The sequence below is a fragment of the Apodemus sylvaticus genome, chromosome 19 (genome assembly GCF_947179515.1).
Source record: "Apodemus sylvaticus chromosome 19, mApoSyl1.1, whole genome shotgun sequence".
NCBI classification, from domain to species: Eukaryota; Metazoa; Chordata; class Mammalia; order Rodentia; family Muridae; genus Apodemus; species Apodemus sylvaticus.
The window spans coordinates 46,513,115-46,656,160 of record NC_067490.1 but is presented as its reverse complement, the minus strand read 5'-3'; the positions used below and the strand labels follow the sequence as shown (position 1 = coordinate 46,656,160).

Genomic DNA, 143,046 nt, shown 5'->3' with positions numbered 1-143,046 from the left:
CCTGACACAAAAGGAGAGAAGAAGGGACAAAAAAGAAGAAAGGGAAGGAAGGGCAGGACAAGTTAAGGCAGGGGAGGACAGGGGGCAGGGGAGGGCAGGGGAGGGCAGGGGAGGAGATGAGGGGGAGAAGGGAGGGAAGGGGAGGGGAGGGTGGGAAGGGCAGGGGAGGAGAGAAGGGGGAGAAGAGGGGAGGGGAGGGGAGGAAACTGGAGGGAAGGGGAGGGCAGGGGAGGATGGGAAGGGGCAGGGGAGGGCAGGAAAGGAGAGAAGGGAAAGGAGAGGGGAGGGAAGGGGAGGGGAGGACAGAAGGGAAGAGGGGAAGGGAAGAGAGGGCTTATATAATTATCACTTATGAAAATATATTAGTTTGAGAAACAAAGCAAAGGCAAAAATATGTAACATACATTATCATTTCCCACTTCTGTGCAACAGATCATCCCCTAAATATGAAAGATAACCATTTTATTATGCGCTCTAATTCTGCAGGGCAGGATTTTCTGAAAAGGCACCGTGGGCCATTTATTGCATTATATTGAGACTTTGGCTGACTTGACATCAGGAGGTAGACACTCTCTGAGGTCTTCACATATCTGGCAGTTACTTCTGGGTACTCGCTGGGACCTTAGCTGGAGCTGTTCATCACCTCGGCCACTGATGTCTTCTGCTGTCTGTGTCCAGAGTGATCCCACAGCATGGCAGCTGGGTTGCAGGGTTAGGCGTCCCAAGAAACAGGAAACTGGCAAAGGGTCACTATGACTACCATCTGCTGGCTGAGGCAGTCCCTCTGTACAAGACAAAGGAACGCATGCTTAGTGGGGAAGTTATTACTAATGGAGTTACAATAAAAGGGATGGAATGTGTCATCTTTGATATAACTTTCAAAGGTAAAGCTACCTTTGAAAAGTGCCATCCGACCATGCATGCTATGATTTGTATAAAAGTGTGTGTGTGCGTGCGTGTATGTATGTATGTATATGTATGTATGTATGTATGCATGCATGCATGTGTGCCCTTTACGCACAGACTGCCTCTCAAAGACAGAGATAGCTAATACCCTCTGCCCCTGAGAAGGAAACTATTTAGAGAACAGAATTAAGAGGGAAATTTTTACTTCAATGTGTAACCTGGTCAAAATATTTGAATATATCCCATATCCTTCCAAAGATAAAGAGCCAATCCTAAAAACTTCTAAAAGAAAAAGAAGAAAAGGAAAAGAGACGGCAAGATGGCCTTCTCGGCATTTGGCAACCTGAATTAATTCCCCAGAACCCACATAAAGGTAGATAAAAAGGTGGGACTCCACAAAGTCATCCTTTGACCTCCATAGGCACACCAGGGCCCACCCCACCCCAACACACACATATCACATGTACTTTGGTGATTTGAATGAAAATGTCCCTGTATAATATAACTTCATATGTTTGAATACTTGGTTTCCAGAATTCTCAAATAGTGAAGCTATTTGAGAATGAGGTAGTATGTGGCCTTATGGAGAAGGTGTGTCACTAGGGGATTGGCTTTGAGATTTCAAAAGACTCCAGTCATTCCTAGTGCGTCCTCTCTGCATGTGCTTGTGGATTAAGATGTAAGCTCTTAGCTACTGCTGCAGAGCCATGCCTGCCTGCCTGCCTGCCTGTCTGCTGCCTGCCTGCCTGCCTGCCTGCCTGCCTGCCTGCCTGCCTGCTGTCAGTCTGCCCGTGATAATGATCATAGCCTCTAACACTCTGGAACTGTAAGCCCCTAAATAAACTCTTCTATAAGCTGTCTTGATCATTGTGTCTTATCACAGCAATAGAAAAGTAACTAAGACACGCACATACAATAATAATAAATATTTTTAAAAGAAATAAGCAATTCACAAGGAATTTGAAACGTGGGTGACAAATGATTTCTTTGAAATCTAGAAGATGAAGAGCAAAGCCCGTACCACTTGAAGTATTTTCAAAACTAGTATCACACCCAGAATTCTTACTAATTAGACATAGAAAACAGGTTTTGAGAGGCCCCTACAGGGTTGGAATTTGGGGGAGAAACGGGGGGGGGGGTGTCTGTGTAGCCCTGGTTGTCCTGGAACTCACTTTGTAGACTAGTCTGTCCTCAAATTCAGAGATCCACCTGCCTCTGCCTCCCAAGTACTGGTGTGTGCCACTATACCCGGCTCCGATACAATTTTAAATATTTCATCTTCAATGTATCTTAAAATAAATACATCTTCAGTGTATTTAAAATAAAACACACACATACACACACACACACACACACTATTAAAGTAGTATAAGCCATCACTGCTCTGGTGGAAGGGAGTATATACTCAGGACTGCTGTGTTTGCTAGAGCAGAGTAACATTTCCATATCTGTATTAAACTCAAAGTTAAAGTTTAAATAAGAAAATGCATGTTAACTCTCTGAGATATCAGAAGGAAATAAATTATAGAATGGAAATTGAAATTGCAGAAGAACCAGGACATCCCCTTCCATAGAACAAAGCCGGTATAGACCTAGCATTTAAATATCAGGAAGTAGCCAGGCGGGATGGCTCACACCCATAATTCCAGCACTTGGGAGCCAAAGACAGACAGATCTCAATGGGTTAAAGACCAACCTGATCTGCATAGTGAGTTTCAGGTTAGCCAGGACGATATAGTGAGACCCTATCTCAACCATAAAACAAACAAAATCCAGTATTATTTGGAAATCTAAGGGACAGTGGCAAACCCCAGCAATTTCAAATACGTGTCCCAAGCTACCCTTAAGCTCACGTACACACTTATCCGTGATATCGCTCACGTGTGGATGTCAGAGGACAACTTTGCAGAAGCAGTCCTCTCCTTCCTCCTTCACACAGTGTGTTCTTGGGATCAAACTCAAGTCCCCAGACTTGCACAGTAAGCACTCACCTGCTGAGCCATCTTACTAGCCTCAGCTGTAAGCCAGGGTGGCACCCAGGACAGCAGTGTAGTTCAGTGGTTAACTGCTTGCCCCGTATGCACAAGACCCTGCGTTCAACACTCAGAATCAGAAGGGAAAAGAGGTTACTGGCCAGTCAGTGTTCCTTAATGATCATCAGAAAAAATCTTAGAAAAGGATGTCAGATTGTTTCTGAAGCTTGTCCAAAATCAAGCCTTCACCGAACCAAGCTGTTAACAAAATGATGGCATCTACAAAGGAGTCTACTACCTACAGGAGCAGAGCCCACGGCGCAAGAATTTAGGAATCAGCAGGAAAACAGTACTAGCCAAAGCCAGAGATGAAGAGTTGGGGAAGGAGCAGAGGGGTCGAGGCTCTCTGCATGCAATGAGTTTGTGCTCTTTAAGAAGCAAAGAGAGGTTGTTGAGCATTCCTGGGGTCCCTTCCCTGTGTGTGATTCTTTGAACCTCTGTTCATCACACATTGAAGTGACTCATCTATACCTCTGGTCACCTTTAAGGTAGGATCGATCGTATAGAGACTTCTTCCTGTACTGTGAACTCATTGGTTTGCACAGGGGTCTTGGTGGGTGCGTTGATTCTCCCTGAGTGAGCACAGAAGCAGCTCTGTGGCCCAGAAGGCTGTGAGGGGGCTGCCCTGTAAGACCGAACTGCCTGGCAGCCACCTTAGCGTTCACGACTTTCTTTTTTTTCTTCACAAAATCAGTTTTTTATGTGAGCCGAGAAGCCCGACCCATAGGATTACAGCCCTAAGCACTCACATTGAAGTGTTAGTGGCATGACTTGGGCTGTAAGTCTTGCTTCTCTTTGGTTGGAAAGGGTGCTTGTGTTGAAGTCCTCCAGGTGGGTAAGAAGAAAAAACCAAGAAAGGCCGGAAGAAACACCTCAGCTTCTGGTACTGCCCTCCAGAGTCTATGTCAAACTAACTCTCTCTGTCTGGTCTACAAGGTGCCACCCAGAGCAGAGGGACATAGGGCACTTCAAGGGCAGATGAGGCAGAAAGAACAGGTGTACGTTGCTTGGGGAGGAGCAGGGAATCTGTTTTCTGCAGCTTCAGACGTCTACGTGGGAGGGGTCATCCTTGTGTTTGGCACAGCTCATCAGGGCGCATGCCCTCCAGTTCCTGTAGTAGCCAAGGAGAGTGGTCATGTCCTTGCTGCTCAGCTCAAAGTCAAAGACCTTACAGTTCTCAGCAGTGCATGCTGGTGTCACAGACTTGGGGACACAGCCAAGTTCCTCTGAACCGGGAACACAATCAGCACCCGGGCTGCAGTTTTACTGTACTTGGCTGCAATTGTCTTGATCCTGGGATCCTCCAGGAGAGACGGGTCTTCAGGTTTGGCCCAGGGCCTGTCAGGAGAACCCAGGGGAGTGTATGCGGTCACCATGTTGCCTCTGCAGTGGCAGAACTCAATCAGCTTCTCCTGAGTTATGAGTGGCACTCGATCTGGTTAACCGCAGGCTTATATTTTAAGCCAGGTTTGTTCAACATCCTCTGAATCTGAAGAGGGTTGAAGTTGGAGACACCAGTTGCTTTTGCCAAACCTTCATCTACTACTTCATCATCTTCCCTAGCCGTCCAAGTGTCCACAAAATCTGTGTCACTAGGAATCACATTTCCTGATGCATCCAGTGGGAAATAGTGAGGCCCAGGCTTGAAGCCCGTCGGCCAGTGAATAAGGTAGAGAGGCAGCTGCAGGCCGCTGAGTGTCTTCTGGCAAGCTCCTATCACCATGCTCTTGTCATGAAACATGCACCACAGCTTGCTGACGACAAAGAGATCCTGGCGCTCCACCACCTGCTCCTTGAGCTTCTCCTGGAGGGCCACTCCCATCTCCTCATTCTGGTACACCCGGGCGCGGTCAATGTGGCGATACCCCAATGTCAATAGCAACCCTCACAGCCTCAGTCACCTGGCCAGGAGGGACTTCCAGGTGCCCAGGCTTAGGGTGGACATCTTGGTCCCATTGTTGAGTTCCAGATGGCTAGCCATGACTTCTGCAAGTCGCACAGTCAGACTCGCAAATGTGCCGACTTTCTTATCTATATAGAGATCCATGATCTCCACCATATGTAAACCATGGGTGCATCACCCCCAAATACTACCCCCTGGAGCATTGTGAAAGCTCCGTATTAATTGATGTGCCCACTGTCTAGTGTCTTCGGCTGGTGGCCGAAGTCACAGCCCTGTCCTTCAGCCTGTTTTCCTTCAGCCTTTTCTAACCCAGTGGCTGGGACACTTCTGACTAAGGCAATGAGATACAGAGTCCCTAAGAGTGCAGACCCTAAGAGGTCTTCGGAACTAACTGTGAGCCCTGCACAGGCCCGCAGGCCAGTCAGACTTGGCTTGGAACCCTGAATCCCACACTTGTTATTGGCAGACCCTCTTCAAGTTTATTCTGCCATCTGTCGTGAGCATCAGCAGAGCTAGCTTGTGGAAAGATCCCGCCACTGTGCTGGGCCTGGAGTTATAGTCCATCTTTTTAGCCCTCGTGTGTATCCCGCAGGAGCTGACCAAATGTGGTCTAGAGCTTGCTTCATTCCCTAGAAAGAACGTGCTGTTGCTTAGCTATCTACGTGCTTTGCTCTGCTTCATTTTAACTGCAAACTTCAGAACCAGTCTGAATTCTTGTGGGATTAAAGTTGAAGTTTAAACCACGAAGTCATACGGCTATGAATGGTTGAATCATAATACGTAAGTATATACATAAAACATAATGACCCGTATCTATTAATAGAAAGTAAGTGAAACATCCAGAATTCTTGCAGTCTTGGAGACTGCAATGCCTGGGCTTAGAGCCTTGTTCGTTTTAGTAACTGGAGCCAGCTACCGCTGGGCCTCACAAATACATCCCCCGGAAGGAACGCCATTCTCTCCTGAAGAGACTCATCAAGAAGACCAAAAAGCAAGAGGGGTGGTATTGGATGCCAGAGGTGGCGGCCAGGTAAGACTGTGCCAGGGTTACTCAGCCTTTTTTTTTCTTCTCCTCTAAAAGCATAAGTTAGTTTCAAAGTTCCAATTGTGCTAAAAGGTCAGGCTGCATTTGCAAAACAAAATATTAAAATGAGTCAAACACTCAAGTTGCCAGAGGACTGCTTCCTGCATGGGCTTGGGGTGGGGGTCAGGGAATCACAGCTCCACCGTGGGCATACGAGCAAGAGCTTGTGGGACGTTGGAGATGGTAGCTGTCTTCTCCTGTCACACTGATCAATGCAATGTCGCGCTCCCAGCTGCCGTGGCTTCCGTCTGCTGACTGCTGCTCAGCCCATCCGCTGGGTTTTCTAGCTGACCAGTGGGAGCAATAAGTGCACAAGAAAGACTACCCTTTGATTGTGTGTGTGTGTGTGTGTGTGTGTGTATGTGTGTGGTGTGAGATGTGTGTGGTGTGAGATGTGTGTATCTATGTATGTGTGTGGTGTGTGTGTGTGTGGTGTGAGATGTGTGTATCTATGTATGTATGTGTGTGGTGTGTGTGTGTGTGTGGTGTGAGATGTGTGTATCTATGTATGTGTGTGGTGTGTGTGTGTATGTGGTGTGTGTGGGATGTGTGTATGTGTATGTGTGTGGTGTGTGTGTGTGTGTGGTGTGAGATGTGTGTATCTATGTATGTATGTGTGGGGTGTGTGTGTGTGTGTGTGTGGTGTGAGCTGTGTGTATCTATGTATGTGTGGTGTGTGTGTGTGTGTGGTGTGTGTGGGATGTGTATATCTGTGTATGTGTGTGTGGTGTGTATGCATGTGTGGTGTGTGGGATGTGTGTATCTGTCTATGTGTGTATGGTATGTGTGTGTGTGTAGTATGTGGGATGTGTGTATCTGTGTGTGCATGTGTGTGTGCATGTGTATATATGTGTGTATGTTCATGTGTGTGTGTTAGTATATGTGTCTGGTGTATATGTATGTGTATGTATGTGTGTGTGTGTTAGTGTGTGTGTCTGGTGTATATGTATGTGTTTGTGTGTGTGAAAGATATATGTATATGTGTACGTGTCTGTGTGTGTGTGTGTGATATATGTGTGTGTGTGTGTATGAGGTGGTGTGTGTGTGGTGTGTGGTATTTGTGTGTGTGTGTGGTGTATGTGTGTGTGTCTATGTGTGTGGTGTATGCGTGTGTGTGTGTGTGTGTGTGTGTATCTGTGTGTGTATGTGTGTGTGAAGGATGTATGTATATGTGTACATGTCTGTGTGTGTGTGTGTGTATGAGATGGTGTGTGTGTGGTGTGTGGTATTTGTGTGGTGTGTGTGTGTGTGTGTGTGTGTATGTGTGTGTGGTGTGTGTGTGTGTGAAGGATGTATGTATATGTATACGTGTCTGTGTGTGTGTGTATGAGATGGTGTGTGTGTGGTATGTGTGTGGTGTGTGTGTGTGTGTGTGTGTGTGTACAAAGAGATGCTTGTCACTGAGTTTTCAAAGGTCTGGTTTCAGACCAAAGTCACTGGCAAGCACCCTCTACTCAATACTTGCTCTCCAGCCTTGATTTAAAAGATCCTGGAGTGACTGGTAGGTCATGGAATATAGCCATCAATAAAAGAAAAGAAACCATTGGCTGAAAGTCCAAAGACAGTGTCCCTGGTTGGCCAAAGGTCTCCTAAGGATGCTATCCCCACTGTGTAGGCTCCACCTCCAGTCTGACTAAGTGCATCTCTCTCTCGCCACCACGCCTGGCCAGCGTTGTTTATAAAGGAGAAGAGGGAAAGAGCAGATCCCTTAGAGTATCAAATGCAATGTAAGGTCGATTACAAATGCAACTGCAAGAAGTCAGGCGGCGACGTCAGATTATAAATTACAAGTCCCTCTGATGATATAATTTTCCATATTGGAATTTTATTCCATATGCTCAGAAGTTGTTCCTAAAGTATCTCGTGGCCCAACCCAGGCCTGCCAGGAACCTAGTAAAAAATATTTCCATTCAAATAGGAACTGTTGCCTAAATGAAATCCCATTTTTTTTCTTTTTGTGATTATTTGCTCTTTTATTTCCTGAGACCAGGTCTTATTCTGTAGTGCAGGCTGGCCTGGAATGAGTTATGTAGACCAGGCTGGCCTCAGCTCCTGACAGTTTTCTCGTCTCGGCCTTTCCTGGGCTGGGATTGCAAGCATGGGCCTCTATACCAGTTGGTTTTCTTTTCTTGTATAGTGATCTGGAGTCATAATTCAGAGGCACTTTCCTCGAGTGTGTAAAACCCTGGGTTCAATCCCTAGCACTGAAAAATAAAAACACACATGTAATTTCTAAACAGTAGTTTGGTTTATCTCACACTGTGGCCCTGGGGGAAAAACCCTGCAGAATCTCTAATAATAGTAATAATAAAATCTTAACCAGTGCTAGGTATACAACAATTACTGTATTTAAAAGTCCTCTTCCTCACAGACAGAGCTTGGCCCGGAACATGACGGACTCAGATGTAAGCCACACTAAGCCTAACGATTCTGAGCTATCTAAAAACAGGAACCTGCTTCCCGGCCTGTCTGTTTAAATATGTACCTGGGGTTTACAAACACAAACATGCCATTGTGAAATGACCTAGGGAACTCCTTGGCTGTGACAAAGGTTCCCATTTACAGCCAGACGCGCTGAAGCTGTTCAAACGTATCACCTAAAGAACAGAAAGGTTCTTAGCAATGAAAACACTTAGGCCTGCCTGCTCTCTGGCCACGTGTGTCCCAATACAGAATCATTCTTAGAGTCTTTGTGGTGCCATCTGTTTCAGGGTTTGTTTAGACTAAGTGTAATGATTTCATGCCAAAAGTGTTGTTTTACTCTGACATTCAGTAACAGAATTCTTGAATAAATTAAAAGAGCAAGAAACACTCATGTTTGTAAAGGATTTTTTTCCTTTCAAATACTGCACAAATGTATCATTCATATTTATATAAATATATATCCATATATATATAATATATATCCATATATTTTATATATATATATGTTAGCAAAGGTCAGCCTACCCTCCTTGCAGGAAACATTGTGACTTTGTATTACTCTGGTCCAGCCCAATCATGGATTTAGAAATAAAAAACTATGCTCAGCCTAATAAACCCCCAGAAAACCTCCCAACAGTGATCTGGAAGCTTGGTGAAGGCAGTGCCAATAAACTGGTTGACTAAGATGCCTGTACTGGCTGGTTTTGTGTCAACTGGACACAGGCTGCAGTTATCACAGAGAAGGGAGCTTCAGTTGGGGAAATGCCTCCATGAGATCCAGCTGTGGGGCATTTTCTCAATTAGTGATCAAGTGGGGAGGGTCCCTTGTGGGTGGTACCATCCCTGGGCTGGTGCTCTTGGGTTGTATAAGAAAGCAAGCTGAGCAAGCCAGGGGAAGCAAGCCAGTAAGAAACATCCCTCCATGGCCTCTGCATCAGCTCCTGCTTCCTGACCTGCTTGAGTTCCAGTCCTGACTTCCTTTAGTGATGAACTGCAACGTGGAAGTGTAAGCTCAATATACCCTTTCCTCCCCAACTTGCTTCTTGGTCATGATGTTTGTGCAGGAATAGAAACCCTGACTAAGACAAATTGGTACCAGGAGTGGGGTATTCCTGTGACAACCTGACCATGTTTTGGGGAGGACTGTGGAAGGACTTTGGAACTTTGAGCTAGAAAAGCCATTAGAATATTAAGAGCTCGGTGGAAAGTTCTGTAGGAGCTTGGAAGACAATGTTAAGAACAGTGCAAAAGATGGAGGCCTGGCTTGTGACATTTCAGAGGGAAGATTAAAGAATCTTACAGTGGTCATGTTTTGATTGTGAAGATTCTGTGGTTTTGGTTAGCTGGGGCTGAAGAATCAGCTGTGAGTAACAAGATACCAGAACCACTGAAGCAAGCCTTTGTGTTACTGGGACTATTGATGCTGGTTAGCTGGAGCTAAGAAACTAGCAGTGATTAAGAAGAGACCAGCATCACTGAGATGAAATCTTCTTGGAAGTGTTTTCTGAGAGCACAGAGAGTGTGTTCCAGAGATAGCCACAGTTGTATTTCGTGCTGTAGCTGGACTGGGTACTGTGTAAGAGTCACCCAGATGGTACTGGTTTTGAAGGCATGAAGGGGTCATGAAGAGCAGCTGAGGCTCTTGGCACAGTGAGAGGCCACGGAAGGCCATTGGTGAAGGTTCAGCCTCAGTTGCAATTGATGGCCCAGGACTTGAAGGGGTCATGCATAGAAGCAGAGGCTTGTCACCATGAAGAGAGCCTATGAGAGGCTATTGGTGAAGCCTAATTACAGTGGAAGATAGCAGCGTTTTGGAGATGCCAGTACCATGCGAGGATCACCAAGAACAGCAGCAGCAGTGGAGTACAGGCAGCTGGAGCCTAGAAGACAAGCTGTGTGCTACAAAGGGCAGAGCTGGAAAGGTGACCCAAGCCCTTGGAGGAACCTGGAAGATCGTGAGTTGGATCCCAGACATTGAACCATTGGAGTTTGAGTGCTTTTGGTTGTGACTGTGCCCTGATATGTTTCCCTCTTGAAGGAAGAAAGTATTTTAGTGGAGCCCACAGTTGAGAGACTTTGAATTTTTAAAAGACTTTGAATTTTAAAGATATTGGACATTTTGAAGTGATTGAACTTTTAATGTGTAAAGACTGTGGGACTTTTAAAGTAATTTAGATGTTAGGGATGAATAAGAAAGTAAGCGTTGAGGCTTAATAGTGATGTATTTGTGTGTCAAGTTGACAAGGGGTCAATTGTACTGGCTGGTTTTGTGTGTCAACTTGACACAGGCTGAAGTTATCACAGAGAAGGGAGCTTCAGTTGGGGAAGTGCCTCCATGAGATCCAGCTGTGGAGCATTTTCTCAATTAGTGATCAAGGGGGGAGGGTCCCTTGTGGGTGGTACCACCTTTGGGCTGGTGGTCTTGGGTTCTATAAGAGAGCAGGCTGAGCAAGCCAGTAAGAAACATCCCTCCATGGCCTCTGCATCAGCTCCTGCTTCCTGACCTGCTTGAGTTCCAGTCCTGACTTCCTTTAGTGATGAACTGCAACGTGGAAGTGTAAGCTCAATAAACCCTTTCCTCCCCAACTTGCTTCTTGGTCATGATGTTTGTGCAGGAATAGAAACCCTGACTAAGACAATGCCCATTCTCGATAGCTAGTATAGCACGCCCACGAGCCAGCAACCTCTTGTCTAAGTAGAAACTGAAAACTATAGGCACAATGAGTTAAGCTAGGAGCGTTGTGGAAACAGGACTGGAGAGGGGGAGTCTTTCAGCAAGAAATGAGACCACAAATTGGAGATGATTCAGAGAGAATTCTCAGAGCAGATACACACTAACAGCATAGATCACAGGCTCTCTGACAGCTGAAACACAGAGGAACACAGAGGACAGTGAGACCAGAGAAGCCTGTGGATGCTTCTAGAAACACATTCATCTGCAGCAGATGCTTCAAAGTGCTAGCTAGCATTTATATTTATTCTGAGTATGACAACCCAGGACATTCTAACGGCTGTTACACCTCCCTGGATTTACATTTTCCTCTCCACTCCAAAAAAAAAATCATTTTGGAGTTTTATTTTTGCTCTTCCTGGTTGTTCATCTCCACTGGAAACAACAAGTCTTATTCTAAAATCCCCGGACTGGAGACGTGGCTCAGCAGGTAAGAGCACCAACTGCTCTTCTGAAGGTCCTGAGTTCAAATCCCAGCACCTACATGGTGGCTCACAACCATTTACAATGAGATCTAATGGCCTCTCGGGTGTCTGAAGACAGTACTTACATATAATAAATAAATCACCCAAAAATAGTCTAGTGAAAACATCACCTGCTTCCCAGCCCCTGACTTTATTCAGGGACCTCTCTCATTTCATCTCTGTTCCTTTTTCTCTCCTATCTAGTGTAGGGGGCTTAAAAGGGTGGGGAAAGGATGGAGAAGTATGGAAGAAAGAGGAACCCATGAAGTGGCAAAAGATAGCTACATATAGGTATACTCATGTACCACATACACACTGTAAAATAAAAACAACATCTTTAAAAAAAATGGAAATGGAGTTGCAGAGGGTTGTGAGCTGCATGTGGGTACTGGGAACTGAACCCAAGTCTCCTGGAAAGAGCAGCCAGTATTTTTAACCATTGAGCCATCTAAGCTCCACCCCACACTTACCTGGCAACAGCCGGGTATGCCCTGCCCCATAGACCTGGCCTACTATAAAAGGGGCTACTTGCCCTCTCTCTCTCTCTCTCTCTCTCTCTCTCTCTCTCTCTCTCTCTCTCTCCCCCTCTCTCCCTCTCCCTCATTGCTCTTGCCTCTTAGCACTCTCACCTCTCTGCCCCTCTTGGGCTCTCCTCCCCCCTCTCTCCATGTGGTCATGGCCGGCCCCCACGTCTCTACTCTCTCTCTCTCTCTCTCTCTCTCTCTCTCTCTCTCTCTCTCTCTCTGCCTCCACTACACCGTTAACTCCCATCCTCTGCCCTGAATAAACTCTATTCTATAGCATGCCTGTGTGCGTGTGGTCCCTTAGGGAGGGGGGGGAGGTAAGAGGTGCCTGGGCATAGGCCCACCTAGGCACCCCCTTTTCCCCCACACCGCTGTGCCACACTCTCTAAACCCCTCTCTTTTTTATGACCTATTATTGGTGCCAAAACCCGGGAACAAACCCATCAATCTCCCCATGCCCTCTCTTTAATTTGTTAAAGTTTTGTTGTTGATGTGTGTTTGTTCATAGTGATCTCCTGTGCATACACACACACACACACACACACACACACACACATCCATCTGCTTCTTCTCAGGTCTCTACTTCAGCCATGGCAGCTTACCTGGTTCTTTGCTATCAGGCTCTTGTCAACCTCTGCACCCTCCCCCACACTTGCTCCCCACTCTGCCATCTTCTGTCAGCTCTCCAGAATAGACTCAAAACACCAACCAGCAAAACAGTATGAAGAGGTCTGTGACATCTTGTAAGTCAATTCCCAGGAAAGAAGATGCTGAGACGGGGTGTCACTGAAATGTCCTTCCAGCAACACCCTAAAGGGTAGGAGGAAGGCGGATAGAGGGAGACAGGGGAGTCCAAGCTGGGATCCCTGTAGCCGCTGCAGAAGGAGGCTAGCCTCCTCCTGAACAAGCCCTGGGACTAAGGATGAGACTCATGCTCAAAGAAGACAGTTTTCTTTCACAAAAGCATTGCTGGGGAGAATCTGAGTTGTGAGCTGTTAGCCATGAAGGTCCTGGAAGAGAGAAAGAGTCCCTGGAGGATCTTAGGGCATACTCCAACAACCACCAAAAATTTCTCACCTAAGGACTTATGGAAATGGAGTTGGGAGCCCGTGTCTGAAATGTGTGGTAAGGCTCTGAGTCTAAGCCTCAGCACCAAACTTAATCCCTAGTACAACAAAAATGTCATAAATAAAACACACTGAAGAAATGACTTATAATGGACACATTATTAAATGAAAAGCAGATAATCTGATGTGTAAATCTGACGTGCAGAGATGTGTAAATGCATGGAAGGGAAGAACAGAGCAGCCACAGATAGGACATGGTCACCACCGGATGCAGAACCACATATGGCTTCCGATTTCTTCTTTGTAGGCTTTTTTTTTCCCACTAGATTAGCAATGAGCATACATTGATTACATAACCAGAAGGAAACAATAAGTTGGGTGTGTAAAGAGATATTGTAACTGGGACTGCACAAAACAACAGTGTTCGGCTCATTTGCCATGGATTTTTTTGTTTAATTAAAATTAAAACCCAGAAGGGAAATGCATCATCACCCACTTTGATGCTATAGGACAGTAGCTTTGTTGCTTTTTTTTGTTGTTGTTTTTTGTTTTTTGTTGTTTTTTTGTTTTGTTTTGTTTTGTTTTGTTTTTGTAGCTTTTGATGCTCAGTTCTTTCCTTTATCATCTTCCTCGGCTTCTTCTCATGCCCTTGACTGGAAGCCCTTCTGGTCTGCTTACAATTCAGAGGCCTCTATAGCCTACACCTCCACTTCTGTGGCATGCTGAAGATCTAAGGCAAAGTTAAGCCCAGCCCATAAGTGTGCCATCCGCACACTTGTGTTTTGGGCAGGTTCTTTGTTACTATGTCACCTTTACCCTCAGCCCAAGTGACAACACATCTCTTTCCTTAAGAGCAAATGCTAGCACTATCTACCAAGATCCCATCAGGAAAAAACACAAACACTCACATGTGCTATTACATTGTGGTGGCCAAGAGGACTGAGTCTCATGGCCTGAGGTCATGGACAGTATCCCCGGGTCATCTACATAACAGCTTGTGGCCCAGGTTTCTGCACCTGCACTGGCAGTGTAACTCAGTGAGTTTTGCGTTTGTATAGCTAACCACCCCTGGAACACCCCCGGACAAAGCTCAGTGAAAGCTCATGGCTGAAATGTGTGGCCAGGCTCTAAGTCTACGCCTCAGCACCAAAAACAGATTAATATAATAAAACAAAATGGAGAGACCGTGACAGCAATGAAAATGACCACATAGAAATATCCTAAGTGGCCGGGCAGTGGTGGCACACGCCTGTAATCCCAGCACTCTGGGAGGCAGAGGCAGGTGGATCTCTGAGTTCGAGGGCAGCCTGGTCTACAGGGTGAGTTCCAGGACAGCCAGAGCTACACAGAGAAATCCTGTCTCAGGAAAAAAAAAAATCCAAAAAACAAAAAAAAAGAAAGAAATATCCTAAGTAAATCCATGTGACCCGTGTACGTATTTCTGTTTTGACTTCTAGGAATCACACCCAGAACACCAATGCTAGACACATGCTCTACCACTGAGCTATGGCTTCAACCACATAAAAGCCCTTAAGTAGGGACAGATGTGCGGTTGCTCACTAATAGTTTCTACCCAGTCCTGATCAGAAAGCTATTGTTATTTTTTCCATGTTCTATTTGTATATTGTGTGTCCCTGCCTCTAAATATTAAGGGAGTTTTAAGTCCTATAAATATGCAAGCTGAAAGCTGTATATTTGGTTGGCAGCACTATTTTAGCCACAGATAAAAATATTCCTGTTAGAAGCTGGCTCGACGGCTCCTGCAGAGGACCCAGGTTCTGTTCTCAGTGCCTACATGGTGGCTCACAGCTGCCTGTAATATAGTTTCAGAGCATCTGACACTCACTTCTGACCTGTGTGAGCTCTTGCCAGCAAGCAGTGCACACACACACACTCAGACACGCATATTTGCACATAAAATAAATAATTTTTTAAATTATTATGTTGGTCATAGTGATGCACACCTTTAATCCCAGCACTCAGTAGACAGAGGCAGGCAGATCTTTATGAGTCTGAGGCTAACTTGGTTTACATAATGAGTTCCGGGTCAGTCAGAGCAACATAGTGAGTCCCTGACTCAAATAACAAACAAATAAACAAATAAATGTAAAAATGTAAATATCATTTCTGTTAAATTCTTATTTCTCGTTCACTTGTCTTGATGAAAATTGTAAGAAATGAATGAAGGAAACCTTCTGGTATGTGTGTGGCAGGGACAGTATCAACAGTTAGATCAGTTTAGAGAAACCCTTTCTCTAAAGAGTGTGTGAGAACCTCACTCCTCAGCACTTCTGCCTAAATCACTGTTTAAATGCACACAGGGCCAAGTGTGGTGTTGCACAAAATAACCCCAGCATTGGAGGAGTCAGGGTAGGACAGTTAGGAGTTCAAGGTCATTTTCAGCTACATATTAAGTTTGAGGTGACCTCAAATTACCTGAGACTCTGTCTCTAACAAGGGACTAGAGATATCTCAATAACGTGATTGCAATGAAAATGTAAGGACCTTAGGTCATGATGGTGGTGGTGGTGGTGCTGTGTGTGAATGTGTGTGTGCATGTGTGTGTGTGTGCATGTGTGTGTGTGTGTGTGTGTACTACATGTATGGTCGGTACCCAAGGAGGCCAGAAGAGGGTGTTGAATTTCCTGAAACTGGAATTACCTGATGGTAAGTCACATGTGGGTGCTGGGAAGGAAATCTGGGTCTTCTGGAAGAGTAGTATGGTGTTTTGAATAGATTTGGCCCCCATAGACTCATGGGTTTAAATGCTTGGCCCATGGGGCATGGCACTATTAGGAAGTGTGGCCTTGTTGGAGGAAGTGTGTCACTGTGGGGACAGAGACAGAGACACAGACAGAAACAGAGAGACAGAGACACAGAGAGAGACAGAGAGACAGGTCTTTGAGGTCTCCTCCCATGCTCAGACTCTGCCCAGTGTGGATGAGACCCTCCTTTTGACTACCTATGGAAGAAAGTCCCCTTCTGTTCTCTATGGATCAAGATGGAAAACTCTCAGCTCCTCCAGCACCATGTCTGCATGCTGCTGTGCTTCTTGTCATGATGATAATAAACTGAACCCCTAAAACTGTAAGCAGTCCCAATTAAAATGTTTGCCTTTATAAGGTTTGCCTTGGTCATGGTGTCTCTTCACAGCAATGAAATCCTTACTAGACAAATAGCAAGCACTCTTGCCCACTGAGCCCAAAACCTAACTTTTATCCCCAGCACTCAAGGGTACTATGACAGGCTCCTGGGATCCCGGGATCCCATCTCTACAGAGGCTGAGACCCTGGTGCTTTCTGGCCAGCCAGGCTATCTGAATCGGCAGAGCTCCAGGTTCAGTAAGACCTCAGAGAGAAAGAGATAGAGACAGAGAGATAGACAGAGACAGACAGAGATAGAGACAGAAAGAGAGACAGAGAGACAGAGACAGAGACACAAAGAGAGACAGAGACAAAGAGAGACAGAGAGACAGCGACAGAGACACAGAGAGAGACAGAGACACAGAGACACAGACAGGGACAGAGAGACAGAGAGAGACAAGGACACAGAGAGAGACAGAGACACAGAGAGACAGAGACATAGAAACAGAGAGACAGAGACACAGACAGAAACAGAGAGACAGAGACACAGAGAGAGACAGAGAGACAGCGACAGAGACACAGAGAGAGACAGAGACACAGAGACACAGAGAGAGACAGAGACACAGAGACACAGAGAGAGACAGAGACACAGAGACACAGAGAGACAGAGAGACAGCGACAGAGACAGAAAGAGAGAGTCCTTCCGGGAGGGACAAGTGTTCCATGACCTTTCCAAAGTTCCTGAGTTGACCTTTCATTCCCCCCTTTTCTTTGTGCATGCTTCAATCCTGACGCACTTGCTCGTATTCTGATAGCTCATACTCCTGGTCTTCTTATCTAGATCTTTGTATCTCTGCTTTAAGATCATTAGCTGAACTGTACCTAAGTGTTTCTTAACAATAGTGACCAAGCAGTCCAAAATGTAGGGGCCAAAGGTCAACAACAGCAAGAGAACAATTAAGGGTCCTAACAGGGTGGATATGCAGGTGGTTCTAGACAAGGGGAGGAGTTAAGGGAACCAGCCCGGACTCTGTTCTCTCTCTTTTCTGCTTGGCTAGCCCTTTCCTCACCTTACCCACTGACTCTTTAACAACCCTGGAATGGTCTATATAAAAGCCACAGTCCTCAGCTAAGGCAGCACACAGCCCTCCTATTCTGCAGTACTGTGTCTGATAATGAAGTCAGTGACTGATGGAAGTTTCTATTCTCTCTATATCTAAATCAATGGCTGTCCTCAGACCATCATAATTTTCCCTTGTAAGACCAGAGTGGAAGCCCTGGTGTCTACCCCGGGCATCTCCAACCCCAACAGAAGGGAAACAAGGGAGTGTTGTAACAGGTGCAGAGAATGGGCACATAGGATGGGGGAAGGAAGGAACCAGAATCCAAGGGTACCACCAGGCAGTCATGATCAAGGTCCAGTGATCTTGAGCTTGAGTAGATTGTCTATCTTCTGTACCATCCAGCGGGGGTCTCTGGAGAGTGGAGATTCTGCAGGTTTCACATGAGAAGCATGCACCCAGGCTGCAGCACCATCCGCCTTGAGGCCTCTGGGAGTGGCTAAGAGCACCAGGAAGGGTCCCGTCCATCAGGGTTCCAGCAGCTGTCCACAAAGCCTTCTTATAAGGTTCCTGTCAACAGTCTGGAAGTGATGAGGAGTCTCTGGCATCCCTGGAGCATTTAAGGCAGATGGTTTGGGCCAAATCTCATGTTGTGGGATACCTCCTGGGAGGGCCCAATGGACACCAAAGGAGTTGGGGTATCAGAGAGGATCTCAAAAGGGTCAGGTTAAAATGGCAGGGGCTGTTCTGGGGCCATTGGCTTGGAGGACAGAGTGTTGAGCTCCTGTGTCCACCAAGAATTGAGTGGGTTTCTCCTCCACTCTCAGAGTTACCCTGTGTTCGGGGAGGGGGGTCCGAACCGCATCTCTCTTTATCACTGTCTTCACCCAGGGCTAACACCTTTGCCATTTGGGGGCACTTTTCCCAAGGCCTGAGAATACCTGCTCTTGGCTTCCGCTTGTTCGGACACTCTCGGGCCCAGTGGCCTCTCTCCTTGTAGTGTGCGCACTGGTCTCTCTTCTCTGCTTTTCCTAACTACTATAGCCAGGACTCTCTGTGGCTTCCTTCTCTTTGTTTTTCTTTTTTTTTTTTTTCTCTTTCTCTGTTCCCTCTTCTCCTCTGTATCCCTGTCTCAGCAAACTGCACTAAATCTCTCAATGGTTTATTCTTTTTCTCCGGCCTCTAAAGCTTTTTCCTGATATCTCTATAAAAAGCCTATAGCTATAAAAGCCATTGTCCCAGTAGTTTTATATTCCTTGCCCCTGGGGTCATAGGGTGTATATTGGTGGAATGCCTCTATGATCTGCTCCAGAAAGGCTGTGATTCCTGTTTAACCTCACATGCCCTGGTCAAATTTGTGAGTTGCCATGTGGCCCTTTTGAGACCTGCCAATGAAGTCTGGTAGTAGACCTTCAGGTGTCCCTTACCTTTCGCCATATTAAAGTCCCAGTCGGGTCTAGTCAGGGAAAAACCCATTGTTCCCGACAGCCTGGTCAATTGAGGGTGCCCCCACGTCTAAGGGAGTATTCTTTTTTACTTCCTGTATTATAAATAAAACAATCTTGAAGAGATTAATCGGCCCCTTGGAAAATATGCCCTTAGTGAGAGATCCACCGTGGTATCAGAGGAGGTGGCTCTCAGGTCCCCTCCCACTTCTCCCTGGTCCCGGATGGACTGAGGATTCCAGAACCGGTGCTGGCAGCTGGCAGGGCCTTGGGGGCAAGGGTAGGGAGATGCAAGGAGAGTCTTGGAGCAACAGGTCCACTGTTGAGGGGCCTTAGGGGGAAGGACTTCTTCTCAGGGCCAGATCTCTCTTCTCACGATTCCTTTTTCCTGAAGGCCATAACCTGTGAGGTGGGTCTTGGGAAAAGAAAGGCTTTTATCTTGTGGGGGAGAGGAGGGCGAGTCCTCCTCTAGATTCTTCTAGGTAACTATAAAGACTTTTTTCTTCTATTGCTTTGATCACCTATAAGTCAGAGGTCCCTATGGGTAGGTCATTTGGAGAGTAACTAGCTTGATTTTCAGTCAGTCTAATGTCCAAACAACAATGTCATCAGTCTAAGTCCAAAAACACAGAACGAGACATCAACAAACACAGAGAAAAACCATCAGCATACAGACAGCTCCACCCTGCCGTGGCCAGGCATCTAGGTCCAAGAAGACAGAGCAAAGTACTAACAAACAAGTTTTTCAAGAAAAAAACAATCACCACACAGACAGCCTGACCCTGCCACAGACTGGCATCCAGGTTCGAGAATACAGAGACAAAACAATCAACACACAGTTCGCCCCTTGATGGACCTAGTTACAGACACCAGGTACAAACCCATGTGGCAGGAACCAGATAACAGAGTGGCTCAGTCAGCTCCAGCAGCACTGAAACAAACTAGGTGCTCCTGCCCTATCAGATTACAGCAAGACCCAGCTCCCACCATTACTGGTTTGCCATTTCCAGAAGGAGCAGAGCCTTCCCGGCTCTCTCCCGGGGGCCTGAGGTGTCCTCCGGTCCCCCCCCCCCCAACCCCTGCAATCTCAATGTTACGGCGGCATGTCTGCCCTGTCAAAGTCTACCGCCATAGGCTCCCTGAGCCTCTCAGATGCTTGCAAGCAAACCAAAAGTTCAGACAGGCTTACAGATTCAGACTTTGACAAACAGCAAGACAGACAAAAACAAACAAACAAACAAATAAAAAAAAAGTGATGTTACCTGATCAAGACCTCCAATTCACTACTCCAGTGTGTCCCCACAGAAGGTCAGATTCTTGGCCCATGCACCAAATGTAAGACTCTGGAGACCTTAGCCTACCAGAGACCCTGAATGAACCACATGGAGATGGAAATCAATGCAAAATGCGAGAGGAATTTTATTCAATCCAGCATGCTGGGGTCGTCCTGCACATGGGGAGAAAAACGACCTCAAAACTTCATTTAAAAAAAAAACTGAGACAAAAAATAAATAAGAAAATAAACAATCACAAATTGAGTATGTCCGATCCCAAAATCCCAAATCTAAAATGCTTCAAATCCCCAACTTCCTCAATAGAAATTTTAAAAAGCTGACCTCATGGGACATGTACCAATCAAAACACAGGAACACTGAAAATACTGCATAAGTTACCTTCATTCCAGATGTGATGGCACTTGCCTATAATCCCAGCACTCAGAAGGAGGACGCAAACCGGTCAAGCGTTCAAGGCCACTCTTGGCTACACAGAATTCTTAAGCCAGCTTATGCTACCTGAGATCCTGTTGCAGTAAATTAATAAAAATAAATTTTATACATACATACACACATATACATACATACATACACATACATACATACATACATACATACATACATACATACATACAATTAGCTTCAGGCTGTGTTTAAAACATATATATGAAAATAAATTAATTTCCTGTTTAGACATTGGTATGATCACCAAGGTATCCAACCATGTGTTTTCAAATATTCCAAAATATAAAACACAACCCCTAAGCTTTTCAGATAAGAGATACACAACCTGTAGTAAGTAGACACAAAACCTAACACACACGGATAAGCACAGCAGCATTGTAAGACTGTGCAGGGAACCCTTGTTTCCTGACTGCATTTGCACCCGTGTCTCAACTAGTGTTGAGACGTTGGCTGTCTTTCACAAGCTCCATCAAACAATTTCAAGTTGTTTTACTGTGTTTAATTAGAAAGTCAATTACGTTGATTCATCAGAAGAAGAAATCTTTCCCAAGTCCTCACTAAGTACAGGAGGGTTTGACGCACAGCCACCAAGTCGCTGGATAAATAAGACGGTGTCCCTAGGAATAATAAAAGTGAACTTTTATTCATTTTTTTATTCATTTTTGTAGGCTCAGCTTAGAAGCTCTAGGCCCAAGTGTTTGTGAGTTGGAGAGCAGGTTTATGTAAGCTCGGAGAAAGGAAAGGCAGTTCTGAGTCATGGTATTCTCTACGTGGAATAGAATCTTCTTGTATTTATAAACTAGAAAGTACCTGGTCAGGTGAAATCCCTCAGAAGCCCAGAGATACTTCCAGGGCCTTGCAACAGGTTGATGGATGCAGGACTGGAAGCAGGATCTTCAGGAAAGAGTGTCTCCAGCATTGGACAGGGGTGACTCATGCAAAATCCATACAGCCATTCAGACAAAGCCTGCTGTGGTAGGCCCACACTTCCCCAGAGGATACCATTCAGCTAAAGAACGTCTTTGAATACTAATTACTCACCAACTCAACAGAGCATAGCCCTCCATGGATCCCCACGCCTTCAGGGAAGACATTCCCGTACACAGAGCAGAGCACAGCACTGGGATGCCCATTTGGGAAGGAATCAAACCACAGCTGGGAGAAAGTGGCTACCTCACGTACCTCCATTCACACCCCTGCTGAAAAGGTCTTTGCTGGCCACAGAGATCTGACCCAACCCTCAACAGATGTGGTGGCAGCATTGCGCACACCCACACCCAGCACTTAGGGTTCTCCACTGAGCTGTGCTTCAGAATCATCTGCGCAGCTCCGCCCAGACCAGCTTATCACAGTCTCCTGGGCAGGGAGAAGCAATGCGCATGAGTATTTTCTAAAGTTTCCCAAGTGGCCCTGATGTGTGCTGTCATTGAGCCCCGCTGCTGTAGCTAGGGGAGGGAGGCTCTTCTCTAACGCAAAGAGGTTGAGAGACCAATCAAAATAGCCCAGCTTCACTTCAGACCTAATAGGCTAGCAGAGCTCTGTCCTTCCTCTCCCCCAGCCACCCTTGTAACAAAGTCCGACAGTCATCTATCTCTCTTAGCACTCAATGCATACTTACCCTCTGCCACAGCCCGAGAACTCACAAATGGAGAAGACAGATTCTCTCAGAGAGCAGCAATGATGGAGAAAAGTCGAAACAAATTTTTCTGCCCAACAAGAAACAATACCGCCAGTGTGTCCATTCCTTACAAGAGGCCGGATGTCATGCTGAGGCTTTGTGTGTTACCTCGTTTGAGTCTCTCCCCACCTCGTGAGGTAGGTCACTTTACCATCAAGTCCATCTGACATGCAAGACTCCAGGATAACAGAACGTTGTGCCCGTTGGCTAAGCTCCTCGAGCATTTGTTAGCAGGCAACAAGCTGAAAGTCCAACAGCGGCAGCCTGGCTGCCCTCACCGTGGCTACATCGAATGGGTGTGCTGAGGTGCCGGGCAGACGCAGCCAGGTGTGGGGTCTAATGCCTAAACTCAAGGCCAACACGGGCTGAATTCCATGTTCCAGGACAGCCTTGGGACTGTGAGAACTTGCTTCAAAAAAAAATGGGATCTGGGCTGAGGAGTGAAATGGGCCAGGCAATAACGTACTTGCCTTGTATGCAGGACGACCTGACTTTGATCCTCACAATCTACTTTAAAGTGTTTTTAATTAAAACAAAAAAAAAACAAAAAAACAAAACAGCAACAACAACAACAAAAAACAAAAACAGATGGTAGTTGGTACCATTTCTAAATGGCTGGCCTCTTGGAATCTCTTCCCTTGATTTAGAGAAGACCCTCCTCTATCTACAGCAGTGGTGGTACATGATCCACCATGTTTGTAATCCCTGTGCTGGGAATGTGGACATAGGTGACTCTCTGGGGAGCAATGGGCAGCTCAGATTAACCAAACGGCAAGCTCCAGGAAAATTGTGCCTACTGGTTGTGTCGAGGCCTCCATAAGCATACACACTCCCCGTGTGCACTTGCACACATAGATGCATTTCCATGCATCTACACACACACACACACCAGAGAGAAAAGAAAGTGAAAGAGTCACACAGACACAAAAAAGAAGGTATTTGAAGGATGGTAAGTAGTCTAAGGTAGCTGAAGATGGGACTGGAACTTGGAACTGGGGTCAGATTGGAAAGGGCCTTATGCACTGGAAGTGGGGATTCCTGTTTTAACTCTTGTAGGGCAGCCAGGAGCAGCCATGGAATTAAACTAAGAAGAAATACTTTGGAGGAAGGGTCAAGAACAACTAGGAGAGGAATGAGGCAGACACACGCTCCCAAAGGTCACGACAGCTAGCGGTGGTGGGGACAGACAGACAGAAAAGACGGCCTAGATGCCTCTCACTTAAATGACAGATTTTTCAGCTAATAGAGGGTTGATTCACAGGAGAAAGACATCTCTGGTCTGTAACGAGTGACTTGTGAGGCTGTGACCTGACGGGAGGAGAGGACTTTCACAAAGATTCCTCGCTGCCAGTTACCAAGAAGCAGGACAGCTCAGCTGGGCAGTGGTGCCGCACGCCTTTAATCGCAGCACTTGGGAGACAGAGGCAGGTGGATTTCTGAGTTCAAGGCTAGCCTGGTCTACAGAGTGAGTTCCAGGACAGCCAGGGCTACACAGAGAAGTCCTGTCTCGAAACAAACAAACAAAAACACCTACTTCAGACCCTTCTGCTCTCAGAGATAGTTCCCTTCAGAAATCATAAATGTGGAAAGTTCCTAAAGTTTCTTAGATATGTACTGACTTTAGAATTGAGTTTTAATCTGAAGGATAAACAAGAAGCACCACAGGATGGCAATTTTTGATAATCATACCAAAATTAGAAAAGAAATTCTTTATACTGGATAACCAGCCCAACCCTGAATGAGGTCTATGAAAAAGGAAAAATAAAAAATCAGCACATTTGTGCCGTGTCTCGCCCCATCGCTTGCTTTTGTGCACCTTGTAAACTTGGAGGATGAAGTATTCATTCACTGATCATTCATTCCTCAACATCTCAACTTAGCCATAAGTTACATACTGGGCTGCAAATGTGAATGTGTGAACTGCAGCCGTGGAGCAGGATCTTTTCTGATAACTAGAAGACCCCAGGGTAGGAAACATCTTTCAAAAGACAGTTCTTCAACTACCGATCATTGCTTTTTAAAAAGGTGTGCGTGTGCATGTGCATGTGCCTGTCTGTGTGTCTGCGTATCTGTGTGTGTGTGTGTGTGTGTGTGTGTGTGTGTGTGTGTGTGTGTGCATGCGTGCCCCAGAAGACATTTGAGCCTCTAGAATTACAAGTGATTGTGAACTGGGAGTGCTGGGAATCGAACTCAAATCATCTGAAACAGCTGCTGCAGCTCCTAACTGCTGAGTCATCTCTCAGCCCCTGTTTCCCTTCTTAAAGCTTTTCTCACTTAGGATGTATCTCAGAAGCACTGTGTTTACTGTCGTCCACAAGGCCCTGGGTTTGACTCCTAGCACAGCAAAAAACCAGTATGCTAACATGAAGATACACTTCCGATTTTGGTTCCTTTCTAATAAGCATTTTAGGTCAAACTTGCTGTGATGGTCAGTGTCCAGATTTCAAAGCAGAGACCTTCTTCTGTCTTCTGCAGATAAAGACTTTTGTGCTCTTAGAAATTTCTGCCAAGCCGCTGGGCCAATCCCAGCTACACCTTCAGCCTCTTTTGCACTTTTGATCTTGAGGCAGAGTCCCACTTAAATTGCCCATGCTGGCTTTGAACTCTCTCTGTACACAGGCAGACCCTGATCTCTCCAGCCTCCCACCTCCACTGCCAAGTAGCTAGGATAATTGGCCTGGTACAATTCTTTGTGTAGGGCTGCCTGTCAGCCTGCCTCTGATCCTGTCCCTGTCCCTGTCCCTGTCCCTGTGCCTGTGCCTGTGCCTCTCCTTCTCCTCTTCCCACTGCCCTTCCCCTGCCCTCTCCTCCCCCTTCTGTCTCCCTCCCCCCTCTCTTTCTTTTAAAAACAGCTGTTGATTTGTTAGTGCCTCAGTAGAGACTGTACTCTTAATCTAGGGCCACCATGCACACTGAGATGCCCATCGTGAGCCGATTCCAGTTCATATATTCAAAGCTTCTGTCAGAATGAACGTAATGATCTCACCCCTTTTCTACTCGACACTCAGACGTGGCACTTTGTGCCACAGCATTCCACTCCTGCCCCCAAGAAACTCCCCTTTTCTTCTCTTAAATCAAAATGCATTTGGTCCTTCTCTAGCCGTCCCCATAGTCTTCAACATTGCCACCGCTATTGCTACATCTCTTCTGAAATACAGGGCAGAAATCTCTTAACTGGAAGCCTCTAGAAAAATCAAAAGAACAGGGCACACACTCACCACACACAATGGCACAAGGGTAAATATCTCCATTATGAAGACAGACGGCACGTAGCAAAGGTCGTCCAGACGAACAAAACCTAAACCATCAGGGAAAGCATTACATCCTGCAACCGCATGCCCAGCGTGAGAGACTCACTCACGATACAGTCATCTCAGCGTCAGAAGGGTTCAGCAACCTAGCTGTTTTTTTGTTTGTTGTTTGTTTTGTTGGTGGTGGTGGTGGTGGTTTTTGGTTTTTTGGATTTGTTTTTTTCGAGACAGGGTTTTTCTGTATAGCCCTGGCTGTCCTGGGACTCACTCTGTAGACCAGGCTGGCCTCGAACTCAGAAATCCACCTGCCTCTCCCTCCCAGAGTGCTGGGATTACAGGCGTGCAGCACCACCGACCGGCTCATGGCTGTTATTTGCAGTACTCATTCAACCCCACCAGCCCACCCCACCAGCCCCAGCAGCTCCATTCTGGACCTACAGCCTCCCTTGGCGGACACCTCCCGCCCCCTGACGTCTCCCTCATCCTGGGGTCTCCATTCCGATGTAAGATTCACCTTCACAGCTCCACACAATGGCCACTCAAGGCCTCCTACTAGGAAATCTGACTCTTCCACACATTCACTTTCTGAAACCTTAGCGCAAGCTTTCATTGCTCTGCCTCTCCTGTGCCTACACAACCCCACTGACAAATTCTGCTGCCAGCTTGAGATGTGGCATTGGACCCCTAGAGGGAAACGTTTCCCCTGGTGGTTATTTTTGAACTGGGAACCCCTTTATCTGCATTCTTTTTTTCAAAGATTTATTTTTATTTATATGAGTACACTGTAGTTGTTTGATGACACCAAAAGAGTGCGTTGGATCCCATTACAGATGGTTGTGAGTCACCATGTGGTGCTGGGATTTGAACTCAGGACCTCGGGAAGAGCAGTCAGTGCTCTTAACCACTGAGCCATATCTCCAGCCCTTATGAGCATTCTTAGTTCAGGCTCTCTCCTTTCAGATGATTTAGCATTTTTATAAGTTGCAGCCTTCACTGATCCTTGCCCCAGTGCAAGGTAACAGTTTCTTTTTCACAGTGCTGATCTCTTTAACAATTACAGCGTCTCCACACTTGCCTGGTCTACAACCTTCAACGGCTTTCTTGGCCACACAGCCCATTTTCATATCTCCCTGTCCCATTATGAGGCAAGCCTCCCTAGCTTGCCTCATAAAAGTAGTGAACAGAAACAGGTAGACATGCCGAGTTCTATCCTGTCTTGAGATCCTGCACTAAGCAAATTCCTTTTTAGTTCCACCTCACTTGTGGTCCCAGCGCCCACGCAGAACGTGGGAAGGTTCCTTGTGAGACTGCGACTCTGTATTTGTCTCTGAAACCTCCTGGGCTGAGACAGTCAGGGTTTCCTTTAGCACCCTGGCTTCCCAAACGCTCCCCACAAAGAATAGCCCACAAAGTAGCCTAGAGCTTTTCTAGTTCAATGTTCCAAACTCTTCCATATTCTGCAAAGCAGTTCTGAAGACCTAGGAACCACGTGGTCAGGTTTGTTGAAACAACAGCTCTATTCTCGGTATCAACTTCCTGTATTCGTTATTTTATTTATGTGCTGAAGTTATTAATACCTGACCAAAAAAAAAAAAAAAAAAAAAAAGACCAAACAACTTAAGGAAGGGTGTGTTATCCTCACAATTTAAGAGCACAGTCAATTGTGGTTGGCAAGAGTTGTGATGAAGATCTTGAGGCAGCTCGATGCTCCACGGTGAGGAAGCAGGGGAGGATGAGTGCAGCTCAACTAGCTTTCTCTTCGTGTGTAATCCGAGACCCAGCCTCATGGGACAGTGTAATCCTCATTCAAAGCAGATCTTCCCTTCGTCTAAACCTTTCTAGAAACCTTCTTATTGACACACCCAGAAGATGGTTTCCATAGTGACCTTAATCCTAATCCAGTTGACAGTGGAAGATTTGCCAAGTTGTATAACCCCCTAGGCAAGGAGGTTAGCTATGGGCAGGAGGAGCAGTCCACTAAGTGCTACACAGAAGGCCCTGGAGTGGAGGTACAAATAACTTATATGAAGAAGGAGCTGAGTCACCTCCATGGTCCCTCCGATGGCTTTTACCCTCTTCTTCACAGCATGCCCCTCATGATCAGCTGACCAAGAAAGAGAAGACTTGGAGCCGGCTCTCTGCAGAATTCTAGCACCACACAAATGCAAACGGTGATAGCTTTCTAAATATCTCTAAGATATTCCCGGTGGTCACTGGTGAATCAAAGTGCCCCCCATGAGCAGAATTACAGGCAAAGAACCTACTGATTCTCTTCTTTTTTGGAAAGAGTAATGACCAGAAATATCCATCCATACTGACTCATGGGCTGTGGCCAAGTATTTGACTGATAGACTTTGAGGATACATGAGTAGACAAAATGGTAACCAGAAAGATCTAGGAAAGACATAGATGTGAAGAATTTGATGCCTTTGGCCCATGTGACCTTTCACCAAAAGGCACCCTCGGAAGCACTTAAGTAACCAAGAAAGCAGATGACCCATTTTGTGACACCCAAACAGATTCTTACACTGTCCATCCCTAGCACTGACTGATGAGTTTATAACCAAAGTAGCCAAAGGATCAGGAGCTCCGAAGCATGGCCCTGTATGCCACCCTGCCCAGAGCCTTTGTCCAGTGCTCATTCTGCTGTGTTAATGCCAACACTCAGTCCCGAAGAGTCACCATTCCGGAGGCTGTCCAGCCCATCACCCGAGGGGGGGGAGGTTAATTATGCTGGGTCTCTTCTAGCAGAGGAGGGGCAGCTGCATTTGGTTTGTACTTCCAATTCACAGACTTATCCTGGATATGGATTTGCTTTCCCTGCATGCCGTCTCTAACAAGACTCTCACCCATCCTTTGTCCTCTCTCGAGATCGTCTACACAATACTCCTTCTTACCAAGGAGCCTGATTTACAGCCACTGAGGTTTGACAGTGGGCTCATGGTCAAGAATGAGCTGATCTGGTCAAATTCCCTATTATCCTGAAGCAGCTGGCCTAACAGAAGGAAAACATCCTTTGAAAAATGTATTGACATGCCAACCAGAGGCAAAACCTTTCAGGGGCTGTGTCCTCCCAGAAGCATACGTGGTGCCATTTCTTTGGTAGGTCTCGAGGATGGGGATGGAATAGGCACCACTATTACTCCTAGCGATTCACTAGCAGAAATTTTACCTCATGTCTAGCTAAGGTCTTATGCTCTGCTCATCTACGAATACTGATCCCAAAGAAAGAATAATTCCAACCAAACCAGGGCCTAGTTCAGGGATCCAGCATGCCCCTTGCCTCTGTGAGACCTTGGGTTCCATCCCCAACGATGCAAGTAACAATAAAAAGAAGAAGGATGAAGGGCGAGGAAGAGGAAGCTTCCATCAGGAGACACAGCTACGGTCCCGTTGAATGAGAAGTCGAGACAGCCACCAGTCACTTAGGGAATTCTCAAATTTCTGCATCAAAATATGAACAAAGGGCTGGTCCTAGTCAACAATGATCCTGGTTACCAAGAAGAAATTAGGTTGTTACTATACAAGGGAAGTTAAGGCAAAATAAGCTTGAAAAACACACCTCTAAACCAAACACAGTTGTTACGCACCTATAATCCCACCACCTGGGAGGCTGAGGCAGGAAGAGGCCAGAGGCCGCCTTAAGCTCCCCATTAGCCTGGGAAGTGAAACGTTCTCTCAGAAAATGGAAGAGAGAAAAGAAAGAAAGAGGGGGAAGAAGAATGGAGGGAAGGGGAGATGAGAAGAGGGGCAGGGAGGGAAGATCTTAGGGATTTTCTCACTACTACCACCACGCCCTGTGATTCAAGTCAGGAGACAGCAACAACCAGCTTCAAATGAAAGCTTGGGTCACTCTGCCAGTCTAAGATCCACAACGAGATGAAGTGCTTACGGACAGAAAGGAAAGCCCTGATTGCTGAGGAAGAAGAAAGCCAGGAAGACTAGCAGCAGCTGTGTGGCCCCTAAACTGCATTCTCCCTTTGTCCCTTCAATTGACAAGATTTATTAATAACTTTCAGTAATAACTAACATAAATCACAGGATACTAAAACTGAACAGAAGCAGGGCGGTGGTGGTGCACGCCTGTAATCCCAGCTCTTGGGAGGCAGAGGCAGGCGGATTTCTGAGTTCGAGGCCAGCCTGGTCTACAGAGTGAGTTCCAGGTCAGCCAGGGCTGCATAGAGAAACCCTGTCTCTAAAAACCAATTAATTAATTAATTAATTAATTAATTAATTAATGGCAGTGACCAGAAGCCAGGCACGGCGACACACATCTATAACTCTCTTAGGAAACACAGACAGCTAAGCTGTCCATGAGTTCAAGACCAGCCCAGGCTACACAGAGTGCTAAAGACCAGCCTAAGTCACATAGCAAAACCCTGCTTCCAAAACAATAAAACAAAACTGAAAAACCAAAAAGCAAAAAGCAAAGAAAAGCTGGCTGTGACAGCACAATCCTAGGGCTCAGGAGATTGAAGCAAGATCACCCCAAGACCACCTGAGACCAGCCTAGGCTACCTACAGAACAAGGCAGTTTCCAGTTTCCAAAACAAAAACACTCAACACAAAGTTGGAGGAGAATGAACGCCGCCGCCACTTCTGGGAAGCGCTTCTGTTTGTGTGCTGGAGGGGCTATTGTTCATCTGGAGCCGCCGAGACACGCTTCAGTGATCTGAGACGTGAACTGTGGTGACCAGTTTACACACCAATTTAAGCAATCCTCAGGTATCCCAGCACCAGCCTCGCACACATCACAGGGCGGGAGCCAATCTGAAGAGTGCTCTAGATGGGGTAAGCTTTAAAGGGTGGGTCCGAGGCGCCCTATGGAGCTCCTCCCAAGGACAGCAGTTTCCAGCCTGCCCTTTCCAGTGGCCCCCCCAAATCACAGTAAAGATGTTGGGAGTCCAGGAATGCATTTGATGTGTGGAAGAAGCAGGGGGGAGCAGCCAATTTAGGAAACCAAAGTGATGCGCAGACCCTGGGGCAGGTAGGAGAAAGTGGAGCTGATTTACAACACGCTGTTCACGCCTCAGGAGAATCTCCCCTCAAGGTCTCCTGCCACCGTGTCATTCAGGCACTGGGTCAAGGTTCAAGGTTCAAGGCCACTGTGGGTTCTCAGCCCATGGGCCCAGAGCCCTGCCCTGCTGGTGTTGTCCTAACAGCACTGCCTGGCAACACAGATGCCTTTCACCTCAAAGGCTTTCTCATCCCAGCCAACCTCATCTGTCATGGGAACCTTGGCACACAGCTGGCTCAGCTGCTGAGCAAGCAACCTTAAAGGCTTAAAGATGTCAACCAGAGGTAGGCGTAGCAGCACACGCCTTCATTCCCAGTTCTGGGGAGGAAAAAAAAAAAAAAAGCAAGCAACTTTGGGAGGAAACCAAACCTGCTGCTAGCAGGTCTTTCAAATATAGGCAGTGTGTAATGTTCTAGTTAGTAGGCTAACAAGATATATCCCGCAATAACAGCCATGATCACCCATAATTATTGCTCAAGAAACACTTCAACAGAGAGGTGGCTCAATGGTTGAGAGCACTGGCTACCCTTCCAGAGGTCCTGAGTTCAATTCCCAGCAACCACACGGTACCTCACAACCATCTGTAATGGGATCCGATGCCCTCTTCTGGTGTGCATGAAGACAACTACAATGTACTCACATACATAAAATAAATCTTTGTGCAGTGGTGGTGCACACCTTTAATCCTAGCAGCACTTGGGAGGCAGAAGTAGGCAGATTTCTGAGTTCGAGGCCAGTCTGGTCTACAGAGTGAGTTCCAGGACAGCCAAGGCTACACAGAGAAACTGTCTGGAAAAACCAAAAAGGAAAGGGGAAAAGGAAGGAAAAAAAGAAAAGAAATAAATAAATTCAACTGACTTCTCTGTCAGCCATTTCTTTCTTTTATTTACAGTTTGTGTTTTAATGCAAATCAATTCCATAACATGAGAAGTTACTATGAATCAAAGCATAAATACACAAACACAATATACAATCAAATAGATGTACAGCATTCAGGTGAGAGGCAGGGGAGTGTTCATTCACACACACAGTAGCTTCGGGTCTGTGAGATCTCCTTCTTCCCGGGAAGGTTTCTAAAGATGGAGAAAATTACTCTGCTTATCAAGACTACTGTGGCCATATTAGATCCCAGAACGGATAAGCATCAGTGTGTGACCATGCGAACAAAAGATTTTTTTTCAGAAAATGTCTATGTCTTAGAAGGTATGTGTGTATCAAGGAAATTGGAAAAACTTACTGTAGAACCAAGCCCCCTTTCAGGCACAGGACCAATGTCAAACTATCTAAAAATATGAACGGATGACCAAAGTATTCCAAACGTGGCTATTCTGATCCATTGTTTGCTTTTCTCTTTAAAAAAAAAAAAAAGTATTTACAGAAATTGTATAAAAGACTTTGTGAATTCAATGAGAGTTAGCTTCCAGTCTTCACATCCCAAATGCTGGGTTTACAGTTTTGGCTCCTTTGCATATTTGCCTGTAGAATTTCAAGACTCCTAATTTTTGCCTTGCTAACAGAGCACACTTTAAATTATGAGAAGCCCTCAACGTACACCGAAATAAAAAGCAGCGTTTTGAAATTAGCCACGATCAGCATGACTCTGCTCTCTGAAACCGGTTCACTCGAGGGAATCTGGTGCTCGTGGTGAGTGAGAAAAAACAATGGGAAATCTCTACCGTGTGACTTTGGAAATCAGATTTATTTATTGGTGGCTGTATTTGGGGGTGGGTTCCAATCCATCATTGCCTGGCACACGCCAATTACTAATAAAGGCCAAATACAATGTCAGACCTAAAGCCACAGGAGGAGGGTGTAAAACGTTCAGTTCCAAAGAGAACACTGATAGTTCACCAACATGGAACTTTACCTAGAACTTAGCAGATTAAATTAGTAGTAACAAAACAACACATTGGGAATTTAACGCGTGGTAGTTCCTTCCAACATATACATAAATAGCGTAAGAGAAGCTTTTGAATATCATCTAACTGCGTTATAGGTTGAATGAGCCAACGAAAAACTGGATCTCCATTCCACATCCCATCCTTATCTCTACATCAACCCTATGCCTGATTTCAAGTGAGAGTTTTAAATGTCCACATTGCTTAAGCCACATTCAAGGAAATCACATCAATTCTGGATGCTGTCTTCATCTTGGAACATAAAACTCCAGCAGATTCTATATTGGCATCTCTCCTCTCTCAAACCCTTCACGCGTCCTTTAAACCGGCCAAATTTCGAATTCTTGGTGTTTTCTGTTGAATCTGCCGATTCAAGGTGGATCTGTTTCTTCCTGGTCACATTGGACTTGTGGTTGCCATTTGGGGTGGGTCTAGAAGATGGGGAAGTAGAGACGTTTCCTGGCCCGAGTCTCTAACAGTAGAGGTGTAAGAGGGAGAGAGAGAGGGCCAAGAGACCCGCTGTTGACTGCAGGGAGCTGCCACCGGCTCTGGTGGTAGCGTTAGTTGGATTTGGGGCAGCAGAGATATTCTGGTTGCCAGAAACCGGTGTAACAGATGTTTGGTTGCAATAAATCTAAAATACATAAGGAGAAAGAAATCACAGGTAAATTTTCAGAGCCATCCACAGCTAGCTCCATTTGCACTCTGTAATAACACTCAAGCAGATAAAAGTCTCTGTAACCTCAGTAGAAGTCAGACACAGGGTCTTGGGGACACTAAGTGCTCACACCCCACCACTGAACGACACTCTCCAGTCCCTGGTCCACCCTGAGACTGCTTTTTCCCCACACTGTTCCCTTAGCCACATTTTAAATTCTGAATTCTTGGAACCATTCTCACTTAAAAGCTCACCAAAATGATTCTCTTTAGTTTTAAAACCACCTCCATGAGCCGGGCGGTGGTGGCGCACGCCTGTAATCCCAGCACTCTGGGAGGCAGAGGCAGGCGGATTTCTGAGTTTGAGGCCAGCCTGGTCTACAGAGGGAGTTCCAGGACAGCCAGGGCTACACAGAGAAACCCTGTCTCGAAAAAAACAAAAAACAAACAAAAAACAAACACAAAACCACCTCCATGGATATCTAAAGAATGCAGATAGTAACAACAAAAGTTCTTAAAGCCCAATGTGTGATACACTATCTTAGCACTTGGAAAGCAGAGGCAGAAGAATCAGGAGTTCGAGGCCAGCCTTGGCTACATGAGACTGTCTCAAACACAGAGTTTTCTAGACTACATAACTGCCAAGAGCATAAAAGTTTCCAGTTCTGCAGTGCAATGAAGTCTCTGCTTACTCTAGTTTCAGATACTATGTGGATGGGCTAGCATTGTAGGCAAGGTTTCCTGGATCCCTAGACTAGGGGATAGTTTAAAGTTGCTTACATTTTTTGAGCTTTAAAATACTGTAACTGAGCCAGGTCAGTGGTTCTGATCTGTAACCCTAGCACCAGAGAATGAAACCCGAGAGATCAAGACCTTAAGGCCAGCCTGAGTTTTATGCCTAGACACTGCCTCAAGAAAATAAAACCTGAACTGGAGAGATGGCTCAGAGGTTAAGACCACCGGCTGCTCTTCCAAAGGTTCCAAGTTCAAATCCCAGCAACCACATGGTGGCTTACAACCATCTATAATAAGATTTGATTCCTGGAGAGAGGAGGAGGAGGAGGACGAGGAGGGCGAGGACGAGGACGGGGACGAGGGAGGACGAGGACGACAACGACAAGGAGGACAAGGAGGAAGAGGACGACGAGGAGGAGGAGGAGGAGGACGATGACGAGGAGGAGGAAGACAAGGAGGACAAGGACGAGGACAAGGAGAAAATTGGCATGTGGCCAAGAATTGTGACACACACCTTTAATCCTTACGCTCATGAGGAAGCAGAGGCAGGCAGGTCTAAGTTCTGGTACACAAACACACACACACACAAAATCAAAACTTTGTATGTGGTGTGGGGGCGTAAAGGGTGTGTGTCTGCACACACTTGTGTGGTGATTGAGATCTATGAGTTTGTTGCACAGTAGCCCATCCTGGTGTGCTGAGTCCCTGGCTTCACACAGTCTGGAAAACATTGCCTTAAGGAACTATCTTAACATTTAAAACTTAAAAGCACATTGGGTATCCTATCTGCTCCTTTGAAATCTTGAAATTATAATCCTTCCCAAAACCCCAAATTTGTCTTAAATTGAAAAGTGGGAGCTGACCACCTAAGAAGCTGACTGCCTAGGGGGGGGGGGGTTCTCTCAGTAGCAGACCATTCACTAGGACACACAGGCTCTGGGCTGATTACCAGCACAAGAGATTAATATCATCTGAATTTCAAAAAATATTGAAGAGTCCTTGCTCTCCAGCAGAAAGATTTCAGTTAAAACGTCCTCCCTTCACCTAAGGCAGGGTTTGGAGTTCAGTTTCACCACCTCATTGCCTGGTGACTAGCTGGACGCTGTGGCCCGGAACCATGGCTCCCCTGTGTCCCAGCAACCTAGTGGCATAGTCACCGCTGCTTTTGCAAGCCGTGAAATGCACAGTCCGGCGAGGCACGTGATACCCTCCTTTGTCATGGAACAAAGGCTGATCCGAGTTTTCAGCCCTCACTGAAAGGAGGGTTTGCCAGGGCTTGGTAGAGCTTCCGATTACAGGCAAGAGGGAGGGCGACGTGGCACCAAGTAAAGAATCTAGCCACACGTACTTTCGACCGCCCCTGGATCCAAAGATAAGCCCTCCTCCCCCCCCCCCCACTAGCTCCTTTTGTTCTACGGTCGTAAGGCCATTAAGCAAATATTGACCAAAGAAATGTGCAAATTGTGTCCAAAGTAGACTACTCACACCAAAATCCTGATCCGGTCAATTATACTTACTGGGTGCCTACTGTGTGTAAGACAGAGCCTGTCCTATCAGGAAGTGGCATTCACACAAAAAGGAAAACATTAATACGCTAAGTTGTTTAAAATAGGGAGCCTGGCTCAGGGGTACCGGAAAGTAACCGTTCTTCATTTATACAAAGAGCTTTTAGTACAGCAGGTGACAAAAAAAAAAAAAACCTAAATAATAATAAATGATTAATAATAATGAAAAAAGAGCCCAATGCTCAATCTGAGTCTAGAGGTCCTCTCCAACACCATCAACAAATTTTTACATGTTAATTATTAAATTGGCTTTAAACAGTTTTTCTCCTCCAAGCTCCCTTGATTTGCTTAACCAACACCTCCCTCTCAACATTTCTATGAGGGAGGGGGCTGGGGAGAATGGAATCTGAGTGAGACCAACCAGTTTCAAGAAGCCGAGCCCCTCCCGGATGGGGGTTCGGGAGGACTGAGAAAGGCCCCGGGGCACAGCCAACCCAGAGCGAGGAGACAATGGGGTACAGTCACCCTGCCTGAGATGGGGAAGACGAAGCGTGCTCCAAGCACTTGGGCGCTCTCCCAGGTGAGCCCGGACCCTGGATCTCTAGGGACCAAAATCCCGGCGCGCCCAACTTTTCAGGGGCGAAGGCCGAGGGACATCCCTAAGCGAACGAAAGGCTATGAAAAGCCACCGTCTTCTTCTCTGAGTCCCGCCCCGGTCTCCCAGGCTCGGCTCCAGGTCTCATTCTGGGCGCGGCGCCTTCACCCTTTCGCTAACGCAGCTAGAGGAGCGCCACCCATGGTGTTGTGGGGGGAGATCTGTTCTCGGGACAAATCTGAGAGGAAGCGGCTGTGGACTAGGACAAAGCCAGACGGAGAATCGGGACACTAAATCCAGCGGGTCTAGGCTGAGATGGGGACCCTAAGGTGGCCAGGGTTGGAGGTGTGGGGTCGCACGGCGGGAGTCTGTGGCGTCGGGAGGTCCCTAGTTAAGCTTCAGGTCTGAGGACTCCGGTAGGACAGCCACAACCAGGGCTTCTTGGGAGATCTCCAAACCAGTTTGGACGGTGGAGGATGGGCGTGTGCCACGCTCCCCCGAAGGGGACCGTCCCCTCCTTTGTGTGGTTCGCAGGGAGCGCGAAGACCCTCCGTGGGAAGGGAGGGGGCGCTCTCTCGAGGGAATCCACACTACGAGCTCCCCGAGTCAGTTACACAAAATTCTCTCCCTAACCCAGTGCGTGGCCAGAGGTAGGGACTTCACCCCTCCTATACATACACACACACACACACACCACGCTCCAGGACGCGGCCCCAGTGCCACACCGAGAGCAGGGTCTCACCTGCGTGGGTAGGAGCAGTGCCAGAAGCAGCAACCCCAGCCCTAGCCTGACCACCATCGCTCTGCCCATGTCCGCTCCGTCGGCGCGCGACGCGACTCTCTGGATGTTCGGTGCGTGGAGATGTGCTCGGCTCGCGCGGGCGCAGGCAAGGTGGGGAGCGCGGCCGGCCAGCGGGACCTTATATACCGGGACAGCCACAATAGCGGTGACGTGCGGCGCCCGCCCACCCGTGCTCTCCTCCTCCCCCGCCGCCTCCCCGCCCTCCTCCCCCCGCACCCTCCTGCGCGGCTCTCGCGCCCCCTCCCCCGCCGCTCGCACTGCGCCCCGGGTGACTTGGGATGTCCCGGGGAGGCCAGCGCGGCAGGTGGGCGGACGCCCCAGGCTCTGGCACAGCTAGGGTTTCCCGGGGCGGGCTGCGTGCACAGGCGCAGGCGACTCCTACACGGGACCCGGGGCGAGCACACGAACCACACACGCCGCTCGGCCCAAGTTTCCTTTGTTTCCCCGGCCCTGCCATCTTACCCCCCAACACGAAAAGTCGAAGCCGCGGGCGCCACGCAGACTGCGCGGAGCTCAGGGCTGGCTTTTCTCAAGTACCCGCCCGCTGCAAGGGGGAACTGGGCAGGCTGGGCAGGTCCCTGGGCCGTGGCACACGGGGTTGGCATGGAGGAGACCCGGCGCCGCCTCGCGCTGTCCCTTGGCGGCTGCACGGTAGGGATCGCAGGGACCCTGGGCCCCAGCCGTGAGTATGCTCAACTGGGCGGCCGCCCCTCGCTCGGCTGCTTGCTTTGTGTTTTGAGCTCGTCTAGTGCTGCATCCAGCAAGAGCGCACCCGGGCAAACCCCCGCAGCATCCACCCAGCTGCGCACGGCCACGGGGCGGGACACTGCGAAGGACTGGGTTTCGGTCCCAATATTGTCCACGTTTCTGGGGATGCGTTTGTTCTGCCTCTGGCACAGTACTTGCTCGGCGTTCGAATGCTTTCACGTTCAAGCCATTCCCCTCCTCCCCCCATAGTTGCCGTTTAAGTAATTTGACAAACCGATGCAAAAAGATTAGTCATCCGTCTGTACATTTTAATGGAATCTTTCTTTCGACCCTTCTTTTATGAAAATTTCAAGGCTAATTTTAAAATAATTTAATGGTAGAGTATTTTTAATTTTTAATCACACGGTTTAGGACCTTCTTATTTAAAGTTTAGCCCACGTGTTTTTACAGACCTTAAAGCAAACCTAGCGACGATGGAGATTTGTTTAAATTTCAATTTTTGCAGAACAGCCTCGTAAAAACAAAGTTTTATGGGAGCAAGCGGACAATGGACTCCACAGCCGTTGGTTTGTGGCTGCGTTGGCCTGAGCCGTACCGGGTCAGCCACAGGCGCTCAGTAACTTTCCACGTGTGAGATGTGCTTGGGCACACAGGAATTCTTGTATAGCGCCAGAGAACTTTCCTGTTTAACAGTTAGCACACTGTATAGAAAGGTCGTCCTGTGCCCAACGTCAGCGGCGCTCCTCACCCAGGGTGGCGCAAGAACTGACTCAATCGCGCCTAATCCCAAGGGTGCCGTCTTCAGAGCTTCTCCAGGACAGGCTGTGGGACTAACAACTCCTGGAGTTACTCCTGGCTTCCATTTGGTTTTTGCCCTGAGCTTGTTTTTTTTCTGCCCCTCGCCTCAGCTCTCCGTTCTTCCCCCTCCTTCCTCTGACTTCATCTCCCTCCCCCCCCCCCCCCCCTTTCTTGGTATTAGCTTAAGGAAATGTGCCGGTGCCTTAGTAAACAATACAGCCTCTGGAGCCAGGTAGCCAGGCTCTGATGCTTGTGAGACTTTTTTTTTTTTCCACTTTGGACAAAAAGCTGGGGCTTCTTCTGCTGTAAAACCGCGACGATAGTGATATGGTAACCGATGTGCTATTAAGCAATTATTGCACACCAGCTGTGTACACCAGCTGTGGTCGTTCATGCCTGGAAACCAAGCTCTGGAAAGGCACAGGAGAAATGATCGCTGCAAGTTCAAGGCTAGCCTGGTCTACCTGAGCAAGTTCCAGGTTTACAAAAGCAAGACCCTAGCTCAAAAACAAACACAAAGGACTGTTGTGTCTTTAGGTGTCTTTAGGTCCTCTCAGCTCTCCCGGCTGGCGTCAGCTTCTTGGCTGGAGGTAGCAGGAAACAGAAAGCATTTACCTTCCCTGTTTACCTCTTTGTGTGGTTTGAGAGAAACCGCAAGCTGAGTCAAAGCCCCGAGCTGATGAGGTGTACAGGACTCATCTCCGTCATAGAATTCTGAGCAAGGCTCCTTTCCACCTGCGCAGAAGCTCCTCTGGAACTTTCTGTGTTTGCAGGATGTTGGCCTTCCTGTGCCCGAAGGGGGTGTCCTGACCCGTGTGACCCATAAAGCCTCAAGTGTAAGACCCCTGAAGCTCTGCTTTGAGCTGGCGGCTGGGGAGTGGTCTTCCTGCTCCTCCTCCAACTTTCCAAGGCTTGCTTTTCTCTTAGCCAGTGATAGCTCAAGCCGCCGCCGCCGCTTCTAAAAGGAATCCTACCACTTATTTCAGGTTTTCTTCAGAAAATGCCCAATTTACATTTTATGGAGAAGCTATAGCATGGAGTGGTTTTGAAACTGATTGTTCATATATTAACATGTGTGTAAAAGGTGGGAGCTAAGGTCAGTTTTCTCCTCCTCCTTTCATGAAATTATCTATGATGTTTTTCTTGTTGCTGTTTGACAATCATTGTGTAGCTTGGGCTGGCCCCGAACTCTTGAGTCCTTCTATCTTAGCCTCCAGAACACCGGTGATCACAGCATTCTGGACATTTGCGATGTTGGTCCTGCCCTGAGTAAAACTGTAATGGCAAGGTATACAATTCCTCTGTGACCAGCAGAGAGGAAGGTTGGCCACCAGACAGATGTAGTACTCAAGAGACCCTGGGTCCAGCCTGCTCTGCCAGTTCCCAAGATCCTGTCTGACTCAAGAGACCCTGGGTCCAGCCTGCTCTGCCAGTTCCTAAGATCCTGTCTGACTCCTGGTGAGCATCCCAGCTTCCAACACTAGAGCACAACGCCTGTCAGGTGGACGGGGCCCTAAGGGTTGACATTTGCAGAGTGCCACCTCGCAGGGCACGCCAAGCTGCCTCTGCTGCCGCCGTGGGCACAGCTCTGCCGCTCTTTAAATCGTGTTCCTTTTTCTCCCAAGCGTCTTTGTATACAGTGCTTCATCTTTTTCTTTCTCTCCCTGCCCCATTTACTTACTTCCCTACCTATTACTGTTGGCGGTGGGGTAAGGGGGAGTCTACACGCGCCACAGCACACGTATGAAGGTCAGAGGAGTGTGTTCTCTTTCCGCCATGTGGGTTTCAGAGTTCAAACTCAAGTCATCAGGCTCGGTGGGGAGCACCTCTTCCTGTCAAGACATCTGTGTGGCTGTGCGGCCCGAAATGTCCTCCTGTGTGCGTCTGTGAGGTCAACAGCACAGATGACATCTGTATCAGGGTTCGTTTTGTTTTGTTTTTTATTCTGAGACAGAGATGTTAAGAAACTTGACTGCAGCCACTGAGCCAGTTACGATGCCATCTCTGAAGTTGCAAAGTTTCCTGACCCAGGTTTCAAGTCCTTTCTGCTTTGCTGAAAAGAACAGGAGTCGGGGTGGAGGATATATCTCAGTGCTACAAATGGCCTAGCGTACAGGCCCTGGGTTCAGTCGTAGTGCTGGCAATTTAAAAAGAAAGGAGGAAAGGGAACTGGGTGACAGAGAGAGAGACTAAGGAAAGAGGATTGTAAGGTCAGTGTGACCCTGGTATCTTAGCAAGGCCCTGTCTCAAACGGTAGTAAAAGGGCTGGGGACACAGCCCAGTGTAGATCATTTGCTGAACATATACAAGGCCCTGGGTTCAATCCCCAGTACATGGGAGTGGGGGGTGGGGGGCAGAAATTCAGAGACTATGTCCACCCCATGTCCTCACTCAATACTGGATAAATGGACTAACAGTAAAGAATAAGGTTAATTTGCGTTTCCATTAAAAAAAATAAGTCTTTTTTTAGGAAAATAGAAGATTAAGGTGGAGAGCTAAATTATTTGACATTTCTAACAAAATTGATGTGAGGTAAGATATTAATACAATAAAGTATATTTCCTGGGCTTTATTGTGCAAACAGTGCCTGAAATAATCACATTTAATTAAAGTCCCCTTCTATGTGATGATGCTGGTTTTATAATACTTCCTTCTTTCCTCCTTCTATGCTGCCCTGCACTTAGCTGGCATTCAGCTCTTCAGTTTATCTTGGTCTTTTAGGTAAACTTTATTCCTCTCTTTCACCAGCCCCAAGTCTGGAGGCAGGGGAAGTGACAAAGTGGGTTAGTATTCCTGCTAAAGTGGTCCTGTGAAGCCTGGTCAGTCAGCTAGTGGAGTCTCCTGGACACTCTGTGGGGATGTGCTGCCCTCTGGTGGCTGCATGGATTGTTAGCGCTCGTTGACAAAAAAAAAAAGTAGATGATGGATGGATGGATGGACGAACTGACGGACCGACAGACAGACAGACAGACAGACAGACAGACAGACAGACAAGTAGATAGATAGATAGATAGATAGATAGATAGATAGATAGATAGATAGATAGATAGATAGATAGATAGATAGACAGACAGACAGATAGATAGATAGATAGATAGATAGATAGATAAAAAAATTTTTATCTGACAAAAAGCCCTGAATTTTTGATCTTCAGGAAGCTAATAAACCACAGTGAGTTTCTTTTGGAGTTGCATTTTTTTCTCCTATAGCTTTTTTTTTTTTTCAATTTCTTCTAGATCATCAGCCTCACCCATCAAGAACACATCTGTAAATAGAAACAGTCCAGACTGTGTTTAGATGCAAATTGAATAAGATGGCCCATGCTGAAATTCCCCAGTGTGGAAGTTGCTACTGTTTGAGGAGATTAAATAAAAAGGAACCCTCTTAATGATGCCTTTGGTCAAAATGTGAGTTCAAAGTTTTAGAAACTATTGTACTGCAGGGATATGAGAAAAGCTTTTAGATCAGTAGGAAAGGATGCATCTGTTGGTGTTAATATTTCATCTCCCCCACTGCCAATTCTAATGCTAAATTTAGTCGAAATATAAACTCGTACAGCCAAGTGGTGGCACACCTTTTAATCCCAGCACTTGGGAGGCAGAGGCAGGCGGATCTCTAAATTTGAAGCCAGCCTGATCATCAGAGTGAGTTCCAGGACAGTCAGGGAAACTCTGTCTCAAAATATCAACTACAATAAAACTGACTTGTATAAAGAGTAATGTGCAATGATTAGTTGCTGTTTGGTAACAGATTGAAAATCACTTAATTGGGCTGGAGAGGTGGCACAGCAGGTAAAAGCACTGACTGCTCTTCTGAAGGTCCTGAGTTCAAATCCCAGCAACCACTTGGTGGCTCACAACCACAAGATCTGATGCCCTCTTCTGGAGTGTCTGAAGATAGCGACAGTGTACTTAAATATAATAATAAATAAATCTTTAAAAAAAGAAAGAAAGAAAAAGAAATTAACTTATCTACTCTATTAAATAATATAAAGTCACTAAAGAGTACAAAAGAACATTATATTCTTTTATATATTATATGTATTATGTATTTATACATATATACTATCTGTTTATGTATGTATATGTGTTACATGAAGAAATCTCTATGGTAAACTCTTAACCTATTTTTTTTATTTTTTAAAAGATGTATTTACTTATTATATGTAAATACAGACACTGTATCTGTCTTCAGACACACCAGAAGAGGGCATCACATCTCATGTGGTTGCTGGGATTTGAACTCAGGACCTTTGGAAGTATAGTCAGTGCTCTTAACCACTGGGCCATCTCTCCAGCTCCTCCTGTTTTATTTTTGCATGTATTTATTTATTTACTGGGTGAGGGGACATGTGGGTGCAGAGAACAGCTTGCAGGAGTCAATTCTTTTTCCAGGAGGATCCATCAGGCCTGCAGCAAGCACTCCAGTGATGCACTCTAGATGACCCTGTTTTCCCATGGAGTTCATCTTCTGTTGGCCAGTTACTCCTGGACATGGGGCCTGCCCTAGAGTGTTTATTTTATTATTTTATGTGATGGTGTTTTATCTGCATGTATGTCTGTGCACTACACAGGTACACTGCCCAAGAAAGCCAGAGGGTGCCAAATCTCACGGAGCTAGAGATGGTTGTGTGAACAGACCTGGGACCTCTTAACTGCTGAGTCATCTCTCCACCTCCAAACATTTTCTCTTTCTTTTTCTTCTTCTTCTTTTTCTTTTTCTGTTTTAAACAGGGTCCCACGTACTCTGGCTTTGACATATAGCTAAAGATGACCCTAAACTTTGTTTGTTTGTTTTGTTTTTTGAGTGGGATTTTTCTCTATGTACTCCTGACATTCCTGGAACTCAGTACATAGTCCATCTGGCCTTGAACTCACAGAAATTTACCTTCCTCTGCCTCTCAAGTACTAGGAATAAAGGCGTACAGCACCATTCTCAGCTCATGATAAATTAGTAAGTTTAAAAAAGTAAGATCCAGAAGAGATGGCTCAGGAGTTAAGAGCACTGGTTTCTCTTCCAAAAGTCCTCAGTTCAATTCCCAGTGGATCACAACCACTTATAATCTGATGCCCTTTTCTGGTACTCAGGTGTACATACAGACAGAGTACTCATAAGATGGGCTGGAGAGATGGCTCAGTGGTTAAGAGCACTGACTGCTCTTCCAGGGGTCCTAAGTTCAAATCCCAGCAACCACATGGTGGCTCACAACCATCTGTAATGAGATCTGACTCCCTCTTCTGGAGTGTCTGAAGACAGCTACAGTGTACTTACATATAATAAATAAATCCTTAAAAAAAAAAAGAGTACTCATAAGATAAATGAATACATCTTTAAAAAAAAAAAAAGAAGAAGTAAGAGCTGGCATTGAAGAGACGCTCAGTCGTTCAGATTGATGGCTGCTCTTCCAGAGGACCCAGGTTCAATTTGCAGCAGCTACATGGTAGCTACAAGCTTCTGTTACTCCAGCTCATGGGCCTCTGACACCTTCTCCCCATGTCCATAGGCACTAGGCATACAAGTGGTGCACAGACAATGCATCTACAGACAAAACACCCATACACATCAAAAAATAACATTTTAAAACCTTAACGTATAAGAGTGTTATTCCAGCCCTCAGAAAACTGAGGCAGGAGGAATACCATGACTTCAGTGCCAGAATGGACTACAGACAGAATGCAGGAGCTTCTTATCCAGCCAACCAAGCTGAGATGGCAAGGTTCAGGGCCAGATTCTGGCTCAAGGGAATAATAAATAAAGATTAATAGAGGAAGACGATACCTAACCTCCAGCCTCTCCAAAACCGGTATAGACATATGAACTCAAAAAAATGTTTTATGTTGTGAGTTGTTCTGGTGCTGTTTGTATTCTGATCTTAATTCTGTTTCCTCAAGAAGAGCTGCCCTGCTGGGCAGTGGTGGCACACACCTTTAATCCCAGCACTTGGGAGGCAGAGGCAGGCAGATTTCGGAGTTCGAGGACAGCCTAGGCTACAGAGTGAGTTCCAGGACAGCCAGGGCTACACAGAGAAACCCTGTCTTGAAAAAGACAACAACAACAACAACAACAAAAAAAAAAAGAGCAGCTGCCCCAACAAGGAGTGGATCATGTACTCAGGTAATTTCATGAAGACCTTCTCCCCACTTTAACTGGTCAGATGAAAACTAGAACCTATGATTGGGCGGTGGAAGGGAAAGGAGGGGCTGGAGGTTCTGGAGAGTGGGGAAAGAGTAGAAAATGAGAAAGAAAAAAGAAAGATAAAAGGGGTTTAAAAAAAGATGGCAAAACCACATGACCTAGAACCACAAATAAGAAAAGATCTCATAGCTGGGGAATAGATTAGTGCAGTGGAAAGCCTGCCCAATCCAGGCCTACATCTTATAAACATTATAACTAAGTTATGTGTTTTTGCATGGGCATATTGGGGATTTACAAATTGGCGCCCAAAGTGGGACTTAGAATCCAACTAACCTGAGATAAAAGTTCCCTGCACCCATCCCACCCCAAATAAACGGCTGGGACAACAATCTAAGGATACAACAATATATAGGTTAAAAGCTGACTGGGTCTGAGGGGCCTACAGAGAGCTACAGAGAGGATCCCTCCCTAAGCCCCAGACAGACAGCTACAGCCAGGGACAGCACCCCAGCCTGGAGCTGGAGCTTAGGCAGGAGTCCCTAAGCCTAGGAAGGGATGGGACCTAGAGCACAACTGCCTGCAAGGTAGATTTCTGGCAGACACAGTGAGCTGATTGAGGTATCTGTGCCCCAGGGAGCCTTTCCAAGTTCCCTTCCCCATATCCCCCAAGTCTACACCAGGACACGGGACAGCCAGATCTGCTCTCCTGACTGTTTGCGCTGCGGTCTGCCTGAGATCAGTGCACACGCTGCCAGCTGCAACCCAAACAAAAGACAGAGAGCAGGCTCAGAAGCACAGAACCGTGGGTCTTTCTACAGTCAGCCCCTCCCCGTGAATTAAAAAAAATTGGAGACAACCTCACTGTCCTACAGCAGAGGGAGACAAAGGTACAAAAGACTCCAGATCATATAATAAAAATTATAAAATTGAATATATATATATATTCAAATATATATATATATATTACTTAAAGATGAAAATCACAATGAATACCTCCTTTGGGGCTTTATGTGGTATTTTGAACGGTTCAACGGGTAGATTTCAAGGAAATAGACATCTTATCATTTACCATTACCACAATATTTCTTCTCTTGATTTATTCTCAAAAGATAGGGCCCTAGATAAAAAAAAAAAAAAAAAAATGACATGCCTTTAAAAAGGTATTAGAGGAAACACTGGGATTAGCTAGGAAATAGATTAGTGTAATGATAAATCTGCCCAATCCAGACATATAGCTTATAAATATGTTTATAAGCTTATATGTAAGTATACAGCTTATAATTATGTGTTTTTACACAGGTATATTGGGTTGGAGATTTACTACAATATTTTTAAAAATAGGAGCCATGCTGGATAGTTCAGTTGGTAGAGTACTTGACATGCATGCATGAAGATTCAATTCCTCAAAATGGATACAGCTAGGCCAGTGGGGCAGGCCTCAACAAATCCCAGCACTTGGGAGGCAAAGGTAGGCAGATATCCTGAGTTCAAGGCCAACCTGGTCTACTTAGCAGGTTTCAGACCAACCAGTGACTTGGTGAGACCCAGTTGAAACGGGGGAGACCATAAAAAGCAAAATTCATAACAATGAGAACAGTACAGTACATCAAAGAAAAAATCTTTCCAAAGAAACACAGATGCTTTTGATGGTCCTAGCCTCTCAGGAGGAAAATTGGCAGCCAGAGGGCAGGAGGGACATTTCCTTGTAAACCAGTTGTACCATAACTTTGTCACAAAACACAAAATAATTTGAATAAATAAACAAGCAGTGCATTCTGTGACCTTGGCCTCCCCCACCTCACACAAAGCACACTTAGAGGAAGCCCACTTTCTCTTCCCTGTGGCCTCAGGAACTCCCAGCCTACCGCGGGAATTCTGTCCGTCCATCACTCAGGGGTTCTAGGACAAAAATTCTAGCGCCTCTTCATTTCATGCACCTGCCCTGTAACAACTGGGAGACTACATTCCTTCAAATACAATGTCTGTCTGTGTCTGTGTGTCTCTCTGTCTCTGTCTATCTCTCTGTCTCTCTCAAATGTGCATGCATACACATACACACACACAAGGTTTATGGTAAAAAATGAAAAAAAATCAGGGAACTGAGCTATAGAAAGAGCTCACCCAGCAAATGTCAGATGCCACATGTTCTCCCTGCAGTTTCTGGAGTTACGGAGATTGTGGAAGCATTAGGGGACAGACTCAGCCTCATGGGACGGCCTGAGCTGGAGAAACAAACAAAAAACAAAACAAAACATGCCTCCTTGAGTTCCCCCACACCCTGGAGGCAGTAGGCAGAGTCCAGGCCTAATGGGGATAACTAAGTTCTAGAAGTGAAATCCCACTTTCACCTCACAAAAGGGGTCTACAGACCTCATAAGTGCAGTGGCACACAACACTGCAGGCTGAATCCCATGATCCTCTGCTCAGTCCCACAATCCTATGCTCAGTCCCACAATCCTATGTTCAGTCCCATGATCCTATGCTCAGTCACACTATCCTATGCTCAGTCCCACAATCCTATGTTCAGTCCCACGATCCTATGCTCAGTCACACTATCCTATGCTCAGTCCCACAATCCTATGTTCAGTCCCACGATCCTATGCTCAGTCACACTATCCTATGCTCAGTCCCACGATCCTCAGGAACAGTGAAATCCCGAGACTGTAAATATTCTGTGCATCTTTCACGCCGCATGGTTTAGTCCCAGTTTTACATCCTTGTTTTCCTCAGTGTGGAGGCTTTAGTTTGGTGGTTGGTGCCGGGCATATTTAGCATATGTGTTCTCACCACTAAGCTACAACCTGAGCTCCTTTCTCAGAATTCATGATTCCGCTAAAGCAACAGCAGCCCTTAGGCTGTGAGAGATTAGTGAGGTTTTAAGTAGGCTGGAAAGTTGGATAAAATATTTTTATAACACAGAACCATGGCGTGTTGAAGGAGATGTTACAGGAACCTGAACACGTCCACATTTCCCATCTGTGTAAAATCCCTTCTAAATCAGTTAATAGGGCGCTTCCAGGATCGCACCCAGCATATCTAAAGCAGATGCTGACTTACATCTGGTTCTATACAGCGTTACCATGACACTCTAAGGAAATCGCCTTTTGTTCTTCTGAGCCATTAACATAGGACCAGAAGGACTTAATTATCTCTGCTGAAGAAGGTGCCTCCAATAACAGAGCTCTGATTTAGAAAATAAAGGTTCTTCCCAATATTCATTTATACATTTCTTTGCAGGTAAAAGTAATACAGAGCTTGGAGAGAGAGCTCAGCAGTAAGAACATTGGGTGCTCTTCCAGAGGACCTGGGTTCAAATCCTGGTGACTCAGAACCTTCTGTAAGTCCAGTTCCAGGGGATCCAGTGCCCTCTAGTGGCTGGAGTCCACTTGCACCAGGAATGCAAATGGTGCACAGAATTAAATGCAGGCAAAACATCCATGCAGGGATTTTTTAAAATTATTTTAAAATTAATATATATATCATCAATTTTAGATAGATAGATAGATAGATAGATAGATAGATAGATAGATAGATATAAGAATATTATTAAGGTGACTCACACCTTTAATGACATCACTCTGGAGGCAGAGGCAGGTAGATCTTCTTGAGTTCAAGGCCAACCTTGTCTACAAAGTAAGTTTCAGACCAGCCAAAGCTACATAGTGACACTGTGTGGTGGTTTGAATATGCTTGGCCCAGGGGGTGGTACTATTTGGAGGTGTGGCCTTCTTGGAGTAGATGTGCCACTGTGGGTGTGGACTTTAAAACCCTCATCCTAGCTGTCTGGATGCAGCCTCCTAACAGCCTTCAGCTGAAGATGTAGAACTCTCAGCTCCTCCTGCACCACGCCTGCCTGGATGCTGCCACGCTCCTGCCTTGATGATAATGGACTGAACCGCTGAACCTGTAAGCCAGCCCCAATTAAATGTCCTTATAAGCGCTGCCTTGGCCCAGGGTCATACATACCACACTCTGCCCTTCCCTAGCCTCCGGGCACCACGCCTGCACAAGCCCAAGGGTGGTTTTTCCTTGGGCCCAATGTGATAGTAACCAAAGCCCAGTACAAAGAGATAGCCCAGGGCCTAGCATCCGTGCCGCCCACTAGGCAGAGCCTGGAAATGCTGAAGTGGAAGGCCCCAGCCAACTGCAGGCCACTCCGCTGAGCACCTGTCTTCTCCCAGGAGTGCCAGAAACATATCGAAAGAACACATGGCAAACACCCCACTCCAGAGGCGACTGAAAGTAAGTACCAGAGGCAGCTGAATGGTGTGGGGAGACGGAGCAGCCCCTGTGCTCTAGAAGCTGGCCAATGAGGTGGACTATACGTGCTCGTCAATGGCTGGGGTCATCCTGGAGAGATTTCTACAGGCGCGTGGACAGACACTACAGAACAAGATACATCATTTAAAAAGAAACACTGTCAGCGCAGGCTGTGAAAGAAACAGTTCATGCTTTTTATTTTAATTCAGTGAGACTGGAGAAATGCTACTCTCAAGAACAAAAATGAATTCCGCCGATCTTCATACAAGAAAAAGAAAAAGGAAAAAAAGAATAAGAAGAGAATAGAGCTATGGGAGGAGATTCAAGCCTAAATTAATTTGCCACTGGGAAAAAAATACATTTTGTTATTTTCTCTGTGTCAACTGTGTGGTTAAAACTGGCTGTTAAGTGAAAAAAAAAAAGAGTTGTCTTGGTCTTGGTGTCTCTTCATAGCAGTAAAACCCTAAGACAGACTGTTTCAAAACAAAGCAAAAAAAAAAAAAAATACATATATATGCATCTGTGTGTGTGTGTGTGTGTGTCTCTGTGTGTGTGTGTGTGTGTGTGTGTGTGTGTACAGGCTGGGGATACAGCTCGCAAGAGAAGTAGAGCACTTGCTTAGTAAGTACCAGGGCCTAGGTTTAGCTTCCAGCATTGTCTAACCTCTCAGTTCTAGCCCACTAACTAGAAGTAACTAGTAATAACACTTGCTTTTTTTAGACAGGGTTTTCCTATGTAGCCCAGGCTGGCCCAGAGCTTAATATGCCGTGCTGCACATGTGAAGGTCAAAGGACAACTTTCAATAATCAGTTCTCTTCTCTTTTTTTGTTTGGTTTTTTGGATTTGGTTTTTTTTGAGACAGGGTTTCTCTATGTGGTCCTGGCTGTCCTGGAGCTCACTCTGTAGTCCAAGCTGGCCTCAAACTCAGAAATCCGCCTGCCTCTGCCTCCCAGAGTGCTGGGATTACAGGCGTGCACCACCACCGCCCGGCATCAGTTCTCTTCTTGTACCCCTTGGGTTCCAGAGATTGAACTGAGGTCGTCAAGCTTGGTGGCAAGTGCCCTCAACCACTGAGACATCTCTCTGGCTCCTATCGCTATGCATTTTTTTTCCAAAATATTTCCTGTGACTAGGGCTGGAGCGATGGCTCGGCAGTCAAATGCACTTGTTGCTCTTGAAGAGGAACCAGGTTCAATTCCCAGCACCCCCGTGTGGCTCACAGTCATCTGCAACTCCAGTCCCAGGAGCTCTAGCGCCCTCTTCTGACCTCCTCAGGCACTAGGCACACAGGTGCTACATAAACATACGTGCAGGCAAAACACCCAGGCACATAAAATAAACTGCTGCGCACAGTGGCGCGTGCCTTTAATCCCAGCACTAGGGAGACAGGGGCAGGTGGATCTCTGTGAGTTCAAGGCCAGCCTGGTAAACACAATGAGTTCCAGGACAGGCAGGATTATAGAGAGACCCTAGACAGACAGACAGACAGACAGATGTCCCATGTATAAGACCCAGATTTCTAACATTGAAAAAAATATGTGTTTAGGGGCTAGTGACAGGGGCTTGCTGCCAAATCTGGTAACCTGAGTTGGATCTCCCCAATCCACATGGTAAAAGGAGAAAACCAACTCTCCTAAGACTGTCCTCTGACCGCCACCTGTGCACTGTGGCGTAAGCACGTGTGATAAATGAACACTTTAGAGACTGTCTGTGTGTGTGTAAAGATGGACTGGGAACTGAAAGCTAAGGTTATGTATTTCATACTTGGGTAGTCACCAGGCCGTGATCACGCACACCTTTAACCCCAGCACTCAGGAAGCAGAGGCAGGCAGATCTCTGAATTCAAGCCCAGCCTAGTCCACAAAGTGAGTTCCAGGACAGCCAGGGTTACACAGAGAAGCCCGGTCTTGAAAAACAAACAACAGAAGCAAACAAAAAAAAAAAAAATCCCTAAGTGCTCAGCAGGTTCCTGCTCTTTGAGCTCCTGTCCTGACTTCTTTCATTAATGGATGACAATGTGTAATAGAAATAAACCCTTTTCTCCCTTAGGTTGCCTTTGGTCATGGTATTTAACAAAATAATAGAGAGAAAAATAATATGAGTGTCCTCAGTGACCATCTTACTATTTAGTTCTGGAAGGCACCGAGAGGAGGAGCCAGAGTCTGTGTTGTTTTGGAGCCACAAAGACCACAACGGCCACAACGGCCTCCCTGACGGAGGCTAGCCCACAAGGAGGTAGCCCACACGGGACATCAGGATTCCTTTTCTATTTATTTATTTATTTATTTATTTATTTATTTATTTATTTATTTATTATCTATATAGCAATCTGCCTGCATGTATGTCTGTAGACCAGAAGAGGGCACCAAATCTCATTACAGCCAGTTGTGAGCCACCATGTGGTTGCCGGGAATTGAACTCAGGACCTCTGGAAGAGCAGTCAGTGCTCTTAACCTCTGAGCCATCTCCCCAGCCCCCTTTTCTTTTTAAAAACAATTATAATTCTTTTTTTTTTATTGTATTCATTTATGTTTGAGTGTTCTATTTCCATGCCAAAAGAGGGCATTGGATCCCATTACTGATGGCTGTGAGCCACCATGTGGTTGCTGGGAATTGAACTCAGGACCTCCGGAAGAGCAGCAAGTACTCTTAACCGCTGAGCCATCTCTCCAGCCCCTTATATTTCTTTTTTTTTTTAAAGATTTATTTATTGTTATATCTAAGTACACTGTTGCTGTCTTCAGACACACCAGAGGAGGGCATCAGATCTCATTACAGATGGTTGTGAGCCACCATGTGGTTGCTGGGATTTGAACTCAGGACCTTTGGAAGAGCAGTCAGTGTTCTTAACCGCTGAGCCATCTCTCCAACCCTATTTCTTTTTACTTATGTGTATGTTTGTGTATCTGTATGTGGGTATGTGCACTGGAGTGCAGGTGCCTGCAGAAGCCAAAACAGGGTGTTACAGGTGGTTGTGAGCAACCTGACATGTATGTTGGGAACCAAACTCAGGTCCTATGCAGTGGATGCTCTTAACCACTGAGCCATCTCTCCACCCCTGTGGATTTTCATTTAGTCACCTATGGCTTCTGGGGACAAATTTGCCCACCAATGCAGACTGCCTCTGCTCAAGCTCTTCTTTTAATTGGTTTACCAAGCCTCATGTTTCCTTACAGTTTTCCCATGTGTCCTTAGTGAGGTTTTTTTGTTGTTGGGTTTTGGGGGGGAGATTTTTTTTTTTTGGAGGGTGTTTTCTTTTGTTTTGTTTTGCTTTGTTTTGTTTTCGAGACAGGGTTTCTCTGTGTAGCCCTGGCTGTCCTGGAATTCACTCTGTAGAGCAGGCTGGCCTTGAACTCAGAAATCTACCTGCCTCTGCCTCCCAAGTGCTGGGATTAAAGGCTGTGCCACCACTGCCCTGCTTATCCTTAGTTTTAATGGACCCTTGCAGCTACCCAGTTCTTCTCCAATTCCTGATTAAATCTTTCTACGTCCAGTATCCCCCTGTAGCAGTCTGAATGACAATGCCCCCAAAGGCCAATATGTTTGAATGCGTAGTCCTTAGTTGGTAGAACTGTTTTGGAAGGATTGGGGCTGAGGGTAGCCTTGTTGGAGGAGATGTGTTACTGCAGGTGGGCTTTGACGAATTGTGTTGCCAGGTGGCGGTGCACACCTTTAATCCCAGCACTCAGAAGGAAAAGCAGGAGGATCTCAGTGAGTCTGAGGCTAGCCTGATCTACAGAATGAGTTCTGGGACAACCAAAGCTATACAGAAAGTTCCTGTCTTAAAAAAACAAAATCAAACAAAAACGTCTCAGGCCATTCCCAGTTCTACACACACACATCTGCCCCCGCCACCCTCTACTTGTGGGCCAGATATAAATTCTCTGCTACTGCACTGTTCCAGCCCCATGCCTGTTGTCACATTCCCTGGCATGATGGTAATAGGCTAATAGGCAGTTTTAGGATATTTGATCACACTGTGAACCCTGAGATTGTGTTGTTTACTGCAAAAACCTGTTTCTAGTTGTGGTGTGGCTCAGCCTTAGCACACACCTTTTTAAAAGAAGATTTATTTATTTATTTATTTATTTATTTATTTAAAGTATATGAGTACACTGTAGCTGTACAGATGGGTGTGAGCCATCATGTGGTTGCTGGGAATTGAACTCAAGACCTCTGCTCACTCCAGCCCTGCTCACTCAGACACCAAGATTTATTTATTATTGTATGTGAGTACACTGTAGCTGTCTTCAGACACACCAGAAGAGGGCGTCAGATCTCATTACAGATGGTTATGAACCACCGTGTGGTTGCTAGGATTTGAACTCAGGACCTTCGGAAGAGCAAACAGTTGAGCCATCTCTCCAGTCCAGCACACACCCTTAATCTCTCTGGGCAGAATGTAGACATACCTTTAGTATACACATTTAATCCCCAACAACGAAGCTAAATTTAGTTTGTAGAAGGAAGCAGCCATGTCTGAAAGTGGTGTCTAATTGAGTGGCAGACAAAGTGACGAATCAGAGGAAGATTTGACAGAATAGGATACGCCCAACTCTCATGAGAAGAAAGAGGAAAGGGAAGCTATAAGAGAGAGTGATGTAGAAATAAAGAGAAAGAGAGGAGTTTTACCAGGAGAGTTTAACAGAGACAGGTTGAAGAGAGGATGTGCGGAGAATGAGAAGGAGCCAGAAGACTAGAACAGATTGCTAGAGTGAGAGGCCAAGCAGAGCAAGAAGTCAGAGGCTCAGAGAGAAACCAGATTGAATCAGTCAGCTTGGAGCCAGACAGCTTGGAGTCAGCTTGGAGCCAGGCAGCTGAGTTGACTAGCCAGCCAGTGCAGAAAGAACTAGGAAGGGAGGAAGGGTGAGTTTATTTAGCAGTAAGTTCAGGAGCTGAAAGCACTCTAGGCCTAGATTAGAGTGTACAGAAGCTAGTAGATTCTAGGACTAGGCCTAGGTTAGCAGATGGAGGCAGTAAGCCTCCAAGACGACAATTACGGCAGGTGAATAAAAGTTATTTTTTCAATCGGTTCACTCTCTGAACTATAAGCCCCAAATTAAAGGCTCTTTTACAGTTTACCTTGGTCATGGTGTCTCTTCACTGCAGATGAAAAATAATCACTGTGAAAAAGAAACGTTGTGTTCAAAGATGGCTCCGTGTATAAAGCACTTGTCACACTAGCCTGGTAATCTGAATTCAATCCCCAGGTTAGAAAAAGAGAATGAGTTGGGCGGTGGTGGCGCACGCTTTTAATCCCAGCACTCGGGAGTCAGAGGCAGGTGGATTTCTGAGTTCGAGGCCAACCTGGTCTACAGAGTGAGTTCCAGGACAGCCAGGGCTACACAGAGAAACCCTGTCTCGAAAAGCAGAAAACAAAAAACAAAAAGAAAAGAAAAAGAGAATGAGAATGAGAATGAGAATGGACCTCCACAAGGTTGTCCTCTGACTTACACGTGTGCACCCCGTGGTACCAGCGCCACAGACACTGATGTTTTTCTAGTACTGTGAAGGTTTGAATGAAAATGACCCTATAGGATCATATATTTGCATATTTAGTCCCCAGTAAATGGATGTATGGAAAGATTAGGAGGTGTGGCCTTGCTGAAATAGGCGTAACCATGGTGGAGGAGATGTGTTCATGGAGACTTTACCTTCTCAAAAGGTCAGGCGAGACACGGGGGTCTCTCTGTCTCTGTTTTTGTCTCTGTTTCTGTATCTGTCTTCCCGCTGCATGTACAGCCCTCAGCTCCTCCACCGCGCATGTCTGTTCCCCACAATGACGATCACTAACCCTCTGAAACTATAAGCAAGCCCCTAATTAGATGCATGCAGATATATATATACACGCATATATATGTATATATACATATGAATGGCAAGGTTTCTCTGTATAGCCCCGGCTTTACTGGAGCTTGCTCTATGGACCAGGCTGTCCTTGAACTCGGAGACCAGCCTGCCTCTGCCTGCTGAACACAGGTGTGCACCACCACACCCAAGATAAGCATAAGTCTTCTTTATCTCTGGATGTTTCTGTAAAATGTTTGTCAATTTTACTTATCTTTTCAAAGAATCAATTTTTTTTGTTTCATTGATTCTTTGTTTTTTTTGTTTGTTTGTTTGTTTGTTTGTTTGTTTTGGATTTGTTTTTTTTTTCCGAGACAGGGTTTCTCTGTGTAGCCCTGGCTGTCCTGGAACTCACTCTGTAGACCAGGCTGGCCTCGAACTCAGAAATCCACCTGCCTCTCTGCCTCCCAGAGTGCTGGGATTACAGGCGTGCGCCACCACCGCCCGGCGAGCCTTTGTATTTTTATAAAACTTCCACTTCATTAATTTCTGCCTGATTGTAATAATTCCTTTCTACCTGCTGCTCTGAGTTTGGATTATCCTTTTTCCAAGGTCCTAAGGAATATTATTAAGTTATTTAGTTAAAATGTCACTGATTTTTTTTTGGGGGGGGGGGGTTTACTTATTTGTTTGGCTCCCAGTTTTTATCTTTTCTGTATTATTTTACCTGTGTGTATGTAGACCACATAGTTACCTAGTGCCCATGGGGATCAGAAGAGTGGTGGATTCCCTGAAACTAGAATCACAGATGCTCGTGAGTCACATGTGGGTGCAGGAAACCAAACCCGGGTCCTCTTTGAGAATAATAAGTTGAGAATAATAAGTTTAGCTTTTAACCACTAAACCAGCCCTCCCCCCCCCCCATTTCTTTCTCTCTCTCTTTTTTTTTTAAAGATTTATTTATTTATTTACTGTATAGGAGTGTTCTGCCTGCACGTACACCTCCAGGCCAGAAGAGGGCATCAGATCCCATCACAGATGGTTGTGGCCGCCACGTGGTTGCTGGGATTTGAACTCAGGACCTCCGGAAGAGCAGCCAGTGCTCTCAACCGCTGAGCCATCTCTCCACCCTCCTCCCCCAGTTTCTTAACATGGTACTTAGAGCCCTGATGTCCCTCTTAGGACACTTCCATTGTTGTGGTGTACTGTGTTTCCATTTTCTTTTGATTTTTAAGGTTTTGTTTTGTTTTGTGAGGCAAAGTATCACTGTGTAGCCCTGACTATCCTGGAACTCACTCTGTAGACCAGGCTGGCCTGAAACTCACAGAACTCCTCCTGCTTCTGACTTCTAAACGCTATGTCTAAAGGTGTGTACTGCCACACTCGGCCTTGATTTTAGGAATTTTTAATTCTCTTTCCTAATTTCTTCAGCCATTTATCATCCAATAGTGTGTAGGTTTTTTTAATTTTTTAATATTTATCATTTGTTATTTTATGTATATTTATATGTATATAAGTGTATTTATATCTGTATAAGTGTTGGTCAGTGAACAACGTGCATGCAGTACTCACAGAGGCCAGAAGAGGGCGTTAGATCTCCTGGGATTGAACCACCATAAGCGTTCTTAAAATCCAATCAGCCTCCTCTGAAGGAGCAGCCAGTACTTTAACCACTGAGCGATCACTCCAGCCCCGTGGATTATAATCTAGTCAGTACAGAGACCTTCATCTTTTCTAAGTACGTTTGGCTTGATGTCTATTTCGTCATGTAAATTTGAACAGTGGTAGCTGGTTTGGTTTGGTTTGGTTTTCTCTTTTATTTTTCCTGGTACCATTTACTTAGAATATCTTTTTTTTTTTACTTTTTTCCTCTCTAAAGCAGTGTCTGCCTCTTAGGATCCTGCATTTTAATCCCTTCTAGTAGTCATCTGTTTTCTGGTTGGGGAGCTGAGATCACTGACATTCGAGTTATTAAAATCGCTGTTATTTCAGTGCATTTTGTGCTGTTGGCAGCTTGTCTATCCCTCTTATTCTAGCTTGGTTAACTCTTTCCTGCTGTCTGATGGATTTGTTTGTCTTTCTCTTCAATCTGAAAGATTATTTTTTAATAATTATTTTTATTTTATGTGGGTTGGTATTTTGCCTATATGTATATCTCTGTGTGAGGGTGTCAGATCTTGGAGTTACAAACAGTTGTGAGCTGCTATGTAGGTACTGGGAATTGAACCTGGGTCCTCTGGAAGAGCAGTCAGTGCTCTTAACTGCTGAACCATCTCTCCGGCCATGAAAGATTCTTTCATGGAACACTACATCTTAGTAAGATCATGATTTCCTTAGTCTGTCTTTATCACATAGTTTTTCTTCCTCCTGTTACAATAGTGTTAGGGTCCAAGAATCGCAGAACAATGATACCCCAGATTCATGGTATACAAAAACAAAGAGTGGTTCTTCTGCTGAATTTCCTGCAGGTTGTCCAGCAACCACATGGTGGCTCACAACTATCTTTTTAAAAAATTTTTATTTATTTATTTATTTATTTAATGTATATGAGTACCACACACCAGAAGAGGGCATCAGCTCCCTTTACAGATGGTTGTGAGCCACCATGTGGTTGCTGGGAACTGAACTCAGGACCTCTGGAAGAATACTCAGTGCTCTTAATCACTGAGCCATCTCTCTAGCCCATAAATAAATCTTATTAAAAAATGTTAATTGTGTTGAGATTTTTGTTTTGGTTTTGGTTTTTTGGTTTTTTGGTTTTTTGTTGTTGTTGTTTTTGTTGGTGGTGGTGGCTTGGTTTGGTTTGGTTTCTTGAGACAGGGTTTCTCTGTGTAGTCCTGGCTGTCATGGAACTCACTGTGTAGACCAGGCTGGCCTCAAACTCAGAAATCTGCCTGCTTCTGCCTCCCAAGTGCTGGGATTAAAGACATGTGCCACCACTGCCCAGTTTTGTTGAGATTCTTGGCTCTCAGCTGGTGAGGGACTACAATTAGAATCTAGAGTGAGGGGCTCCTTTCCCTTCCTACATCCCATAGTTTTCTTGTCATTTCTTATGCTGCCTTAATTTTAGATCCTGTCAAATGGGCTATATTAGCCACCACATGTTAATCTCAATTGCCAATTTCATGAGTATCTTAGGGTTTCTATTCCTGCACAAACATCATGACCAAGAAGCAAGTTGGGGAGGAAAGGTTTATTCACCTTACACTTCCTCACTGCTGTTCATCACTAAAGGAAGTCAGGACTGGAACTCAAGCAGGGCAGGAAACAGGAGCTGATGAAGAGGCCATGGAGGGATGTTTCTTACTGGCTTGCTCCCCTGGCTTGCTCAGCCTGCTCTCTTATAGAACCCAAGAGCACCAGCCCAGGGATGGCACCACCCACAAGGGGCCCTCCCCACTTGATCACTAATTGAGAAAATGCCCCACAGCTGGATCTCATGGAGGCACTTCCCCAACTGAAGCGCCTTTCTCTGTGATAACTCCAGCCTGTGTCAAGTTGACACACGAAACCAGCCAGTACAATGAGATCTAGAATCACTAGAGCATTTTGCATCTGGGCCTGCCTATGGGGGTAATCTTGATTAACCGAGGTGGGAACAGCTTGCCACTGAGAGACATCATTCCAGTAGAGATGGATCCTAGACTGTGAAAAAGGGAGAAAGGGGACTGAGCGGGAGTAGTCATTATTCTCTTTTTCCTGACTACAGGCACAATGTGATCAGCTGCCTCAACTTCCCCACTGTGGTAGTTTGGGTAAGAATGGCCCTCATGGCTTATGAATATGAATGCTTGGTCCCTAATTGGTAGAACTGTTTAGGAAGGATTAGGAGGTGTGGCCTTTGGGGGGAGGTGTGGCCTTTGGGGGGAGGTGTGTCATGGTGGGTGGGCTTTAAGGTTTCAAAGGCCCATGCCACGCCCTCCCTCTCTCTCCCTCTCTTTCTCTCTCTCTCTCTCTCTCTCTCTGCCTCCAACTTTCTGATAAGATGTAAGCTCTGAGCTACTGCTTCTTCTGCCTTCTGCCATGTTCCCCACCATGATGATCATGGAGTCACCCTCTAAAACTGGAAGCAAGTCCCCAGTTAAATGCTTTCATTTATAAGTTGCCTTGGTCATAGTGTCTCTTCACAGCACCAAACAGTAACTAAGACACCCACCGTGAGGGGCTGTGTGATGGCTAGCTAGTCTTGGCTGTCAACTAGACACACGAGGGAAGAGGGAACCTCTACCAAACATCACCTCCATCAGACTGGTTTGTAGCATGTCTGTGGGGCACTTTTTTTTTTTTTTTTTTTTTTTTTTGGTAATTGCTAATTGACATAGGAGGCCCCAGCCCACTGTGGATGATGCCATCCCTAGGTTGGTGGGCCTGAGATGTATAAGAAAGGTATCTGGGGGTCTGGAGAGAAGGCTCAGCAGTTAACCACATGTACTGGACTTCCAGGGTACCAGAGTTGAATTCACAGCATCCACATTGGGTGTTTGGGGGCTATGATGCCTTTGACCTCTGAAGAAATCTGCGTTCATTTACACACACATACCCACCATATACACATGATTAAAATTTAAAAAAACAAAAAACGCCAGGCGGTGGTGGCGCACACCTTTAATCCCAGCACTTGGGAGGCAGAGGCAGGTGGATTTCTGAGTTCGAGGCCAGCCTGGTCTACAGAGTGAGTTCCAGGACAGCCAGGGCTACACAGAGAAACCCTGTCTCGAAAATACAAAAAAAAAAAAAAAATCTGAGGGAGCTGAAGACAAGTAAGCAGTGCTCTTTCTTTCCTGTCTCTGCTGTGGCTCCTGCCTCCGCTGCACTGGCTGATGGGCTGTAAGCCGAAATCAGCTCCCTCTCTTCCCCAGCTTTTGGGAAAGGTTTTATCACTGCAACTGAAAGCAGAGTTGGGGGTTGGTCTGGTGCTGCCGTGCATTCAAATGCTAAATACTGGCTCCTAAGATCTGGTTGCCTGCCACCCCCAACCCCCACAAGCAGATCCTCACCAAGGGATGCTCTGTAAACCTGGCTTCCCAATTTAGAGTTAATTGGTTAATAAAGGCCAAAGCCAGTGATTGGGCAGTAGGGGGAGAAAGGCGGGACTTGAGGATTGAGTGAGGGGTCTCAGGAGAGAGGAAAAAAAAGGAGACAAAGAAGGCCACCGTGAGAGGAGATGACCATGAGCACGTGTCCAGGAGAAACAGCTAGTGACAAGGGACACGTGGCTGGGGCGTAAGTCAGAAGAGCTCAAAGCTTGCCCAGTCTAGGCTTACAACTTGTAAATAAAATACCAGAACTGTGTGTCTTTCTATGGGCCAGCTAGAAGAAGTAATTCGTTTTACAAAGCAGACTACACCAGACTGTATCCTTGGACTGTGCTCCGAAATAACCTCTTTGTTCCTTAAATTGCTTTTGTCGGGGAATTTTATCAAAACAGGACAGGAAATTAATTCGGGCCCTCTCCCTGACATGGCATCCGCTGTGAGCACATCAGGGGCAGAAAGGCTCAGAGCAGAAGCCAGGGGCACCACCGCTGCTGGCACAGCAATTCCCACAGACCTGGCAAGTGCCTGCATATGCACAATGACTTAAGCAAGCACTAATGAGAGCTTCCCAGAAGCCCCCGGGGCCTGAGGCAGGAGGTAGTGTTCTTAATGAGCCTTGGAACAACTCCCCCACACACCGAGGTCTATGGGGACATCCCTGGTCCTGGTTAAATGGAATAGAGAGATTCTGGTTACCACAGTCCACAGTCTACAAACCATCCCCAAACTCTTCAGCAGTAAATACTAGTCAGGTAAAATGCAATGCTTATGAAGTTATTCTTGTTTGGTTCTGCGCTTTGAGACAGGGTCTCCCTGTCTGGCCTCAAACTAGTGATACTCCTGCCTTCTATACCATACACCTATTGTAATTATATATATTTTTAATATATATATAATATATATAATATTATATATATTATATATATTATATTTATATAAAAATATGTATATAAAATATATATATATAATTTATATATTTTTTAAACAAGGGTAGAAGGCATAGAAGTGTAGCTCATAGGTAGAGCATTTGACTCACATGTGTAAGGCTTGATCCCTGGTACCTAGAGAGAGAGGGGAGGGAGGGGAGGGAGAGGAAAAGGAGTCTAAGGAGTCTGGGAGGTTGGCTCAGCAGATGGAGACACTTGCTATGCAAACTTGAAGACCTCAGTTCAAATCTCCAGAACCCATGTCAAAACCTAGGCATGGTTATGTGTGCATGTAATCCCAGTGCTGTGGGGGCAGGGAGGGTGGGAAGAGACCTAGGAGGGGCCTGTCAGCTCCCAACCTAACTCCAGCTTCATTGAGACACTGTCTGTGTGTCGGAGGGATAAGGAAGAGAGAGAGGAAACAGGAGAGCCAGCACCGTCCTCTGAGCACTGCACATGTGCACAGCTGTGTAGTCCTGCACACATATGTACATACACCACACACACATACCACACTGACTAATATGTATGCATCTGCAGACATATGCACTCACAAAAGGGAAGAGGAAGGATAGGAAGGAGAAATCGCAGTGGCCATGTGGTGTTCTGGGAAGGTAATGGGGAAGAAAAAAAAAAAAAAACCCTAATGGCTAATCTTTTGCCAAATACTCTTGAAACAAAGATCTCACCAGGGTCTGAGGTAATACCTTTGTAACAAGACAAATTCTAGATGTAGAGTATAGGCCAATCCAGGCTGCCCTCAGACAAGGGTGGCTCGGCCCTGGGCCCAACACCATGTCTTGGAGGCTCAGAGGCCCCACTTGTGACTGACACTTCTCAGGCAAGCCCTTGTCCATGCCTCTCTCTTCCAAGTACCAGCTGGTGACAAACATCAGGAGCATCGCTACGGCTGAGGTACCAATGGCAGAGTCCAAGGGGACATCAACTGCCCAAGGCTACAAATGGCAGAAAGACCAAGATAAAGAGAAAATGGAGTTGACCTGGTACTCTTTTCTCTTGGATAACAGTCAATGCCATCAGTTCTTTTGTTGAGGTAATTTGTTTTTCAAGACAGGGTTTCTCTGTGTAGCCCTGGCTATTCTGGAACAGTCAGTGGTAGCAACATACCTTTAGACCCAGCACTGAGGAGACAGAGAGGCAAGTGGATCTCTGACTCTTAAGGGCAGCCTGGTCTACAAAAGGAGATCCAAGACAGCCAAGGCTACACAGAGAAACTGTCTCAAAAAATTAAACAAACAAAAACCAGTTTCTGCCCACCATGCCCATTTGTCTCCCGCCATAGTCTGCTCTCCCTGGATGTCACCACACAAACCACTCAGACATCAATCTCAGTCAAGCAGGGATGATTTACTGAATGCCACACCCCAAGACTGATTGATGAGGGACATAGGTAAAACTCAGAAGCTGTCTGTGACCTTGAGTCAAGACTCTTTAGGGCTTTTTAAGCCTGAGATCTACAAACATCTATGCCAAGTTACTTCACCAATCAGGATTTAGGGGTAGGGATTTCCTTAGGAACATATCCTGAGCCCACTGGTTGGGTCTTCAACTGTAGCAGGGACTTGCCTTGTCTAATATTCATGCCTTCACTTGCCAACCAGGATGCCAGTTGCCCACATACATGTCTCCTTCTGCCAAGAAGGATGTCAGGTCCCAGGAAGGTCTTGGGAACATAAACTTTACTCAACCCCCACTCAAAATGGAAGTCTTATTCCAAAAAGATTCTTATATTGGTGCCGGTGTCTGTCTTATGTTGGAGTCCATCCCAGGACCAGCTTATAAAAGCAAAGACCGTAAAAGCTCATGCACAGGTGCAGGCAGTGCTGTCAGGTGATTGGTTTGGGTCCAAGCTTATTATAGTGGGTTCTGACTATGTAATAAGCAGTTCTGACTGCTATTGCGATTGGTTTCCAAGGGCACAGAGCATAACAGAATAAGTAATCAATCTTGGCATTAGAAAGTTTCCTAGTAACGGCAGAAACAACATATATAAGAAAGTTTTCTTATAATAGCAGTAACAGCACAAAACGGCAGGCTAGCTAGCTAACAGTTACCTAGGCCTGAACATTCCATCTAGGCCTTAATAGCTTACCTAGGCCTTAATACCAGACATACAAAGAATCCCGTCCTTGTCCCACATCACTCTGTGGGCCTGGTGCCTGCCATATTTCTTGCAGAGAGCTCAGTGGGTCTTAGGAACACTCATCATTTTCTACAAAATTACTAGTTGTTATGAACAAGTGTTTTTCTACAATACTTGAAGAATTAATAAAGAAAATAAATGTGTATTCAAATATTATTTTGCTTGTGTGTGTGTGTGTGTGTGTGCACATGCTTGGTGCCCTCAAACATTAAAAGGGGTTGGTCTCCTGGAGCTGGGACTACAGATGGTGTAAACCACCATATGTGTGCTGGGAATCAAATCCACGTCCTCTGGAAGAACAACCAGTAGTACTTTTAACCACCAAGCCATCTCTCCTGGCCCTCTGTATGTCATCTTAAAAAAGACCGCACCCAGTGAGATAGTTCAGTAGGTAAAGGCACTTGCTACCAGACCTGACAACTGCAAGTTTGATCCCTGGGGCCTACATAGTAGAGAGAACTGACTCCTATAAGCTGACCTCTGACCTACACACCCACAGACACACACAGAAATAACATTTTTGTTTGTTGTTTGGTTTGTTTTTTTGTTTTGTTTTGTTTGTTTTTTGTCTTTTGTTTGACAGTGTAAGGAGCCTTAGCTGTTCTAGACTTGCTTTTTAGACCGGGCTGGTATTAAACTCACAGAGATCCGCTTGCCTCTGCCTCCCAAGTGCTGGGATTAAAGATGTAGGCTACCACACCCTGCCATCTTTTTTTTTTTTTTTTTTTAATTTCTCCCAAGGGGCAGTGAACTGGCTCAGAGGGTAAAGACTTTTGCTGACAAAACTAAAGACCTGAATTCCCCAGGTCAACCATGACAGCAGGTGTTGACCTACAAGTAAATGCAACTGTGTATCCTTCCCAATCTCACAAAGTCAACCATGTGAATGTATTGGTTCAGCACTTGAAACAATTTGTAATTGTGTTTTCCCCATACACAAACACAACTAAAAAGCCCCTGGGGAACCTAGGAGAAGGGATTAATGAAAAGGCGGGGAACAGAACTCACAGACTTGGAAGGGAAACGTCTGAAAAAGAAGAAAATAAAGCAAGGCGATTTCTCGTTTAATACAGCATATGTCCTCAACAAACATTAGTGTAAACATATCTAAACCTGGGGCTGGAGAGATGGCCCAGGGGGGAAGGGCACTGCTGCTCTTCCAGATGAGCCAGATTCTATTCCCAGGACCCCACATGGTGGCTAGCAACCACCAGTAACTCCAGTCCCAGGATCCAATGCCCTCTTCTGGACTCCCTGGCCATAGAGGCACTTGGTACATGCAGGCAAAAACACTCATACACATAAAATTAATTACCAAAAAAGCAAAACAAAACCAAAAACCTTTAGTGAAACTGACTGTCCTCTAGTGTCTGGGCTATATTCCATTTGACTTCCAAGGTTTGTTTCCACTGGTCCCAATGGTTCCACTAAACCATGTTTTCCTAAACTCCTGACCCTGTCCAATCACTTCCTGCATGGCAAGAAAACCGAACAAAATGTGTGACTTAGTTCTTTGGGGGCGGGAGGGGGGCGGGGGAGCAGGGGAAGGGGTCAGAGGTTGACTTATTGAGACAGGGTTTCATGCTGGCCTCAAACTTGCTACGTAGCCAAGACAGGTCAAGTGACTTGATTTTATTCCCATTTGTATTTATTTCTTTGTAGTTCAGCCAGGCCTCGAACTTTCTTTTCTTTTCTTTTTTTGTTTTTTGTTTTTTGTTTTTTTGTTTTTTCAAGACAAGGTTTCTCTGTATAGCCCTGGCTGTCCTGGAACTCACTCTGTAGACCAGGCTGGCCTCGAACTCAGAAATCCGCCTGCCTCTGCCTCCCAAGTGCTGGGATTACAGGCGTGCGCCACCACCGCCCGGCGGCCTCAAACTTTCTAGTCATGTACCCAAGGAAAGCCTTGAATGAAAGAGTAAAAGGATGATTCGGTGCAGGAGTCAGTGAACACGGACATGGTATAGAATAGAGTTTATTCAGAATAGGGGATGGGAGTTAGTGGTAGAGAGGGAGAGAGGGAGAGAGAGAGGAGAGAGAAAGAGAGAGAGAGAGTGTGGAGGCCGGCCATGACCACGTGGAGGGGGGGGGGAAGAGCCCCAGGGGCAGAGAGGTAAGCGTGTGGGAGAGCGGTGAGCAAAGAGGGAGAGGAGGAGCAAGTAGCCCTTCTTATAGTGGGCCAGATCTCTGGGGCGGGGCATACCTGGCTATTACCAGGTAGGTGTGGGGTGGAGCTTACACAAAGCCCCAACATTCCCCAATGTTTGGTTTATTAATAAAAGAAAAAGAAAAAAGAAAAAAGAAAAGAAGTGACGGCGCATACGGCGAAGCAGGAATAGGGTCGTTGTTGTGATCTGGCTGCTTCATGCTGACATTGGGGCGGCGTGTCTCTGGAGAACCTAGAGAAAGGGGTATGGGGGGTGATTGTCCAGTCCCAGGAGGACTGGCTGCTTCCTTGCTGTCCAGGGTTTGTAGAGCCATTTGAAGATAGGTCAGGAGAACAGGTCCAGTAGAAGCTGTCTGCGTCTGGAGAAGCTGAGAGGAGATTGGAGCATCTGAAGGTTGCTTCTCTGGAGCTGTCCTGGATATGGCAAGGGCCTGGACTTGACAAGATGTTGGAACACATTAGTATAGTTAGGGAATAAGACGAAGTACATTTGGGAGAAAGGAAATTTTTCTTAAGGTGTACAATTGAAACCCAGAGGAATCCCACCCTTTGGAAAGGTAGTAAAGTGGGAACTTGGGCAGATGTACTTATCTGGATGGAGCCTACTTGGTCCATGAGCAGTAGATTTGGGTAGGTTTCCTGTAGCTAACAAGTTTATTAAAGAGATAACATGAGTTAACCACATGAACAGTCCTTAAGATGAGCCTTTGTGGATCAGAAGAAATAGAATTGAAGGTTGGGAAAGTGACAGAGCAAGGAGAGGAGATATGAAGCATTTAATGGAAACAGAGTTTAGGTAAGGAGATAACTGTCTAGCTGTCAATGTAGTCAGAAGTCTGAGGAATAAACAATAACTTAGCAATCATATTATTAAAGAATGACAGATTCCAGTAGCCAGCAGTTCTTTGTGGTCTTTGGTCTCTATGGTGACTTTGGCTGTCAGTGTGGCTTTCAAGCACAGAAGATGCACGGCTTTTCTCTGTGGAATGGATACCCATGACATGAGAAATGGCTTACCTTTGTTTAGCTAAGTCATTTGACTCAAGGTATCTAGTTTTGTCCACTGCACTTTCAGGCAGCATCCTGTGGCGGTGTCCATCTTTCTTCTGAGACCTCTTGGGAGAAGCTGTCAGGCCTTTGGGAATTCTGTCTGTCTTAAATCTAATAACAAACTTCTGACAAGATTGAGCGCAAGATAGGAGAGCAATAGTTAAAGAGAGACTAGGAATGGAAATCTTAAGTAGCTTTGACAGGTTGTATAGGTAGAGGAAAGTATATTGTCTTGGTTGGTAAAGATGCTAGGATCACAGAAAGAAAGCTGGCAGCAATGGATAAAATTGTGATGTCTAGGCAGATTTAGGCTTGTTAACATCAACTTGAGCACACAGCCTATAGGAGCAAATGAGCTAAGGGTGTGGGAACACAGATGGGGAGCAGGCAGGGCAAAGAGAAGGCTTAGACCAAAGATAGATAAAAGCTTAAATGTATAGGATTTGGTCCCATTTACCGGATTGCTTATAGTATGTATTAAGATCCCTTAAAACAATTGGATCAGGGTGCCATTAGGTGGCCATTTTGAATTATTATCTAGTTTATATTGAGTCCAGACCTTATTGTAGAGGTTTATTAGTTCAGAGACTTGAGATTTTCCAGGAGGCAACTAAGATGGCTTCCTGGGGGTACCGGCGAAGACGCTATTACCCATCAGGTGTGGGGGGGGGGGCATTGTTATACCACTACCGGCGTCCCGGATAGTGTGTAACAATGAAACGGCAGCTAAGCCAGAGAGTCCGGACCGTCGTGCGGAAATCTGGGAGCTGAGGCAAAAAGCCGGAAGAAGATAATCCACCTGGGTCCCAGGATTTTCAGAACGGCTGGAAGCCAATGAGAGGGAGTTAGGATTACTTCTGGAACGGAAAAACACCTGGGGTTATGAGCGTCGTAAAACGAGTGTTAGCCAAGCGGCACCTAGCTCTAGAAGGAAACTGGCCAGGTCTCTTCTGAACTTAAGAAACCGCCCAGCCAACTGAAAGACCTTACCTTATTGGGCCGATGGTGTTTGCTAAGGAAGTGCAATCCGATATCCGGGAACGTGGAAGTCAGTGTGGACAGCTTGGCTGTGGGACCCGGTCCCCCAACCTTGCTTCACCTGCCTGTGCGTGGCTGTAAGACCAGTCATGGACTGCTGTGGGAGACCACGCAGTGTAGAAGAGGGAAGACAGGGTGATAGGGAGAAGCTGTAGAACTGTAAAAGAATCGGGTACTAGAATTGATGGGCACGTGGGCATTGGTGGTTCAGTGGTAGAATTCTCGCCTGCCACGCGGGAGGCCCGGGTTCGATTCCCGGCCAATGCACCAATGAAAGAGTAAAAGGATGATTCGGTGCAGGAGTCAGTGAACACGGACATGGTATAGAATAGAGTTTATTCAGAATAGGGGATGGGAGTTAGTGGTAGAGAGGGAGAGAGGGAGAGAGAGAGGAGAGAGAAAGAGAGAGAGAGAGTGTGGAGGCCGGCCATGACCACGTGGAGGGGGGGGGGAAGAGCCCCAGGGGCAGAGAGGTAAGCGTGTGGGAGAGCGGTGAGCAAAGAGGGAGAGGAGGAGCAAGTAGCCCTTCTTATAGTGGGCCAGATCTCTGGGGCGGGGCATACCTGGCTATTACCAGGTAGGTGTGGGGTGGAGCTTACACAAAGCCCCAACATTGAACCCCCCCATTCTTCCTACCACTGTCTACCAAGTGTTGGAATTACAGGGGTAGGAACTAAACTCTTATATTCTAAACTCTGTGATGTTAGTTTTCTGGAGACAACATCTACAGCTCACTAAGATATCCAAGGCTTTGGCTATTCGAGAGAAAAGAAAAAGAACCTTTGCTTACAAACCAAGTTCTTTTGGAACTGGCTGCCAGGCCCGGTAGGGGCCTCCCACATCCCCTCTTTCTCCCAACACCCCACTTCCCCACACCCAGACCTCAGCAGCGTGGTCATCCAAGGCGCCGTGTCCAGCAGGGGTCGCTGTGACGCTGCCACCGTGCTCGGACGCGCCGAGGGGTCCACTCTCGCTGCGTGGGCTTGGGCGGAAGGGGCGGGGCAGGCGCGGAGGTGGCTCCCGCCTGCGGTCGGCGCGGTCCGGGGAGGGACCAGCGGATTGCGCAGGTGAGTGCGCCCCTACTGGCCCGCCGGCTCGGCCCCTCGCCCGGGGATTCGCCCCGGGCTGGCTTCTGCCCTGCAGCGCTCCAGCTGCAGCTGCGGATGCGTCCAGTTCCGCAGAGTTGGGCTTGCCTCGGGACGCCTCTCGAACCCCGGGACCGTGGGTATTGCGCCGGCCCAGCCTGTGCGTCCCGGGGCTTGGGTGCAGCTAGCTGCAGACACACTGACTCGGGGCTGGGCGGTGTGGGAGTGTCCAGTTTCCTTTGACCTTGGGGGACCTGGAGAGGTTCGGGATGGGAGGGATCCCGGGGAACCCGATCTTGTCTACAAGTCCGCTTCCGATGTCCGCAGAAAGGAAGGATTTCACAGCTGTAGACCTAGCCAGCTGGAGGCCAGGCCCGGGTCTTACCGAGCGGTGACAATCTGAGGACTGTGGATCTACTCCCAGCATAGTGCAGGTCAAGGGCAGCTATGCCTTGGTATCCTAAACACTGCTCTTCTGGCGGTCTTAGCCTTCGTTACCAGAGTCTATAGCTTTATAAAAATCTCACCCGAATGGAACCTTTCTTAGTCATCTCTAGTGCAAACGGCCGCCAAGCAGATTTTGTAATACGGACTCCCGCCGGGTTACTTTCCTACTAAAACTGTTATCTCTCTCGTGCTGCCAGGGTCGCCTCCAAACTTAGGTATATAAGACTTCCGGAGATCTAGTGTCGGTCCAGACTCTTTGTTCTTTTCTGAGCTCATCCTAATGCAGCAGTCCTCCGGTCGTACTGTTATTCAACAAGCTTTTTTGTTGTTGTTGTTTTTCAAGTCCGGTTGTGGCTGGTATCTTACTTTTACAGCGGAGGATAGGAGGATGACCTTGAACACCTGAACTCCAGCCTCATTCCCAGATGCTTGAATTTATAGCCTTGCAACAACGTTCTCAGCTTCTGCAGATTTTTAATTTAATTACCAGGCACGTGAGATAAATAAAACAGGGATGAAGAAGGAATCTCTAGTCTTGTGGAGTGTATATACATGCAGACAACGTCCGTAAATTACACAGCAGCCTGTGGTTAGCTCTGGGGTGGGGTAAGTGGGGTAAAGTGGTAAGGTAGAGTAGCGCGTTGGAATGGGGAGGCAGGCCCGCCAAGGGGATGTTTGAGTCTAGACTTAAAGGTGAGTGTCCTTCCTTGCAGATACCTAGGGGAGAGTGTTCTAGGCTTGTCTGTCAGGAACAAGGTCCCTGGTTTGGCCAGAATGTGGCCCCCAGGTTTCATGTGTTGGGACTTTGGTGCAGCACCTTTAGGGAGAGCAGGGTCATGAGGGTTCTTGGGGATGAATGGACAAGTCTGTTCAGGGATTAGTGGTTATTAAAGGAGTACGTGGCTTTGTTATGAAAACAAACTCTGGCATGCTTACACTGTCTCCTTATCTTCCGCCTGTGATGCAGCAAGAAGGCCTTTCAGTAGATGGCAGCTTCTAACACAACCCCGAAGGGAAAGGCAGTGTGTTTAGGGGAGAAGAGAGTTAGAGGCAGTTGACTTGAATTCCCCAGGCTCTAGAGGCATGAGGTAAAAAGAAAACTCTATCCTTTAGAGTCACCCCAGTTCAGTTCCATTGTAGCCATGGAAAGCAGGATAAGAATTGTCCCTTGTGTGGGAGAACCGTGAAGACCAGTGTCAGGGTGGCAGGTGCTGAAGCTGACCAAGTGAGTCGTCGCTCAGGTTTTGTTTAGTTTGGATTTTGTTTGAGGGGGTGTGGTGTAGCTGCCTCATTTAGGGTTGAGTGGATAACAGGCACTTAAACCCCCACACTTTAATCCGTTTATACTTTAACTGATGTCCATTGTAAAAGGAACCTTTCTGGCTCATTTCCAGGACTCATTTATATATATATGTGTGTGTGTGTGTGTATATATATGTGTATGTGTGTATATATGTGTGTATGTGTGTATATATATATGTATATACATATATATACACACATGTATATATATGTATATATACATATATATGCACACATGTATATATATATGTATACATATATATGTGTGTGTATGTATATATATATATATATATTCTCATATGTAAGTATGTGGAAGGTGCTTTGACACCATATTTGTGTAGCAAATCAACAACAGGTTTCCACAGGACCTTCCCATGGGCTTTTGGACCCAGTTTACAGTAGCACCTGTCTTTTTTTTTTTTTTTTTTTTTTTTGGTTTTTGGTTTTTTGAGACAGGGCCTCTCTGTGTAGCCCTGGCTGTCCTGGAACTCACTCTGTAGACCAGGCTGGCCTGGAACTCAGAAATCCACCCCGCCTCTGCCTCCCAAGTGCTCCCTCCCCCCTCCCCCCTCCCCCCCCTCCCCCCCCCCCCCCCCCCCCCCCCCCACCACCGGGCTGTAGCACCTGTCCTAATTCTCCTAAATTTGAAATAGTCTCTCATTTAGTTGCCCAGACTGGCCGGGGCCAATCCTGTGGTCCAAGCAGCCGCTGAACTTCACATCATCCTGCTCCGCCAGGCCCACAAGTGTTCATTTCTTTTGAGTGCTTTGGAGGAGCTGGTTCTATAGTCTTGCCTGGTAGTTCATGCTGGCCTGAACTGTTACCATGCAAGCCTGAAGTCATATTCACCCTCTTAAGAGAGTGAAAACAAAGCCACCGCGTGGTGTGCATGTGTAATCGTAGTGCTCTGTTGCCGAGAGGAGAGGTAGACTAGAGAATTGGCTTAAAGCGCACAGCAGGGTGGAAATGAGGGACCTTGACTGGAGTCCCGGCTCCTGAGAGATGCCCACGGCTCCCCACATGCAATGCTGCGTTGTGCCTGCACCCTGACTTATGCACACCATAGACACATAAGTTATCAGTAATTGACACGAATAAAGCATCTGTCCAGGAGTGGACACCTGTCGTCTCTAGACACTAGCCCTTGGGAGGCAGAAGAGTTTTGGGGCAGCCTAGAGAGTTTGAGCTACCTGAGACCCTATCTCAAGGCAAGGCTGTGGAAAGTCCTGAGAGGCAGGACATGGCGTGACGTGCTTGTAATCCCAGCATGTGGGAGCCTTGGGGAGGAGGGCTATGAACCGAAGGACAACGGGGCTATAGAACGAGACCTTGCCTTGAAAAAAGAAAGAAAATCCACCAGCTCCTCTTTTGAGTCACCAGACAGATGATGTCACGTTAACTGAGATGAAGAGGTTCCAGGTTCAGCAAGTCTGGCCTCAAGAAGAGTTTGGTTCTGAGTGTGGTTATATCAGACACTTAGTTAGAATTGTGTTAGTCTGTGGGCCTCAGTGGATGGCCACACCTGCAGCCATGACTTATTAAGCAAAGGAAGGAAAAGGGAGAGACATGGGCAAAAAAGAAGGAAACCAGGCACAGTGTTATGTACAAGTCTGCCATGGCATCGTGCGGGAAGCGTGCAATTCAACCCCAGCAACTTGCGGCACAGGCTTCTAGGAGAAAGCTGGGTGTTCAGCGGGAATCAGATCGCCGGTCCAGAATAGCGAGTCACTTCGCTAAGTTTGGAGACTGTGGGGACTCTGCAGTTTCACAGACAGTAGTCAGCACAAGCAGCAGGCCTTTCTACAGACAGCAGCCATAGGTCCAGGTGCTAACTGCCCAGGTGTTCAAGTGCAGCAATCCATCCCTGTAAGTCCAGTACCAGAGGCCGAGGCAGGAGGATCAAACGCTCAAGGGCAGACTTCGCTAACACGGTGATTTTAAAGCAGCCTGGAATACAGGAAACCTCAGAGGGGAGGCAAAGGCAAAGGATATATTGGCGCCACCAGAACCTGGAAAGGGACAGATGGTAAGGACGGCAGAAGGCTTGGGACAGTCAGGAGGCCATACCAAAGGGAAAGAAACCGTGTGTGTGTGTGTGTGTGTGTGTGTGTGTGTGTGTGTGTGTGTGACTAGAAGCTAGATGCAGCCGTTAGAACTCTGTCCCTCCACTACTGTCTGCCTCATTGCCTTGAGACTGGCCTCTCGCTGAACCTGAGCTGGCCATCATCCCTAGGCTGCCTGGGCGGCTGGCTCGTAAACTCTCCCAGTGTCTGTGTTTCCCAAAGCGTGGGTCACAGGTGTGCACAGTGGTGGCCAGCCTATTAAGTGGGAGGGTTCTGGTTTGCAGAGCAAGTGCCTACTCACTAGTTAGCACTGAGTCATCTGCCCCCACCCCGCCCCTCACGTGAGATAGGCTCACCTAGCAGACCTGGACCGCCCTGTGAGGTCGGCCTGGCTCCTGTCCTGTCTCCTCAGATCTCAGATCACTGGCACTGGACCAGTTGGGTTTTTTTTCAGTTTGGTTTGGTTTTGGATCCCAGACTGTCCTTGAACTCCTGACCCTTTATTCCCAAAGTGTGGAAAATGCATACATGTTCCACCTCAACCAGCATCCTACTTCTTCAGATGGGGTGCAACTACCCAGCATTCACTGCTTTGATCTGAGAGGGGCACAGGAATCTGGTCAGTCTCGCTCCCAGATGCCTCACTCCCTACTCAGGGCCCCCAGCCAGTTCTGGGTTCTCAGCTTCCTCCCGTGGCCTGCGCTCTGCTGAATCTACAAATGGTCAGCATCTCCAGCGGGAACTAGACTGGTGCCTTCCTCTGTCTCTACGGTTTTTATACATTTCTGGGTTTTTTGTTTTGTTTTGGTTTTTGGTTTTTTCGAGACAGGGTTTTTCTGTATAGCTGTGGCTGTCCTAGAACTCACTCTGTAGACCACACTGGCCTCGAACTCAGAAATCCGCCTGCCTCTGCCTCCCACAGTGCTGGGATTACAGGTGTGCACTACCACCGGCTACACATTTCTATCTAGGCTTCATTGTTTGGGACGTTTGCTGGCTGGGAGGGGAAGGAGGTGAGGGAGAGAGTAGCTCATAAAGGTAAGCTTTGGCTTCGAGATGCCTGTTCTGTAAACACATGAACGTGACTTACGTTGGTATCTCCAGCTAGGTTTCCTAGTACAGGAAAGACTCTTCTGCCTGTGAGCTGGAGAGATGGCTCCGTGGATAACGCTGGCTGCTCTTTCGGAGGACCTGGGCTCAATCCGCGGTACCTACATGGTAGTTCACAGGAATTCCAGGCTATGTGGGCGCTTCATGCATACAGGGCACAGACACACATGCAGACATCACGCACACCAGTAATGTCAAAGTGAGCGGCCAGTGAGGGGCACAGAAAGAAGCACGTCTGGAGAGCCCTGAAAGGAAAGAGCGGTACGCTGCGCTGCGGAGCAGGGCTTTGAACACTTAGTCCTTTATGCAGTGTTTGCACACTGGTGTGTGTAGAGGCCAGAGGGCAGTTTGCAGGGGTCAGCTCTCTCCACCTGCCACATGGTTCTGGGGATTGGACCCTGGCTGTCGGGCCAGGTTGGTGACAGTACCCTTAACTGCTGAGCCATCTCACCTAGTGAGACGGACCACCAAGATGTCTTCCTCTCCCTGGCCCAGGTGCTGATGGGGACTTCTCAGGGGGCGTGGCAGGTCCCCCCACTCCCATACCTTTTAGGCTTTCTGTTCTCAGTGGGGTATCCATGAGCTTCAGCATCTCAGGCTCCTGTGTTCCAGCACAGAAAATATACCGCTTTCGTTTCCTTCTATTTTACATTGCTAGGACCAAATAGGGCCTTGTACGTGCTAGGGAAACAGTCCACAGCCAGGCTACAGTCCCAGCATAGAATTATGCTGTTTTCTTTATTCTAACTCTACAAAATGAGAATTCTTTTTTGGGTAGGTCTCTATTAAATGGGTCTCTATTATACACTGTACTACCGTTTCTTGCCTGGCATGGAACCTGTGCCTATAATCTCAGCTCTTTGAAGCTGAGGCAAAAGAATCGCTCATCATCTGAGACAAGTCTGGTCTCTGAGTGAGTTCCAGACCAACCTGCGCAGTAGGACACCCTGTCTCACAGTCCAAAACAACAGGCTGGGAATAGTTGGTCCAGTGGTTAAGAACTCTTGTTGAGGGACAGGTATGGTAGCACATGCCTTTAATCTCAGCACTTGGTAAGCAGATCTCTGTGAGTTCAAGGCCAACCTGATCTACTAAGTGAGTTCTAGGATAGCCAGAGCTACACAGAGAAACCCTGTCTCCAAAAACCAAAACAACAACAAAAGGAGCACTCTTACAGAGACTCCCAAGGGTGGCTCACGGTCATCTTGGCTACAACTCCAGGCCTGTAACTCTTTTCTGACTGCCACACGTACAAGGCGTGCAATTGGTGCACAGACACACATGCAGCCAAAACAGATGCACAAATAAAGGAATATATAGTATATATTTTTTTCTTTTTTATCTTTTTAATTTTTAAAATTGTTATCTTTTTCTCTATTTTCTTTTTTTGGTGGGACTGGAGTGGTGGCTCGGTAGTTAAGAACACTTTTTGGTCTTGCAGAGGACCAGGGCTGGGTTTCCAGCATGCCCAGGATAGCTCACAGCCGTCTGTAACTGCAGCTCCAAGGGTCGTAGCCTTATCTTCTGACTCCTGAGGGCCAGGCGCACACATGGTGCGCATAGATACATGCAGGCAGGACATCATGCACATAAGCCAAGGAAAGCTAGAAAGAACACTTCAAAAGAGAAAACCCTCCTGGCTTTGCTTAGCGATTCCTTTGGCAGTTCATAAAAGCCCCAAGAGCCCCATGAGCCCTGAAATTCTCTTCATTTAGGAGTTAATTGGGGTCCAAGGATGGTGGAATCGGAGCTGAGCCTGTGCTGTTAACCAAAAGTTGGTGTAGCTACCTGTGTGTTTTCTGTATGCCACACAGACACTGTTATCGGCCTGTAACTAATGGAAATTAGGAAGGAAAATCATGAGGCTCATTATCAAAGAAATAAGGGAAGGGAGGTCAGTCTCGGACCGAAGGATGAGGAGAATGCCAACGAGTTTGTTAGGTTTTACATGTGTATGCATTTAAGCTTGTGGAATCCTTTCTCTTATTAGTAAATCATGGTCTTTAAAACCATCTTGGCCTGATGTGGTCACACACGCCTTTCATCACAGCCCTCAAGAAGCAGAGGTAGGTGGACCTCAGAATTTGAGGCCAGCTTGGTCTATGCAGTGAATTCCAGGACAGCCAGGGCTAAGTAGAGAGGCTCTGTCTCGGATGGATGGATGGATGGATGGATGGATGGATGGATGGATATGGATGGATGGGTGGGTGGGTGGATGGATGGATATGGATGGATGGGTGGATGGATGGATATGGATGGATGGGTGGGTGGATGGATGGATATGGATGGATGGATATGGATGGATGGATATGAATGGGTGGGTGGATGGATGGGTGGGTGGATGGATATGGATGGATGGATGGATATGGATGGATGGATGGATATGGATGGATATGGATGGATGGATATGGATAGGTGGATGGATGGGTGGGTGGATGGATATGGATGGATGGATATGGATAGATGGATGAATGGATATGAATGGATGGATGGGTGGATGGATGGATATGGATGGGTGGATGGGTGGGTGGATGGATGGATGGATATGGATGGATGGGTGGGTGGATGGATATGGATGGATGGATGGGTGGCTGGCTGGCTGGATGGATGGGTGGATGGATGAATATGGATGGATGGATGGATATGAATGGATGGGTGGGTGGATGGATGGATGGATGAATATGGATGAATATGGATGGATGGATGGATGGATGGATATGAATGGATGGGTGGAAGGATGGATGGATGGATGGATATGGATGGATGGATGGATATGGATGGATGGATGGGTGGGTGGGTGGATGGATATGGATGGATGGATATGGATGGATGGATATGGATGGATATGGATGGGTGGATGGATGGATGAATGGATGGATATGGATGGATGGGTGGGTGGATGGATATGGATGGATGGATGGATATGGATGGATGGATGAATGGATATGGATGGATGGATATGGATGGGTGGATGGATTGATGGATGGATATGGATGGATGGATGGATGGATATGGATGGATGGGTATGGATGGATGGATATGGATGGATGGATATGGATGGATGGATATGAATGGATGGATGGATATGGATGGGTGGATGGATGAATGGATGGATGGATGTGGATGGATGGATATGGATTGATGGATGGATGGATATGAATGGATGGATGGATGGATATGGATGGATGGATGGATATGAATGGATGGGTGGATATGGATGGGTAGGTGGGTGGATGGATGGATGGATATGGATGGATAGATGGATATGGATGGGTGGATGGATGGATATGGATGGATGGATATGGATGGATGGATGGATATGGATGGATGGATATGGATGGATAGATGGATATGGATGGATGGATATGGATGGATGGATATGGATGGATGGATATGAATGGATGGGTGGATGGATGGATGGATGGATGGATGGATGGATATGGATGGATGAATGGATGGATATGGATGGATAGATGGATATGGATGGATGGGTATGGATGGATGGATATGGATGGATATGGATGGATGGATGGGTATGGATGGATATGAATGGATGGATATGGATGGATATAGATGGATGGATGGATGGATGGATGGATGGATGGATATGAATGGATGGATGGATGGATGGAAATGGATGGATGGATGGATGGATGGATGGGAGAAGGAGAAAGGAAGGAAAGAAAGAATGAACAAGCCATTTAAGTTTTGATTATTCTGGGAGGCCTGCCACTGCTGTAATAAGATCGTTTCTCTTGCATTTGTAATAACTAGGATTTGATTGCTCTCTGGGGTGTCCAGGATTGACTGCCGAGTTTGTGGGCTTCCCCCCCCCACACACTGTAGAGTTCTAAAAGAGCAGGAAGGAGATGCTGTGGACATGCAGTGTCTGTTCTGCTTGCTTTTGCCAGCTCTGATTCACCAGGATCTAAGTGGGAATAAGGTGGGGACAGTCACTGTGGGTTTTATAATTCGTTTGTTTGCTTGCTTGTGCTCTTGTTTTTTCCAGACAGCATTTCTTTGTGTAGTGCTGGCCAGCCTGGAATTTGCCCATAGGTCAGGCTAGCCTGGAACTAGAGATCCTCCTGCCTCTGTGTCCCAAGTGCTGGGATGAAAGGCGTGCGTCACCATGTCCAGCCCTTTTTTAAAAAAAAATTAATAACTAGTTAATATTTTTCAGTTGTAATCAATACCCAGAGCTATTTGGGGTGAGGAAGAAGAACCAAACCAGTGTTTTCCGTGGGTTTTGTGCCTCCCGGGACCCCTGAGACGTTCCGATGAACAAGCAGGTTCATTGCAACTAGGAAGCTCCCAGTAGCGTGCTTGGGTCTCAGCCTGCACCAGGCTCTCAGGGGCGGTGGAAGCAGAGTGCTAGTCACATAGTGCCTGTGGCGTGTTCATCCGTGTGCTAAGCACAGCTCCGCACCGTGTGCTCATCCGTGTGCTAAGCGCAGCTCCACACCGTGTGCTCATCCGTGTGCTAAGCGCAGCTCCGCACCGTGACGTGACGCAGTGCTGCTTTCCTTTGCAGGTCCTGCGCAGCATGGCTGTGCCCGGTGTCAGACTGCTCACAGGCGCTCTGAGAAAGCCAGATGCCTGGACTAGACTCTGGGGCGTGATTCAAGGAACATCGCCAAACAAACTTTGTGCGTCCTGGAACCGATACTTATATTTTTCCAGTACCAAGTTAAACACATCAAATTATAAAACACTTTTCCGTAACATCTTCTCTCTGCGACTCCCAGAGCTTTTAGTATCTCCAGAATGTATTTTTCCACTTTCTATACGATTCAAAAGCAATATAAACTCCAAAAAATATACTAGAAAGACCCTGCAAAAGGATGTGGATGAAGAGGACTCCGATGAGGAGACCAGTCACCCCGAGAGGAGCGAGCAGGAGGAGGAGCTTGAGGAGGAGCCCGGTGCCGTCAAGGACTACAGAGACCTGGAGAAAGTGGTACAGTCTTTCCGGTATGACGTCATCCTGAAGACAGGCCTTGACATTGGGCGAAAGTGAGTATGACTCACATGTCACTGGGAACCTCCTGTCTGCCTAGTGTGACACCACCATCAGTCACTTGGCCTCTGTCATGGGAGTAATAACTATAGATGTGAAAGACTTTACAGATGACCTATTCCAATTAGGTCGCTTTACAGATGGCAAAACTCTGCATTTCACACACACAACTGGTGTGCTGTGAGCCATCGACTTAATGACAGATTTCTCTTTTTCTCCACAGTGCTGGGGACCAACCCCAGAGCCTTGTACATGGTAGGCGAGCGTTTCCACCACTGACCCATGCCTCTAACCCTAATGATAACCTCCTGCAGAGAGAGCACACGTAGCTATAGAGAACCACTGGGGTTTCCCGTGCACTGCAGCATGAGAAAGCACATCCCAGAATCAGCCCGAGGGATGGGAGGTTACGGACGGATGCAGGTCCTGGGGCTGGTGGGTGGGTCAGCTCAGTGGGAAGGAGTGCCTGTCGTCAAGTCTGACAATCTGGGTTCAATTCCTGGGATCTCCAGAGAATGAGGAAAGAACTGACTCACACAGTTGTCCACAGACACACGTGCCTCAGCAGACATGGATCCACAGACACTCGAGTACACACACACACACACACACACAACCAGGATGAGGTGGCTCAGTGGGCACGGCTGCTTGCATAGAGACATGCTGACTTGATCCAGTTCCTGATCCCAGAAAGGAACAGAAGAGAGCTGGTTCCCGCCCGAGGTTGTCCTCTGGCCCCACAGACTCACTATGACCGTGCATGCTCAGAGACGCACACAGAAGGATATAGTCCGACCTAAAGCTCTGAGCCATGCCTGCAGCCCCAGCGTATGTGAGGCTAGGTCAGGAGATGGAGTTCGAAGCCAACCTGAACTACTTACTGAGAGGCTGTCTCAAGAAACAGAAAGTGGGTTCTTGGGCCGAATGGCCAGTGTTTCAGTCTCCTAGTAAGCAACCTTCTGCACATACTGGAATGTCCCTGCTGTGACTAGGACTGAGAGAGGCTACTTTAGACGGTGACGGCCAGGTTCCTTTTTAAAATGTACCAAATGTCCGTGTGTAACAGGCAGGGTGTGCAGACCTATCATGTGGACTCAAGACTGCGTTGTAAAGTTGGTTCTGCCCTTGCGTCTTTGTGGGTTCTAACTCTGAACCCCTCTTTTACCCTTTAAAGCCACAGTATCACTCTACAGTCCATGCTGGCCAACAACTCACAGTTAGTTCCTATTGGCCTCAAACTTACCGAAATCCTCCTGCTTCAGCCTCCCAAGTGCTGGGTGGGATGCAGGTAGGATTAAGGTCTGTGTAGAGCACCGTACCTATGCCTAGCATGCAACAGGCTCTCGTGCGTGGAGTTGAGATGTGACAGACACCGCGTCCTGTGCAGCACCTGCACAGAGGCGGAAGGGTGGAGGTTGAGGTTCCTTTAGCGCGGCCGTTCTCTGCCGGATGCTGGTACTGACCCAACCGCTGCCCACTCTTTGTTCTCTGTCATTGCTGGGTATGCACGAGATAAGAGCAGATTCAAGATTTCTGTATGTAATTTGTCTCTTTTGAGGCATCCTTAATTGTATATTTTACTGTTTAAATCCACAGAACATAAAAGACCAGGCCCTGCTTTGCGCGTCCTGATCAGGACTGCCGGCTGCCTGGCCCCGCTGCAGCCTGAGCACTGGCTGCGCCCGTACTGAGCTGAGCCAGGCCCCTCATCTGGACTCAGCTCACCACAAGGGAAGGTTGTCTTCCTCTGGTCACCAGGGGGTTAAACTCAGGCGAATGGCAGTCATCAGACTGGAATCACTCCGCCCAGTGCACACCACAGGGGCAGTTCCCCATGGCGGTGCCTAGCAGGTAGCTGAGGGGCAGGAAACACCACTCACTCTGACTGCTGTGACTCCCTTCTAAAACCACCATAAACCCACGCAGCAGCTGGAAGTACCCTTTGCTCTCCCCTGTTTAGATGCGTAAGTGATGGCCGCTTTCACTTTGTGACTTTAGCCCAAGCTCAGGGGTGTTGTGGGGACGCACCAAGCAGACTCTAACAGCAGCTGTTTTCCCAAAGCTATGTGATCATTGTGTGTATTTCTAAGTGTTTTTTGTTTTGTTTTGTTTTGTTTTATAGTAAAGTAGAAGATGCATTCTACAAAGGTGAACTCAGACTGAATGGGGAAAAACTGTGGAAGAAAAGCAGAACGGTGAGCCACTCCACCGCCATGACAGCCCCACAACCCTGTCTGTTGCTCTGCTACCCAGTGATGTCCCCGACTCCCTGTGGGCCCCGCCGCCTTCTCTGAGGTCCTGGTCATGCTGGTGGCAACCACCTACAGGCCACTGTCTCTTCTCGGCCATTGGGTCCTGAGAAGAGTTTGGAATCAGCCACCCTCACGGCTGCAGCCATCCTTACTGCGATGTCTACAGTATTAGCGTTAGCCCCATGGACTCATGGCAAGTAGATGACAAAGAGAAAAGTTGGCCGAGAGGCTCACCCGACCAGGGCTGTGACTCTAGTCACTCCGGCAGAAGCTCTGCTCTCCCTGACAGGCAGCTGGCAAAACAGATGCCCCGTGTTTCCCAACAAGTTCACACTGCTAATTAACACTGCTAATTGAAAGCCAGGGTCGTGTCGCCTTGTCACCCTAGCACTGAGGGTAAGGCTGAGGCCAGATCGTGGGTCCCAGGTCAGCCAGGGCTGCACAGTGAGACCGTGTCTCAGAAAAAAGCCACACAAAACCCCCGACTGATAAAAGGATGTACTTCCGATATTTGCTTTGCAACAAGTCTCTCTGTCTGTCTGTCTGTCTGTGTTATCTTTCATTCTCTGCTTCTCTCTCACACATAGATACACACATACATACATACACTCATGTTACAGTAAAATACTGTTAAAAAGTGTTTTGGAGACTGGAGAGATGCCTCAGCGGTTAAGAGCACTGGCTGCTCTTCCCGAGGTCCTGAGTTCAAATCCCTGCAACCACATGGTGGCTCACACCCATCTGTAATGAGATCTGACGCCCTCTTCTGGTGTGTCTGAAGACAGCTACAGTGTACTTACACATAATAAATAAATCTTAAAAAAAAAAAAGTGTTCTCAGTGCACACATGTAAGGCAGCGTGTGAGGAATAAGGAAATAGGGATCAGGGGTTCTGGGTCAGACCGGGTTACATGAGAACACACACACACACACACACACACACACACACACACACACGAAGGCAGAGTCAGGAAGACTGCCACAGATTCAGCCAGCCAAATCCGCTCAGCTTATGTAGTTCCAGGCTAGCCAAGACTATCTCAACAAAACAAAATAATGTATTCCTATGTTAATATCGGCTCCATATATTTTGAATTAAGTATTACTCCTATTTATCTTGAATAGACTACTATGGGATGTATTAAGCTTTCAGATGTATTTTATTGAGTGTTGCTTTTGTGCGCATGCAGTGCTGGGGAAGTCAGACGATCCCCTGGTCGGCCTTGCAGGTGCTTGGTGTGCACTTGGTGATTTCTGGGAACCAAACCAGGGTCCTCTGCGATAGCAACGGGCAGCTGCCAAGAAGATGGTCTTCACTGCTGGGCCGCCTCGCCAGCCTGTAGTCATCTTCTTCACGCCTTTTATATTTTGAATTTTATTTTCTAAATGTATTTCATGTATATAAATGTCTGCAAATACGTATGTGCACAATTGTGCCTGCTGCCCACAGAGGCCAGAAAAGGGTCCCAGTCTCCCAGAGCTGGAGTTACGGATGGCTGTGAGTGCTGGAACCCAAGCCAAGTGTGCGTGTGCGAGCCGCAACTGCTCCTACTGCCAGCCCTCTGTCCCTCTCCTCCACCGAGGCCCCAAGGCAGGGAGTGGGGAGTGCAGGGACACACATCACAGCATGGATGTCGGTGGAGGCGGAGGCACTGTGAAGCAGTGGCTTCCTTCCAGCCCTCCATGTTGGTTTCCGGGAGGGACCTCAGATCACCAGGCGATCTGCAGGTGCAGAGCTGCCTCACCCTCCCTCTGAGATAGAAATAATGAGGATTTTGTGTGTGAGAGCCGGGGTCTCACTGTGTAGACCAGGCTGGCTGAACTCAGACAGCAGCCTGCCTCTGCCTCCCGGACTCCAGGGTTAAAAGGTGGTCTGCCATGTTTTTTAACCATGAGATTATCACGTGACAAAACTCAATAAGGAAGATGTAAGAAATATTTAATTAAAAGTTTGAAAGCAGGACTAAGGACACCTCACCTGGTAGGGTGCTTGCAGAGCACGTGAAGGAAGGAGTCCAGCCTCAGAAACTTTGACCCCAGCAGGAATTCAAGGGCATCCCCCTGCCCCCTGCCCCCTGCTCCCCGCCCCAGTGAAGCTGAGGCCAGCCTGAGACACTTGATACTGTCTGGGTATAGAGGGTAGCTTACAATCTAAGGCCTTTGCTTAGAAGCATGACTATTAACATGGGGGGCAGGGAATGAGGAGGCAGGCAGGTTTGAAGGCTGGTTTTTATTTTCCTTACATGTTCCAGAGGCCTGCTAGGGCGGGATCTGAGCTACGTCAAGTTGCCTTGGGGTGTGGTGGAACCTGAAGTGTGTCGTGTGTGCATGGGTGAGCATTGAGACTCTCCGTGCTTGCTCCTGGGGAATCCTGCAGTCCACCGCTGCTGCCTGAGTGACAGAAAGAGGGAGACGACTTCCGTTCTTGTCCCAGCTGTTAGCCAGGCCAGGGAGCGCTGATCACCCTGGCTGGCAGGTGCAGGGTGACCAGCAGCCTTTGTTCCGTGATCCGTGATCCGCACAGCAGCCGTGCTCCAGATGGGCCCTTCTCCACCCTGCTCTGTGGCTTCTGGACTGGCTGGGCTGCCCTCCCTGCTGCAGGACCTGTGAGCGCCTCCTGGCTGGAGCCTCATTTGCAAACCCCATAAGCCTGTTTTCCTTCGCCAGCTTTGAGGTATTGTTAACTGCAGCCTAATTGCCTGCTTCATCCTGCCTTGGGTGTTGTGTTGTCTCCGCCGCTTTCCAGAGTTCTCCTGAGGGTCAGCAGAGGCAGAGGCCAGCATTAACACTCAGCTGCCTTGTTACTAGGAGGCCCGGTAGCCATAGAAACTGCAGCTAAGCGGAGATTTGAAATGTAGATATTTGGAACAGCCCCTAACCCCGGCCAGTTTTGCTTTGTGTCTGAGAGGACCAGGCCTTGGATGAGACTCAATAAAGCAAGCCTGCTTCCCCGGCCAGCCCGTGGAGCCGGCGCTGGGCTGCAGCCCCGAAAGCCCGATCGCCTGCTGCTGCAGCTCAGCCCCTACTCCCCCGCCTGCCCCTGAGGAAGGCTTCTGTGTGCTCCGCAGAGCAGGCGGGGTCCAGAGTGCACAGTGCTGTGTTAACCCTGCCCTGACACCGCGGACTGTCACCCACCCTGCCTCAGACTCGCCTCCCAGGAGTTGGCTGGGCTGAGAGGGAACATCTGAGCCCTAGAGGGAAGGAACCGGTTTCCTTTCCCCTTTTAAAAACATTTTTATTAGCACATAGTATTCATGATAACATTTCATCATGGTATTTTCATGCATGTGTATAACGTGTTTTGGTTGTGTTCACCTCTCATTAGCCTCTCTTGGGCCCACACCCGGCTTCCTTCCTTTCCCCTGATATTCCCTTGGGGTTTCTCCTCCTCGTCCTCTTGTTCCTCTTCCTCCTCCTTTCCTTTCTTTGTTTCCTGTAAAGTGATCTCACTAAAAACTTGCAGCAATCCTCCTGCCTCAGCTGGTTTGTAGGCGTGAACAGCCATACCCTGCCTAAGTAAATGTTTAGGTTAGTGAGATGGCTCAGCAGATAGAGGAGCTCCTGCCCAGCCTAATAACTGGAGTTCCGCCCCTGGGCCCCATGGGGCTGAAGGCGAGAGCCAGCTCCGCAGGGTTAGATTTCAGCTTCCACACCGGCCTTGGCACACACGTGTGCCCCACACCCCAAAATAAATGGTTTAGAAATTGTTAGGGGCTCGAGATGGCTCAGCAACTAAAATCACTTGCTGCTCTTGCAGAGGACCCAGGTTCGATTCCCGGTACTCACAACTACCTACCTGTAAGCCGATCCTAAGAGATCCTCGAGCGCTCTGACTCCCAAGGGGGCCAGGCATGCAATGGCACCAACGCCCATACATAAAAGACTAAAGCACACAAGTGGATTTGAGTGAAATGTGCCAGTTTCTAAGCTGTGCATTTGTTTGTTTATGGGAGGGGGACGTGGTTTCTTGTTTGTTTTATTATACTTATTTTTACATTTTTAAACAACTTATTTTTATGTGAAAGGGTATTTTGCCCACTTGTATGGCTGTGCGCCATGCGCGTGCTTTAGTACCAGGGAGACCGGATGAGGGTGTCATGTCCCCTGGAAATAGTTCCGGGCAGTAAGAACAGGAGTCACTGTTAACCACTGAGCAGTCCCTTCAGACCCTTCAACAGAGTCAGTGGCCACAGGAGTTGCCGCGGGTCGGTAGAAACGGTGGGCCGGGGGCAGCAGCAGCACCCTCTCTCTCCGGCCTCTCTTCTGGCAGGAACAGCAGCGAGCCCTCTTGAGTTCCTGGCCGGATTCTCTAATGGGCTCTTTGGAGCGGGTGTATGCCAGGCGTCTTCATGCCCCCAGCACGGACTGTCCTTGTGGTGGCCCTGGAGGTGCCGTGGCTCTCCAGGGTGCCAGCTTTAGCAGCAAATCCTCGGGGAAGGTTGGTTGGCCAACCTCAGCCGCTGGGGCCAGCTCTTCTCTCTGTGCTGTCCACCTTTGTGCCTGGAGCTGGTCTCTCTCGTGGGGCAGCCAGCGCTGAGTAGCTGTGGCTCCACTTTAAATGCTCTGCAGTCAACCGTGGTGACTGAAGTCTGTGAAACTGCCCCATTTTCGGGCATCCTGGCTAAAACTCAGTGCGGGTTTCTCCCTGGTGCGCCCAGTGCTTTCTTTTGCACGTTCTTGCTGTTGCCCCGCTTTTCAGTCTTTCCAGCGTTGCCCAGACAGACAGACAGACAGGTTGGTCCCAGTACTCCCTCAACTACCTGACTGATGAGCTCCCAGCCTAGATCAGCCGCAGGCCAGCCAGCCACGTCAGAAGGACGACTGCTGCGTCCTCTGGCCCCAGGGCTGGAGGCTCCCTCCTGTATGCCTCCCGCCATGCAGTTCAGAGCTGGGCTGACAGCCTCCCTAGCTCTTCCTGTGTGACCGTCACCGCTTAAAGCAAAGCAGGGTCCTTTGAATTGGCCTGGGTTTCCAGAATGGAGTAAAGGTTGTTTCCCTGTGCCCTCAGGTGAAGGTGGGAGATACTTTGGATCTCATTACTGGAGAGAACAAAGAGACGGGAACAGAGGTGGTGATGCGGATTCTCCTGAAAACCGTCTATGAAGAGAAGACTGAGAAGGACAAGTACCGGGTGGTGTTGCGCCGGTGGAAGAGCTTACAGCTGCCTAAGAAGCCTGCGGCTAAATGAGCATCGCTTCTCACCCCGGCAGCCTCCTGAGGGCCAGCGGCGGGCGGCGTGCAAAGAGGACGGACGCCTTCACTAAAATAAAGCTCTCCTGTCGGTTGTGGGGTCACTGGAGCACTCTGGAGGCTGGGGTCTGTGAGGTTCCCTCCTGCGCTCGCCTGTGCTCCCTCAGACCTGGCATTCTGAACCCCTCGTTCTGTGCAGAGACCGACTCTGGAGGAGGCCAGGCCAGAGAGGATGGTACAGCTTGTCCGACACTTCCCGCATTAACTACCTCAGGAGTCACTGTAAAATAAATCGGCCTTGTTTCTTTGTGGGGTTTGATTTAATGTTGATTTTTGGGTTTTGTTTGTTTGTTTTTTTGTTAGACGGTGTATCTTAGGGTTTTATTGCTGTGAAGAGACCCCATGAACATCATAGCTCTTATGAAGGAAAGCATTCAATTGGGGCTGCCTTACAATTTTAGCGGTTTAGTCTGTTTCATGGCAGGAAGCATGGTGGCACACGGGCAGACATGGGTGCTGGAGGGGCTGAGAGTTCTGCATCTTGATCCAAAGGCAGCAGACCGAGACTTTGTGAGCCACACACGTCCTCCAGCAAGGCCACACCTAATAGTGCTACTCCCTCTAGCCAAGCATTCAGACAGAGGAGTCTCTCTGTGGTGGCCCTACCTATTCAAACTGACACGCAGGGTCTCACTGTGTCACCCTGCCTAGCCTCAAAACCACCAAGTTCTCCATCCTCTGCCTCCTGAGCGCTAGGATTAAAGATGGCACCGCCACACCTGTTTTGTTTTTTGAGCTGGAGTCTCTGACGGCTCAGGCTGGCCTTTGATTGCTGACCTATCTGTAACTCTCAAGAGTGAGGATTATAGAAAACACATGTAACACCATACCTGGCTCCTTAGTGTTCGTTTAAATATTTCCCCAGTATAGGGACTATGTTTCAGGCACCTTGTGGCCAAAGCCGGCAGAATCACGATCACCCTTCGGGTCAGGACAAGCTCTTGGAGAACCTTTTACCAGTTGTCTCAGTGAACACTAGTGTTGGTTCTCTTTGGTTTGTCTCCTGTAGTCCAGAAGGAGTAAAATTGTTCCCTTAATTCCAACTGGGCTCCTTAGAATCCATTTGGAATGCATTCTTTTAGGGCTGCTAGATAAATCAAGAGCCAGAAGCTGGCTCGATGGCCTTCAAGCTAAGAATGGTTTTAATATTTTATGTTCAGAGCTCTAGCTGCTCTTTTGAAGGACCCAGATTCAATTCCTAGCACCCACATAGTGTCTCTCCACTGTAACTCCTGTCCTACCCAGGGGATTGGATGTCCTCTTCCAGCCTTTGTGGGTACCAGACAGGTATGTGGTTCACAGACATACATGCACATAAAATACCCATATATGTAAATTGCAATGTCTTAATGTTCTTTTTTACATCTGTATTGTGTCTGTACACGTGTGTATATATACACACAGGTTAGACCGCTACTATGACCCACAAAGCATACTCTGCTTAGTATCTGACCCTTTACTGAAAATATTTAACTCCTGGCTCAAGAGAATAAACAATTTATTTTGAGGTAGCAATAGGAAATACACAGGGTATTATCAGTACAGACCACTAGCCTTCGAATCCTCTCGAGAGTATTACACAAAGAACTAAATTCACAGGAAGCAGAGTAGGGCCGAACACTCGTGCACAGTACACGGTACGTGTGGTGTCCCCACTCAGGTTTGTCTGACTTTCCAGGAGCCAAGCCTTGGCACCCGGAAGGAGCAGTGCAAGAGGAGAGTCATGGCCCTGTCCTGTGAGACTGCTTGTCCTGGGTGGGGTCTTGTTTGCCCTCCATAACTTCCTGAGATCTTGAGTCCTGGAGTGAAGCTTCTAGAACTCACAGCAGTCTGAAATTGGGGCCCAGGAGTCTGAAACTTTTCACCACTTTGGTTTGGAGAATCCAGGAAAATTTATCTTTGTTTTTTTTTTTTTTTTAAGATTTATTTATTTATGTAAGTACACTGTAGCTGTCTTCAAACACACCAGCAGAGTGCATCTGATCCCATTACAGATGGTTGTGAGCCACCATGCAGTTGCTGGGATTTGAACCCATGACCTCTGAAAGAGCAGTCAGTGCTCTTAACCACTGAGCCATCTCTCCAGCCCTGAAAATTTATCTTTGAAAACTAGGTCTCAAGAGCCAGAGAGATGCCTCAATGGTAAGTAACATAAACCTGGCGACCTTCGTGAAGTCAACCCCTGAGACTCAGGTGGTGGAAGGAGAGAACCAACTCCCCAAATTTGTCCTTTGGCCACCACACACATCCGAAGGTACAGCACCAATTATCTAATTTTTTTAAAAAAGTGTTAAGGTGCTGGAGAGATGGCTCAGCGGTTAAGAGCACTGATGGCTCTTCCAGAGGTCCTGCGTTCAATTCCCAGCAACCACCTGGTGGCTCATCTGTAATGAGGTCTGGCGCCCTCTTCTGGTGTGTCTGAAGAGAGCAAGGGTGGTGTACTCATATGTATTAAATAAATAATTTTTTTTATTTATTTAAAAGTGTTTATTATTTAAAAAGTGTTAAAACTTAGGAGGCAGAGGCAGGTGGATCTCTGTGAATTCGAGGCCAGTCTGGTCTACAGAGAGAGCAGCAGGAGAGCTACTGAGACCCTGTCTCGAAATAAAACAAAAATTAACCTAAGAGCCAGAGAGATGGCTCAGTGGTTAAGAACTCAGTACTCTCAAGAAGGTCCTGAGTTCAGTTCTCAGCAGCCTTATCGGATGGTTCAAAATCGCCTGTAACTCCAACTCCAGGGGACCCAATGTCTCTGTAGGTACCCAAACTCCCCATATCCACCAAGACTCATAATTAAAAATATAATAACCTAGCTGGGTGGTGGTGGCAGACACCTGTAATCCCAGTACTCTGGAAGGCAGAGGCAGGAGGATTTCTGAGTTCAAGGCCAGCCTGGTCTACAGAGTGAGTTCTGGGACAGCCAGGGCTATACAGAGAAACCCTGTCTCGAAAAAAACCAAATCCAAAAAAACCAATATATACATATGTATATATACATATATATATATATATATATTAACCTTTTAAAAAATCAAACAATAAAGACATATGATCACATATGATGCTAGTCTGGTCATAGCATGTGGCAAAAGACTGAGTTCCCGTGAGTTACCGACAGTGCAAGGGATTAGAACATATTTATGAAAACAAGCAGAAACTTAGGAGCCACTCGTGATGACTCATGGAACTGCTGCAACTCTCATTATGAGGTTGAACAACAGCTGCCTTTTAATGCGGTCCTGGCAAGGCGTCGTCCCCAGTCCAAATGTGAGCAACGTAATGACTGGTTCAAAGACAATCTCTGGACATCTTACAACACGGTGGTTCTCAACTGGGGCCAGGTGCTCACCCTCCCTGGGGCATCTGGCAGTACCTGGCATTTTTATTGTCATGATGAACAGGATGCTAGGGACCCAAGAGAAGAGAGCCTGAAGATCATGCTAAACATCCCATAATACCCAAGTGGACCGACCATACAGCGGAGGATGTCAAAAGAGCAGCACCGTGTCAGTAGTGCTGAGGTTGGGAAAGCCTGGTCTATATTTCTATATAGGGTGACAAAGGGAAAGATATTTTAAATCTATTGTTTGGCTGCAGATGTTGGTACGTGCCTGTAACCCCAGCACTTGATTGGTAGAAGCCAGAGGATCAAGAGCTTGGGGCTATCAGGGGTGACATGGCAAAAGAAACAACAGCAGCAGCAGCGACAACAACAACCACCTGAATAGTTAAAGTAAGTACCGTGTGCTTTCCCAGGACAGCACTTCTGGTGTCAAAGGAGGAACTGGTTCTCAGGCCCCCCTCCCTTTTTAAAATTATTCTCATTGTTATTTCTTTGTTGTCATTTTTAAAGTTTTGTTTACTTATTTATATAATGATGTGAGTACACTGTAGCTGTCTCTTTTTTTATTAGATATATTCTTTATTTACAGTGTCACTGTCTTCAGACACACCAGAAGAGGGCATCAGATCCCATTACAGATGGGTGTGAGCTACCATGGGGTTGCTGGGAATTGAACTCAGGACCTCTGGAAGAGCAGTCAGTGCTCTTAACCTCTGAGACATCTCTCCAGCCTTCTTTTTTTTTTTTTTTTTGAAAACAACAACAAAGAAAACAATAATGACAGTCCTTAATGAGGTCTCCAGAAAACAAGATGTCAACTGAAATTCTTGCCATTTATGCTTTACGTAGGAGGCAATTGTTCATTTTAATTTGTTTGTTTTAATTATTTTTATTCTGTTCAATTATGTATTTTTATTTCATGTGCATTGGTGTTTTGCCTGTATGTCTTGTGAGGATGTAGGATCCTCATGTGCTGTCATGAGTGCTGGGAATTGAACCCAGGTCCTCTGGAAGAACAGCCACTGCCCTAACCCTGAGACATCTCTCCAGCCCCCTTGAGTGTTCTCTCTAAAGTCCTAAACTCTAAATGTACTGGAGCTTGTATGTAGACCAAGCTGGCCTTGAACTCACAAAGACCCATCTGCTTCTGACTCCCAGCACTGGGATTAAAGATGTGCAACATTGTGCTTGGATACCTATTTTTCAAGAAACTAAAAAACATTTCAGCTGAGTGGATGTTCATGAACCTACCTAAAGGGCTCCCTGAGCAAGGAAAAGGAACTCTGCCTTACCTTGGCTCTACGGAGGTCTGCTTTACAGCCAGAGAATTCCCTACTGCATGGTCTCCAGGGAGCAGCGACTGGAACATAGAGTTCCTGGGACAAGAGCAGCTCACGGACTGCTTTTCAAGTCCCACAGCGAGCGCACTAGCTCCAATCAGAGTAGGTTTTGGAAATCAGCAAATGCTGCAGATCAAGGTTCGTGACTCCTCAGAGTGACAGCTGTTAAACATTTACCAACGCCCTCGAGAGGTTTTCCTTAGGAAGCACCTTGGCCCGCTGCTCTGTTCTGAGGTCCTTCCGGCCCCCTCCAACCCCCAACTACATCTCCACATAGTCCTCTCCTACTCAGACAATCATTTCACTCGTGTTTAATGGTGTCTGTCCTTTTGCCTGTATGCATTTTTGTGGAATGCATTTCACTGTTTTGCTTAAAGGACTTTTATGGAAGGTTTATTTTAATCATATTGCATGGTCTTTCCCTTGCTGTGCCTTGAGCTCTGTCTAATCAATCCATTGTTCACATTGTTGCCCCCAAATGCATCTTACCCCATTCTCCCGCTTTCTTTCAGAGGGACACCGTCCCAGGCCGTATCCACTGCCCCTTGCCATGGGAGACTCTCTTGCTTTCTCCATTAGAATGGCTCTGTTGGCCATCTTCCTGGGAACACTGCTCCACGGTATTCACAGACCCATTACCTTACTCAGCCCCTGGCATTAGCCAGCTTTCTCGTCTGTTGCCAGTATAATCTCTGGTTCCCCTTCACCCCTTTAACTTTCTAACTCATGATCCCTGGCCTCAGCCTCTCAAGTATTGGCATTATTGACAAGAACCAACACTGAGACTGTCTCCCCAAGACAGACAAGTGAGATTGCAACCCCGGGCAAACTTGATTTTTCTAAAACAAACACTTGTTCTTTAGGAGTTCCTAAAGAGAGGCAATACTTGTTTCTGAGATCAAAGTCACTATTAAACAATATGCAACCTATCAACATTTTGGGGAAGGGGGTGCTGGGCATTGGTGGCGCACACCATTAATCTCAACCCTCAGGAGGCAGACAGATCTTTGCATTCAAGGCCAGCCTAGTCTACAGAGGGAGTTCCACGATAGCCAGGGCTATACAGAGAAACCCTGTCCTAGGGAAAACCTCTTAGTTCTTGATTCTGAAGCAGAGAAATCAAAGGTTTGAGCAAAGTATTACCACTGACAGCCATGGCCTTATGCATCCTGGAGTGTGTCTCTTCCCAAGCTTAGCAAACGCCAGCACTAAGATTTCAGCTGGTCAAAACCAAGGATGGAAACTCCTTTCGCCTTGCAGTGGAGACAGCACATGCTGAATCCCTGTCAGTTTTCAGCATGCTCACCAACACCGTTCTGGCCCTTGAGGAACGGGAGGGTCAGGAAGGCATGAAGACCTGCAGTTGTGCCTCAGGCCAGGGCCCAGCGCCATCAATGCCTGCAACGGCCTGGCTGCCCGCCTCACAGGGAGCAGTCAAGGTCCAATCCAGTCATAGCCATGCGCATCAGCTTCAGGCAAGACCTGTCAGGTTCTGTGCGGCTAACTCAGGACCTGCCCGCCAGGTTGAACTGACCTGCTTAACTAGTAACTCCTGGGGGCAGGGCTAGTCAGAGCTACGGAGCAGGCCCGGGAGCTCTGGCCCTCTGTGGAGTGGCCTCCTACTGCATAAGGCCCCCTTGTCTTCTGAGGCCTTTGCTTCCCAAACGCTTGGATGACAGACAGACACCAGATGAAGCCCCTTGCGCTCAGTCCTCCCTGGCTTCTGCTTTCTTCTGCCTTTCCCTGACTAGAAAACCCGACTTCCTCTTATCCTATTTTATGGAACAAAATGTCCAAATCTAGAAATGAAAATTAAGCCAATTAAAATTTTAAATTGAGCTGGAGAGATGGCTGTGGTTAAGACTGCTCTTCCAGAGGTCCTGAGTTCAATTCCCAGCAACCACATGGTGGCTCTTAACAATCTGAAATGGGATCCAATGCCTTCTTCTGGTGTCAACAGCTACAGTATACTCGTGTGTGTGTGTGTGTGTGTGTGTGTGTGTGTGTGTGTGTGTGTGTGTTACATTGAGCTTGTAATCCCAGCCCCTTGGAAGTAAAGGAGTCAGTTTAAGCATACTCTCTGCTATATCTGCATGAGGTATGTAAGACCTTGTCTCAATAAAACCAGCAGGATGGTAGTGCACATCTTTTTTTTTTAATCTATCTATCTACCCACCCACCCATCCACCCACCCATCCATCCATCATGTGTGTCCATAGAGGTCAGAAGAGGGTATTGGATGGATTTTCTGGAGCTGGAGCTAGAGTTGTGAGCTGCCATGTGGGTGCTGGGAATTGAACCTGGATCCTCTGGAAGAGCAACCAGATGGCTCTTAACTGCAGAGCCATCTCTCCAGCCCTGGTAGTGAGTGCACTTTTGTTGTTGTTTTTTTCGAGACAGGGTCTGTCTGTGTGGCCCTGGCTGTCCTCGAACTCACTCTATAGACCAGGCTGGCCTCGAACTCAGAAATCCACCTGCCTCTGCCTCCCAAGTACTGGGATTAAAGGCGTGCGCCACCTCTGCTGGTTTAGTGGTGCACATCTTAATCCTAGTACCAGGTCAGGAGGATCCAAGTCTGATCTAGTGGCACTATTAGGTGTGGCCTTGTTGGAGGAAGTGTGTGGCTGTGGGAGTGGACCCTCATCCTAGGCACCTAGAAAACAGTCTGCTCCTGGTCTCCATTGGATGAAGATGTAGAACCATCAGCTCCTCCTGCACCAGGCTTGCCCCTGCCTTGATGATAACAGACTGACCTCTGAACCTGTAAGCCAGCCTAACGTTGCCCTTAAATTCTTGGTCATGGTGTCATTTCACAGCAATGGAAACCCAAAGACAGCCTGTTACAAAGCAGAAAGATGCATGCAGTAGGAAACCATCTAATTAAACTGTTTACCCCCAGGCATGCCTTTATTTTTTTAATGTGTGTGGGTGTTTTGCCTGCGTGTCTGTTTATGCCCTCCCACCTGTGTATGTGGAGTCAAGGGCTTTGTGTGAAGAGGGCTCTGGAACTGGAGTTACAGAAGGTGTTGGCTGCCCTGTGGGGATTGAACCTGGGCCCTCTAGAAGAGCAGCCTGTGCACTTAACCACAGAGCCCCATCTCCAGCTCTCTGAGACCGTCACGGTCTCTCCAACTTGATATGTGACAGTTTTTAAAAGGCTGCTGATTTTTAACCAGCAGTGGGAAAACACGTATCTTTTTGTTACCAGGTTAGCTCTGAGAAACTACATCCCGTGTGACACAGGGTAGAAAACTGGAGTCAAAGGGAAGTGATGTCCTGCTGGTACAGGCAGGGCTGGCACCAGGCAAGGAATAAGAGGGAAGATTGCCCCATCTTGTGGTCTGTATACAAATAAGATTTATTTGGTGAGTTCTAGCACTCGCCTGTGGTCAAAACCTTGAGAGCTGTACCCCACATGAGTTGTACCCCACATCCAAGCACTGAGGCCCCAAACACACATGTTCTCCCATGAGACTGGGAAGGCACACAGACAGGTGGACAGACAAATTCAACACACTCTAAATGGCCTAAAGAAATGAAGCGTTAAAGAGACCTCGGTTTTTCTATTTTTATATTTTATATAATTAATAAAACAGTGCTTGTATAAAAATTCACACAAAGTTGCTAGAGAGCATACAAGTTCCAAGACTGTCCTGGGTTTGTGGTACATTCAGTTTTCTAAGGGTGCACTCAGATCAGTGTAACAGGCAGACATGATGTGGTATTTCATTCTCTTTGGTAAAACTATACTTGTTACTCCTCCTCACAGTATCGCTCTGATATCCACGTTGTGCAGGGTCTGCGCTTCCTGGGATGTCAGACATTAAGGCTGGATCTACAAGAGGCAAGGACTGCCCACAGCGGTGACAGACCCTGGGCCCTCACCCCCACATCAGAATGACCCAGTGACCTCCAACCAGGGGTCTCCAGGTCCCTCTGGATCAGGTAGGAAGCAACTGTTGGGGGGACGGTAGAAACCGAGGCAATCTCTACAAGACCCCAAATGGTCACACTGTGGTGTGATCAGGCCAAATCCAGTCGCCACTAAGTAGATCCCATTGGTCGGTTGATGATTGCTGCTGATATGAACCCTCACCCCCTAACTTGAAGGGAAAGGAAGGTTTGGGGTTCAACACTGAAGGGGACGGGCAGCGAGTACTAACAACACTAGACATCGATTCCCTGACAGACGTTCGCCAAAAAGACACGGCCACATGAACTAAAGCAGGATTCGAACACTGTACATTCAAGGGTATCTTCAGACAATCTTTAACAGTTTACTAACAGAGAAAACCAAGACCACTACCACCTACCGTGACACACTATTTCAGTGAGCATCAGAATGCTGGGGCTAATCTTTAACCTTCTCGATACAAGGCAAAAATAATCCAAAACACGAACAAAGAATTTAGATGGGGACAGGGAAAGCAGTTGCCAACAGATTTCATGAAACCCATTAAATTCTGAAAAAATAAGTATTTTATATTTATATTGCTTCATGAAAAAAAAATGCCCACTGGAGCTAGCTGTATGGACGGGTAAGTGAGGATACCATACAGTCCAGTAGGCAGGAAACAGATCCCAGAGTGTCCAGCTCTTCTCACTGAAAGGGATGATGGGACTGGGGGTGGGGTGGGAAGAAGCCCTACATAGTTAAAGTATCAAGGAAACCGAAAGACATCAGGTTCCCAGGATTTAACATGCTCTGGGTTACAAAAAGTCCTGCTTAGTTCCTAAGGCCCGCCCTTCCCCTGACGCGAAGAGGAGGCGGGACTCGGAGAAACTCAGTGACCATTGTGCTTCTGATGCTGCAGGGCCACACTCCACTTTCTAGAAAGCAGGACAATTGTCACATGGCTTGGAATCCTCTTGGTCACATCCTCGAAACCAGAACAAATCCCATGGAATTCTCTCCAACTAGTGGGGGCAGTGAGAGAGTGCCACAGCCATCTTTGGGGTACGTGCGTGTGAGCATGCGTGCGTGGGCATGTGTGACTAAGGCATTAGAGAGAGGCCAAGTGAGGGGAGAGGGGAGTCTTCTGGCTGCACCATCACCTTCTTCCTGGGCACCAGGCTGCCTTGTTCTTTGCTACCCCTCACCTCACTTCTTACAAGGACATACGTGTGCAGGGGTGGGTATGTGACAGAGTACCACAAAGTCTCTGTGCACTTCTCAATGTCAATCATTTAGGTTTACAGTTATAGCATACCTAATCTGAGAAAGACAGTGGGTAGAAGCTTTATAGCATTGAAATTTGTCATCTTTTAAATGCCCATTGGGTACATGCAAAATTATATCATGTTGTCTACTAGAACTAAAGTTCTTATCTTTATGAGAAAATTCATAGATTATTTCTATCATTTCTGCATATTAAGGTAGCAAAATATTAAGCCATTAAAGTTATCACATCTGTAATGTCCCACAAGGGTCTTATGACTACCCTGGGCAATTCAGTCTTCTAGGTCAAGGAGGAGAAGCATTGAGTCTGGGAAACGCTGTTTCCTTTCCTTCTTAGGCACCTGGCTGGCCCCAGCACAGAAGGGGAAAAGATGTGCGCCTTCACACTAGGGGTGGGCCAGGGTAGGACGGCAGAACTCCCTGCGAGGTCTGAGGGGAAAGGTCTGGTGGGACTGGGATGTGGGCACTCCATTTAAGATGGTCTGGGTTCTTCCGACACCTGCAAAAGAGCCCTAGGCCAGGGCTTTGGAGGTTCAAGACCATGCTACTCACGGAAGGAGCTAACACTGAGGTCTGGGGACATGGACTTTGTACAAATACACGAAAAGTAAACAGTCCTTGGTGAACCAACAAGCTCACCCGTAAATCACACAAAGGTGTCCCTACACACTGTGTTGCAATGTGTCCCTCTACACCGACATCTCTGTGGAGAGGGTACGGGCTGCGGGAGGACACGGCTCCCACGAAGGCCGTAGAGAGCCAGGCCTCCGCTCTATCTACATTCAGATCATCTTCCAGTGTTCTCATCTACACAGCGAGCACCCCAGCAGTGGCCAACGGGCCCAGCCACAGCTGACGAGAGACTCACCGAGTAAGAAAGGGGCTACACACTACGTATAATCCATACGGCTGCTGACTCTGCTAAGGGGCCTCTGGACTCTTCCAAAATCAGATGTCAAACACAGGATTAGTAAAACTAGTCACTATGCCACCTGAAGCCAGTTACCCATAATGCCTGAATATGGCATTTCTTTAAAAAAAAACAAAAACCCATAAATCTAAAATCATCTTTAAAAGTCCCAGCAACTGAAGTAATCTTACAGCATCTCATCTCAAATATTTTAAGATTTTTTTTCAAAATAAAATGGCTCCAAAAGAGCCTAATGATTCTTTCAAAATTTCATTTTAATTAAAAAAAAAAAAGATAAAAATGTAAAAAGATGTAAAACACGGGGAGAGAAACAAGTTGCTACATCTGCATTTTGTTGTTCTTTGAGACACGGTCTCACAGTCCAGCCCTGGCCGGGCTGGAGTTCACTCTGCAGACTAACTAGACTGGCCTCAATCTCCAATGGCCTCTGCCTAGAAATGTGGGCTACCACGGCTAGTCTTGAATCTGAATTCTGAATCGTAAGGGTTAAGGAGGGCACCCCAGCCCTGAGAAGGGACCCCACCCTATCAATTCTCTGAGTTCACAGCTTGGCTATCCCCCTCCCCCCCAAACTGTGCCACCAGGGAACACAGAACAAAGTCATGACTACAAAAGACCAAACTCAAGGCTTCTTTCTTGTGGCTGGGTAGGTGCTTACTTGTGCAAATGGAGGAAACCACTCCTTCCCCACTGGCCTAAGGTGCCTGTCCGTGGATACCAACGGGAGCTCCTGCGTGCTCAGTCCCAAGGGCGCCCATTGCTCAGTCAGTGGTAACCGAAGTCCCTGGGCAGCCCCAACCCTGTCATTTCTCCACTTTCTTGGCTTTCTTGAGGATGTCGCACTTTTTCCTGTTGGGGCGGCGACACCGCTCATCAATGCTAGGGATACATTCATAGTGCCACACCTCCTCCATCTTCTCCACGGGGTAAACGGCTTCCACATAATGGCGGATGAGCCTCAGCCTCGTGGGGTCCAGCTGCTTCTTGTTACAAGCCCCGGAGTGGTTGTACTGCAGTCGAAGGTTCTCGGCCGTGAAGAGTTCGGGGAAGAGCCTGACCAGGAGGCGGGCAGCGAAGTTGCCCACGGACAGGCTCTGCTGCACGATCTCACGTACCTCCTTGTCTGACAGCAGGTAGGGGGAAGGCACCGGAAAGTCAGGCGAGGGGACCACCAGCTCGTCCAAGGGTATTTTGCAAAAGTCTTTGCTGCTCCTTTCAGGAGGCAGCGGGGGCCCCTCAAACTCCTCACGGAACCTCTCGGGGTTGATTGCATAACTCGCTAGGTCCCGGCACTCGGGGCCAGGCACATGGACCTTGCGTTGCTGCTGGTAGGAGCGGCGCTGCTCCGTGTCCCTGCGGCGACAGCGCTCGTCCAGTTTACCCACAAACTCCAAGGTCCACACGCGGTCGTTCTTGGCTCTCGGGTAGAGGAGCTGCACGTAGTGGCGGATCAGCCTGATGCGGGCAGGGTCCAGCTGCTTCTTGCCCAGGGAGCCGCTGCAGTTGTACTGCTTGCGCAGGTTCTCGTGCGTGAAGAGCTCCGGGAAGAGGTGCACCAGCAGGCGGGAGGCGAAGTTGCCAATGGACAGGCTGCTCTCGTAGATGCTGCGCAGCTGCTCCTTGTTCAGAAGGCAGTCGGCACCTGGCATGTCGAAGTCAGGCTGGGGAATCTCTAGCTTGTCAAAGTCGATGGGCACCAGCCAGATCTTCTTGGAGCGCCGGCCGGGCCGCTCGCCTTCAAAGCTGTCCTCCACCTTGACCACGGAGATGTCGTCGGGCAGGCTAGAGGAGTCATAGCAGTCGTCCCGCGCCGCCTCACCCTCGCTGCCTCCCTCCAGCCCCAGGCCCTCCAGCTCCTCGTTGATGCGCTGGACACACTGCTGCAGCCACGCATCCTCCTCTTGCATATCAGGAAAGTAGATCTCTGTGTAGTTGCGGATGATCTGCAGCCTCTGGGGATCCAGCTCCTGCTTGCCGCCATCACCATAGCAGCTGTACTGCTCAGCCAGCTTCCGGTGGTCGAACAGCTCGGGGAAGAGCCGGTGCAGCAGGAACACGGCGAACTCACCTGGGGAGGAGGCTTCATCCAGGAACTCGGTGAGGTCCTGTGTGTCCACCACATGGTCCGAGGCGATGGTGCTGCTGCGGTCCAGAGACAGAGCTTCCTCTTGGTCCTTGTTGTCCAGGAAGTGGCCGGCATCCACTTGATCTGCTTCAAAGAAGTTGGGGACCTGGCCGCCTGGCTGGCTGTCTTCCATTTCTCTCTGGGCCCAGAAGCGGCTGAAGAAGTCATTCAGCTGTGGCAAGCACTCGCCCTGCCACACAGCCGTGTCCTTCACGGAAGGGTAGTAGACCTCCACGTAGTTGCGGATGAGCTGGAGGTGCAGTGACTCTAACTTCCGCTTGGCGGCAAAGCCACAGGCACTGCAGCCGCGGGAGAAATCCACGTCGTTGAAGAGCTCGGGGAAAAGCTGCAGAAGCAGGCGGCAGGCGAGGTCGCCGCAGGACACGCTCTGCTCGGCGATCTGTTTCAGCTCTGAAGCCGTGAGCTGGTACTCGGGGGGAGGCTGGAACTTCGCCACCAGCTCAGTGGGGCTCACCTGCTTCTTGACGCGGCTCACCTCGAGGGACAGCAGGTCCATCTTGCTGTGGAGCTGGGACATGTTGGAGGTGAGTGTGTTGAGCATATAGAACATCTTCTGGATCAGGAAGTAGATATTGGGGTCCCCATCGGAGGCAGCCCCAACACCACATTCCCGCTTCTGAGATTCACTGAGCAGGCGCAGAGGAGAAGGGCTGTTGCTGGAGTTGGCCTTCTCGAAGAGCTCGTAGGGGCTGAGCAGGTCTCCCGAGGGAGGGTTCTTCTTCTCCATGATCTTGTGGGAGATGCCATACAGGGGCTTCTTGTAGGAAGGGGTGGTGACCTCAGCAGAAGGCTCCTCCTCTGCAGGCCACACACAGCTGCCACTTCTGCCCCTGCCGGCAGGCTCTCCATTTCCCTGGCAGGGGGAACTGTTCTCACGGGTGCGCATGCCTGCCAGGAGTGCCTAAGAAACAGAAACAGTGTGCGGTTAGATGTGTGTTCTGAGACGCCGCACTGCACTGGGCTGGGCTGGGATGGCACGGAAGACCCAAGGCCAGTGCTTCGTGGTCCAAAACACTCTGCCCAGACAGGAGCACACTACAAACACACAGTAGCATCCGAGGGCCAGCCTGTTCCATCTTCCTCCTCCTTGAGAAAGGGCCCAGGAAGGCTCCTGCTCCTGCAGAAGCCTTGTGCCAGGCTGGCAAGGTCGGGCAAGACCTTCTACAACAGGCGAGATCAGATGAGCATGGAGAGGCCTGCAGCCGCCCAGCCGCAAGAAGGCCCACCCGGGGCCCACACCTTCCTGCTCCCAGGCAGGAACAGCGGCTCCTGGCTAGGGTGGCTTCAGCCTGCAGCTTCTAGGAGCAGGTTGCCACGAGGCACACAGTAGCAGGCTGGCCACTCGTGGCTGCCAGGACTCAGCTCTTGATTCACGTCAGACTAGGGCTGGCCTAGAAGCTCCCAGAGTCCATAGAGTGAAGGTTCTCTCAGGGACTTGGGGACACCTCGGTACTCCCAGTTACGGCACCCCTCCACTGCCAGCACCGCCCAGTACCGCAGATGAACGCCCGTGCTGAGCTCCTGTGGGAGTGCTGGCTAGGGGCTACCTTCCACCTTTCAGCCTCCTTTGACCAGAGCTCTGGACTAAGTGGTGGGGCGAGAGCTCAGGGTGGGCTCCGTCCTCAGCGGAGCGCACCGCACCATAGCTCCTGCGCTGTAGGCTCACACAAAGGCTCTCAGGCTGCCCTTCAGAGGCTGTGTGCCAGCTACGCTTCCTCACTGTTCCGGAACTCACTGCCTTCCCTCAGCGGCTGCCGGCAGTCTCAAACTAGGCGTCTTAAGAGATTTGCTTCTCCCTATGCAGACAGACAGGTGACTTGTGATAAAGAATCAAGGGCAATTTGGGGGGCAAAAGGCGAGTTTTTGATCAAATAATTCTAAACAATGGGTATATCCATACGTAATAAGGATTGACTAAGTAATTTTAGCCCAAACCTCAACAAGTTCAGTACAAAGTTAACTGAGACTGCCTCACGCTTGGAGGCTCTTAACCAAGATCCCAGGGATTCTGGAGGCTGAGACACCAGGGGCTGCTGTGAGTTCTAGGCCAGCCTTCAAAACAAAACAAAACAAAACAAAACACCCCAGAATTTTAGATGCTTTACACCTGAACTTGGACATTAGCTGGATAGTAATACACATCTATAATCCCTGAATATGGCTGTGAAAAAGAAAAAGAGGAGTTTCCGAGGGGTGCAGCAGGCTCAGGGGCAGAGTGCTCGCTAATATGCAAAAGACCCAGGGTCTGGTCCCCAGCCCTGTCCCCACTGAGCAGACCATCACCAAACCAAAGAACATTCATTTTAAAGGGGGGCATGGTGGCACGGGCTAGAAGTCCCGATACCTGGGAGGTAGAAGCAGCAAGATCAGAAGTTCAAGGCCATCCTAGGCTACATGACACCATATTTAAAAAGAAAGGAAGAAAGAACTGCTAAACTTCAAAATAACTGTCGAAGGAAAGAAGCCAGATTATTCAATGTCACCTATATAAAGAGTCTAGAAAACACATCCAGTATAGGTGGTAGGGACAGAGGGAAAGAAGAGACCCACAGACACATACACAGGCCACACCCTCACATCATGTACTTCACGTTCTATTAACAGACCCCAGTTACAAGTTAATAGCTATTTTTGACAAATGTTTAATCTGAACTAGGATCTTGCTAGAATGTATATTTGAGAGTTTAATGAAACAGAAGTAGCGACTAGCAGGTAGTGGCAGGCAGCAGAGGGGCGGAGCAAGCAGCCTCCAGAGTCCCCAGCAATGCTCCTTCCACACCGGGAAACACAGCCGAGAACCTGGCGGGTGCTGAAATTGTAATGTCCATGCCATACGGGTTCTGCCAAAACAAAACAGATCGGGAGCTGTGGCTCTGCCTTAAGCTCCTGGGTATTGGAGGGTCCTCAGGACCTAGAAGACAGTGTGACCTCAGTTTACCTCACTCAGGCAGACCAGAGTCATTTGTAAGTCCAGATAACCAATTCCAGCCCAAAACTGAACGTGAATTCTTTGTAGCCTAAGCAGACACAGGATAAGAGGACCCTCAAGGAAGAAGGTTTACCCAGACAGAAGCAGTAAGGCATAGAAAGCAGCCCCAACAAAACAAGACAGCGCCAACCATCCGCACCTACCACATCACATATTGATGAGTGAGGGACTTCCTGAACCCTCTTTAAGATAGAACAGAATCACTCAGCTCACAGGAGAGAGACCCGGAAGAGATTCTTGTTGTTTTTCCAGGGCTGTTAACATATGCTCTACTGTGAGCTACACCTCATCCCCCACCCAGGATTTGTTTTTTTCCTTATTTATCTTGTTTTGTTTTCAAAGATGGGGTCTCCCTCTCCTCCCAGCTCCATCTGCTGAGTAACCGAGTCAGGAACACAGAGGGATGTTTGATGCTGGTGCCCACGAGGCCGGCCAGCCGAGGGTCTGCCTTGTGGTGGATCTGCACAGGCGATCGATCGCAAGGGTCAGCGGCCCCCGTCCCTCCTAACTCTGCTAACACAGCTCACTTCTTGGGCGCAGAGGGCTCTCCTGCTTGGATGGAGGAGAGGTTATGTGTGGTCTGCACCCGCTCTCCTCTCTGCTCCTTCCTGGCGATGACTCCTCTCTGCCAACCCACTGATCGATGGAGCACGCCAGTTCTGATCTACCCCACAAGTAGGCAAAGTAAAAGACAGACGTGTGTGTGTGTCCCTGGCTGTCGCAGAACAGCTCTATAGACCAGCCTGGCCTCACACTCACAGAAATCCACCTACCTCTGCCTCCCAAGTGCTGGAATTAAAGGCCTGTGTCGGCACCTCCCGGCACAGGGCAGGTATTTTACCACTGTCAAATCTTTGCCTATGACAAGAACCCCTGGGAGCTAGAGGTGTAGCACTATGGTAGAACACTTCCCCAACAGATTCAAGACCTCAGTTCTTATAAAGACTTCCAGTAAAGAGAGGCCGGGCAACACACACACACACACACACACACACACACACCTCGGAGGACAGAGAGTGGGATGCGCACAGGGCCTCCCCTGTGTGACCTTCATGTGACCTTCATGCCTCAGCTTCTGTGTCTTACAGCAAGACATAGTTTTGAGATACATGGAGTACTACACACCATGCACAGGTTATGAGTACTTATAATGTAAGTACTTACTATTATTTGGTATAACGTAAGTACTTAACAGAGATCTCCTATAAGATTACACTAGGCGGGCGGTGATTAAGCAGAGCAGAAGTGACACTGTGGCTGTCCACTATGATGTCACTGCTGCTCTCACTAACAAAGGTTTCGGTGCTCGGTAGGGTAAGGCACTCACTCTAAGGCAATCCCCAGGAGTCTGGCAAGGGAGGGCTAGAAAGAGACTGAGCAGAAGAGGATTAAAAACACTTTAGAGAGTTCTTTTATTTGGCTATTTGCCAGAAAGGAAGGACAAATTCTTTGCCCAACCTGCCAGGACAGGTGTTGAATCCAGACCCTAATGCTTTACCTCAGAGCTAAACCCAGCCCTTTTAAATTTTATCTTAAATAAATGTATTTATTTACTTTTGGAAGAGAGAGCTCATTGGTTAAGAGGCCAGGCTCGGCTAGAAGACCCGGGTTTGGTTCCCAGCACTCACAACCATCTGAAACTCCAATTCCAGACACCATGTGCAAATAAATAGACCCAAACAGACACACACACACAATTAAAAATAATAAAACTTTAAAATAGTAACTTTCACAGATCATGGGGGCACCAGGGAAGTTTGAGTTTGTAGTCACAATAATTAACTGTAAAAGCTACAGAGTGACTTGTTTGACTTATTTCTGGTTTTCTGAGACAGGTTTCTTTGTATAACCCTGGCTTTCTGGAACTCCAGCCTGCCTCTGCCTCCCCAGTGCTGGGATTAAGGTGTGCACCATCTGGCCTGTAGGCTGACTTTTGAAAAGCAATGCTTGCTTCCAACAAGTAGTCCGCTGGCACGGATGAAACAGGACTCTGCGTGAAGGTCACCAGAGGAGACTTCCTGTACAGTGAGTGTTCTGGAGGGAGACTTGCCTTCCAGACAATATGGAAGACAAGTACAGTAGGATTCCCAGGAGAATGACTAGTACCAACCTTCAACTAAATCTCTGGATTCTCCCACACTTCTGCTCAGGACGCGAGAATGCCCACCGGGAGATCCCACCTGGAGATCCCCTCCACAGTTCTCAACCCAGTCTTAGCCTTTTTAACACAAATACTGCCATTCCTACCAAGCATGATAGAAACTCTATTATCAGAGGAAACATTTCTTACTAAACTGCTTAATAAAAAGCTAAGAGCCCCAGTAGAGGGCAATGTTCTTCACTCTCAGAACCCTCGAACACACAATTCAACGCATGCACAGGCATCGGAGGGAAGGTTCTTAGCCATCCTACACTGGGGCCATCAACTCAGTGTTCAATTAATCCCGCTAACGCTGCCAAGGCGACGATGCACTTGCTGGCTGTGTTTACTGACGATGATAAAAATCTCTGCTCAGCTGTCTAGGAATATCAAGAAATCTTTAAATCTGTGCTACTTGGCACACGGTATCTGGCTGACAGTTCCCAGTTCTCCAAGGTGCATCTTCCAGCCATATGGGGACTCTGAGGCGCAGCTCTGGCCCATGCCAGTATCTAGCCTGATGGGTATTTCATTCACAAGGGCAGACCTGAAGACCTCGGCTGGACAATGGGAGGAACTAAGTGAGAGGCCAAAGCTGCCAGGCAAGTGACAGGCAGCAGACGTCCTGGGGAGACACCGGGATACGACGGCCACCAGTGAGGAGGTGCTGGCCATCGCCATCAGACCCCAGATCTCAGAGCAGTTACGGACTTTGGTTCAGTGACTGATGAGCTTAAAGTGTCCAGGCCGAGAAAGCAGCATGCCTGCAGGAAGCAGGAAGGGAAAATTAATGCAAGCTCAGACTAGGCTGTGGCAGAAGGCTAACGCCATTCTACTGGAATCATGGCACCGAGGGCAATACATCCCTTCCACTCAACAGAATTCTCCACAGCGCCCAGACCTACTTACTGACAGGTCTCTTGGGTTTGCTTTATCAGCAGCTGACAGTTTGTTTTTGTTTTAAGATTTATTTATTATATGTAAGTACACTGTAGCTGTCTTCAGACACCCCCGAAGAGGGCATCAGATCTCATCATGGATGGTTGTGAGCCATCATGTGGTTGCTGGGATTTGAACTCAGGACCTTCAGAAGAGCAGTTGGCGCTCATAACTGCTGAGCCATTTCTCCAGTCTGGTTTTGTTTGTTTTTAAGATTTATTAGCAGACTGGTGGTGCACTCCTTTAATCCCAGCACTTGGGAGGCAGAGGCAGAGGCAGAGGCAGGTGGATCTCTCTTGGTTTGAGGCTACCCTTGTCTACAGATTAAGTTCTATGACAGTGAGTGCTACACAGAAAAATCCTGTTTCAAAAACAAATAAAAAACAAACAAACAGTTTTATTTAGCTGGTGCACACCTTTAAGCCCAGCACTCAGGAGGGTGAGACAGGAGGATCTCTGAGGCCAGCCTGGACTAGTGAGTTCCAGGACAGCCAGGGCTACATAAAGAAACCCTGTGAGCTGGACGGTGGTGGCACACGCCGGTAATCCCAGCATTCTGGGAGGCAGAGGCAGGCGGATTTCTGAATTCAAGGCCAGCCTGGTCTACAGAATGAGTTCCAGGACAGCCAGGGCTATACAGAGAAACCCTGTCTCGAAAAAAAACCAAGTCCAAAAAGACAACAAAAACCCAAAAAACAAACAAACAAACAAACAAACAAACAAGCCAAAAAGAAACCCTGTGTGTGTTTCACTCATTTTGTACATGTTACATGTATACTGGTCACAGTGGGCATGTTCAGGCTAGAGACCCACTTGTGAGAGATAGTTCTCTCACACCATGATCTCAGAAGTGAGCTCCAAAGATCAAACTCTGATCGCAGACTTGGCTGCAAGCACCTTCCCTGTGAAACAAGGCTGCATTGACATCACCACATAGTCCAAGCTACCCTCAAACTCCGCTGTTTTCTGAGGGAAGGAACTATAAGCCCCGGACAATTCACCAGGCTTGTTAATGTTTGATATAAAGACTGAACAGCAGAGCTGTGTGCACAGTAGACATGCACACGTCTTAGCTGTCACAGACTTGGGAACTGTGCCTGTGCCCCTTCCACTGTCTGATGGGCGCCCGCCAGCCTTCATTCCAACTCCCCAGATGCTCAAAGACCTAAGAGACCTATGCTCCCTACCTGGCCCCACTATCACACTCCGAAGGCCCAGGAACTCCAGGAAAAGGGCAAGCACCAACCCTATCTGACCTAGACTGGTGTTATTTCAGAAACCCAGCCTACACTCAAAAAAAAAAAACAAAAACAAAAACAAAAAATTCTCAATACTTGTTCTCAAGTCATGAGGGTTCTGAGAATACTGATTTACTGACACATAAACTTCCACAAATTTTCAAAAAAGCAAGTATCAGCTAGCCATGGAGGTACACGAGTTAAGCACTTACGAGGCTGATGTAGAAATTCTAGACTAGCCTGAGCTACAGAACAAGAACCTGACTCAAGAGACAGACAGACAGACAGACAGACAGAGCGAGCAGAAGCTGGGTGCAGCAGTGATGCATACCTGGAATCTCAACCCTTGGTGGGTGCAAGCAGGAGATGAGTTCAAGGTCATTCCTGACTAAAATCGGGGAGGGAGATTGGGCATGCTGACCTCTGACCCCAAGCACTAGCATTACTTGTATAGCACTACACCCTCTTAGCGGGGCAGTGGTGGCACAAGCCTTTAATCCCAGAACCTGGGAGGCAGAGGCAGGTGGATTTCTGAGTTCAAGGCTAGCCTGGGCTATACAGAGAAACCCAGTCTCAAAAACAAAAACAAAAAACCAAAAACAAAACAACAACAAAAACCCACTCTCCTATCGGCATATATTCTTCACACCCACCCTCTCACAGTTCCCAAGTCTTGTGACAGCTAAGACGTGTCACCCTCTCTTCTAGCCCCACCACCCACCAGAGGTGGTGGAAAAGAATGGTTAATAAGCTATGGGGGAGGTGGATCTGTTTAGAAATAGCTCTTTGAGCTGGGCGGTGGTGGTGCATGCCTGTAATCCCAGCACTCTGGGAGGCAGAGGCAGGCGGATCTCTGAGTTCGAGGCCAGCCTGGTCTACAGAGTGAGTGCCAGGACAGCCAGGGCTACACAGAGAAACCCTATTTGGGGGGGGGGGGGGGAATAGCTCTTTGGCCTGATTCTAATCTTTGTTGTTCTCAGTCTGTCTACCCCACTCGGCAGACATCCTGCACAAGTCAGCAAGGGCTGTACAATCCAGAAGAAACCACAGGACATCATGGTGCCCGTTCTGGTCTCCCATAACAAAACAGCTTTCATCTGTATCTACTTCAGCAAAACATCCTAATAAGCTAACTACGTCTCCAAAGAAGTTTCCACTTGGAGAAACACACAAGGGATGAGGTCTATGGAGAAGGCCGGCGGTCCCTCTAGCAGCAGTCACAGCATCATAAAAACAGACGACACCAATCATTAGGAAAAATGGCAGTAAACAGTTATCTAAAGATGTAAGGCAGGTGGGTCTCCAGCCCAGTCGGTAGTGCTTACTAGCAAGCGCAAGGCTGTGGGTTCAATCCCCAGCACCGCACCACACCTCAAGGTACAGCAAATGTGGTATGACACGCCTGTCCTATAACCCAGCCCTGGGAAGTGGAAGGAGGAAGGTCAAGGGTTCAAGATCCCCTTCGGCCACACAGGGCTCTGAGGACAGCTTGGGTTACCTCAGGAGGGCCCAGGACGTCCGGTGGGTGAACTCTGGCCTACACCATGAGGCCCTGGCTTTGCACCTCAGCACCAACAGAAGAAAAAGCAGGTGGTAGGAAAGCCTGTGAGGTTCAGCTGAAGCCCTAGCTCCAATGGTGCACGCAGACAACACATGAACGCTAAAAAGGCAATGGAGGCACTGATACGGCGGCTCACACTGTGTGTGTGTGCCCACGCCCCTGCCCAAACACGGTCTCAGCCATGCCTGGCTGATGCGCTCTGGGGCAGTGAGGGAGCAGATGGTTAACTGCTTAGAGGCGGTCCCACTAACCACTCTGTGGATTTTCCAGGCCTTCACACGAGTGGCATTGAAGAAGTCATTGTCACTATCCTGCGAACAGCCACCTATGCGTGACGCTTTTCCCCAGATGAAGGGTAAAGCAAGGGCTGGAGTGGACGGTTGGATATTTCTAAGGATTCCATTACAGAAATGCTTAAAGGCAGTGAGGCGGAATGGAGCACACCTTTTATTCCAGAGCTCGGGAGGCTGGTGGGAGGCTCTGAGTTGGAGGCCAGCCTGGTCTACAGAGTGAGTTCCAGGACAGCCAGGGCTACACAGAGAAACCCTGTCTCAAAAAAACCAAACCAACCCAAAGCCAAACCCACCCCCCCCTAAAAAAAAAAATCCAAAAACAAAAAATGCTTAAAATGCTTAAAGATGAGGAAAAAATTCAATTTCCTTTCATGAGCATTACAGATTTTTTAAAAAAAAAAATGCTTCAGCTGGGCAGTGGTAGTGCACACGCCTTTAATCCCAGCACTTGGGAAGCAAAGGCAGGTGGATCTCTGAGTTCGAGGCCAGCCTGGTCTACAGAGTGAGTTCCAGGACAGCAAGGGCTACACAGAAAAATCCGGTCTCGAAAAACCAGGAAAAGTCTCTCTGAGGCTTGGGAGGCAGCTCAGTGGGTGAGTGCTGAGGTAGGATCCCCAGAACCTATCAAAAGCTAAACATAGCAGGAGCTGTCTGAGGTACCACTGCTCCGAGGAAAGATGGAGGTACAAACAGAACAGCGCTCGGTCAGCTAGCATGCTTACACAGGGGTGAGCAAGGAAGACAGCTTGTCTCAAGGCGAAAGGGGAGGACAGACACACCACCAGGTTGTCTACTGACTTCCAACAGCACAGAAGCCCAGTTCACTTCCAACACACACACATACACACATACACACACACACACACATTTTAAAATTGTCTTAAGTATCACTCCTGACATTTACAAAATGGGGCCAGCCCAAATGCCCATCAGTCCCTGAGGGGGCAAGCAACATGGCCGCAGCTACACAACAGACTATTATGTGGTCATAAAAAGGAACAGAGTGCTTTTGGAAATCTGGATCTCCATACAAAGAGCTTGGAAGTCCTATCTCATTTTAACAAGTAAACAGCTTGAGCAGACTAAAACTAAACAATTTTCCTAGGATGCAGACAGACGGAGAGAACGTGGACCAACAGCCACCCCTGCAACTGGAGAGCAAGCGCAGGGAGTCCCGGCCACGCGGAGCACAGCCAGGCGCAGAGATCTCCAGGGAAAGCAGGGCAGACTGTGATGAGTCAGGGGACACGCCTCGGAGTTAAACACTGCAGCACGTCTGTCAGAGCGCATCCACATTTTTGTGGGTTTTACCTTCAAAAGTCCTAGGTCTTCAGCAAGCGTCAGAAAAAAATTCCTTCATAACAGTGACAGCAGAATTAAAAACAGAACTACTTTGGAATGTTCTGGAGCACTGTGTATTCCTTTGCACAGGTTTTATCAGAGCCTGTGAGACCTGAGGAGAGAGGGAGGCTCCAGCAGCCCAGGGAGTGGGGTGGTGGGGGAGTGGGGTGGCAGGGGAGTAGGCAGGACCTCAGCGGCACAAGTCTGCTAGCCCCCTCACCCCCCCCCCCAGAGAGCACAGCAGGGTGCTGGCCTGTGGTCTAGGGAGTTAATCCCAAAACACACACCATGGAAGGATAGTACCCGTCCCTGCAAGCTGTCCTCTGACCCCAAAACTGTGTGCCCCGCTGAGCACGAGTGCGTATACACAAATGAACATAAAAATGAGGCAAAATGAATCCCTGTCCTCCCGACATAGCAATCCATGTGATGTGTACTGAAGTTCTCCATATGTACCTGCTACTGAAGGTGAATGATAAATAGTCTTTAAATTTTTTAAGTGTGCGTTGCATTCTAGGACACCATTGGGGAGAAAGAGTTGATACAATAAAAGAAAGAAAATTTAAAAACAAAACAAAAAAGCAAAAAAGCCAGGGCGGCGATGTCTACCCTGACCCTAGAAGAGGTGGGTGAGTGTCTGAGTTTGAAGCCATACTGCTGTATGCTGTGTGCAGTGGTCCCAGAGCTGTGAAAAGATGACCTGTCTCAAAACACACAAGCACACAAGCAAACAAAAACACGAAAAAGAACAAGGTATGCTGTAATCCCAGCACTGGGGAGGCCAAGGCAGGCTGATCGCTATGGTTTTTAAGCTAGCCTGGTCTATACAGTGAGCACATACCAAGGTGACCTGTAGATGCCAGCAGGGCTACGTGGTGAAACGATGCCTCAAAAATAAAACAAAAACAAAAAAACAAAAACAAAAAATCTCTCTCTCTCTCTCTCACTCACTCACACACACACACACACACACACACACACACACCTAAAAAGAGCCAGGCAGGAACATTGGAAATATTAAGCTGTTCTGTGTAGAGCAGGTTCAGGGCCATCATGGGCCGCCACACTGCAGGACCCTGTTCTGGCTGGCGGTAGAGGGGCAGACCTTTAATCCCAGCACTAGGAGGCAGAAGCAGGCAGATCTCTGAGTTCAAGGTCAGAATGGTCTACAAATCAAGTTCATCCAAGGCAACACAGAGAAACCCTGTCTCCAAAACCCAAACCAAACGTAAAACAACAGCAAGAACAAAAGACCCTGTTCCAGAAAACAAAACGTTAAACAAGCAACCACCAAACAACACAACAAACAACAAAAAAAAGTGAAGACAAATAAGGACAAATTAAGGACAAAACCAGCAAACAGGAATGAGTTACTGTGAAAGCGTGTCAGTAGAGTTCCAGGCTGCTGGGACCCACAGCAAAGCTGAACAAGGCAGGCTACTCTGTAACCCCGGCACTATGGGAGCAATATGGGAGGCTGAGTTGCTCTGGAGCTCACCCCCGGGAATAAACTGGCAACAGTGGTAACATAGTACCTAAATGTAACAGAGAGACTGCCAAAGTAACCCTTTGTAATTTAGCAGAAAGGTTTTTTTGTTCGTTTGTTTGTTTTGTTTTTTAAACTCACAGTTCCAGGTGACAGTTACCACAGCACAGAAGTCAAGAACTCCAGGAAGCGGTCATATTGCAGGCATAGTGAAGGACAGAGAGTGAAGAGGCATACCTGAAGTCTTAGCCCCACTCACACAGTCTGCTATCGCTGCCTAAAGAATGGTGCCACTCACAGTGGGCAATTCTTCCCACAGCCATGAACGTAAACTCAATCCAGAAGATCCCTTCTTGAGACTCCCTGCCCAGGGGGTTAGAGATCACCAAGCTGGTGATTAAAACTATCATGTGACTCAATGACCAGACTCAGGCTGGGGGCGCACATCAGCAGTAGAGTGCTTTCTTAATATGTACAAGGAGCTATGATCAGTCCTCAATGCTGGAAATAAATATTCAAAGGTAATAACACATAGGTCAAAGATAACACAGGGGTCAAAGAAAAAAAATCACAAAGGAAAATTAAAAATATTTTGAACTAAATGGAAATGCAACTTTATCAATTTGAAGATTAAAGGGGAGAAATATGCATCTCTGAAAGCATACATTACAAAAGACAGATCTGGCTGGGCGTGTTGGCACACACCTGTGATCCAGCACGTGGACGGTAATATCAGGAGACTCAAGAGCTCACTGTCAACCTTGGCGTAGAGTGAGTGAGAGACCAGCCTGGATTATATGAGACCAAAAATTAAAAGAAAAAACAGGGAGCCATCACTAAAGATCTCATGGTCATTGGAAGGATAAGGAAAGCAATAGTGTGCTAAAGTTTCAGTTCAGGAGGAGACAGTTTGATAACAGAACAAATCAATCAATTCCTTAAGACACAATCTGTTAAAATTAATATAAGAAACAAAATAAATGTAAGACAATCTGAATATAGCTGAACAGACTAGGAAAATGAATCAGTAATTAGTACTCTTCCAAAACTGAAGGCAGTTGGCGCAGATGATTTCAGAGGTACATCCCATAAACACTGGGGTAGGTAGCACTTGTATAGGTGTAAGACACCAGCATTCTGGAGGCAGGGGCAGGGAAGCCAGAACTCAAGGTCAGCGTTGTTCTCAGCTGCTTAAGCTACACAGTGCAGACTGAGACCGGTCTGGACACATGAGGTCCTGGGCCATAATATGAAGACATGGCTCTATGTACCCCAGGCTGTCCCGTGATCCTTCTGCCTCGGCTTACTAGCCCGATAAGATCATTCGGAACAAAACATAAAGTCTATCACCATTTCTAGTTTAGTACAACACTGTACTAAAGCTAGTAAGGAAAGAAAACTGAAGTTTCAGGAAGAAGTTAAAACTTTCCGCGTACTGGGGCACGGCTCAGCGGCTAAGAGCAGTTCACAGGCAGCCCTTCTTCCAGAGGACGGAGGACTGAGCTTTGGTTTCTGGAATCCTAGTTCCAGGAGACCCAGTGCCCCTTCTGGCCTCCAAAAGCGGAAGGCAACCACAAGGTATACAGACATACATGCTGGCAAAACACGGATACACGTAAAATAGAATAAATCAAATCTAAAGGTGCCTGCCTCCAAGGCTAACGATTTAAATTCCATTCCCAGAACCTGGTGGAAGGAGAGAAACAACTCCTTACAAGTTGTCCTCTCCCCTCTCTCCATGCACATCAGGGTGCAGACACACACGCACGCACAAGTAAATGGAAAAGAAAGAAAGGCTTAGGTAAAAATGTAATAAGGCCCATTTATATAAATACTATAAAAAGTTACCAAGGGCTGGTGTGGTAGTTTAAGTAAGAATGGCTCCTATATATATTAGTTCATATATTAGTCACCTGAGAGTGGCAGTATTCAAAGCGAGGCCTTGTTAGAGGAAGTGTGTCACTGGGGGTGGGGTGGGGGTGGGCTTTGAGATTTAAAAAGCCCGTGCCGGCCCCCTCACCACTGCCGCTGCCACTGCCACCACATATAGATGAGGATATAGGCTCTCAGCTAATGCTCCAGTGCCTGGCTGTATGGACCCATACTCCTGACCATTATGACGACAATGGACTAACCCTCTGAAACTGTAAGCAAGGTCCCAACTTAATGCATCCTTTCATGGGAGCTGCCTTGGTCATGGCGTCTCTTCACGGTACCTAAGGCAGCTGCGCGTGCAGCTCGGTTGGTACTGCTTGCCTAGCACACACAAAGCCCTGGCCTCTGTCCCCAGCACGGGTAAAGCAGTCATGCTGGCACTGGTACACACTATGGACCCAGCACTCCAGAGGCAGGAGCTCCGTCTTCTGCTTCAAAGCCTTCAGGGCTAACCCGGGCAGCACAAGACCCGGTCTCAGGGAAAATGAGAGAAACAGAGAGAAACCAGCTGAGTCCCTGGTGCTCCCGAGGAGGGAAACTCCAGGTTTCGTGCACACGCAGGTTAGAATGCACATCTGGAGCTAGGTATGGGAGTCTGGGAAAATGTTTTCCAAGAGCTAAAGGTATTGGCAGGACCACAGAAGGCTCCATCGACCTAGGCTAGACACCCACATCAGTCCCTGCTACTTTATGTAGTCTCCATGCCTCTGCTGCTGGGGCTTATTGCTGAGGTCTTTGTTTGACTCCCTAAGATTTTCATTTCCAGTTTTATCCTAGTTCGCCCCCCCAATTAAAAAAAATATATTTATTTCATGTATTTGGGTACACGACTGCCTTCCTCAGACACACCAGAAGAGGGCACCAGATCCCATTAGAGATGGTTGTGAGCCACCATGTGGTTGCTGGGAATTGAACTCAGGCCCTCTGGAAGAACAGCCAGTGCTCTTAAGCACTGAGCCATCTCTCCAGCCCCAGTTTTCTTAGTGACTATTTCTTTGTGTTTTCGCAGACTTCATTAGTTTGTTGGGTGGAAGGTGTTTCTGCAAGTCGGTGGGTGGCAGAGATGAATAGAAACGGCTACGAGAAAAGGCTGGAGGGCTCTGGGAAAGAATTGAGGGTATCCCGCTCACACCTTGGAGGTGTGGGTTCACATGGAATCAGGGGTATGGTGGAGAGAGAAGACCCTGTATCAAGGTTGCAGTGGACAAAAACCCATCTGGAGAGACAGGAATGAAAGGGCCTGGGGTTCCCAATGGCACAGCTGGGTGTGGTAGTATAAATTCCAACACAGGCAGGGGCAAGAGGTATGCCGCAAGTCTCAAACCAGCCTGGTCTACATATCCAGGCCAGCTAAAGCGATAACATAACATCCTGCTGAGAAGGCAGAAGAGTCTGAGGCAGGAGAGTGGCAAGTTCCAGGTCTGTTGGGTAAGCTAAAGGTAAGCTAAAGCCCAGTTTAGACAATTCGATGAGACTCTCTCAAATAAAAGAAGTCCACGAAGACCTGGGGCATGGCTGGGTGGTAAGCCATGCCCAGCACCAAGACTGATCTCTAGAACTAAGTAAAGACACAGACAGGCACAGCTCAGTGGCACATTCATTGAACACAGCACTCCTAAGGCAGAGGCAAGTAAATGCTAGTAAGTGTGAAGACAACCAGGGATAGAGACCCGTCGAGAGAGAGAGAGAGAGAGAGAGAGAGAGAGAGAGAGAGAGAGAGAGAGAGAGAGAGAGAGAGAAACTGTGAAGGAAAGAAGATCCACTTGAAGGTTCTTAGGAGCAAGCCCTTTGTATCTATGATGGACTTAATCTAGGAAAAGACTCTCCCAGGGCCAGCCTTGCACGTGCACACAGCCATGGTCGGCAAGGCAAGGTTAACACTTTTTCCCAGTAACAAATTCTTGCCCTCCACTAAAGGCAGTGCTAAACAAAGAACTCAAAATGGTTACACTGTGAAGAGTGCTCTCCCCATTAAGGACACAGGTATTTCAGCCGAGTGCCTTCTAAAAAGGGAGGCTGGCTATAACGTGGCTTAGGTGAAATCCTCCTCTCAGACCCAAGAATCGGAGCCTGGCCAAGGACCAGAGGGAGTAAGGCCCTCACCTCGGGTATCAACCGCCTCCTCTTCACACTGGGGACAGAGTCTGGCTGGCCGTCGCTGCCCAGCTGCTTCCGCTTGCTGGAATCGTGGAGGGCAGTGAGGACGCTGTCCAGAGGGTGCTTCTCAGAGGCCCTGGAGTTCCGGGAGCAGTCCAGCGCAGCATCGCCGCCCTCTACCTTCACAGGGTTATTTTTTACAACTATGGCAGAGAAAAAATGGGGCTCAGTAGGGAAGACCAGGGCTGCTGGAAGGGCGGCAGGGTTCTAAGTGACAGGTGGGGGGGGGGGCTACCCTCTAGCACTGTCAGGAAGGAGCTGCTGACCGACCAACCTGCACTTCCCAGCAACACGCTCTCCCAGCTGCCTGCCACGGAAGTACAGTCCGATCACATGTCAATTTAAGATGTGGGTTTAAAAGTCTTTCAGGGGGAGATAAATGGGTAATAAATGTGCGATAGATCTAATCAGCCAACCCAGAGCCAAGGACTCTAAACTGAACTATACCCTGCACCCCTAAATACTACTTTCCTGTACTTTTAAAAGGTAGCTGGAAGCGGGTGTATAGATGGAAGGCTACAGTAGTGGGCAGGAAGGCTTCTCATCAGATATTTTTTACATTTAGGACTACATCAATATATGACCCATTCAAAAATATTCAATTAAAAACTTTTTGTTTTTACCTTCTTCTACATCTTCACTGAATTCAGTTGAGTTCATCTTCTATCCCACTAAACGAAAAGATAAAGACAAGGTCTTCATTTATTGCTTGATTTATTGTTACTGTTCCTTCCACGCAGACACTCCCTCACCCCCAGCCCAGCTTTGGGACCAATGAGTAAGGGCTTTGCCACAGATTAAGTGTGTGGTCCCCCCCACACCCCCACTGCCTTTTTTTTTTGAGAAAGAGAAAGAGATCTGGCGTCTTACCAGGTATGTCGCCAACAGGCCTGGAACTCCCTATGTAGACCAGGCTTGCCTTGATCTCAGAGTTCTGATGCCTCTTCTGCCTCCACTGCACTGGGATTAAAGGTGGCACCACCATGTGTGGTCAAACCTCTGTGCCAGGTCCACAGAAGCATGGCTTTATACCTGCCTTGAGCCCGCTGCGAGCCGGTACAAGCAGGACGCTGGTAAGAGCCACTCACTAGTAACTAGTAATGTTCCTGAGCAAACCAACAGCCTTCTAAGACAGATGTGGAGCCGGGCGGTGGTGGCACACGCCTTTAATCACAGCACTTGGGAGGCAGAGGCAGGCGGATTTCTGAGTTCGAGGCCAGCCTGGTTTACAGCGTGAGTTCCAGGACAGCCGGGGCTACACAGAGAAACCCTGTCTCAAAAAAACCAAAAACAAAAAACAAAAAACCAACCCAAACCCTCCCCCCCCAAAAAAGACTGAAGTGGGTGGTCTCTTTCTCATCCCTGCCCAGGAAGTAACAAAGCTGAGGAGGAGGGGAGGGAGGAAGAGGAGGGTGGTCTAGGGGCCCACGCCTTTAATCCCATCACTCTCGGGAGGCAGAGGCAGGCAGATCTCTGTGAGTTCCAGGCCAATGTGGCCTACAAAGCTAGTTCCAGGACAGGTAGAGCTACACAAAGAAACCCTGTCTCAAAACTAAGCAACCACAACAAAAAAGCTGCCGTCTCAGTAAACAGAGCAGAGGACCAGCATTCCAGGGAGTCAAATAGTAGTGACATGGCCACATGTGGAACTATAGACTCAGGACAGCCAAATGGAGATGCAACCCTGTGCGGTGCATATTCAGACAGCCCAATGAAAACAGTGCAAAACAACCCGACTGTATGTGTCACATGCTGAAATAGTTTTTTATCACAATGCTGAAATAGTTTAGACTTACTAAGCTAAGGGAAGTTATTTATGAACCTCACTTATTACTTACATTAACTATATTTACTCATATGTATAGCTGTTGTGCTTTAAAGTATCTGTGCATCACACACATGTCTAGCACTCACAGAGGCCAGAATAGGGCATGGGATCCCTGGACCAAGAATGACAGATAGCTGTGAGCCATCACATGCGTGCTGGAAATTGAACCAAAGTCCCCTGTAAGAGCAGCCAGAGCTCCTAACCGCGAGGCCATCTTTCCCAATTTCGCCTGGTTTTTTTTCCTTTTTCTTTCTTTCTTTCTTTCTTTCTTTCTTTCTTTCTTTCTTTCTTTCTTTCTTTCTTTCTTTCTTTCTTTTTTTTTTTTTTGGTTTTTTGGATTTGGTTTTTGAGACAGGGTTTCTCTGTATAGCCCTGGCTGTCCTGGATTCACTCTGTAGACCAGGCTGGCCTCGAACTCAGAAATCCGCCTGCCTCTGCCTCCCAGAGTGCTGGGATTACAGGCGTGAGCCACCACCGCCCCGGCAATTTCGACTGTTTTTATAAGGTGATTAGAACATGTAAAACTACACATGAGGTCCCGCTATATTTACACTGAGCAACACTTGTCTAGTGCTTCCTTAAGAAGCAACACTGAAGGAAATCCAAACAGAGCAAGCCTGGGCTGTGGCGGGAGGAGGGTTAGTAGTCTGTGTAGACAGAGCTATCGCTGTCAACTATACCAGTCAAGATGGAGCTCATACATCACTGAGGCCACCACGGAGTCTCTGGCATCGCCCAAATTCTATAAAAACATACAAATACAAGCGACGTTTGAAAAAAAAAAATGCATGGACCACACCCTTTAAGGTTGGCACTGGGGATTTGTGGCTCCTACAACTGAAACAGGTAACTATGGACATATTTTTCATTTTGGTTAAGGATCTGAGGAAGTGGAAACGGGGGTATCTTGAGACATTTATACAACAGATGCCAGTATAGCATCCAACAGACTAACTACATGGGGTAGCCATGGCCTGGCACATGCTCAACATGTGAGAGAGGTAAATGGGAAGGAGACAACAAGAAAGACGGTGTCTAGCTGATCTATTCACAAAATAATATCTTCGAAATTGGTTAATAGGCTGGCATGGTTATGCAAGCCTATAGCCCCAGCATTCTGAAGAGACGCAGGTGAATCTCTGAGAATGTGTGGCCAGGCCAGCCTGGTCTTCACATCAAGTTCCAGGATGGCTACGAATACAGTGAGACCCTGTTATAAAACAAAACTAAACAGCACCAGGCCAACCAACAGCTCCTAACAGCAGCACTCGAGCAGGAGTGATGCTGTAATGCTGTAATTACCCGGGACCAGGTGTCAGGCTGTGCATCACTACTGGACAGGGCGAAAGCCAGATTTATTTGAAATTAATAATTCCCACTCAATGCTCTCTCATACCTGAAGAACAACATAAAGTGATTCCGACAGAAAACACATGTCAACTTCAAGGATCCATACGCCATTTTTACCAGACATGGCTTTTAGTGCCAACTTCCATCTACCTCAACAAGTAAACCTTGCTCTGAGCTGGGAGTCCCTCAGCAGTCAGAAAGGTTGGCAGGACCAGGCAGAAGCTCAGATATTATTCTCAGCCTGGAGACCGATCAGAAAACATACTTCAGGTCAGGGGAATGACCAAGCCTGCAGAGTGCCCTTAGAAACACTACAGTCACATGACTCATTCCCTCCAATAGAGGGCAAAGGTGAACGAGCTAGGGAGAACCGGGTGGCACCAGTCAGTCAGAAGCACATCCCTTCTACAAACTACACCTTGGTGTGTTTTGACACATGACCTTGCTATGCAGCCCAAGCTGGCCTTGGACTTTAGGGAGCCCGGTGTCTATCCCTGAGTGCTAGGATTAGAAGAAGCCTGTACTACCATGCTCAGTTATATATATTATATTCTTGGGAGAAAAAGCAGGACTGGAAGGAAACAGCAGAGAGCTGGGGGGTAAGAAGTGATGGCTAGCCAGGCGCCAGGCGGCGCACGCCTTTAATCCCAGCACTTGAGAGGCAGAGGCAGGCGCCTTTTTAAGTTCAAGGCCAGCCTGGTGGACAGAGTGAGTTCCAGGACAGCAGAGCTATACCGAGAAACCCTGTCTCAAAACAAACAAACAAAAAGACAAAAAAATCAGAAAAAGTAATGGTGGTGGTGGTGGTATGTAAATGCCCTGCAGACTCTGGCTAAGTTAAATTCATAAAGGTCATACACGCAAGAAGACAGGAAGATGAGACAGATTCATTCACCCTCCTACCTGCCTACTTATCAGGTGCTACTCACTCAGGGAACACCATGGAGCCAAGGGGCAGACGCTGGGCAAGGGAACAATAGTCCCAGCTGCGCATGGAATCTGTCGGAATGAGACCCAGTGAGCCAGAGTTCTGAACCTGTGAAACCACACCAGAAAATTTAGCACCTCGTTGTGAGGCCCAGAAGGTGACTATGGTGGAGAGGATGTGAACCACCTCTAGGCAGGAGAACCCGGAAGGACCCAAGAAGGCCTTAGCAAGAGGTAAATGCGCTGCCTGGACATTCAGGACAAGCAGAGCGTTCTATAAAGCACTCGACATTCCCATGTGGGCTGCCAGCAGAGGCTAGTGGGGAAGAAACTCGGTTAGAAGATGTGTGATCTCTATTTGCAGGGCCTGGAAACCAACTACTTCGGCTTCTGAGAGTAGAGAGCAGAGCTACTACGTACCTGACCCGCCTGGTCCCGAGGCTACTTTAATCCCACATCTACCAATACAGAATCCCGAGACCTCCTCAGTGTCCCAAAGGAGAGGCAGCCCCTGGGCCTGAAGGTAAGTTACATGTGCACCTCCTACCCAGGCAGGCAGGACACAGAAACACCAACTGTCCTCTAGGAAGTGCTTTTGAGGAACACAAACCAGTTCTAGACTCAGGTCCAGCAGCAATTAAGGAACCCAAATCTCCTTTTCTTGTAAGAAAGCTATCTGGAAAGCTAGGCAGATGCGGGCGTGGAAAATGACACCTCTCTACCCCCACAGTGCAGAAGCTTCCCAGAAGAGGTCGGGCGGGTCACTCCCTACACCCCCGGGCTAGTAGAATGGAGATGTGTATCACAGTGCTAACTCCACTTCCCGGTCAGTGGGTGGAGTGGAAGGTCACATGCTATTTGTGGGTGGACACGAAGACCCAGATGCCTAGCATGCCACACACATTCCTTCCAGCAGCCAAAGGGCAGGTTATGGAGACAGTGGCTCCCACCACTCTTCCACGGCCTGACCTGAGCCTCTCACGTCAGTAGTACACTCCTTTCCAAACCCTTGTTCCTCAGCAGACCTTAAGTTTCAGAATGAAACACACACACACACACACTCCCAAATGGGGCATCTGAACGAGGAGAGGAAAAAAGAGTGCCGAGCTGAACATGGTGATGTGCACCTAGAATGCCAGGGTCTTGAGTTCTGGGGCAGCAGCCTGACTAAAAACCTGTGTCTAGGAACAGCAGAGGGCTGGGGGTGTCAATCAGTACAGTGCTTATAGCAGCTAGCGCTGAGTCCTGGGTTGGAACTAGACATGTGGATAACACATGGTAACTCATGCCTAAAGTCCCAGCATGTCGGATCTAAAGATGCAAGAGGATGTCAAGGCCAGCTGCACAGCCAGTTCAGCTCATTAGCGTATACACAGACACACACACACACACACTCACAGTGACTTGAGACCATCCAAGGCTACTACTATGCGTATTACATGTATACAGTTAATATACAGACAGCTACATTGTGAAAATGTCTTTATATTACCTGATAGTGGCTTTATTTATCATGATGAATATTTGAAGATAATTTAAAAAAAAAATCAAAATATTTCCTTTTTGTCCCATCACTTCTGACTTATTAGGGTGGAGAAGTGGCTAGAACTCTCAAAATCCCGCCTCCATGTACTGCCTAGTTTTATGTCAACTTGACACAAGCTAGAATCATCTAGAAAGGAGGGAATTCCATTGAGAAGATGCCTCCACAAGATCCAGCAGAAGGGCATGTGAGAGGGTGCCATCCCTGGGCTGAGCAAGCCACGGGGTACGCAGTCTCGCTCCACGACCTCTGCATCCGCTCCAGCCTCCGGGTTCCTGCCCTGACTTCCTTTGAAGGAGAACAGTGACGTCAAATGTAAACCAAATAAACCCCGTCCACCCCAACTTGCCTTTGGTCATGGTATTTCATCAGCAGTAACCTTAACTATGATAACAGCTTCCCAAATCCTGGGCTTGGGGCTGCACATACAACCACACCCTCTTTTTTTTGAAACAGGATCTAGCTCTGTAGCTAGACTGGCCTTGACTTTGGGATAATCCTTTGGCCTTGGGCTTTCTGTGACCTTGATCTCTTCTCCACAAAGGTGAGATGTTTTGTTTGAGACTGTGTTTAACTCCTCCCAAATGCTGAGACAAAGCTTACACTTATAGGCCACCATGCCCAGCTGCAAATATTTTTTACTACATTTATATTTATGCGTGGGGGGGGGCCACATCTGAGCACAGGGCTCACATGGAGGTCAGAGGTTAACTTGTAAGAATTGGTTCTCTCCTTCTACTGTGTGGGTCCCAGAAATACAACTCAGATGGTCAGGCTTGACAGCAAAAGACTTTTACACAGAGTCAGAAGCAAGCTCAACACAAACCCATGCAGTTTTTTTTTTCTTTCAAGAGAAAGAGAATTAACCAAAGTTACTATATGAAGGGGAATCCACCCAGGAAATAACTTAGTTAAAGTTCACTAAGATGTAACAAGCTTTCTTATCACATTCCTAGTCTAAAGACTTTGCACTAGACCTTCCTATACCCACATGTCCTCAAGCGCTTGAAACTTCTGAGCCCTTAACAGGTCAACAGAGCAAAGGTCAGGAGGAGCAGAGAACCAGCAGGAAGAAGGTGCGACAGACACGGCACACAGACACAGACACACACACACACACATACACACACATCTCTCACGCCTGCTCTCATCTTATAGGCTGTCCTCTGCTAAAGAAAACACGGTGTGGAGAGCTCCACTGGCCTATTAATAGTAGACAAACCATAGAAGACACTAAGCGGAACATGTGAGAGAGTCACCAAATATGCCCTGGATGAGAGAACTCTGATTACTGTTGCTCTTCCCACGAAGCACAGCTATGAAGTCAAGGTCTGCACGTTTCCTAAGCAGACTTCCAGTCCTCAGCTGGCAGGAAGAGATGGGCACTGAATTATGTAAAGAATTCAAAACCAATTTTTCATTATAAGGCTACCCAATTAACAGTAACACACTTCAAAGTTCACTGGGGATATCTCAACTCTGTAATTTTAAAAGGCCATAAAGCAGCTGGAGGGAAATATGCCAAAATGCTAATTACTTCCAATTAACAGGATTGTGAATGATTCTTCAGAATTTCCTCTACTTTCTAAATATTCTATAGTAAGTATGAAACTCTTTGATACAGAAAATAATTGTTTGGGGATTCTTTTTAAGTGAATATTTTAAAAAATGTTTATTTTATCTGTCTTCAGACACAATCAGAAGAGGGAATCAGATCACATTATAGGTGGTTGTGAGTCACCATGAGGTTGCTGAGATTTGAACTCAGGACCTCTGGAAGAGCAGCCAGTGCTCTTAACTCACTAGTCCTATTTGGGGGTCCTTTTTTGTGTTTTGCCTTTGTTCTTGAGATAGGGCCTCACTACACAGTTCTGGCTGGTCTAGAACTATGTTGATCAGGCTGGCCTCGAACTCTGATCTGCCTGCCTCTGCTTTTCCAGTGCTGGGATTAAAGGCAAGCATTACTTCCCCCCTTCCCCCCCCCATCTTTAAAAATAAGCTAAATTTCAGGGGAGCAACAAGTCTGTTGAATGTGGCTGAACTCAACCAGTCATTTCCAGGGTTGGCAGTTGAATAAAGAAACTAAGAGTATAGCAGAGACATCCAACCGGTGAATATGGCTCGACAATAAAACTGCAAACTAAGACATCGGAAATGTTTTTGTTGGCAACTTGATCGCACCTGTCTTCATTGTGAACTTTAGAAATGCTAATATCCATGCCACACTATCAAAAGGCTGGATGTGCCTGGATGAGGTCAGGATGCCTGTGGTCAGCAAAGAGACAGTTAAGATGTGGCCTCTTCTTTGGAGGTCTCTGGGAGCTGAGCACCCGGACGGTGGTACGGTCAGAGCTGAGCTGAGCTGAGCCCAGGAAGGCCGGCCAGGTGGACCGTGAGTTAGGAGCAAGCTCTGTAGGGATCCGTCTGACAGGGCGAAAGGTGAGGACAAGCAGGATCACCTCATGTGGCAATTCCCCTGGCCAACACCCCCCCCCCCCCGGGGACCACTGTGGCCTCCCTACTTGATACCCAGGTTCCAGAGAATAGATCTCCAGTGTTGCCAGCACGGGCTGGAGCGGCTCTGAAGAGACTCATCTAGAAAGGAACAGATGAGACTCCGAGTGGAGGAGGGGCAGCTCCTCAGAGATGCCCAGCACTCGGGACGAGCAGCAGACCCAGACATAGGAAGTACTTGAGGGCTTTGCGAAACTTAAGGTTCAATCCCAACCAGCGGACTCTACATTCTGCCCCATTAAATCAGAAAGTGGCATAAAGTCAACCAGCAGGCTGACCCCACTCACCTGACTTCACCATTCAGAGACAAACCCTCCTCCCATCAAGGTCTGTTTCCAGATGTAATGCCATGCACTCACTAAGAGATTACCTGGAGCTTGTGAGCCTCAAGAGCAGAACATAGCTGGGTCGTGACGAACACGCCTTTAATCCTAGCACTAGGGAGGCAGAGGCATGTGGATCTGAGTTCAAGGTCAGCCTGGTCTACAGAGTGAATTCAAGGCAGCCCAAGTTACACAAAGAAATCCTCTCAAGAAGAAGTTTAAAAAAGCAAGTAGGAACTGGAATCGAGGATAGGGGGGACTGTGGAAATATGGCCCCTCACACGCAAAAGGCAAAGGCAGTGAGTGTAGGCTCCAAGCATTGCAAAGACTGCATTACTAAAACAAACTTAAGGATCTGAGACTTAATGAAAATTCAAAGCTTCCTCCCACCCCTTCACAGCTGCCGTTCTCTAAGACCAGGCTTCAAGCCGGCTCTCTGCTACAGGTGAGACCACTTAGCTGGGCAGTCTCTGTGTCACCAGCTTCACATTCCAAGGGGTTTACACACAACCCTCACCCCCACCTCTTACTATGTAGATGGGGTCCAAAGGGTCACCCTCTGGACTTCACTTAGAAGATGTGAAGGAGACCAGGAATCGAGATGGGTTGGGTGGAGTCCCAGGTTGATGATCTCACTTCAGGCTTCCTAGGAGACTGGAGGTGAATGAAGCTTGGTGGTCACTGTCCCAAATCCCATGGCCCCAGATGCCTGAACTTGTCAACCTGCAGAGGAGCCTTTAGATGACCAAAGGGAGGACTAGCGACCCTGACCTTAAAAAAAATGAAATTTGGCAGCCGGGCGGTGGTGGCGCACGCCTGTAATCCCAGCACTCTGGGAGGCAGAGGCAGGCGGATTTCTGAGTTCGAGGCCAGCCTGGTCTACAGAGTGAGTTCCAGGACAGCCAGAGCTACACAGAGAAACCCTGTCTCGAAAAAAACCTAATCCAAAAAAAAAAAAAAAATGAAATTTGGCTAGGTGCATGCCTTTTAATCCTAGCTGTTGGGTGGTAGAGTCAGGGGGATTTCTTTGAGCTCAAGGCCAGCCAGAGCTACAAAGTGGAGACCCTGACTTAAAAAAGAAAATAGAAGCCGGGCGGTGGTGGCGCACACCTTTAATCCCAGCACTTGGGAGGCAGAGGCAGGTGGATTTCTGAGTTCAAGGCCAGCCTGGTCTACAGTGAATTCCAGGACAGCCAGGGCCACACAGAGAAACCCCTGTCTCAAAAAAACCAAAAAAAAAAAAAAAAGAAAATAGAATTTGGTCTGGTGAAATGGCTCAGCAGTCGGCGGTCAGAAGGGGCCTTAAATCCCACGGGCCTGGAGTTCTGCAACGTGGGTACTGAGAAGCGAACCCAGATCCTCTGACGGCCATCTTTTCAGCCCTGGAAGAACGTCCAGCATTTAGTGCTCCTGCAGCTCCTCACCTGCCTAAAACTCAGCTCCTTCTTCTGTGGAACTGAACACACCTACCTCACCTCACAGAACTGTGCAAAGCATCACGAGTACAAAGACCACGGTAGCCACGCATGGCAGAGCGTTGCTGACCCTTGGGACGGTCCAGTCCATAGTCAGAGGCCAGGCAGGGGTCTGGAGTGAGACGCCGTCGCAATAAGCAGACAGACAGTCAAGGAAGTGCCTGGCACAGCACTCAATGTGAAGTCTTACAAAGGCCAATGGACGGCTCTGGGTAAAGAGGCTTGGCATGCAGACGAGTTCAGTCCTCGGGATCCTCATGAAAAAAGACTCCTTGAAAGTTGTCCTTTGACCTCTACACGTGCATCACGACACTCATGCACCTACAGACTGACAGACAGACAGACAGACAGACAGACAGACAGACACACACACACACACACACACACAAGTAAAACAAATTTTAAAGTAAATTTTAATTTTTTTCAGACAATCGCTATGTAGCCCAGCTGCCCTTAAACTCATTATTCACTTGCTTCCAATCCCATAGAACTGTGATTTTAAAAGTGTGTGCAATACTTTACAGCCTTTAGTGATGCTTTGGTTTTTTTTTTCAAAAAACTTTTAGCTTTCTTTTTTACTAAAAGAACTGTAAAGTTGAGCAAACATCTTAAAGTTTTACAAAGATGATGACTATTTATTATTATTATTATTATTACTACTATTATTATTTTAAATGAAAGCAAGCTGGAGTGACATGGAATCAAATGTCCTCTGGAGGACTGAGAGACTGTTCCCATGCCATCTGCCCTCGTGGGGTCTGTCTCTGAGTTCACAGGTCGGCTGGGAGCCTCAGCTCTCTCAGAGCAGGCACTCTTGGCAGTGGTGTCCTACCCAGGGGATTTGCAGGACATGTTTGCAATTTGTTTCTATTTTTAGATACAACTGCAGATGCACTTTGAGAAACACCAGTCCTCAGAAAACGAGAGCAATTGCCCCTGAATTTTACAATCACTGCCTTCTGTCTGCAGCTAGCTCAGGACCTCATCGTCTAGCAGACATGGAAGGGCTGTCACAACAGCCCTGCATGCTGGCCAAGACACCCAACAGCCATGCTGGAATCCGCTGGTCCCCGAGTTTTCTGAATCTGCCTAAATGTCACATCTTTCTCCGCTAGCCAGTTCCACGTAGAAGGGCTCACCCTCAGACCTGGCTCCCAGAAACTGGTTCAAGGGGGGAAAGGCAGCCCGGTCCAGACTCCACTCGGGGGCTGGGCAAAGGGGACTCACTTTCCTAAGAGTCGAAAGCAAGAGAGTTTCCTTTGTGTTGTCCACTTTCTCAAGTGTCCGGTCTTGGGAGCACATGCGCTAATTAACTAGCGTTCTGGGCACAGCCTGGCTGCTCCAGGCAACTTTGGTCCAGCACTTGCCTCTATGCTCAAACCAACAGTCCTGAATGCGATCGGAGTGTGCAGATGTCGTATTGCTCACTGACAATGAAAATTAGACAGGCAAAGGAGAAAGGGGCCACTGGCAGAAAACAGGAAGAATGTTAAGAGGTTGATCTGGGCTAAGAGTTCAAGACCTGCCTGTGAGCCTCTGTCTCAAACAATCTTCCCTTCAAATTTAAGAGCACTGGCTTTAAATATGTTTCAAAAAAGTCTCTGCTGGTGGCCTTGTGGTGGAATTGTGGTCGAATCCCAGCACCGAGTAAGCAGAGACAGAAGAATCGTGGATTCTAGTATAGCCTGACCTCACAGAAAGATCCTGGGCAAAGAGAGGACCTGAACTCAGCTGCATGGACCTGTATGTCTGTGATCCCAATATTTAAGAGGAAGACAAAGGAGAACTGTGTGTTGGAGATGCACCACATGACAAAGCCTATCTCAACCCCACCCCCAAATAAATTAAAAAGAAACAAGTGGGAGAGTTGTAATAAAGCAGTTGCTGAGCAAACCTTAGTTCTAAAACAAATATGTATAAGTCTGCTTTTCAGACAAAATTCTAACTAACATTCCAGGCACGAACCACTACTCCTGAAGAAACAGTGCCCTGTTCAACACACCAGAGACAGAATACTAAAATGCAGAGCTCTTGGCTTGACTTGTGTGCACCTAGTTCCAGAACTCACAAGTTCTGGGCGGAGGAGATGTTCAAAGCAATACTATACTGGAGCCTCAAGGAGAGGATGGTCCTGCCAGCTCTGGAAAGGAAAAGGGCGAATGCTCGGTGATGCTCAGAGTCAAAAACATCCATATTTTTGTCCGGGAATGTTCCTGGTGTGTGTGTGTGATTTATCTAGGAGAGATGGCTAAACTTGAAGGTGCTCACCACCAAACCTGATGACTGGTGTTTACTCTCCAGAACCCGTGGTGGACTCAGTCCTGCAAGCAGCCCTCTGAGCTCCATATGCAACACCGGAGTGCACGTGTGCACCTTAGCAGAGGGTGATTCAAGGCTAGGTTTGGCTGTATATTGAGCTCAGGGCCAGTTTAAACCACCTGAAACCCCCACCTCAAACAACAATGACCACCCAAATAGGTGTGGTAGTAGACTTGGAAGTAGTGACAATAGGAATGCCACAAGGTTTGGGCCAGCTTGGTTTGCACAGCAAGCTCCAAGGGCTAGAAAATATAACATGGATCCATCTCTATAAACGCCATGGAATTGTAAAGTTCTACTACTCAAAAAATGGATTCTAAAACAGATGCCAAGTTAGGTTGGTCAGTAGTGGGGACAGTATGATTAGAGTAGCATGCATAGTCTCTCACTTATCAAAATTGAGACACACACACCACTCCCTAGTGTGTTGTAAAAATTATTATTGCTGGTACCAATGCAATTCTGGAGAGCACGCCACCCCCTCCCCTTGCTTTAGGGATTTTTCTAGGCAGTTCTGTAGATGGGTCTCATACAGGAGCGTAACCTCACCCAACCAAACCTCTGTCAAGGTTGAGTGCAACTTTCCTCTTCCTACATATTCTGCCCCCACCTTCGGTGGCAAAAAAGGTTCCCAGACAGCCTGTCAATCTCTCACAGACTGTTGGGACAATCTGGCTATTCTGGCTGACTGGTCTTACTTCTTGTATGTGTGGAGAAAGAACACTGCCTTTAACTGTTTAACTTCACCCAAACAGCATTTCTGACATGGTCATGGTGGCTTTTGGTCCCAACGCTGGGAGGAGAAAGGGGGGATGGCAGGTAGGTGGACCCCTGAGTTTGAGGCCAGACTGATCTACAGAGAAACCAAAAAGGCCACTCCAGCCTGGGACACACACTGAGACTCAGTTTGAGAAAACAACAAAAGCCAGGTGGTGTTGACACCTTTAATACCTTCCGCACCCCCACCCCCTACGGGAGGAAGAATCAATCAGAACTCTAAGTTAGAGGTCAGCCTGGTTTACATAGCAATTCAAGGACAGGACAGAATTTAGGGAACTCAGTTTCTAAAAGACCAAACAAGAAGCCAGGTGTGGTGGGACAAATCTTTAATCCTAGCATAGGAAGGCCTAGGCAGGTGGATCTCCAAGGCCAGCCTCGTTAAATATTCAAGCTACAGGCCATTCAAAGCAGTGAGAGGCAGACTTAAAAAAAAACAAAAAACAACAAAACAAACAAACAAAAAAAAAACATCTCTAGTAAAACCAACCACAAAGGTCACACAACTGTGTGTCTAGGCCTGATATGAGAATATATATATAAGTTTAGATTTTTAAAAATGTACAAATAATAATCTTGGGGCTGGGGGTGTAAGTTAGTTGGTCAAAAATCTAAAGTCTTAATTTCCATCAAGTACCACAAAAATTAGGTGCAGTAGCACATACTTGTAATCCCAACTTGACAGGAGTTCAGGACCACCCAGGCCTATATAACAAACAAGTCTGTGGTCAGCGGGGGCCATAGTAGACTCTCTCAAAAAGGAAAAAAAATAGAAAATAAAAAAAAAAAAAAAAACCCTGGCCAAATCCAGGTATTTGAGGGAGCTGAAGTCCTGTAAGGTTACACGTGGAACTATAAACTGGTGGCTGGAGAGATGGCTCAGCGTTTAATAACCCTTGTTTTTTTGCAGAGGTCGTGGATCGGGGTCCCAGCACCCACGTGGCTGCTCACAACCATCTATCTGTAAGTCCAATGCCCTCCTCTGACCCTCTGAATGTGAGAATGGGTATGGTGTGTGTGTGTATATATATATATATATATATATATGCGCAGCCAAAACACATACACGGAAAATAAAACTTAAAAACAAAACCCAAACACCCGTAAATTAAAAGTGGATAGTCACAAAAAGAGAAAAAACTGCAGGCATGGAACCGGAACAGAGGAAACCTAAAACCTCTATCTGGGACATTTCCACACGTTCCCCACTCGCCTGGGCTTTCTGAGTCTTTAGATTTCTGGTACCATCCCTTCTACCCCGTGACGTGCTATTTGTATGAAAACATTAAAAAGTTACTTTTTAAAGTAAGTTCTCGGACTCCCAAATAGTGAACATCTCTGCAAGAGCATCTCTGCTTGGCCTCCACCTCCAAAATACTCCCAAGTGAGCCACCTGATCAAACTTTTACTTCAGTAAAAACTTAAAAAAAGAAAAACAGAACTCAGATGAGCCGGTCTCGGCACACAAGGCCCTCACAACTCCGCACCGCACAACCCCAGACCCAGCCCGAGCCAAGTCTGCGTGGGAAAGCACGTCGACCGTGGCGGGCACAAGTCACGAGGGGCGGCAGGCGCCCCGGACCGGCTCCACCGCCCGCCGGGAAGGCCTCGCGCTCGCCGGGGTGCACACCCAGAGCGCCGCGCTGGGCCCGCCTCCAGCCGGGCAGCGGGAACCACGGAGCGCCGTGGAACGGCCCGGGAGGGCGCCGCGCCCCCTGGCGGCGGGGCTCGCCCCACCCCGCTCCCGGCCGCCGACCGCCGGCGGCCTCGCTGCCTCCCCGGGGCAGCGTCCCTCCGAGCGGCGGCTCTCCGGCCTCCGGCTCCCCGCCCCTCTGCTCCCTGACACCCCTCCATCGCCGCCACGGGCCGGTCGAGCGCGAGCGCCCCGGCGCCGCGCAGTTGGTCCCCGGCAGCCCTCGGCCGCTCCATCGCCGGCCCGCCGGGGGTGGAGAGCCGGCGCGCGGCGCGAGTGGGGCCGGCCTGGCGGTGGCGGCGCGGACCGTTCCACCGTGCGTCCTCCCCTCCCTCCCTCCTCCTCCCCGGGCCGCGGCGCGCGTGCTCCCGGAACGCCATGGAGTCGCGGCGTTCCGAGCGGGCACAAAGGGGCGCGCGGCACAATGGGGCGCGACGAGCCCGTGGGCGCCCGCTCCCCCCCGCCAGCCCGCGCGGAGGCGGCGAGCCGCTCGCAAGCGGCCCCCACCGGGGCCCACACTCACCTGGGACGAGAGTTGTTACTTTGCGGAGCGGGGCCCGCGCCGAGTTCGGGCGCCACGTGCGGGGGGCGGGCGCGCGGGCCGCAGTGGGGGCCGAGCGCGCAGGGCCTGGCCGGGGCGGCCCCGCCGACTGGCTGGGGGCGGCGGGCGGGCGGGCGCCGTGTATTTTCCCCTCTCTTTGTGTGTGTCCGTGCGCTGCGCTCTCGCGTGACGTGACGGGACTCCGTGTGTCATTTCCGCACAAGGACACAGGAGCCCCCGCTGCAGTGGAACCTCAAGCCCTCCGCCCCCACCGCGCCGCCCCTCCCCCTCAGCGGGGCACACGCGGGACCGGCGGCGGCGCTCGGGCGTGAGCGGCCGCGGCGGGGAGCTGGGGCGCGCTGCGGGGCGGGCGCGCTCGGCCTGCACAGCGCGGCTCCACGTGGGCCCGCGCCGGCTGCCGGCCGATCGGGGCGGCTGGCGCCCACGGGAGAGCGAGCGCCCCGCGACATGTCTCAGCTACGTGCTCTCCGGGGTGGAGCGTGCCCCAGTGCCTCTTTCTGGACTTTTTCTCTCTTCCCAGGGGCGAGGCAACGCGGCGTGTCTTTTCCGCCCGCGCCCCCCCTCCCCGCTTTTGGGGCGCTCCGCGGTGGCGCTGCACCATCGCGCGGACCTTCCCGCGCTACGTCGGGCACAAAGACTTTGGGGTGCGCTCCCCCTCCCGATTCGCATGGATTCGTGGGGAGGGGGCACTGGAGAGCGACCCGGGCTCTGGGGGATCCCTGGCCACTCCCCCGGCAGGGTGGCCGCCCTCTCGGGGAAAGCCCGAGCTCCGAGAGCCCAAGTTCTGCTGCTGGAGGCTGCGGAGCGAAGCACGCGCTCGGGGACCCTCAAGCCAGCGACTCAGGGCCACAGGGCTCAGCGCGGAAAACAGGGAAACTCCGCTCGCCGAGTTAGTTCAGAACGACTGTCTCCTAGTTTCCCGGACTGCAGAATCTGAGTTGAGAAATAAGAAACCTAACCCTCGCAGATCCCCAACTTTGGGGGACTTGGGAGGGGGGCAAGTCAACCCTTAAGCGCTGTGCGTGGTTTTAGTAAACAATGAGAACGTAAAAATATTTTTTTAATCCTTTAATTTGCCGGTGGAAAAAAAAAGTCTAAAAAGAAAAATGCAAATGGTCCCATCTGCTGCTTACAGCTGACTGGCTGCGAGAGACAGCCATGTGGCCCGGCCCGGCGGGGTCAGTGAATACGTAGAATAGATTTTAAAAGGACGCACATGCTGCCTCCTAGCTGCCCAGTCGCGGCCGAGGTCTGGGATTAACGTGTAGTCAGGGATTACCGTGTCTTCACATAAATTGGGAATTTAGTCATTACGCCGAGTTCCCCCCCTTCTGCTTTGAAACCGGAGTTGGGTTATGGAAGACCTTTGGAGGAGCTGTGGAACGTTCTGGAGTGGTGTTTTGGTTACCGAAGTGGAGAAGTCAGTACTAATTGCTATGCAAAATTAGCTAGTAGCTTGGAGAAAGGAGCCGGGGATCCTAGGGGTGCTTTTTCTAAGAGAATCTATACGTGCTCACTGTCATTCAAAACAGGATGATGAAAAGAATGGGCCCGAGATAGCAGCCCTTCAAATTCAAAAGGCTTTGGTCGCCCTATCTACATTTAAAATAGGGAGGAGGGAGGAAAGGAGGGGGAATGGTTAATTTATACAGTCCCGGGAGACAAAGTGGAAGCTCTTGGATTTCTTTAGGGAACTTGACTTTTGCACTTGCGCATTAAATAACACACAAAGTACAACATTTCACTCGACTGCGTTAACAGATGCAGCAGTTTTATCCTCACCTCCAATTTAATGTGACAGTTATAATTAGAATTATAAAAGAAGACGTTTCGTTTCATTAGTTTTGTAGGATCTCCCAGAAGAGTCAGGAACGGTTAGCTTTTAAACTCGTTTTGCATTTAAACCACTCTGCTGTGTTGCTTTAAGAATGTAAAACGACCGTGTTGAGAACTCGAGTGTCTAAGAAAAATTCAATAAAAATCATCTCTTTGTTCATAGTGTTAGCTTGGAACCTAGCTTGGGTCAAATACTAGGTGTTTGGTTTTGGTTTTTAGCATTCAAGATAAGTGGTGTAAGTTCTGTGTCCCAAATAAGTCATTAACAGTTGCTCTGGGGGTGCACGCAACTCTGCTCCCAGCACACTGGAGACAGAGGTGGTGGGATTTTTCTTTAGAAAGTGCCAGGCCAGACTTCACTACATGGTAACATCTTGTTTCCAAAAACAAACAAAAAGTGGTGTGTGTGTCTGTTTTTTAAAGGGGGGTTGGTGAAAAAATTAACAGAAATAGGATTCATTACTATCTATAAAAGAAACTTAGTTTCATGTTTTTATGAGCATTTTGTGTTTGTTTTAATTCATGTGTATGTAAACGTGTTTTGTAAACCACATATGTTGGGGTGCCTGAGGTAACCAGAAGAGCTGAACTTACAGGCTGTTTTAAGTTATTGATTGTGGGTGCAGAAATGAACTCTGGTTCAATGGAAGGACAGAAAGTGACCATAATCACCAAGCCATATTTCCCTCCTTGTGTCCCCATGTGCTCAAAAATAAATCTGATCAGGAGTGTTAGTTGCACACAGCTTTAATCACGCGTGGGAAGGCAGAGGTAGGCTGATTTCTGAGTTGAAGGCCGGACTGGTCTACAGACGGAGTTTCAGGATGGTCAGAGCCACACAAGAGAAACCCTGTTTGAAAACACAAAGACTAAACTAAAAACCCAAAATATTAAAAAAGAAATTCACCTGCAAATAATCCCAGCATTCCACAGTAGGGAACATAAGACCAGGGTTTAAGGCCAGCCTGGGCTACATTCATAGTCAGGCTGGCCTTGCTTTGAGACCTTGTCTGGGGGGGGGGGGAGGAAACTAAAAAGGATCTCTCAGTTCTGGGAGATCTGCTTGATTTGGGGGGGTGAGTGGTTAGGTTTTATGTGTTTTGACTTTAGCAAAGTGCATGCAGTGCTCACAGGGGCCAGAAGAGGGCGTTAGATCCCCTGGAACTAGAGTTACAAGAAGGTGGTGAACTTCCTTGTGGGTGCTGAGCCATTTCTTTGGCAGCTTCGCCCTGCGCCTTTTGTTTTTTGAGACAGGGTCTCACTGGCTGGCCCGGAACTGCAGCTCAACTCCAACTACCTCCAACTCACAGTCTTTCACCTGCCTCCACCTCGGGAATGCTGGGATAAAAGCTGTAAATCGCCGTACCTGGGGGTTTGAAAAAGTTTTATTCAGAAAGCTTTTTGTTGTTACGGTTTTTGCTTGTTTGTGTGTTTTTTTGAGAAAGAGTTTCACGTTTTTTGCTTGTTTGTGTGCTTTTTGAGACAGAGTTTCACTGCATGCCCCCTTAACCTTCTGATTCTCCTGCCTCTACCTCCCAAATCCGGAGATTACAAGCCTATGCCACAATTCCTGGTGTAGAAAATTTTATCTTGTTTCTCACCCTTAGTACTGGGGCTCCAGCGTGCTAAGTTCATGCTAAGGAGGCTCTACCCCTAATGTATAATCCCAGTCCCTCATTTTCCCTAAGTAGTGCAAGGGACAAATTGCTTCCTTGGCCATGTAAAACATTACATAAAGCCTCAGATGGGAAAAACAAAATGGAAATTGCACGGCATTTAATGAAGCAAAGCTAAGTATTACACACTCACACACACACACACACACACACACAGGCACACACGCACGATGGCACAAATTAGATTTCAGATAGCTTTAACTGTTATTCCAGGTTTTTAACCATTGCTAAAATGTATTTATAGTTGCCAAGACAATATTTAGTGGAACTTTTTTTCTTTTTTGTAGTTAAGTCTTAAAACAAGGAAACAGATTTTACTGTTCCTTGTAAGACATTTCTACTTTATTTCTCGCCTGCTGGATGTAGAATTTTGCCAAGTCTTCAACTTCAAACCGAAGAAGTTGCCAGATCCAGCTTCTGTTGTGGTTGGGGGGCGGGGGGCTGTACTCACAGACACACCTTAAGAAAGACCCTTTGTGTTGAGGGGTGGGGAAAGGAAGTCTATCTTAGTGAAATGATGGACAGATAATATAAATTATTACTTTGTGTAGGAAAGCGTAAGGCATGAGGTCAGCATTGGGTTTTGGTGTCAGGGATGAAACTAAGTGATACCTGAGAAATCAGAGCCTCCCCCTTGGGTTCTCAGTCTCATTGATAAAATAACATTTAGCTGGGAGTGGTGACACTTTAATCCTGAGGCAGGTGGATCTCTGTGAGTTGGAAGCCAGCCTGATCTATATAGTGAGTTTTAAGATATTAGAGAAATCCTGTCTTAAAAAACAGACTCGAATGAAAGCCAGAGGCCAATTTCGTCAGAGTCTAAGAGAACAGCAGGGCAGACAGCCCCACGTTTCTGCAGATACCTAGAGAGGAGAAGGGGTGTGGTGGTGGTGGGGTCCATGCGTGGAGCTCAGCCAGATAGCAGACACACAGCCACGCACTGGAAGGAGAGTAAGAGTGAAGCCCGAAGAATCAGAACACGGAAACTTGGTGGACAGGAGGAGGGAAAGCTGCTTATTTCCCAGTCAGGCTCGTGAGCCTCAAGGCAATGTCAGGGTACATGGTGGGCTCTGCAGGAGCCGGCCGGACTCCTGGGAAGAAAAGATAGTTTCTCATTGAATAATTATTCCCCCACCTTATCGTGGTGAGCCTGCCTACCTAGGGGCAATCGCTCCCAGGGCTGGCCTCTGGGCCAGGGGATTGACCTACCCAACTGGAATGTTAGGTCTCTTGACCAAGTGTGTTCCTTTAATGGCCAGATTGCTGCTCAGACCCTGAGACTTTGTTATGTGTCAAGCACCTGTTCTACCAGCGGGCTACGTCCGCTACAACCAAACTGAGATTAGGAAAGAAAAGCTACGAAAATTTTAGCTGAGCCCTTAGTTTAGGAGTAGGAGTACTTGCTGATTTATACAAGTCTGAGATTTTAAGCACCTAACACAGCTATTAGGCTCTGATTTTCATCGAAACCTCGTTAGCACACTATGAGTCTACAAGCTTTCTTCTACACCATGAAGAATAAACACGGCTACAGCCCCTCCCGCTCAGTTTCTAGCCCTTGAGAAATCAAGTGCCAATCTGAACTGGAACTCATTCTGAGTGGACAGCGCTGCCTGGAGGCACTGTAGCCAGGAAGGGCCTCATGCCCAGGGGGATGCCCAAGGACCTGCAGGCAGGCAGGCAGGTTCCTTTACACCGATCACATATGGGAAGGACAGACTAGCGGGAGCTGGAGAATGAGGCCTTCCCTGCCAATCAAACCCACTTAAAAGGGAAAAAAGTGGTGGGAGACATGTCCAAATTGATTGAAGGATTTTTGTTGGTGGTAGTGGTTGTTTGTTGAGACAATCTTGCTGTATAGCCCTGGCTCCCTGGAATTTGTTTTTTGTTTTTTTGGATTTGTTTTTTTTTCAAGACAGGGTTTCACAGTATAGCCCTGGCTGTCCTGGAACTTACTCTGTAGACCAGGCTGGCCTTGAACTCAGAAATCTGCCTGCCTCTGCTTCCCAGAGTGCTGGCATTACGGGCGTGCACCACCACCACCTGGCTCTCCCTGGAATTTGTTATGTACCCCCCCCCCAGCTGCCCTTAAAAGGCGCCTTCTATAGGCTCCAGAAGACAGAGTGAGACTATAGGTGCATGTCGCCACACCTCACTCATAGGGAACACAGTTTTTCTTTGGTTGCTTGGGTGTTTTTGTTTTTGAGACAAGGTCTCTTGTCGCCCAAACTGACCTCACACTTGTTCTGTATCAAAGCCTTGAACCTCTGACCCTCTTCCTGCAACAGCCAAGCGCTGGGGTTACATCACGCACTACCAATGCTGGTCACGCCAACCGCCGCCAACCGCTTTGTAACCATTACTTAGTCAGATTCTGGTGGCGCAGGCCTGAACCCCTAGCTACATAGTAGGCTGAGGCAGGAGGATCATTTGACACCAGTTTGAGATCAAGCCAGACAATGTGGTAAGTCCATTAATGAGTACATGAATGAATAGATAGATATAGATTGTAGTGAGAAATCTGGAATTTTGGTTTCCTTTACAATCACAACATCACACAAATATGTTTTCATTTTAATCCCGGGTATGGGGGACATAGGGCTGCCTCACAGCCGACTATGATTTGCCTCATGCTATAGCAGAGGTATGATTTTGCCAGCTGCAGATAGTTTTTACAGTTGTGTGATGTTCAGAATTCGGGGAACTTTTTAGAGGGAATGTAAATGTGAGCCCCCCACCCCCCAGAGGTTGGTGGTTGGTGGTTGGTGGTGGTTTAGGGAGATTGGCTTCGGTTTGTTAGTAGCCATGGTCAGAAAAGGAACAACAGGAAAGATTAGATTCAAGGATTCCCCCCACACCCCATCCTTCTGTCTCTATCTATCTAGTGATAGAAGGTGAAACCCGGTGTGGTAGGGAAATAAAGAGTAGTAAAAAGAAGAACCCTCAAAGCAGCAAAGACTAGCTCCAATAGATAGTCAGACAGACAGACAGACAGATAGATAGAAACCCTGTGTGGTGGAGAAATAAAGGGTAGTAAAATGAAGAATCCTTAAAGTAGCAAAGAATAGATCCAATAGATAGATAGGCAGATAGATTGATCAATAGATAGATGTTAGATATTTTATGTTGTGAGTCAAAAAACTAAATTAAATGGCTCATGGATAAACTGAGTTGCTCAGGTCTATAAAGAGGAGAGAGTTTACTCTGAAAGTTTTCCTCAGACTTCCACATGATTACTGTGGTGTGTGTGTGTGTGTGTGTGCCTATGTATGTGTGCGCACACATACACACACACTAAATATAAATGTTGGAGTTTCTTGATATTCTCTCTCTTTCTCTCTCACTTCTTTTTTTTTTCCAAGACAGGGTTTCTCTGTGTAGCCTGGAACTCACTTTGCAGGCGAAGCTGGCCTTGAACTCAGAAACCAGCCTGTCTGTTCAGTGCTGGGATTAATGTGTGTGCCATCACAACCAGCTTTTTTTGCTTGTTTGTTTTCACTTTTGTGTATTGGTGTTTTGTGTTAGTGCACACATGCAACAGCTGGGTGTGCAGAGGTCAGAAGAGAACTTGCAGAAGTCTGTTCTCTCTGCCACGTGCCCTGGCGCGCACACCCAGGGTGCCAGGCTTTACCTGCTGAGCTGTCTCCCTTGTTTTTTCCCCAGCAGTGCCCATGAGCTGGCTCAGCAGTAAAGTCATGTGTCACAAAGACTGGTGACCTGAATTTGATCCCTGGGATCCACAGGGTAGAAAGAGAGAAACAAGTCCGTTGAATCCCACATGCACAGCACGGTGCACGGGCCTCAACATACAAGCACACACAAGTTTTTAGAATTTTTGAAAGATGTTAAAGGAGGGGCTGGAGAGACGACTCAGTAGTTAGGAACAGGGACGAGGCTTGGAGAGGACCTGGACCCAGATCTGAGCACCCGTGCTGGAAGCTCACGAGCATGGTAATTCCAGCTCCAGGGGGTCCAGCATGTTCTGAAGTCTGCATGCACCTTTGTCTACACACAGACACGTAATTAAAAGTAATACAAGTAAAGTCTTTTAAAAGACAAAATGCAAAGGTATATAAGTGTTAATGCTGTTAATGGTAGATGAATTTAATCACAGCAGAGGGAGGCAGAGGCAGATGAATCTGAGTTCGAGGCTAGCCTTGTCTACAGAGTGAGTTCCGGGGTAGCCAAGACTACACAGAGAAACCCTGTCCTGAGTCCACCCCCACCCATTCCCAAATGAATATATGCACACAGACACGTTAAACAAAACACCTCATAGAAATGAAGTCAAGAGTTGGGTTTCACGACTGTAGACCCAGCATTTAGGAGGCTGAGGCAGAAGGTTTGAGGACAGCCTGGGCTACATGGTGAGTGATTAGCCACCTGGGCTATAATGAGACCCTGTCTCAAAAAAATAAAAATTAAAACAGAACAAGAAAGTTGAATGTGGTGACAGACATACAACTTAAGTTCAGGGCCAGCCTGGTCTACATCACCAATCCAGGAAGGACTAAATACAGTGACACGGTCTCAATGAATAAATAAGTAATTACATAAATAAAAATAAATTTAAAAAGAAAGAAAAACTAGCAACTTGAATGTCAAGTCTGGAGAAACATTCAGGCTACACTCACAAGGATGCTTACCTTCAGGTCACCTGTTCTAGCAACTTCTGAAGATGAGTTAAGGAACTGTGTCTCAGGGAAAAACAAAACAAAACCGGAAATTAGCTAAGTGACGCCTACTAAGGCATGCCTTGGAGGCCTTAGTGATATGCAATAGTTAATTTGTCTGGTGGAATGAAAGGAGCGCACAAATTGTGTACAGTATAATCCAATTCAAAACAAAACCAAGCCAAGAGCCAGCTGTGGCTGCCCGGGCCATAAGCCCAGCTCCTTGCAAAGTGGAGACCGGACGGTTGCGTTGCTGCAGGTTGGAGGCTAGCCTGGACTACAGGAAAAAGTCTAGAAAACACAGAGCTAGGCATTGGTGTGAAGTTCTTTCCCCTTCCACAGACTAGGGTTTAGAAACCACAAGTCTAAATGCCCAGCTCACACGAGAGTCTGGCTGCTCTGGTCACGCCAGTGCCTCCATCCGCGCGCACACACACAGTGATGTTCAAGGTAATGATGTCCCTATGTAAACATGAGCTTTGGCTGAAGAAATGGTGTCTCCGGTTCTTCAAGCTTCTGAAGTGTCAACACAGCACACACAAGGAACGAGACCCAGTTCTCAGGGCATCTGGAACAGTGCTCACAGTCCTTCTTTCTGTATTATTACACAAAGGAAATGGGCTGGAGAGACGGCTCGGCAGTTAAGAGGGCTGGGTGCCTGAGTCTGGTTCCTAGCACCTGTGTCTGAAGGCTCACAACTCAAGCTCCAAGGGATCTGGCGCCCTCTTCTGGCCTCCATACACATGTGCATAGAAATATAAATAAATCTTTTTTTTTTAAAGATTTATTAATTTATTATATGTGAGTACACTGTAGTTGTCTTTAGACACTCCAGAAGAGGGTGTCAGATCTCATTACAGATGGTTGTGAGCCACCATGTGGTTGCTGGGATTTGAACTCAGGACTTCTGGAAGAGCAGTCAGTGCTCTTAACCGCTGAGCCATCTCTCCAGCCCCTAAATAAATCCTTAAAAGAAATAAAGAAAACAAGTAGCTAAAGCTATGTTGTATTCATCGACGGAGCAGCAGATAGCACCAATCGGGCGGTAGCTGGCCCTCCCAGAGGGACAGCTCTTCCATTTTAGGTACATGTTGTATGTAGGCTGACAGTCTAGGAATAGTGGACGTTTGCAATCCTAATATTCAGGAAGCTGAGGGAGTAGACAGCTAAACGTTAGACCAGTGGTTCTCAACCTTCCTAATGTCATGACCCTTTAACACAGTTCCTCGTGTTGCAGGGACTCCCAACCATAAAGTTATTTTGTTGCTACTTCATAACTGTAATTTTGCTACTGTTATGGATCATTATGTAAATATCTGCTCTGTGACACCCATGAAAGAGTGGTTCAAACTGGAAGGGGTCGTGACCCACCGGTTGAGAACCACTGAGTTAGCGGCTAGGCAACATAATGAGGTGAAGAGCAGTTCTGGCATAACCAAAAATTCTGATGCGTCCTGCCAGAGCTGCGGCTTTTCCCAGGGAAATCAGTGCCCCTCCGTGGGGCTCTTAATCTCCTTAATAGAAACAGTTAAGAATGGACTCAAACGGAAGCCGGAAGCCGGGGGACAACTTTATTGGAGTTAAAACAAGAACAATAGCAACCAAAACTGTGGACTTCAGCTGCTGCCTGGAGAAGAAGAATGGAAAAGAGAGAGAAACCCACAGGCTTGTAAGCTTGTAGGAGGGGTGGGGAGGGAGCTTCAGAGAAAAACCCCAGAGTACTAGAGAACGCACACTTAGGCTGTGCCCAGCATCTGAAAGAGACAGGAGGAAGAAAAAGTCCTGACTCTAAGACCCACAGACCTGAAAGATCCTCATGGCACACACACACACACACACACACACACACACATGCACACACGCACACATGTACACACACACATGTACACATGCACACGCGTGCGCGCACACGCGCACACGCGCGCGCACACGCGCACACGCGCGCGCGCGCGCACACACACACACACACTCTTTCATACATGCTCAAGCAAGCATATGCAGACACTCGCTCGAGCACACACACAGTAATAAACAATTTAAAACTTAAAAATAAACCAGGATGGGTCAATGTCCATTCTTAGCCTGTACGAAAGGAACTTTCTAGAATTGTTGTGTTGTAAAGAATGACTTAACAGCAGGTTCTTAATTCATGGCTTGCACATAATACACAGGACCTGCAGTAAGAATTCTACAGCTATAAATTCTGTCTTCTTTTAATAATTGCATTGTGATGCTAGGGCTGCTTCCGGTAACGGCTCCCTTCCAAGTTTGCAGATGTCCCTTCTCCAGCATGTGGTCCTACTGGGATCAGGGAAGGGTCTTTTCTTATAAGGACATTAACTTCATCATGAAAGCCCCACCCTCCTGAACTCATTTTATCCCAGCTGCCTCTCAAAGAAACCATCTTCACATATCTACAAGTATCACGACCCTGAAACGGTAGTGTCTCCATTTAGGAGCACAGAAGAACATATACACAGTAGGTTTTTGTTTTGTTTTGTTTTGGTTTGGTGTTTGGTTTTTGGTTTTTGGAGACAGGGTTTCTCAGAGTAACCAGCCTGGGCTGTCCTGGACTCACTTTGTTGACAAGGTTGGCCTCAAATTCACAAGACAATCTGCCTGCCTCTGCTTCTGGCTGATGTGATGGGTTTTTAACCCAGTAGGGTTATGCACACCTCTTAAGGCAGGAGGATCTACAGTTCAAGGCCATTCTCCATAGTGAGTTTAAGAAGAGTCTGGATTTTGGGAGACTACATGTAAACAAAGAAGGATGGTTAGGATGTCTCACAGTCCGTGAGTGCTGGCGAAGCACGCATGAAGCCCCAGGTTAGATCCCCGGCACCGCATAAAGGGAGCACAGCAACATGCCTGGGACCCCAACACTCAGGCAGTGGGTGCAAAGGATCAGAAGTCATTCTGGCCTACACAGGGATTGCAGCCGGCCTCGCCTGGTATACAGAGGACTGTCTCAAAATATTAAACCAAAACCAAAAGCAAACAAACAAAGCCACCTCAGACAGTGTTTTCAGTCTTCGTCATCCCTGGTTGCCCTATCACAACTCTGAAAGAGGTGGGCAAGTACTACTCCATGTCCATTATTAAAACAATATCCAGAGGGATTATAGAGACTTAATTTATTTCACAATTTAACAATTACTGTAGCCTAGTATGTCCCAGCACAGCAGGAATTTATATCTGCACCACACAAATGTGTTTCTGATGGCCATTTTTGGTTATCAACTTGACTACATCTGGAATTAACTATAACTCAAGCAGCTGGACATACCTATGAGGGTTTTGTTTTTTGGTTTTTGTTTTCTTGATTAAGTCATTTGAGGTGGGAAGATAAACCCTTAAATTCAGATCTTTTAAGGCAGGAAGATCCACTTTGATTTGGGTCACACCTTCTGCTGGTGAACAGATGGACATGGAAGAAGGAAATCTCCCTCTTTGCCTGCTTGTTCTTGCCCTAGCCAACAAGTCCATTTCTTCACGGGTATCAGAACCTACTTCTTCAGGCTTCTGGGTATACTGAAGAGCAGCAGAGGCATCCAGCCTCGGGGACTGAACAACTTCTGGATTCTTGCACCTCCTGGTCATAATTGGTGGAGTGACTGACTGACTTGAAGTCTGTGAGTCATTTGGATAAGTCCCCTTTCTGCACATAGTGAGATTCATCCTGTAAATTCTGTCGCACTAGGGAACCCTGACTAACACAGAGGCTAAAGATCTTGGTCATCTTAGCTACTCAGGAACCTGAGGCCACGGTGGCCTGTATAGCTAGACCTTGCATGATTTTGGACCCCAGAATAAGGAACTGAGGTGTGTGTTTTACATGTCAAAGCAGACCTGGCCCCCCCAGGTTCTCCAAGCATCCCTTAGTCCCTACCTGGCCTATCCTGCCCCCAGTCCTTACTTTCCAGCCCAGGTCTGGGCAGCCCTTCCCCCAGAGGCTCTTCCTATACAATCCAAACATTTTGGTCTCTCCCTCTCCCTCCCACCCCCCATAGTGACTTCTTTAGGTCCAAGAGCAGCTTCTCAATAAACTGCATTTAATATAATCTAATCCGGTTTGAACTGGCTCGTTTCACTGGTGGAGTAAAAACCTATCACTTGATTCCTTGGAAAAACAAAGAAAAAGGAATAAAAGAGGAAAAGCTGAGGGTGTGGCTCAGTGGAAGAGAGCTCGCCTAGCTCACACAGAGTCACACACAATGAAAAATAAGTGACTAATTTAGCTTGGCTGCTCCTTGTGACTCGGCCTCTTGTAGCCTTTTCTGCGCCCTAGCCCTAGTGTCTGCCGATAGCAGGTGGAGCAAACGCTGTGTCCTTCTTGCTAGCTTCTCTGGGCAGAGGTGTGAAGTCCACAGCCCTGGGTTGGGATCCAAGCTCCAGTAGCAGCCACATGTGACCTTAGAAAGCCACCGGAATATTTTGCTTCCATTTCCCTTTAAGAGCATGGGGCAGTCCCTCTCTCTGCTGGCAGCTCGGAGCAGTCACTGTTATTTATCTACTGCTCTGGTCTGGTGGTTGGCGTAGCCTGGCTCTCTTATGGGCAGTTGTTGTTTTTATTGGTTATAAATGAGAGAAGGGGGCTGGAGAGATGGCTCAGTGGTTAAGAGCACTGATGGCTCTTCCAGAGGTCCTGAGTTCAATTCCCAGCAACCACACAGTGGCTTCCAACCATCTGTAATGAGATCTGATGCCCTCTTCTGGTGTGTCTGAAGACAGCTACAGTGCACTCGTATCCATAAAATAAATAAATCTTTAGAAAATAAAAATATTAGAAAGAAAGAATGAGATGAGGGAGAGGCATGCTGAAATGACTAACTTACATATAACTATGTTTACGGGGTTGATATCCAACTATCCTAGCTGTCAATGTAGTCAGAAGTCTGAGGAGTAAACAATAGTTTAGCAGTTATATTACTTAAAAAAATGACAGAATCTACTAGCCAACAGTCCTTTGTGGTCTCCATGGTCTCCGCAGCAACTTGGGCTGTCAGTCTAGTTTTCAAGTTGAGAAGATGCAGTGCTTTTTCTCTGTGGAATGGATACGCATGACATGAGAAATGTCTTACCTTTGCTTAGCTAAGTCATTTGACTCAAGAGTATCCCGTTTTGTCCACTGTTCTTTAGTGATTATCATATCACAATCCAGACAGCATCTTGTATTGGTGCCCTCATCTTCTGAAACCTATTGGGGGAAGCTGTTAGAGGCTTTTGGGAATTCTGTCTGTCATAAACTCAATAATTAACAAACCTCTGACAGGACTGAGCTCTATAGCTATAACTGAGTAGATTTTAATAGCAGCAGTCAAGACAGGATAGGAATGAG

The 143,046-nt window shown here is 47.6% G+C and overlaps 3 protein-coding genes, 1 non-coding gene and 1 pseudogene across 10 annotated transcripts; 2 read left to right on the top strand and 3 right to left on the bottom strand.

Annotated features, from left to right (window-relative positions):
* Positions 1–3,980: 3,980 nt before the first annotated feature.
* On the bottom strand, positions 3,981–4,920 carry LOC127669837 (aldo-keto reductase family 1 member B1-like; annotated as a pseudogene).
* A 26,334-nt stretch (positions 4,921–31,254) lies between these two features.
* Cd24 (CD24 molecule) lies at positions 31,255–36,716 on the bottom strand. Its single transcript, XM_052163050.1, has 2 exons — positions 36,543–36,716; positions 31,255–32,942 (listed from the first exon to the last, which is right to left on the bottom strand). Exons 1-2 carry the CDS (start codon positions 36,609–36,611, stop codon positions 32,781–32,783), a joined length of 231 nt encoding a protein of 76 aa, XP_052019010.1. The 5' UTR covers positions 36,612–36,716; the 3' UTR covers positions 31,255–32,780.
* A 358-nt stretch (positions 36,717–37,074) lies between these two features.
* Mtres1 (mitochondrial transcription rescue factor 1) lies at positions 37,075–85,441 on the top strand. Of its 6 annotated transcripts, none has more exons than XM_052163043.1 (4): positions 37,075–37,253; positions 77,207–77,688; positions 79,815–79,887; positions 84,953–85,441. In XM_052163043.1, the coding sequence occupies exons 1-4, from the start codon at positions 37,206–37,208 to the stop codon at positions 85,130–85,132; spliced, it is 783 nt and encodes a 260-aa protein (XP_052019003.1). In that variant the 5' UTR covers positions 37,075–37,205; the 3' UTR covers positions 85,133–85,441. The 6 variants fall into 6 exon arrangements, with proteins under 6 accessions (XP_052019003.1, XP_052019006.1, XP_052019009.1 ...); XM_052163046.1 differs by lacking the exon at positions 37,075–37,253 and adding an exon at positions 37,260–37,284; XM_052163049.1 differs by lacking the exon at positions 37,075–37,253 and adding an exon at positions 67,668–67,735.
* Positions 66,865–66,935, top strand: Trnag-gcc (transfer RNA glycine (anticodon GCC)). Its single transcript has one exon. It is a non-coding gene; the product is annotated as a tRNA-Gly (tRNA).
* Positions 85,442–94,500: 9,059 nt separating the features above from the next.
* On the bottom strand, positions 94,501–129,771 carry Bend3 (BEN domain containing 3). Of its 2 annotated transcripts, XM_052163778.1 has the most exons (4): positions 129,485–129,768; positions 114,836–114,883; positions 114,159–114,355; positions 94,501–99,034 (listed from the first exon to the last, which is right to left on the bottom strand). In XM_052163778.1, exons 2-4 carry the CDS (start codon positions 114,870–114,872, stop codon positions 96,791–96,793), a joined length of 2,478 nt encoding a protein of 825 aa, XP_052019738.1. In that variant the 5' UTR covers positions 114,873–114,883; positions 129,485–129,768; the 3' UTR covers positions 94,501–96,790. The 2 variants fall into 2 exon arrangements, with proteins under 2 accessions (XP_052019738.1, XP_052019739.1); XM_052163779.1 differs by lacking the exons at positions 114,159–114,355; positions 114,836–114,883 and having other exon boundaries at positions 129,485–129,771.
* Between the last annotated feature and the right edge of the window lie 13,275 nt (positions 129,772–143,046).

Coding starts and splice junctions, on each gene's coding strand:
- Cd24 (XM_052163050.1), bottom strand. CDS start 36,611: ATGGGCAGAGCGATGGTGGTCAGGCTAGGGCTGGGGTTGCTGCTTCTG. Junction 32,943..36,542: donor CACTGCTCCTACCCACGCAG/GTGAGACCCTGC, acceptor TATGTATTTTAG/ATTTATTGCAACCAAACATC.
- Mtres1 (XM_052163043.1), top strand. CDS start 37,206: ATGGAGGAGACCCGGCGCCGCCTCGCGCTGTCCCTTGGCGGCTGCACG. Junction 77,689..79,814: donor GGCCTTGACATTGGGCGAAA/GTGAGTATGACT, acceptor TTTGTTTTATAG/TAAAGTAGAAGATGCATTCT. Junction 79,888..84,952: donor TGTGGAAGAAAAGCAGAACG/GTGAGCCACTCC, acceptor CTGTGCCCTCAG/GTGAAGGTGGGAGATACTTT.
- Bend3 (XM_052163778.1), bottom strand. CDS start 114,872: ATGAACTCAACTGAATTCAGTGAAGATGTAGAAGAAG. Junction 114,356..114,835: donor CAGTGAAGATGTAGAAGAAG/GTAAAAACAAAA, acceptor TCTCTGCCATAG/TTGTAAAAAATAACCCTGTG. Junction 99,035..114,158: donor GGAGGCGGTTGATACCCGAG/GTGAGGGCCTTA, acceptor TCTGTTTCTTAG/GCACTCCTGGCAGGCATGCG.